Consider the following 144,179-nt stretch of genomic DNA (forward strand, 5'->3'; position numbering starts at 1 on the left):
AATACCAAGAGAACAAAGCAAAATTGGAAAGAGAGAGATTCGAAAATATGCAATTCATAATAATTATCTTGCTATCTGTATTTGAAAAACAAGATTGTAATATTTAAAATATATATATATTTTTCTTACTATTGCATGCTCTATCCTAGTTTTAAAATTATTTGTTGGTGTTCAGTGTCCCTTTAATGAAAAAGCCATATATTTTTTAAATAAGTAAACATGAGAATGAATACATTTAAACAATCTAATTAAATTTCAAATTACTTCACTATCACATGCTATTATGACACCTGAAATTTAAGTTATTGATTCATTTAACCTTTAATAGAAGTGAGTTTTTTATGCCAAAGTCAAGACTATATAATCTTTTTATTTTTTAAATTTAACCCCCCCAAAATATGGCATAGATTGATCCTTTAATAAGCTGAGAAAAGTATATCTTACCCATGCATTGAATTTGATCAACAATCATTTGTAACATTTGTATTATGTGAATAAAGTAATAACAAACAAGAACATTTATTAGTTCGGATTATATTTTTATTCATATATTCACATATTTAAATCATAAAAATATAAATCTAATGACATACATAATAAAAACTAAAATATAAATTATATTTAAAATAAATTAATATAACAGAACAAAATAAAAAAAACCTACTCATTCATTCTTTTTGCATATGGAGACAGTGGGGGAGATCTCTCCCTTGTTGCCCTGCTACAAAACATTAAAAAAAAGTTGACTATTAAAAATCTGGTTGTCTTTGCCTGCCCTCTCCCGACGATGTAGTTCTCTTTGCTCTACAGCTACCCTGGCCCTGTCTACTTCTAATTTCACCCTATCAAAATTTTTCCTATCACTATCCCTCTGTCTTTCGTATAAAAATCTATCCCTCTCTAATTCTAATCTTTCACTTTCCCTCATCCTTTCATATACAAATATTTTCCTCGCTAAATCTATTCTACCTGTTTCTATTCTCAGTCTTTCCCTCTCTAAATCTAATCTTTCCCTATCTACTTGAATGCCCCTCTCTAATATCTGCCCCTGTTGCTTGACAGATAATCTTAATGTCCCATGCAACGCATGGTGATCAGCCTGTACTGCCTGGCCAGATTTAACATTTCACAAGCTGCCTCATCATCATTGATGAAAGGCAGATTGTGGCCAGGATCAGCATGGCCATGAGCTGCTGGGGCATGAGCAAGAGGTGCAGGAGGGGCACCAGGGTCCAAAGCAGCTGGGTCTTCTGGGGCAGGAGGGGCAGCACAGATGAGAGATAACCTCTGGGAGATTCCCTGCTCTCGGGATTCTGGACATTGGATCTCTCCCAGGGACTCTTCCTCCTCCTCCACAATAGCTCTCGTCTGTCAAACACAACTAGAGATCTCCTCCGATACATTATGTGCATGTTCAATATCTAAAGAAACGGGTAAAAAAATATTATAATCACACGTAATGTAAAGTAAAAGATTAAAGGCATATGAAAGTAAACATATAGCTTCCATGATTCATATTGAGATTATAAATGTAAGACAATGTATTTTTTTTTTAAAGATTTTATTGAGGAAAAAGGTTACAAAGATAACAAGGAAATGCTCATACGTTCAATATAACATCAGTTCTTACAGATAGGGTGAAATTCACATGGAATAAGATTTCGTAACCCAGGTATTACATGAGAGAGCATATAAATTGAAAGCGTTATTACACCAATAAACCTCAGCATTTTCTATTAATACTGTATATTTCGATATGGATACATAAAGTAATGGAAAATGGAAATAGCATGTTATCAACTTGCCATTTATTATACAATCAATAAGGTAAACCTCAATTGTAAGCTCAGTATTTGTGAAAAAATTGCTTAGGGAAATAAAACAGTAAGGTAAATATCAAATATAAACTAAATATATGATTTGCGAAAAAAAAAAGATAGTACTAAACAATCTTACACAGCTTGGGAGTAAAAGTAGTGCCAATATAATATTGTAGTTCAAGATATAATTATAAAAAGGGGGAAATTAGGTGTGGTATTGACAAGAGAAACCACATAATTCACTCTCTTAAAATAGAAGGTATATTAAGGGGGGGTAAGTTAAATACGGTGGACAAATTGCATAAGTTAAGCGCCAGATCAGGTCTGGGAGATGCACTAGCCCCATACTATGTGAAAAATTTTGTGGGCACCTTGGGTACCGGCAGGTAAATTGTGGGGGGGGGGGGGGGAGATGGTGATTCAAGAGGAAATAATGTCTGATATGAATAGTGCAGGACCAGCCTGCTCATGAATACCTTTTGGGTATTTTGAAGTTTTGAGATAATGTAGATTTTTTCTTCAAAAAGTAGTATTTGTTGGGTAAGGTACGAGAGATGCCAAAGCTCTCATTGGAATTGCTCATGGACATTACTAATCTCCTTACAGAAAGTTATATACATGCGGGGCAATAATAACCATATGTAGTGATAAGGCGGTAAACAAATAATACAGCCGCTCATGCAATTGGAATGTAGGGGTTGAAGAAAGCTGAACCCATCCCCAACCCTACAATTATTTCAGTGCTGTCCTAAAGAAAAAAGGAAAGCTGCATTTCTATACCTAAGTTGTCCTAGATCCTATCCCCTGGGCACGGGCCCTGTACCCAGCGAGAATCTAATCATGACCCGGCAGCAGATTACAAGCTGTTCTCATTCCACATATTTTAGCTTCAGCCTTTTAAGAAGGTAGTGCGACTTGTTTTATTTCAAAGATATGCTTAATACACTATGAATCAAAAGGAGCTGACTAGGATATGAAGATAAACTATGATGGCACCTCAATTAAAAAATAGCTTAAATAATGTAGTAATGTAATAAACTCCAATATCTCCAATACTCCCACACCACATCTGTGTACCTGTAATGTAAGGGTATAGAAGCTCCCGGTGATAATGGTTCTCACTGAATCATTAGTAGTAGGCACATAGTGTGAAATGGAGTAAGCATCAAACATTAATTTATCTTGTATTCAGTAAAAAGTTGAAAAGTAAAGTAGATTTCTAGAGCTAAGTAGTACAGAATTAGGTTGCTTAAGTACAAACAAAGAACAAGCATAACTCTTTAACTACCATGAAAGGTTAAATATATAAATATGTAAACAAACACTCATGATGTAACATATCTTCAAAACTAGAGCCTACATTATGAGCATTGTAATTATCTTAAGATATTATTAGGAGCATTGTAAGGTGATGGGTGTTAAGTCCTGCAAATAAGGTAGGAACAGTTACTAAAAATAACCACCAAGGCGGGTAGCCATTTTGCCACCATGAGTTTAACTATTTTAACAAGGTGAACTCTAATACACATTACACTTCATTACATTACTTAGTAACCCAGCATAGAATGTTTCTAAAACAAAATAGTAAAGAGATACGTTGCTATGATCTCAACTTATAACAAATATGGACCTTTAGGTATCATATGCGCCAAAAATCAACTGGTTCAGAGAACTACTAAACCCGGCACAATTATTAATTGGTAAGTTCACATTTAGCTAATAACCACAGAACCTTCAATAATGTAATTACCGTTAATGTATTACTCCATTGTGCAAGGTATAACATTAGATAAGGCAGTATATGTTACCTAGCAGCAAATAGGAGACTATGCATACCACATAATAGTAGCTAATGAAAATACAGTAACTTAGCTGAGACAAGCTCATAGCTCTTGAGGGTATGAACTTCAGATTATGCTGAAAAGGAAACCCCTGTGACCAGGTGTTACGGTTGCCTCCAGTCTGGCTGGAAGTTGGACCGTAGAAAAGGATGCTCCTAGCGCTCACCAAAGAATCATCAGCACCATAGTCAGCAATCCCTGTAGTGATATTAGCTGAAGCTGTCCCCTACAAACATGAGTCAAAGCTGCAAGTTAGAGGGACAGAAAATAGGTCTGATGTGCTGGAGCACACAGCCTGCTTTTATTCAGGTTACATGCAAACAGGACACTCTCAGGGGGAGGCATAAAATCCCCCATCACACATTTGATATTAGATAGAGGCACTCCCTTTGACAGGCCACAACATTTACTTCAGCAGATAACATTACACACACTAAAACAATGCAGTCCACCTTATCAATACTAGTCTGATTAGACAATGGGAAAGTTGATCACTAAACCTAATTAGAGCTAATCCCAGCAGACTTGTATTTAGAATAGGTTTCTTGAAGCTGAACAAAATTTAACTCTTAATGGCACACAATGAAACTGAACCAAGTGGGAGAAAGCCAGGGACAAGTCATTTCACAGGTCTGGGGACATAGTCTTAAAGGGGCATTGTTCATCAAAGTCACAATATGTCCCCAGATGGTTCTTAAAGGGCCATACACACCCAACAAAAGTCAATATGTCCTCAGGGGCACAATCTTCCAGGGGCCATAGTCATGTGGAAGGAGGCTGGCAAATAGGCTTCTCCAAAATCCAGGGAAGCAGGGCAATTTTTCATTTAAAGGGCCAGTTACAAACAGCAGTTTGTAACATATCTCCCCTTTTGGATGGAGACTAACCAGGCACCTGACCTTCTGCCGGTCAGTGCCCAAGTTAGTCTCGCAACCCACCCACAAATAATCGCTAGCAGCAAAGTAGCCCCCCCACAATACGTAGTACTGGCCTGTAAGTTCCAGGTTGCAGGATGAAAGTGCAGCATCCTCGGCCTTCCTGGCGCAGCTGGGCAAATAGCTGATGGTACTTGGGGGGCAGAGGCCAGCGGCACTCTGCCCTGGTGCCAGCGCTTCTGCTGGGGTGAGGGGTTTGCAGGTCAGTTCTGTAACAAGGACAAGGTCTGTAGGGCAGAGGCCAGCAGCGCTCTGTCCTGATGCCAGCTCTTCTGCTGGGGGAATTGGGGCATAGTCCTGCCCGGTGGCAAAGGGAACGTGGGGGTCAGTGGGGGCCAACATCTCCACTGTTAACCCTGGGCCCAAGTTAGGAGTTAGCTGGGGAGGGGGAGATTGGCTTACCTCCTCCTCCTGATACTCCGGTGGCCGTTGGGAAGGGAGGTTGATGCTCTCCGCTTCCTGTGGAACATGCTGCGGCTGGGGAGAGAGACCGGTTGTCTCCTCTCCCTGGAAGGCACACTCCGGCTGGGGAGGGAGGGAGGTCGATGCTCTCCCCTCCCTGTAGCTGGGTCTGTCGCTGGGGATCTGGGCCGCCTGCCCAGCATCCCTGTAGGGCCGGTAGAGAGACTGCGGTCCCATCTCCACCTGCCTGCTGGGGGTCCTCCCAGGACCAGTCTATGAGGCCTGCTGCCTCTGGTATCTCTGGTTGGGGTTGGGGAAGGAGACCGGTTGTCTCTTCCCTCTGCACAGTATACTGCCGCTGGGGAGGGAGGTCGCTGCTCTCCTCTCCCTTACATACTTCCAGCCGCTGGGGAATGGAGTCTGGGCTCACAATTCCCTGCATATTCCTCTGCTGCTGGGGGACAGGACCAACTGTCTCTGCCCCCTGTAACTCAGCCTGCCGCTGGGGAATGGAGTCTGGGCTCCCAATTCCCTGCAATTCACTCTGCTGCTGGGGGACAGGACCAACTGTCTCTGCCCCCTGTAACTCATTTTCTCGCTGGAGAGCAGGTGTCCATACCCCCAAACTCCACAATTGGCGCTCAAAGGCTCGTGCTGCTTCGTTCTCAGTAGCCAATTCCCGGATGAGGCGACTGACTACCTCCTGCGCAGGGTCTGGACCATATCGGACTAGCCGCCTCTTTACCTCTGGAACGAAATCCGCGCCCTCATAGCGACGGATCAGGTTGAGGTGCTCTTCACAGGGTTCTGACCAGTATCTTGTCAGCTCCATGCTGCTGTAGGTAGGGACGCTGCGCAGTGGCTAGCGTTGCCCTCAATAACTTTCCTACGATACCAGTGCTGTTGTGGTGCTGCTCCTTGCGCTAGGACGCCAATCCCACCGCTGCCGCCAAATGTTACGGTTGCCTCCAGTCTGGCTGGAAGTTGGACCGTAGAAAAGGATGCTCCTAGCGCTCACCAAAGAATCATCAGCACCATAGTCAGCAATCCCTGTAGTGATATTAGCTGAAGCTGTCCCCTACAAACATGAGTCAAAGCTGCAAGTTAGAGGGACAGAAAATAGGTCTGATGTGCTGGAGCACACAGCCTGCTTTTATTCAGGTTACATGCAAACAGGACACTCTCAGGGGGAGGCATAAAATCCCCCATCACACATTTGATATTAGATAGAGACACTCCCTTTGACAGGCCACAACATTTACTTCAGCAGATAACATTACACACACTAAAACAATGCAGTCCACCTTATCAATACTAGTCTGATTAGACAATGGGAAAGTTGATCACTAAACCTAATTAGAGCTAATCCCAGCAGACTTGTATTTAGAATAGGTTTCTTGAAGCTGAACAAAATTTAACTCTTAATGGCACACAATGAAACTGAACCAAGTGGGAGAAAGCCAGGGACAAGTCATTTCACAGGTCTGGGGACATAGTCTTAAAGGGGCATTGTTCATCAAAGTCACAATATGTCCCCAGATGGTTCTTAAAGGGCCATACACACCCAACAAAAGTCAATATGTCCTCAGGGGCACAATCTTCCAGGGGCCATAGTCATGTGGAAGGAGGCTGGCAAATAGGCTTCTCCAAAATCCAGGGAAGCAGGGCAATTTTTCATTTAAAGGGCCAGTTACAAACAGCAGTTTGTAACACCAGGAAAGATATATTTTGTAATATGTGCTGCATTACCTATATGGCAACTGAGCTAGATAGAGTAAATATTATCAAGACCAGTAAGTCCTTAACATCATGGCAAACTTAAGACTTCAGCCCATTACACACAGTCAGTGTGGGGGTACTATAAAATGTCTCTGCTTTAGGAAAGTTATGAATGCACAATACAGGTACTATCCGCTCAGAGTGAAAAACCAGCATTTTGTGCTGAACAAAACAGAGGGCTATCGTTATGTATGTTAATCATATTACAGTCTGTTAATGTTCCAAGAGTACTCGAATGATCCAAAGGTAGTCAAATACGTTTTTTACCAAAACAAGCAGCTCTGCTGTGACCCCATAAAGCATGGTGGACTCAGTAATTGGCAGAACAGTTCATCTAGCCAATTCCTCTGGGGATCGATAGTTGGACCGCAGAAGCTAATGAGAGCTGAGCGCGCCCGCCCGGTACTGAGAAAATGTCTAGTGGAGTAAGGTGAGAGCTGGCCCAGTTTGCAGTATCATCTATCCCAACCACAGGCGATAGGCTCCAGAAGTAAGTGCAAGCCTCCATAGGAAACATGATACCCAGGGAGTAGGTGTAAATCAGCCCAATATCACTTCGGAAGGTGTGTTCAGGTGTCCCTGCAGGATTACGATTGACCCCATGCAGACCGGGTCTCCGTTGATCCACTGAACTCAGCTTCTGCGTCTGACTTTGCCAGGGGACTTGTACGGTAGTAAAGACTGCCTCAGCATTAGCTCCGTGGGTGGCAGCAGTTGTATCCCGTGTATTCCCTCTCATAATGCGTGTCCCGCAGTCTTGAGTTGCCTGAGCGATAGATAGGAAGTCACAGCCGAGTTTCTTAAAGAACTGAAGTAAGTGCACTTTTACAAGTTGAAAGGAGGCCTCAATGTAGCCCAGAGCCACTGATTCCCAATCTTCGGCAGTCGCCATTCCTCCACACCTCCAGTTTTCGGGTCCCCAAGCAGAGTAGAAATATTGGTGTACACTGAGGGGATTATACTATGAAAAGCTTGTAATGGTTAACTCCAGTTTGTCATCGACTGTGCTTGCAGACTATGTTCACATGGCTGCATCATAGACCAAAAGTAATAGTTAGCTCAATGCAAAAACTTCCCAAACCAGGTTAGGAGAATGTTTTATGCCGCAATATTGTAGGGATCTGTAGTGGTACGCCTGCATCACTTGATGAACTAGATTTTGCCTCTAATTATCTGGCCTAAGAGCCGGAGCTCTTACAATGTGCGTCCGACATCTTAGGCAGTTGGCTCCGCCCCCCAAGACACTGTATTTTAACATGCACGATTCCGATAGTTAATGTTATCTTAAAGGGATACTCCATCAAAATTTGTAATCCAAATGCATGCATCTCTTTTTAAAAAAAAAGCATTTTAAGTTTTGCTATAGAAATGTAGTAACAAAAGTGCTTCTAATAAAAGCTATAGCAGTTTCAAAAGTGTATTTAAGTATTCACCATGCACCAGCATTTTCAACACAGCACTTGTTAAGAGAACCAAAATAGCTTTTTTAACTTTTTTTAGACTCTGTTTCTTATTTACTGACATGATACAAGCCCCACTGGTGCTGTGAGAAGCTTCAGTATTGCAAATGCTGTTGCACTGAGAATATCTTATTCTGAGCCACATAGACATGCATGTAAAAACGTTACCATATTAAAATAGTTATTTTTTTGATTCGCGTATATATAGATATAGATATGCGATAATGGTGATGTTTGTAGAGGTTAAAGGGTTATTCTATTCAAAATAGAAAGGTAATGATTGTGATAGAGCATGCAATTTGAATGAACTTTCTAAATAAATGAAAATTTTTCTCTGCTCTCTGTTTAGATTGTTTTAAATGTACGCTTAGATGTTCTGTGTTTTGTTAAGCACACATAGGTAGCACTTGATGATTGGTGTTGAAATGTAGCCAAACAATTATCAAGCAATACACAGGTGATGATCCAAACTTGTGATTCCTTCTTTAAAGAGACATGAAACCAAATACCTTTCTAATTTACTTCTATTATCTAATTTGCCTCATTCTCTCAGTATGCTTTGTTGAATAAGCAGCAATGCACTACTGGTTGCTGACTGAACACATGGGTGAGCCAATGACAATTGTTATAGTGCTGCAGAATCTGTTGGCACTCTACAAATAACCAATAATAATAATAATAATAATATGCAGCCACCAATCAGCAGCTAGAACCTATGTTATTTGCTGCTCCTGAGCTTGCAAATGTAAACCTTTCAGCAAAGGAAAACAGGAGAAGGAAGCAAATTAAACAATAGAATTAAATTTGAAAGTTGTTTAAAATTGCATTATCTATCTGAATATTTAACAATAGGACAATTTTGTGATGTATATATAAAATGCATGGTCTATGTAAATGAGGAATATCATCTTTTGACTATACTATTATTAGAAATATTATAAAATGACAGATTATATCAACAATCAATGCAATGTAACATTCTTGTTTAAGACTGTGATATTCTTCAGTAATAAGATTTTAACTTTAAAATTATGGCATTGACTGCCCCGCTAATGTGAGCACACATAACAATAATGTTTGATCTTGTTTTTGTTACCTAAGGAGGAGATCGAAGATGTTGGAGGGTGTCCCAAAGCCCTTCGGACCTCAGCTGAAAAAAACAAATGTGTATCTACAGAGTTAAAAATCAATTTACAATCATACGAGTAAGAGCATTTTAATTAAACAAAATGTAACATTAAAAAACATACCTGTTGTTTCGCCAATGCTTGCTCCATCAGGGGTGCTGCACATAATGTCAGGCTATGTGGCGGCTGAGAAGCTGTGGCTGTATTCAGTATGGATACTGACGGCCAATGGGACAGTGTCATCCCCATTAGTGGCAGCATCAGCAGCAGCTGTAGCTGCAGCACTGGTAGATGCTGTAAACCAGATAAAAAAAACCATAAGTACTAATATAATTGTATATCATAATGTCAATAAAACAATAGGCCTATAATTTCCAACACAATCTTTTGCGACATGAAGAACAGATGTAATAGATCTTTACCTGCTTTTTACCTGCCACCTAGTCAGTATCATGTCCAACCAAATCCAGACCGAGCGTCATATTTGCCCCCAGCTTCTCTATCAACTGAGTCTCGTATGAAGACAGCTCAGCTATATAAGACACGCCACTGCTTGTAGTATGTGCAGACTGTTTCTCCCTAGCCAGCTTGGCCTTCAAGATTCTCTTGATGTCTCTTCTTACAGTGTTCCACCGATTTCGCATGAGTGTCTTCGGCGGAGACACTGTCAGCTATATCCAGTGGCGGCTGGTGAAGTTTTAGAATGGGGGTGCACAAGACCCTGCCCCTTTTAGAAAGCCACGCCCCTTTGAAAAACATGACCCTTTTTTAAAAACCACGCCCCTTTTAACAAGCCACACCCATTTTAAAAGCCACACCCCTTTGCGAAAGTCTGCAGCTGTTAGAAAATATACAACTCAACTTGAAGTAATAGTTTAATATTTTGGCAGTTGTTATCTAATATTATATATATAACTTGTAGGTAGGTAGCTCTGCAGCTGTTATAAAATATACAACTCAACATGAAGTAATAGTTTAATATTTTGGCGGTTTTTATGTAATATATAACTTGTAGGTAGCAGGTAGGTAGCTCTGCAGCTGTTAGAAAATATACAACTCAACTTGAAGTAATAGTTTAATTTTTTGGCGGTTGTTATCTAATATTATTTATATAACTTGTAGGTAGGTAGCTCTGCAGCTGTTATAAAATATACAACTCAACTTGAAGTAATAGTTTAATATTTTGGCGGTTGTTATCTAATATTATATATATAACTTGTAGGTAGGTAGCTCTGCAGCTGTTATAAAATATACAACTCAACTTGAAGTAATAGTTTAATATTTTGGCGGTTGCAATCTAATATTATATATATAACTTGTAGGTAGGTCGCTCTGCAGCTGTTAGAAAATATACAACTCAACTTGAAGTAATAGTTTAAATAGTTTGGCGGTTGTTATCTAATATATAACTTGTAGGTAGGTAGCTCTGCTGCTCTGCAGCTATTAGAAAATATCAACTAGAAGTTGAACTAAATTGTTAAAGAACTCCCTAAAAGTCCAGTATACTCCTAAACTTGCTAAACTCAGACTCAGACTGTGTCTGTTGTTTAAATTACAAGTAGAAAAATAAATTTATTTTTTAACACTAGTTCAAGTTCAAGACTCAACTCAAGTTACTCTATATCAAAAGCAATCTCAGACTCAGACTGTATCTGTTGTTTAAATTACAAGTAGAAAAATGAATTTATTTATTTATTAACACTAGTTCAAGTTCAAGACTCAACTCAAGTTACTCTATATAAAAAGCAATCTCAGACTCAGACTGTATCTGTTGTTTAAATTACAAGTAGAAAAAAAAATGTTTTTTTTAAACACTAGTTCAAGTTCAAGACTCAACTCAAGTTACTCTATATAAAAAGCAATCCCAGACTCAGACTGTATCTGTTGTTTAAATTACAAGTAGAAAAAAAAAAAGATTTTTTTTTCAACACTAGTAGTTCAAGACTCAACTCACTCAGTTACTCTATATAAAAAACTGCAGGCCTGCAGCAAAAATCATTAAAATATCTGCCCACAAACTGTCAAACAACTTACTGAACTAATATAATATAGTAGTATAAAATTGAATTAGTAACTATGTTCTACTAGATAGATAATAGAATACTAGTAGTTAGTGACTGTGAATCTAAAGTTAAGTTCTAAACTCTATTGCTAAGCTAAGCTAAGCTAAATGTAATAATGGCTAACTCTAATTAACTAACTCACTCACTGTCTATTATTAGCCTAAGGCTATTTGCACACTGCAGCAGCAAATATGACTGTGTTGATGGCTGCTAGAAGGCAGCAAAACAAAATCGTTTTTTGCAGTTAACAGATTTTTGCACAACAGAGCTGAATCTAAAGTTAAGTTCTAAACTCTATTGCTAAGCTAAGCTAAATGTAATAATGGCTAACTGAACTCTAACTCACTCACTGGGGGGTAGTTATCAAGCCGTCTACTTTCCTGCCTTCGCCGGCCCAATACGTCCGCCTAAGCTCGCCTACCTTCGCCGCCGCGGACCTTGAATACGTTCGCCTAAGTTATCAAATAAAGCTGTCAAAAAGCTGCGGGGCGATGAGCAGCGGACTGTGACAGTTATCACTCATCCGATCTCGCTGCCCTTCGGCTTTTTCCCAGCTTTATTGCTAGCCTGTCACTAAGCACTCACACTAACTACACTGTTCTACCCCCTATACCGGCGCCCCCGGAGGCCCCCGCAACTAAATAAAGTTACTAACCCCTAAACCGCCGCTCCTAGACCCCGCCGCAAGTCTTATAAATGTATTAACCCCTAAACCGCCGCTCCTAGACCCCGCCGCAAGTCTTATAAATGTATTAACCCCTAAACCGCCGCTCCTAGACCCCGCCGCAAGTCTTATAAATGTATTAACCCCTAAACCGCCGCTCCCGGACACCGCTGCCACCTACATTATACCTAGTAACCCCTATCCTGCCCCCCCCTATACCGTCGCCCTCTATTATAAAATTATTAACCCCTATCCTGCTGATCCCGCACCTCTCCGCAACTAAATAAATAGTTTAACCCCTAAACCGCCGCTCCATGAACCCGCCGCAACCTATAATAAATTTATTAACCCCTATCCTGCCCCCCCTACACCGTCGCCACCTATAATAAATGTATTAACCCCTATCCTGCCCCCCACTACGCCGCCGCCACTGTAATAAAATGATTAACCCCTAAACCTAAGTCTAACCCTAACCATAACGCCCCCCTAACTTAAATATTAATTAAATACATCTAAATAAATTAACTCTTATTAACTAAATGAATCCTATTTAAAACTAAATACTTACTTATAAAATAAACCCTAATATAGCTACAATATAAATAATAATTATATTCTAGCTATCTTAGGATTTATTTTTATTTTACAGGTACCTTTCAATTTATTTTAACCATGTACAATAGCTATTAAATAGTTATTAACTATTTAATAGCTTACCTAGCTAAAATAAAGAGAAATGTACCTGTAAACTAAAAACTAACCTAAGCTACAATTACACCTAACACTACACTATACTTTAATAAATTATTCCTATTTAAAACTAAATACTTACCTGTAAAATAAACCCTAAGATAGCTACAATGTAATTAATACTTATATTATAGCTATCTTAGGATTTATATTTATTTTACAGGTAACTTTGTATTTATTTTAGCTAGTTAGAATAGTTATTAAATAGTTATTAACTATTTAATAACTACCTAGCTAAAAGAAATACAAAATTACCTGTAAAATAAATCCTAACCTAAGTTACAATTAAACCTAATACTACACTATCATTAAATTAATTAAATAAACTACCTACAAATAACTACAATTAAATACAATTACATAAACTAACTAAAGTACAGAAAATAAAAAAGCTAAGTTACAAAAAATAAAAAATTAAGTTACAAACATGTAAAAAAATATTACAACAATTTTAAGCTACTTACACCTAATCTAAGCCCCCTAATAAAATAACAAACCCCCCCAAAATAAAAAAAATCCCTACCCTATTCTAAATTACATAAATTTCAAAGCTCTTTTACCTTACCAGCCCTTAAAAGGGCCATTTGTGGGGGCATGCCCCAAAAAGTTCAGCTCTTTTGCATGTAAAAGAAAAATACAACCCCCCCCCAACACCACCCCCCCCCCACAACCCACATACCGCTAATCTAACCCAAACCCCCCTTACAAAAACCTAACACTAATCCCCTGAAGATCATCCTACCTTGAGTCGTCTTCACTCAGCCGAGCCACCGATGGAACTGAAGAGGACATCCGGAGCGGAAGAAGTTAATCCTCCAAGCGGCGCTGAAGAAATCTTCCATCCGATGAAGTCATCATCCAGGCGGCGCTGAAGAAGTCTTCGATCCGGCCGATGTCATCTTCAAAGAGGCGCTGAAGAGGTCTTCTATCCGGGCGAAGTCATCTTCCAAACCGGGTCTTGAATCTTCCTTCCGCCGACGCGGAACCACCTTCTTCACCGACGGACTACGACGAATGACGGCTCCTTTAAGGGACGTCATCCAAGATGGCGTCCCCTCAATTCCGATTGGCTGATAGGATTCTATCAGCCAATTGGAATTAAGGTAGGAAAAATCTGATTGGCTGATGGAATCAGCCAATCAGATTGAGCTCGCATTCTATTGGCTGTTCCGATCAGCCAATAGAATGCGAGCTCAATCTGATTGGCTGATTGGATCAGCCAATCGGATTGAACTTGAATCTGATTGGCTGATTCCATCAGCCAATCAGATTTTCCTACCTTAATTCCGATTGGCTGATAGAATCCTATCAGCCAATCGGAATTGAGGGGACGCCATCTTGGATGACGTCCCTTAAAGGAGCCGTCATTCGTCGTAGTCCGTTGGTGAAGAAGGTGGTTCCGCGTCGGCGGAAGGAAGATTCAAGACCCGGCTTGGAAGATGACTTCGCCCGGATAGAAGACCTCTTCAGCGCCTCTTTGAAGATGGCATCGGCCGGATCGAAGACTTCTTCAGCGCCGCCTGGATGATGACTTCATCGGATGGAAGATTTCTTCAGCGCCGCTTGGAGGATTAACTTCTTCCGCTCCGGATGTCCTCTTCAGTTCCATCGGTGGCTCGGCTGAGTGAAGACGACTCAAGGTAGGATGATCTTCAGGGGATTAGTGTTAGGTTTTTGTAAGGGGGGTTTGGGTTAGATTAGGGGTATGTGGGTGGTGGGTTTTAATGTTGGAAGGGGGGTTGTATTTTTCTTTTACAGGCAAAAGAGCTGAACTTTTTGGGGCATGCCCCCACAAATGGCCCTTTTAAGGGCTGGTAAGGTAAAAGAGCTTTGAAATTTATGTAATTTAGAATAGGGTAGGGATTTTTTTTATTTTGGGGGGGTTTGTTATTTTATTAGGGGGCTTAGATTAGGTGTAAGTAGCTTAAAATTGTTGTAATATTTTTTTACATGTTTGTAACTTAATTTTTGATTTTTTGTAACTTAGCTTTTTTATTTTTTGTACTTTAGTTAGTTTATGTAATTGTATTTCATTGTAGTTATTTGTAGGTAGTTTATTTAGTTAATTTAATGATAGTGTAGTATTAGGTTTAATTGTAACTTAGGTTAGGATTTATTTTACAGGTAATTTTGTATTTCTTTTAGCTAGGTAGTTATTAAATAGTTAATAACTATTTAATAACTATTCTAACTAGCTAAAATAAATACAAAGTTACCTGTAAAATAAATATAATTCCTAAAATAGCTACAATGTAATTATTAATTACATTGTAGCTATCTTAGGGTTTATTTTACAGGTAAGTATTTATTTTTAAATAGGAATAATTTATTAAAGTATAGTGTAGTGTTAGGTGTAATTGTAACTTAGGTTAGGATTTATTTCACAGGTACATTTCTCTTTATTTTAGCTAGGTAAGCTATTAAATAGTTAATAACTATTTAATAGTTATTGTACATGGTTAAAATAAATTGAAAGTTACCTGTAAAATAAAAAAAAATCCTAAAATAGCTAGAATATAATTATTATTTATATTGTAGCTATATTAGGGTTTATTTTAAAGGTAAATATTTAGTTTTAAATAGGATTCATTTAGTTAATAAGAGTTAATTTATTTAGATTTATTTAATTAATATTTAAGTTAGGGGGCGTTAGGGTTAGACTTAGGTTTAGGGGTTAATAATTTTATTACAGTGGCGGCGGCGTAGTGGGGGGCAGGATAGGGGTTAATAAATTTATTATAGGTGGCGACGGTGTAGGGGGGCAGGATAGGGGTTAATACATTTAATATAGGTTGCGGCGGGTTCAGGGAGCGGCTGTTTAGGGGTTAATATGTATAGAGTAGCTTGCGGTGGGCTCCGGGAGCGGCGGTTTAGGGGGTAATAACTTTATTTAGTTGCGGCGGTGTAGGGGGGGTCAGATTAGTGGTGTTTAGACTCGGGGTACATGTTAGGGTGTTAGGTGTAGACAGCTCCCATAGAAATCAATGGGATGTCTGTCAGCAGCGAACTTGTACTTTCGCTATGGTCAGACTCCCATTGATTCCTATGGGATCCGCCTCCTCCAGGGGTGGCGGATTGAAAACCAGGTACGCTGGGCCGTAAAAGTGCCGAGCGTACCTGCTAGTTTTTTGATAGCTAGCAAAAGTAGTGAGAATGTGCCGCACTTGTGTGCGGAACATCTGGAGTGATGTAAGAATCGATCTGTGTCGGACTGAGTCCGGCGGATCGAAGTTTACGTCACAAAATTCTACTTTTGCCGGTCTCGAGCCTTTGATAACTAAGGCGTATCAGCCTCGCCACAAATACGCTGCGGAATTCCAGTGTATTTGAGGTTGACTGCTTGATAACTACCCCCCACTGTCTATATTAGCCTATATTTATTAATTAGCCTAAGGAGCCCTAAGGCTATTTGCACACTGCAGCTCAGGCTCAGCAGCAGCAAATATGACTGTGTTGACTGTTGATGGCTGCCAGCAGGCAGCAAAACAAATTCGTTTTTTGCTAACAGATTTTTGCACAACAGAGCTATGCAAAACGCCTCCTCTCAGCTCAACGGCTATCTCCACAAAGATTTTCGCATCGTTGAGCCGGGAGGAGCCTCGTGGGGACCATCACGTGAGCCAGGGAGCCCTCTCAGCCTATCACACAGTCCGGATCGAGAGGCTGGGGGAGAAGACAGAGCACAGGCTGAACGACCGCACAGTTCAGCCTGTGCGATTATGCCTCTATAGGCATGAAGCTGGGGAGGAGCTACGCCTGCACAGTGAATACATTGCGATCACTGTGCAGGCATATAGAGCTCCTTACCGCACGTGCGAGTGGGGGGTGGAGACTGGAGCCTGACTGTCAATCTATGACTCACAGACTCAGCCTCTCTCAGCCCCCTCAGGCAGCAGTGTGACGAGCGCTGTGGTGCTGTGGTGTGTGTGACGTCACGGACGTCAGCACACACTGAAGTGTCCACCAGGTCCTAGCTCCTGCCTCCTGCCTAATAAACTCAAATGTACCTGGTACCAAAATGAAAATATCTGATGTGATAGCATTGCTAAGCTGGCAGCCTGGCATCATGATCATGATACTGATAGTATACACTGCACACTGCACAATAAATATAATAAATACAATATAAAATAATATACATATAAAATAAAAAATAAAAATTTTCATATTTTTTTTCCTACTCATTTTTTTCCCTCCTCTGCCCCCCTGGGGGTTCACGTACGACAGTGCACATATGGAGGAGCCTCCACTGGCTATATCTCTCCAGATCTGTTGTTTTCTGGAGAGAGAGGTCTGTTGGGCTTTGAAACCACAAATAAAACCATAATGTTTTAAAACCTTTGTAACTAAAATACTATTTTGCTCAAAATTTAATTTTATATTGCGCCTGGATGTTGTCTTTCCAGACGCCATATACAATCCACAAAAATATAATCCACAAAAGTCGCAAAAAAATCACAAGAATTACTACTGTGCTCTCATCAAAGCTTTGTAGGACTTCCATTCGCTCATTAGAGCCTGTAAGTAGCATTTATTATATTGTGTATTATACTTATAAATTATGCATTTTTCAATGATGCTGAAAACACAAATTTTATTTAATTTTTATTTCATGATAGAGTAATCTTTCTTTGAAAATCCAAGAATATAAGTTTAGTTGCAGGCCCATTTTAATTTTAAAACATGGGTTGTTTTTGCTGATTGGTGGCTTAATGGCAGCCACCAATTTAATGGCAGCCATCAATAAAAAAGTTCTATACAGGGTGATTAAACTCAAATTGGCTGCCTCCTTAGCTTTTATACATTATTTTTTAAATAAAGATAGCCATAGAAAGAAGAAAAATTGATAATATGAGTAAATTTGGTTGATTAAAAGTTCATTCTCTGAGGCCTATTTATCATATGTCTGTTGGACCTGATCAGGTCCGAAAGACATTGCTGAATGCGGAGAGCAATACGCTCTCCATATTCAGTACTGTGAGCTGCTGTTGCAACGCTGCCCCCTGCAGACTCGCGGCCAATCGAGATTGTACAATCAACCAGATTGTACTCAATCGGGTTGAATTCCAGCGATTCCTGTTCGCCTCATGAGAGCAGGTGGACAGGGATATGGAGCAGCGGTCTTTAGAAACACGGGCCCTCAAGCTCCATACATAGCTTGATAGATATTCCCCTCTAACTGAATCATGAAAAAAAATATATATATATATTTATATATAATTATATATATATATATATATATATACTGCATGTAAATATATATATATATATATATATATATATACAGTATATATATATATATATATATATATATATATATATATATATATTATTGTACATAAGTTGTTATTTTCATCAGAGGAAATAAAGATTTAGAAAAATATCACATGGATCTAATGTTGACCTACAACTTTATATTTTCACAGATCTTATGCGGCCAAGAGAATGAATCCCCTGGAACATCAGGCCAGTGTCAATGGCTACCCCTAGGAGCACCCGCTCTTCTCCACTGCTGCCATTGACAATGCTTGAGGGTCATCCAGACGATGACTCAGGGACAGATGTGGACGTCCCTAATATCCAAGGTAATTTTCAACTATAATACTATGTTTGCAGTATTTTACATTAAAAAGGTTTTTTCTACAGGTTCATTCAGGGTGCAGGTTACTGTAATGGATTGTGTTTTTAGAATTTAAATGTTTGTACAAGTTTTTCAACAACAATTTTGTGTATAATATAGGCCTTGTCACATATTCCTCATACTAACAATGATTTGTATTTGTGCTTCATCTCTGACAGACGACCAAGTACCGCGGGAGGATCCTGCCCAAGCCTTTTTGCCAGAGCTGCAAGATGAGGCGGTGGCTGAAGTTTAATGTAAGAAAACTTAATATTAGGTTTTAACTATTGTATCTTTATAATGAATTTGTATAACATATTTCATTTTGTCTTTTATAGATCTTGATCAGGGGACCCAGACAGAGCCCTTCCTGGCTGATATTTTTCACCAGCTGGCGGAGAAACTGGACATTTTATCCAAAGCTGTGCAGGGCCTGCAGGAGGCCATGACAATTTTTTTTTATTATTTATTTAAAAAATAAAAAATAAAAACCAACTATTTATAATAAATATATATATAATTCTATATATATAATCAAAATTATAGTGTAGCTGTTGTCATTTAAATATTATTTTGAAGTGACATGTTTAATGATGTAAAAAAATAGTATGCAATGTAGTTATTTTTTTGTTTTGTTTTTATATACTGTATATATATTTTTTGCTTAATTTCATTTCTCTTCATCTTTTAAATATACTTGGATGAAGAGCATATGCAGATAAACTATGTAGTTGCTGATTGATAACTGCACATAGATGACTCATATGATTGGCGTGCACATGTGCATTGCTATTTCTACTAAAATGGATATCTGAGGATTAAAGGGACACTGAACCCAGATTTTATCTTTCATGATTCAGATAGAGCGTGCAATTTTAAGCAACTTTCTATTTACTCCTATTATCAAAATTTCTTCATTCTATTTGTCTCTTTATTTGAAAAGCAAGAATGTAAGTTTAGAAGCAGACCCATTTTTTAAAAACAACCTGGGTTGACCTTGCTGATTGGACAGCACCAATAAACAAGTGCTGTCCAGTGTTCTGACACAGAATTTGTCTGGCTCCTTAGCTTAGATGCCTTCTTTTTCAAATAAAGATAATAAGAGAACGTAGAAAAATTGATAATAGGAGTAAGTTAGAAAGTTGCTTAAAATTGAATGCTCTATCTGAATCATGAAAGAAAACAATTATGTTTAGTGTCCCTTTAATAAAAGTCCAAGGGTTGTAATGTTGCTTGAGAGGGTCTTCATAATAATATTTCTGATATGATTTTGATGTTCCTTTAAGATCGGAAATAACATTATTTAAAAAAAATAATAATAAATATATATATACATATATATTTGCACACATACTGTGTATATATATATATATATATATATATATATATATATATATATATACATGCTAAAGTATGTATGCACAATATTAAAAAGAATTAAAATAAATCACTCTCCACATACAATTTTAAACAACTTTCCAATTTACTTCTATTGTCAAATTTGCATAATTCTCTTGCTATCCTTTGCTGAAGGAGCATCATTGCACTACTGGCAGCTAGCTGAACACATCTATTTAGCCAATCACATAAGATACAAATGTGTGCAGGCACCAATTAGCAGCTAGCTCCCACTAGTGTAGAATATGTGCGTATTCTTTTCCAACAAGGGATACCAAGAGAACAAAGCACATTTGAAACTAGAAGTGAATTTGAAAGTGTTTTAAAATGACATGCTCTATCTGAATCATGCAACATAAATGTTTACTTTCCTATCCCTTTAAAATATCCATTGATGGCAAATAAATACATATGACAGACAAGATTGTCTAGAAACAAAAAATTAACTTAGGGACATGTAAATATGTTTGCAAAAGATTTCTGACATAACACACACACACACACACACACACACATATATATATATATATATATATATATATATATATATATATATATATATATATATATATATATATATATATATATATATATACTAAAATATGTATGTCCAATATTAAAAAGAATTCTAATAATTAACTCTCCACTTTGCACCAAATATGTGGCTACTTGCTATATTGGCAATTAGTCCTGCTCAGAAAAAGCATACATTTACACTATATACAATAATGTGCTAAAGAGAAATGTGCTTGTTTGTGGACAGTAATGAAATGTAATAAAATGGTATAAATAAAGTTGGGAAAACTCCGAATAGACGCAAGATCGATGACTGTTAGTTAACAACAGTCTGATGCTCTTTGCATCGTACTTGACGCGCATGTTTTTGACGGCTTTTTTTATAAATAAGGAGATCGTATTTAGATCTGCGGCCGCAATGTTTGTTGATGTTTGGCAAGCATACTGACGCCCACAAATGCAACGTAGTTGATGCTTTGATAAATTGGCCCCTTTGAGTCTAATGATACATTTCAACTACAGATATTTTTTTTAGAAAGACAGCACGTTTTTAAATTGCTAAAGCAGATTTCTAAATGAAAGCAGTTTTTTTGTTAATGGTCATTCATTAGTATTTTCTCAACATTTGTAATTGTATTTATTTTTATTGCTGTGATTATAATATTTTAAAAATATCTTTTTATGAATAAGCAGTAAGTCAATAGTGCAGAAGAAAATTACCATCAATATAACCCGGTGTTATCCGGTCCATTAAATATTGACTCTGATAAATAGCTGGAACATCAGAGTTCTGAAGTAATGAACAACATTTACCAGTCTTATTTATTTTATTACTTTGATGAATTTCAGGCAATTGTTTTGATTTTTTAGCTTTTGACAGTTCCCAGATTATTTTCGCTCAAGAGTCAGAGAGGTTGTTAAATTAGCAATTAAGGTCCATCCTTTGCATCATTATTGCATATGATAAATGTCACTAAAGACCTGACTGCTCTCCCTCAATGTACTAGTATATCATTTACATATTAACTGTCTTTAGCTTATTTTAACACCTAGGATGCCAAGCACATTATTCCCACGCATTTAACAAATTGCAGTTTTTCTGCCAAGTAAACATAATATGCTCTACTAAAAAAATAAACAAATAACCAAATATATTTGTGTATCATAGGGGCTGATTAGCAAGTTTATTCTAATTAAGAGGGCATATAATAATACCTGCATCATATAAATATAAATAAGGTTACATTAAAAATCCCTGATCCCCTAACAAAGGCAAAAGAGAGAAAAGGGGACAATTGTTGTATCTTCCTTAATGTTCCAATGCCCCTCCCTTGTATATGCAAGTCCCCACTAACAATTAATTTTAACTTGTACATAAAATTACCCTCAGTAACTAATCCTTATTAGAGATCCATGGAAAACTGATCATGTTTAATAGTTTCCCCAGTGTCTAATGTAACTTGTTGCCAAAAAGGCCTTAAAAGTGTATAGATAAATATTTGATATTAGATTTTTCTGGAGACAAAGAACTTTAATTTATGCTTCAATTGCATCAATGAGTATACCTATACATAAAATCCAAATAACTGCCTGAAGTGGATCTTCAACTAATAATATTGGCACCTCTGCATTTCTTTTAGATAATGCACCACTGAGCCCAGAAAAATTGTTGCAATTACAAAAAAAAGCGAAATATTAATCAAAGATTGCAAGAAGAATTGTTCGAATGGTGGATAAAGAACCTTGATCAACATCCAGACAAATTCAAGCTGACCTTCAGGCACAGGGTACAAATGTGTAAGCTTGCACTATACATCACCATCAGAATGAAAAGGGACGCTATGGTAGGAAACCTAGAAGGACCCCACTGCTGACACAGAAACATAAAAATGCCAGATTTGAGTTTGCCAAAACTTACACAAGGAAGCCAAAATCCTTTTGGGAGAATGTACTGTGGACAGACAAAACATTACAGCTTTTTGATAAAGCCAAAAATTCTACTGTTTCCAGAAAAAGAAATGAGACTTTTAAAGAAAAGAATACAATCCCTACAGTCAAACATGGTGGAGATTCACTGATGTTTTGGGGTTGCTTAGCTGCTTCAGGCACTGGATATCTGTGTGCATGGCATTATGAAATCTAAAGACTAATGTAGGGCCCAGTGTCAGAAAGTTGGGTCTCTGTCAGAGGTCATGGGTCTTACATCAGGACAATGACCCAAAGCACACGTCAAAAAGCACCCAGAAATGGTTTAAGACAAAGTGCTGGAGAGTACTGAACTGGCCAGCAATGAGTCCAGATCCCAATCCCATAGAGCACCTGGGAAAAGGAACCCTTTCAATATGAGAGACATGGAGCAGTTGGCAAAAGACGAGTGGTCCAAAATTCCATTAGAGAGGTGTAAGAAACTCATTGATGGTTACAGGAAGCAAATGATTTCAGTCACCAAGGGGTGTGTGACCAAATATTAAATTGAGGATGCCAATAATTTTGCCCAGTCCTTTTTTGGAGTTTTGCATGGAATGTGTCAGATTTGTTTTGTTTGTTTTTTCCATTTTTTTGTGTCATACCAATACAAACAAAAGAAATAAAGATGAGAATGCCTAAACATTTGTAATTGCAACAAATTTCTGAGCAAAGTGGTGCATTGTCTGACAAAAATGCCGGTGTGTCAAGCTCATTTCCTTATTTATAGATAGTCTCATTCTCAACTTTCATTTTCCCAAAATGACAGCTGCAAACACTGATTAGCACATCCGTTGATTCACTTAACCCTTTAGAATACTTACTCTCTCTCCCCACAAATAGCTATATATCACACATCAGTAGTATATACTTTTATTTCCTTTACATTTTGTACTACTTTTGTTTTATTTTCATCTACACACCTCATACCACTAACATGAATCCAAATATGACCATACTGTTATTTGTGTTAACCCTTTTCTCACTCAAATTTTGTTCACACCACTACTGCCATAAGCACACACCTCAAACTGAAAAACAAATTATCATACACCATGGCCTGCTCTGTTGCTGCAACTTATCTGCTGAGTGCTGGTGGAGAGTTATAAAAAATAACCCTCCTACCCCCACCTCTCAAAACTATAAAATATCCCATTCACTAATTGGCAAAACAAAAAATATGCCCAAATTCCTATTCCTTCTGTTACTTGCCCTTGCAAATGATGTAGAATCTAACCCTGGTCCCCCAACAAATTCCATTCCTAGCCTTCCAGCTAAAAAAAGGCCTCTCCTTTGTGCACTGTAATATCCGCAGCTTACTACCAAAAATCGATGCACTACAAGCTTGGTGTATACAATACAAGCCCAAAATCATTGTGATCTCTGAATCGTGGCTAACCTCAAAAATACCCGACTCTGCCATTGCAATACATGGGTATTCAAGCCATAGAAATGACAGAGCAAAGAGAGGAGGCGGCATTGTAATCTATGTTGACAACTCCACAAAGTACACCCCCTTACAAAAATCTAGCTCTCCTGCCAACTTTGATTTCCTTTCTGGCACAATTGAGATCCCGTGCAGTAAATCAATCATTGTTGTTGGAATCTACCGCCCACCTAGCTCTCCTGTTCATTCCCTTTCAGACATAGCCCATCTCCTTAGTGAAACCATAGCTCAAAACCCAAAAAGTGAACTTTTGGTTTTTGGAGATTTTAATATTGATTGGCTGAATCCAAAAAATAATAGTTGTTGCTCTGTGTTTAAGTCTTTGCAGCTAACGCAATTAATCTCCTCCCCAACTCGCATAAACAACAAAAGCCATAATCACACCCTGCTCGATTCGATTTTCTCCACCTCTCCCGACCGAATCCAGGAGGCAGGTGTTCTCCCTAACAATTTCAGTGACCACTGCTTAGTGTACTGTGTGCGCAAAATAAAGGCAACTAAAACCTCTCCCAAGGTTAAAATCACCAGATCCTTCAAAAAATGTAATCTTCAATCATTTCTAAATGACATCAAGAACCTCCCCTGGCACAGATTAAACCTAATCCCAGACCTTGACTTTGCAGTTGAATTCTTTCAGTCCGAACTCCTACAAGTTTGGAATTTACATGCCCCGCTGCGTAAGGTGAGAGTAAAAGGAGCACACTTGAATTGGATCACAGCTGACCTCATTCAAATGTACCAGTTTTGAGATTCATTGTGGTCAAAGTTCAAGCATACTGGCTCTATGAACGATCACTGTGTATATAGACAATGGCGAAATATATGCACTAAACAAACAAAATTGGCCAAGGCCCAATATTTCTGTGAAAATCTGAACAATAACATATCAAACCCTAGAAAGTTTTGGAAAGTCATAAATAATTTACAAACTCCACCAATCCACTCCCAACCCTCCACTGTCAATGTGGACAACCAAACCCTGCAACTCCCCTTAGATGTAGCAAATGCCTTTAACAAATATTTTGTCGGATGCTCCACCACCCTGATTGACAAACTAATAAATGGCACGCATCCTGAAGCTACAAATGTGGATCAGGACCCACTAAATCAGCAAAGACCCAATATAGAGAAGTTCAATTTTAGACCTGTACCCATCAATGTCATTAAGAAACACCTTAATAACCTAAAAATGAAAAACCAGTCTGGACCTGATCAAATCCCAGCAATGCTGTTGAAGCTTAGTGTGCCAGCAATTGCTAAACCTGTCACAACCCCAATTAATGAATCCTTGGTGTCTGGATACATACCCAAACTCTGGAAGACTGCAAGAGTAGTGCCTATCCATAAAAGTGGGGAGATAACCTTGGTTTCTAACTATCGCCCAATATCATTGCTACCAGTATTGTCAAAAATCTTAGAAAAATGCGTCCAAACGCAATTATGTGAATATTACCAACAATCTAACTATCTGACCCCTGTTCAATCAGGTTTTCGTACAAATCACTCCACTACAACTGCCCTCCTAAAAGTTTTCAACGATATCCAAACTGGAATGGAACAAGGAGACCTAACTGGAGCTATTTTCCTTGATTTTGCAAAGGCCTTTGACACAGTAGACCACGACATACTACTGCTCAAACTAAAAAACTCAGGTATTGGTGATCGTCCACTAACCTGGTTTCGATCATATGTATCGGATCGATCACAATATGTCTCCATTTCTGACAGCGACTCCCTCCCTCTCCCAGTCACGTGTGGTGTTCCCCAAGGTTCCATTCTCGGCCCCCTGCTATTCACATTGATTATAAATGATCTGCCTAATGTCTGCAAATCCTCAACTGTACACATGTATGCAGATGACATGGTAATCTATGCAAACAATTCCGATCTACCGCAGCTTGAAGCAGTACTCCAAGACCAGTTCACAGAGGTAGAAAAGTGGATCTCAAGAAACAAACTCTTCCTAAACACTGACAAAACTGTCACAATGATCTTTGGAACAGGACCTAAACTACACAAACTACAAAATTCCCATCTATGCATCAAAACAAAATCAAATTGCACACTGACTGACCGCAGTCCACTCTTTTAAATACTTGGGTATGTTGTTAGATCCCAATCTATCTTTTGGCCTCCATATAGAAAAACTGGCATCTAAACTTTATCCAAAAATAGGTGCCCTGTACAGAAACAAATCCTGCCTCAGCCCTACTGTAAAGGAAAAGATTGTACAGCAAATGCTGATGCCAATCGTGGATTATGGGGATGTAGTATATGCACCAGCACCGCAAACTCACCTTAATAAACTTAATACATTGTATAACTCGTTCTGCCGCTTTGTGCTACAATGTAACTACAGGACCCACCATTGTGACATGCTAAAAGAACTAAACTGGCTGTCGCTGGAATCCAGACGCACCCTCCATCTTTCCTGCCTAGTGTTTAAAAGCTTTTCTGGGAAGCTCCCACCCTACCTGAGCAGTATGCTCTCACCGGTTATTCCCACCTCCTATAACCTCCGATCCAGTACCAGCACATTATTTAGCGTGCCTCAATACAAAAAGAAAGCAGCTCGATCCTCCTTTTCCTACAGAGCACCACAATTATGGAACGACCTCCCGCACACTTTCAAACTTTCCCCATGCCTAATATCCTTTAAGAGATCCCTCTCTACATATCAAAACAGAATACACCTGTCATTGTTGGTTATATATTTCCTACCTGTTCTATGTTAAAAAAAAATTGTGCATATATCATGTATTATTATTGTTTTGTATTTTATTGTATCCATTGTATCAATGCAATGTTTTGTGTACCCAGGACATACTTGAAAACGAGAGAAATCTCAATGTATCTTTCCTGGTAAAATATTTTATAAATAAAATAAACTTTATAAATAAATAAATAGTCAGCCACCAATTGTGCAAGTTCTCCCACTTAAGAAGATGAGAGAGACCAGTAATTTTCATCATAGGTATAACTCAACTATGAGAGACAAAATGTGGAAACAAATCCAGACAATCACATTGTCTGATTTGAAAAGAATTTATTTGCATATTATGGTGGAAAATAAGTATTTGGTCACCTACAAACAAGCAAGATTTCTAGCTCTCACAGACCTGTATCTTCTTCTTTAAGATGCTCCTCTGTCCTCCACTCATTACCTGTATTAATGGCACCTGTTTGAACTTGGTATCAGTATAAAAGACATCTGTCCACAACCTCAAACAGGTTGTGGACAGATGTCTTTTATTATAGAAACCAAGGGATAAAGACCAAAGAGCTGTCAAAGGACACCAGAAACAAAATTGTAGACCTGCACCAGGCTGGGAAGACTAAATCTGCAATAGGCAAGCAGCTTGGTGTGAAGAAATCAACTGTGGGAGCAATAATTAGAAAATGGAAGACATACAAGACCACTGATAATCTCCCTCGATCTGGGGCTCCACGCAAGATCTCCCCCGTGGGGTCAAAATGATCACAAGAACAGTGAGCAAACATCCCAGAACCACACGGGGGGACCTAGTGAATGACCTGCAGAGAGCTGGGACCAATGTAACAAAGGCTACCATAAGTAACATACTACGCCGCCAGGGACTCAGATCCTGCAGTGCCAGATGTGTCCCCCTGCTTAAGCCAGTACATGTTCGGGCCCATCTGAAGTATGCTAGAGAGCATTTGGATGATCCAGAAGCAGATTGGGAGAATGTCATATGGTCAGATGAAACCAAAGTAGAACTGTTTGGTAGAAAGACAACTCGTCGTGTTTGGAGGAAAGAGAATGCTGAGTTACAACCAATGAACACCATACCTACTGTGAAGCATGATGGTGGCAACATCATGCTTTGGGGCTGTTTCTCTGCAAAGGGAACAGGATGACTGATCCGTGTACATTTCTAAATAAGTGTTTGGAACTTGACATCATCCCTAAAGGCCTGAGCATTAGAAAGGAGTGCTCATTTCAGCTAGCTGATCCAAACTTTGCTGAGAAATGGATGAATATCCTCTTGGAAACATCGAGACAACTAATGAAATTGATCATTGAGTTTAAGTCCTCTCTAATTACCAAATTAGATGATGAGATTAAAGATGATGAGGTACTGTTAACCAACTTGGACAGTACAGGACCAGAATCTAAGGAAATAGCTGAGAGAAGGGATACACTAATAAAACGGGTCACAAAAACAAGAGAGGACGTAATTCAAAAAAAGATGAAGAAGCTAAACAGGGAAATGGATACCAAGAATCTGATGGATATGAATAACACATGAGAGAATGACCCACTACATGAACCAAGGGAGGACTGTCCACAAGATACATTAGAACAAGATCGTGAAGAGAAAGAGGAACACGCACGAGACAACTGGACAGAGGTTAACTACAGAAAAAAGAAAAACAGGGGTACCATTCGAAAACAGGGAATTAGAGTTACGGAAGGCGAAGAACACATTTCCGTTCCCCTGTGAGAACAGACAGTAGCCACTATCCCTATACAAAAGACTCTATATACAATAGAAATCATGGATATAACGCTTATCAGGCGGATGAGCAATACCACAGAGACTACAATAATTATGGTTACTCTGAAAGGAGACCATGGTACAATAACAGAAGAAATCAAGATCAAACATACTGGGAACACGAACCTAGGTTCGGAAACAGTAGGCAACATTATGGTCATTTCCGTCCACAGACCTACTATCACAAACGCCAGTACTACTATCGTGATGATAGAAGGTCACCACCCCACCTGAGGGTAAATTATAGAAACCAAGGGATAAACCATTTAAGGTATGATGAGAAATCATACGCCCCTACAGGTTATAGAGATTATAACCAGAATACGCATAACGGATATAGAAAACTAAGTTGGAAAGATGATCCTCCTTACATCCAAAATGTGTCTAAAGATCCACAATGGAATAATAGCCAACAACACCCTAATGCGTGGGTGGGCCAACATAAACATACCCCACAACATAGGATCCACAACATAGGACCCTCACAATACAAGAAAATGGCCAGGAAACAGGCGATGTTTTTTTAGGGGAGAGTCCCCTACCACCAAGGGAAAAAGAGAAAAACAAATCAACACTAAAAAGAAAAAATCCAGACACAGAAGAACCATCATGTTCCACAAGCAAAAAAAAGACCCTTAGAGGATCTAGAGGGGGCAGTAGGTCAAGGAAACAGAAGCCAGAGCAGACAACAGAACTAGGCTCTAAGAACAACGACCCTACCAGTGATGACACCGACAAAACGACTAAAGGGCTGTTTAATCTGAGTTCCACTGTATTGACAGAAAAAGAAAAAGAGGTACTCTCATATGGACTGAGTTTTGCCCCATCCAAAAAGATGGACAAATTCCAAACCTTTATAAGTGCTAAGGAATTGGTTAGGAAATTAACTCTTAAAAGGCATTTCCTAAAATCTCCCATCGAGACCTATCAAACACCTCAAATAAGTAATGTCAACGATAGGTTCACGCACACTGACTTAAAGGTAAAGTCTTCATTCTACCCCATAACCAGCAAAGGAAGCCATATTGAGACATTCGAAATGAATTTCTGCCAAGACATCAGAAACCTGAAATTATTGAAATGCAATCAAATTAGGCATAATCTAACAAGACCACAATTGGAGACAATCAAATGCCTAGAAAGGAATCACGAACTAACCATCAAACCAGCCGACAAAGGTGACGGAATTGTCATTATGGATAAGGCCAAATATGAGGATGAATGTCTGAGGATTTTAACTGACGAGAATACTTATCAAAAGCTCTGTAACAATCCAGTTGCAAGGTTCAAGAAAGAATTAGATGCCCTCCTTGGAAAAGCAAAAACAGAGGGAATACTCAGTGAAAGGGAATATAATTACATCAGAATACCATATCCAAAGACACCTGTCTTCTACCAACTACCTAAAGTCCACAAGTCCTTGATAGATCCACCGGGAAGGCCCATCATATCCGGGATAGGATCTCTGACAAGCAACCTATCTGAGTATGTGGACAAGATATTGCAGAAATATGTAGTATCACTACCATCGTATCTCAGAGATAAAGAATGGTAAGCTCGAGACGTCAACCTTCTTTAAGGAGGTTGACTGCAATAACTATATAAATAACACGAGCTGCCACCATCCCACCTGGAAGTCAAACATACCCAAGGGCCAATTCTTGAGGGTGAGGAAGAACTGCTCAACAACCGAAAAATGGACCACACAGGCGGATATATTGAAACAACGTTTCTTGGAAAGAGGGTATGATAAAGAATCCTTGGATGAAAAAATCGAAGAAGTCAGCAAGATCAACAGAGAGAATCTGGAATGACAGAATAATCGATGTCCCTATGATTCCGGAATATTGAGAGAACAGATACATCCTGGAAAGGATCATCAAGAAACATTGGGCGATACTCAAAGAGGACGACGTGATTGGGGAAAAGCTGATTTCACAACCAAAATTCATCTACAGGAAAACTAGGAACCTGAAAACAATGATAGCTCCTAGTATCCCAAGGAAAAGGAATACCAACAATACTGCCAAGTATCAAAGAAAAAATATCAAAGGTTTCTATCCATGTCCAAGCTGTAAAGCTTGTAAGAACGGACGAAAGATAGACACTTTTTCATCCTTCCAAAAAAACGAGAAATATAGGATCAAAGAGTTGATCAGATGTAGCGATAAAAATATCATCTATCTAGTCTCCTGCTCCTGCGGGTTGCAATATGTAGGGCAGACATCAAGAGCCCTTAAGGATAGGATTAGGGAACACATCCTATGTATCGAGAAAGGTAGAACAGATACCCCACTTTATAAACACTTTACGACTACCCATAAGGGAGATCTAAAAGACTTAAGTTTTTTCGGAATACAAAAGGTCAAAAGAGACTGGCGAGGGGGGAACCACGAGCAGAAACTATTATTTAATGAGTCAAAATGGATCTTCTTGATGGACTGTCTCTCCCTGAAAGGTCTAAATCATAAGGAAGACCTAACACACTTGCTTTCTATGAAATAACTTTCACAATGAGTCCTCTTTAAGTTGGGACTATGACCTCAATATAAGTCTGCTGAGGTGGTCACCCTAACCATGATCTCCTAGGTCTAGGATAAGGAAGTATCCCGGCAAAATACACATCAGGTGGACCTTGTAAAGGATAAATGAACACATTAAAGTCAGTGAAAGTAACAAATGTTAAATATCTACCTTTTTAAATAGACCAAGGATGAGTTAAGAAAGAACAGAATACCTGTCCTGCACCACCAAATCAGGATGCTCACAAGGTTTTTAAATAAAGACAAGAATCTAGTACCAGCTAGAGAACTACTGAATTATAGAGATATACCAGTATAAATCTAATGAACACAAGGAAATATACAAATACAAGCACACTAAACCCTAAAACTTTCATTTGACAACAGATCCATATATCGGATTAACAGACCACAAAATCTGACTGTAGGTCAAATTTTGTAGCACTACTAAATTCCGCAGTACTAACATATCCAGTATAAGAACATTGAACAAAGATAGATCTTTGAATGAAACAAACATTTAAATCCCCTACATAAGAAACCCCTCATTTATAATTTGAACTATAAAATATAGCCCAATGAAGAACTATTGGGAAATCGAAGTATATCCACACTATGTCTGCCAGAATATTAAATACAAGTCACCTCTACGAATAGATTTATATCATTACCCTACACAAGTCTACATCCGAAAAAGCAGCTACCCTTAGGAAAATACCCAGAGATTTATTTATCTAATGCACCTTTAGAGAACTTGTAGCTTATACCCCATTTTGAAAGAGCAGGAAGGTCCAAAACTCTCTCAGTGAACCTACAGTCTATGGTTCTATTTTTTAACGGAAAGATAACAATTCCGGTGGACCTCAAACTTTATATAATACATACTAGGATATATGAAACAGGGTCATCACACATCTTTTAGTTCTATAATATATATTTGTCCATCTTTCATTTCTAATGCTGAGCTTATGACATACTAATGATGACTTAATAGCCCCATTGGAATGTTATCGGTTCACCACAGAAAGTAGGTAGTGAGAAATATATATACACATTGGTGGCTCTGTAAATATTTATTTGAACAGTTTGAAAAGATTGAAATAGAGTTCGCCACAAATATATAAGAAAAGCTTGAAATGTCATAGTGGTTTCAAGAAGTAGTGACAGATCAGTAAGAAATAGGGATCAATATAACTGGTCAAATTATGAGGATTTATGATATATAACTCATAGTGACAAATAAGTTTATTAAATACATAGAAAGTGGCACATTAACTCTGGAATATTTTTATATGCACATACAAACAGAGTTAAAGCTAAATGTAGATACATCAGTTTCCAGCAGAAACCGGCATCCACAACAAGCTAAGAAATGTGGTAATTAACTACATATCCCAGGAGTCAAAGCGGAAGACATTAATGTTTTTCCGGTTACACCCTATAGCATAATGGAGTAACACGCTCAGTATCCCAGAAGTCAGGGCGGAAGCTGGTTGTGTAAACATCCGGTGACTTCCGTTTCTAGCGATTCTGACTTTAGAAATGATGATCGAGTAACACGCTCTGTATCCCAGAAGTCAGGGCGTAAGCTGGTTGTGTAAACATCCGGTGACTTCCGGTTTTAGCAATTCTGATTTTAGAAATGATGATCGAATTACCAATAAAGTAAGCATGCACTTTATAACAATAAGAATAACACAAGAAGGATAGTCAGTCCGCAGACAGTAAAGAATTTATTACTATACAAAAAGTAAGAAAGGAGTTAACATAGGAGAGTACCGCAGCGATTGTTAGACATCATCAATATGAATTATTTTACAAAAAGAACAACCAGGCAGATCTTAGATCTATACACATACTAGAGGTTATAATAGATCTTGTAATTCACAACTAATACAAGATTGACTTGAAAAGTATTGAAATCTCAGGAAGCATCCCAGAGATGCAATGGGCCAAACAGGAAAGGGAGGTCCTTACAAATTTGGCGCAAAAATGGCACCAATCATTCTCAAACATTCCCTATTTAAAGCTCCCAGGTTACATTACACAGTATAGTCTTGAGAAAGGCCTAGTTTAGGCCGAAATAATTACCACTGTTGTTCATTATATACAGTGTTGCACTATTTTGTTTTTCTTTGTTTCTTTCAGGTTTTTTTTGTCGCTATTTAATTGTTATGGATTTTAGTGTGGTTGTTTGACATTTATCACACTGATTGTGCTTTAAACCCACATGGTTTAGAAATCGCCTAGATTACTTTTTTGTACACGTTTTAAACACACTTTTTTGAATACACTTTTTTCTACACTTTGATACAGGAGTTGTGTGGTGTGTCTACAAGGTTCAACACTTTTTTTTTCCATTTATTTTTTCCTTTTTTTTTCATTTTTATCCATTTTTTTCCATTTTTATTCACTTTTTCAATCATTTTTCAATCAGTTTTGGATTGCTTAACTCACTACTTTGACTTCACGAAATTGGATTTTATTTTTATTATTATTGTTTTGTAGTGTGTTATAAGCCACTCCCACTCTTTTATGGATTTCGACTGGAGTTTGGATCATCTGTTTTAAACTGCTCAATCTTTCATCAAACCCATATATGATATACATCTGACTAAAGATCACAACACAGTTCCACAAGTCACATTGGAGGATACACCCACGGATTCACATGAACTTTCACTACACTCTATCACTCCACATTTTTTAATATATTTTATATATTTGATTATTTTTGGACTTTTCAAACACCAATTGGTTTTTGATTTTGTTACAAAGTTTATCACACTTGTGTATCACCATTTAGGATTGCTCCATATTAACCACACTGTATACCCCTTCTCTCAGAGGTTTTATTATATTGTGAATTTTTAATATATTGTGAATTTTTGTTTTTAGATAAGTTAGACATGGATCCATGCGTATAATTTTATTGGGCCAATAATTATATTGTTTGTGTGCAACCAATGTTGTAGATATTAAATTGTATTATTTTATTTAGCCTTTTAAGCTTTTTAGCGCTTACTCTCACCTTAATTATAATGATTCTTTGATAGCCTACTAGGAGGCTATATTGTTAGTAAGCTTAAGGCCCCTTCTGTAGCGCTCGGTCCACTCCCCCTAATTTTAACATCCATGGTCACCCAAATAAAGTCTTGTTGCCATTCTATATCTTTTGTCAATTCCAAAATGTGTATCGTACCCCTCACATATGACCGCAGGCAGGGCACCATTGGTTTTAAAACCTGGTCAACATACTTCGATAATTTGGTGCTGAGGCCCCCAATCCCCGAAACTATCGGTCTCCCCGGAGGGTTAATTAGATCTTTATGAATTTTGGGAGATGAAAGAAAATTGGTAGGACTGAATTTTAAGATTATTAATTCAACTTAGAAATTATATAATTTTTTTTTTTTTTAGAAATGGAAACACTTAACTTACGCCTAGATTTAGAGTTTGGCGTTAGCCATCAAAACCAGCGTTAGAGGCTCCTAACGCTGGTTTTTACCGCCCGCTGGTATTTACCGCCCGCTGGTATTTAGAGTCAGTCAGGAAAGAGTCTAACGCTTACTTTCCAGTCGCGACTTTTCCATACCGCAGATCCCCCTACGCCATTTGCGTATCCTATCTTTTCAATGGGATCTTTCTAACGCTGGTATTTAGAGTCGTGACTGAAGTGAGCATTAGAAATCTAATGACAAAACTCCAGCCGCAGAAAAAAGTCAGGAGTTAAGAGCTTTCTGGGCTAACGCCGGTTCATAAAGCTCTTAACTACTGTGCTCTAAAGTACACTAACACCCATAAACTACCTATGTACCCCTAAACCGAGCCCCCCCCCACATCGCCGCCACTCTATTAAAAATTTTTAACCCCTAATCTGCTGACCGCATACCACCGCCACCTACGTTATCCCTATGTACCCCTAATCTGCTGCCCCTAACACCGCCAACCCCTATATTATATTTATTAACCCCTAATCTGCCGCCCCCAACGTCACCGCCACCTACCTACAATTATTAACCCCTAATCTGCCGACCAGACCTTACCGCTACTATAATAAAGTTATTAACCCCTAATCCGCCTCACTCCCACCTCAATAACCCTATAATAAATAGTATTAACCCCTAATCTGCCCTCCCTAACATCACCAACACCTAACTTCAAGTATTAACCCCTAATCTGCCAACCTGACCTCACCGCTTCTCTAATATGTATTAACCCCTAAAGCTAAGTCTAACCCTAACCCTAACACCCCCTAAATTAAATATAATTTAAATCTAACGAAATAAATTAACTCTTATTAAATAACTTATTCCTATTTAAAGCTAAATACTTACCTGTAAAATAAACCCTAATATAGCTACAATATAAATTATAATTATATTGTAGCTATTTTAGGATTAATATTTATTTTACAGGCAACTTTGTATTTATTTTAACCAGGTACAATAGCTATTGAATAGTTAATAACTATTTAATAGCTACCTAGTTAAAATAATTACAAAATTACCTGTAAAATAAATCCTAACCTAAGTTACAAATAAACCTAACACTACACTATCAATAAATTAATTAAATAAAATACCTACAATTATCTACAATTAAACCTAACACTACACTATCAATAAATTAATTAAATAAAATACCTACAAATAAATACAATTAAATAAACTAACTAAAGTACAAAAAATAAAAAAGAACTAAGTTACAAAAAATAAAAAAATATTTACAAACATTAGAAAAATATTACAACAATTTTAAACTAATTACACCTACTCTAAGCCCCCTAATAAAATAAAATCAGCCAATCAGATTCAAGTTCAATCCAATTGGCTGATTGGATCAGCCAATCAGATTGAGCTTGCATTCTATTGGCTGATCAGAACAGCATTCTATTGGCTGATCGGATTGAACTTGAATCTGATTGGCTGATTCCATCAGCCAATCAGAATTTTCCTACCTTAATTCCGATTGGCTGATAGAATCCTATCAACCAATCGGAATTCGAGGGACGCCATCTTGGATGACGTCCCTTAAAGGAGCCTTCATTCGTCGGTAGTCCGTCGGGCCAGCAGGATGTTCCGCGTCGGAGGTCTGCAAGATAGATCCTGAAGAAAGAAGATTGAAGACCCCGCTTGGAAGATGACATCGCCCGGATGGAAGACGTCTTCAGCGCCGCTTGGAGGATCACTTCATCGGATGGAAGATTTCTTTAGCGCCCCTTGGAGGATCACTTCTGCCGCTTCGGATCTCCTCTTCAGTTCCATCGGTGGCTCGGCTGAGTGAAGATGACTCAAGGTAGGATGATCTTCAGGGGGGAAGTGTTAGGTTTTTTTAAGGGGGGTTTGGGTTAGATTAGGGGTATGTGGGTGGTGGGTTTTAATGTTGGGGGGTTGTATTTTTCTTTTACAGGCAAAAGAGCAGTTTTCTTTGGGGCATGCCCCGCAAAAGGCCCTTTTGAGGGCTGGTAAGGTAAAAGAGCTTTGAACTTTTTAAATTTAGAATAGGGTAGGGCATTTTTTATTTTGGGGGTCTTTGTTATTTTATTAGGGGGCTTAGAGTAGGTGTAATTAGTTTTAAATTGTTGTCATATTTTTCTAATGTTTGTAAATATTTTTTTTATTTTTTGTACTTTAGTTAGTTTATTTAATTGTATTTATTTGTAGGTATTGTATTTAATTAGTTTATTGATAGTGTAGTGTTAGGTTTAATTGTAGATAATTGTAGGTATTTTATTTAATTAATTTATTGATAATGTAGTGTTAGGTTTAATTGTAACTTAGGTTAGGATTTATTTTACAGGTAATTTTGTAATTATTTTAACTAGGTAGCTATTAAATAGTTATTAACTATTTAATAGCTATTGTACCTGGTTAAAATAAATACAAAAGTTGCCTGTAAAATAAATATTAATCCTTAAATAGCTACAATATAATTATAATTTATATTGTAGCTATATTAGGGTTTATTTTACAGGTATGTATTTAGCTTTAAATAGGAATCAGTTATTTAATAAGAGTTAATTTATTTCGTTAGATTTAAATTATATTTAACTTAGGGGGGTGTTAGTGTTAAGGTTAGACTTAGCTTTAGGGGTTAATACATTTATTAGAGAAGCGGTGAGGTCCGGTCGGCAGATTAGAGGTTAATACTTGAAGTTAGGTTTCGGCGATGTTAGGGAAGGCAGATTAGGGGTTAATACTATTTATTATAGGGTTATTGAGGTGGGAGTGAGGCGGATTAGGGGTTAATACATTTATTATAGTAGCAGTGAGGTCCGGTCGGCAGATTAGGGGTTAATAATTGTAGGAAGGTGGAGGTGACATTGTGGGGGGCAGATTATGGGTTAATAAATATAATATAGGGGCAGCAGATTAGGGGCAGCAGATTAGGGGTACATAGGGATAACGTAGGTTGCGGCGGTGTACGGCGTGGCAGATTAGGGGTTAATAATAATATGCAGGGGTCAGCGATAGTGGGGGGCAGCAGATTAGGGGTTAATAAGTGTAAGGTTAGGGGTGTTTAGACTCGGGGTACATGTTAGGGTGTTAGGTGCAGACATAGAAACTGTTTCCCCATAGGAAACAATGGGGCTGCGTTAAGAGCTGAATGCTGCTTTTTTGCAGGTGTTAGGTTTTTTTTCAGCTCAAAATGCCCCATTGTTTTCTATGGGGGAATCGTGCACGAGCACGTTTTTTAAGCTGGCCGCGTCCGTAAGCACCGCTGGTATCGAGAGTTGCAGTGGCGGTAAATTATGCTCTACGCTCCCTTTTTTGAGCCTAACGCACTGAAAACGCAGCCATTCTGCGATCTCTAAATACCAGCGGTATTTAAAAGGTGCGGGGGAAAAAAAGCATGCGTTAGCTACGTGGGTCATTACCGAAAAAAACTCTAAATCTAGCCGTTAGAAACCACTAATAGTTTTGGGAAATATTTTCATCCCTCCACTAGAAGTAGATTACTCTCCACAACTGGAGATAGGGGGGAGGAAGAGAGGGTCCCCAAATTACTTTTTAGGAGGTTAGAAAAGCTTAGTAGATCCCAGATAAATTGCTGGTATGATCTGATAACCTTAGAAAATTTTGAAAAATATGGGATTATCCTTAAAGGGTTAAAGTTATATAAAAAATCTATATTTGAGTTGGATGAGGTTGAATTTATCAGCGAATGGGAGGAAGCTATGGACATTTGTTCCAGAAAATTTATATCTATTCTTAAAAGGTATACGGATAAAAAAGTTGAAAAACTTAGTAATGAGATACTTCAGATTGAGACAGTTTTAAATGAATACAAGGATGATGTCCTGTATAAGGAATTGGATATGAGAAATAGAACAGATTTGAGATTGTTTGAATCTGAAGTGATCAAAAATAAAAAGAAGAAATTACATAATGCATTGTATGGGAATAAAGATAAGGAATTAGGAGAAGAGGATAATAACATTGGGGATAACATTGAGGAGACACCAAGAGGTAATAAAGGGTGGATGAAAGCCCTGAAAGAATGAGCTATGACAATAGAAGATTCCATGTGAATGGTCAGCCGAAACAGAAAGCAAAATGTAACAGTAGCAATCCTAAGAAGAACAGGAATAAAAATGGAGGTAACCATATAATTACTGACAATAGAGATAAGGGCTCATATCAGGAACATTACCAATATGAGCATACGGAAGGTAGTAGGATATATAGAGAAACGAGGATATCTAGTGCAAATGAGCAGCATTCTCTATATCCCCAAAGGAATCAGGGTCACTATCAGGAATGGAGCTTAGGAGCCAGACCTAAAGTGAATCAACAGAAAAACCAGTTTAACCATAAGAAAAACATGGAGAGTGGAAAACAGACCAATATGAATATAAAAAAGGTCAAAAGGGTGGATATCAGGATAAAGAACCGAAAAATATTGGGGGATATTTCCCCTTTAGGTAAGAGCAAGTACAGGATTGTTTTTTAGGGCACCCTTTAGAGAATCTACCCCGGGTAGGGAATCGAAAACCAAAAAGAGGGATAGAACACGAAGACGAGGATGCAGAGGAGGGGTGGTACATAGAGCCAAAAAAACAAAAAAGGGAAAGTGAAGCACTATTGAGACCCTTTGGACAGGAGATCTTCAATATTTCAAATAAATTGTTGACTAAAGATGAAGAGAATCTCCTGGGAAGGGGTCTCTCCTTTTCCCCTGATTCAGCTGCTAATGAGTTTGAACTGTATATTGATACAAAGAAACTCATTAGGAAACTGACTCTTGCGAGACATTTTAACATTAATAAAAGAGTAGAAGAAGATAATGTTACCGCAATACAAGGGGATGAGTCATTAGTTGTCCTTGAAAGCCTGGAAATTGAAAGTAATTTAGTGGATAATGAAATAGGGCTAATAAATATTTTGGATGATCTTGAAGAAGAATCAAGGAATATTCCTATAAATCATAGTCTTCTAAAAAAGAACTCAACATTTTACCCTGTTCACTCCAAAGGGAATTTTATCCCAGTTTTTGAGAAATTCTTAGAGAAGGAATAAAAGAAGATTTGTCTGAGGGATAGAAAAAGAAAAAGAAAGAAATGTAATCTTAGCAGGAATGAACAAAAGGCACTTAAGAAACTAAGTGAAGATATGGACATAGTGGTCCGTAGTGCCGACAAGGGCGGAGGTGTGGTAATCCAGGGAAGGGAAGACTATATCAGAGAAGCCAAGCGCCTATTAGGTGACTCTGAGACTTATAAAGTCCTAGAAAGAAATCCGACTTCCGAATCCCTATTTGAACATGAGGAGCTCATCAGAACAGGTAAAAATGACTTGGTTTTGAGTAACGCTGTTTCAGTATTTGGTGGTGGTGAACCCAGTCCTACCGATTTTCTATCATCTCCCCAAAATTCATAAAGATCTAATTAACCCTCCGGGAAGTTTTGGGGATTGGGGGCCTCACCACCAAATTATCGGAGTATGTTGACCAGGTTTTAAAACCAATGGTGCCCTGCCTGCAGTCATATGTGAGGGATACCATACACATTTTGGAATTGACAAAGGATATAGAATGGCAACAAGACTTTATTTGGGTGACCATGTATGTTAGTTCGTTGTACACCTCAATTCCCCATTTGTTGGGAATTGCAGCTGTAAAGTATTTTGCCAAGAAATGCGGTTACATCAATGAGACTCAAATGAATATTTTGGAGAAGGCCATGTGGTTAATTTTAACTAAGAATTATTTTGTGTTTGAAAACAAATACTTCCTCCAAATAAGAGGTACCGCAATGGGTACAAAATTTGCTCCCACCTTTGCAAATCTTTACATGGGGTGGTGGGAGGATCTGTTTGTTTTCAACGCAAATAATACATTTAAATGTAATATAATACAATGGTATCGGTACATAGACGACGTTCTTATGATTTGGCATGGCCCTATTAAGGAATTAAAGAGTTTTGTAGAATATACTAATAAAAATCTCTTTAATTTAAAATTTATAATTGAATGGAGCAAAGAGAAAATAAACTTTTTAGATCTTGAGATCATACAGGACCAAGGCAAAATTTATACAAATCTGTATAGGAAACTCACAGATACAAATGGATATCTCCATGCCAATCGTGGCCATCATGATAAATGGATAAAAAATATCCCCCTAGGCCAGTTTCAAAGAGCGAGACGTAACTGCACTAAAGATAGTGACTATAAAATAGCTGCAGGGGTAATCACAGATTCCTAGCAAAGGGATATGAAATTAACCATCTAAGAGAAATTCAGGAAACCGTTGGGAAAATGGATAGGGACAAACTTATTAAGGGTACAAAACAAAAGAAAAAGTGTAGGGATGATAAAAGAAAGATACAATTTGTGACAAAATTCAACCGAGCCTCGAGGGAAATTGAAAAAGCAATGAAGAAGTACTGGCCAATCATAATGCAAGACCCATTTCTAAGAGATATTTTGAATGACAAGGGACAAGTTATCTTTAAGAGGAATTTGAATGTTAAGAATAGGATTAGCCCGAGTATGTTGAAATCTGGAAATCACAGAAATTGGTTAAATAAGAATACGGAGGGATTCTTTAAGTGCGGTAGGAAGAACTGCAATTGTTGTGCACATATGGAAAAGAATAAATGTGCTTTTGGTAAGAGGAAAGGTGAAACTACCTTTAGAGTTAAAGGCTAAATGAATTGTAGGACATGCTATGTTGTGTATCTTCTAAGGTGCTCGTGTGACAAAATTTATGTAGGTAGCACAAAACGGCCTGTGAAGACAAGATTTAACAGCACCTTAGAAATATAGACAATGGTTTAGACAACCATGGTGTGCCAGCACATTTTCTTGAAGCACACGGCAGAGATAGCACAGGTCTTAGTATTTTAGCTATAGAACATGTCAAGAATCCTATCAGGGGAGGGGATAGATTACTCCTCCTAAGACAGCGCAAGACCTACTGGTTACACCAGCTGGAAGCTGTGGGTCCAGAGGGTATGAATCGTGATATAGACTTAGCAGCCTTTTTGGATGTATAATAGGGTAGTGTCTCTGGTATTAATTGGTTTTTAAAGGGAGGAGCATTCTATAATGAGCTTGTATCCTATTATGAATTATGAATAACTACATTCTATAAATTGTATTTTATTTTATGTTATAATATCCTCTTGTTTTATTATATTTTACTATTCCTGATATACTAAATACCTGTTTTATCTGGGTACTCTAGTTTAGATTACATGCGCTTTAAGTGTCATATGTATTGGATAATATTAGTATATATATTATATATAATATCCTTTTTTAATAAACCCCCATAAAAACCTATTCTAATGGCAAAGTGATTTTTAAAAAATAATATGAATTTATTTTTTAACTAAATATATTATTGTTACGGTTGCCTCCAGGCTGGCTGGAAGTTGGACCGTAGAAAAGGATGCTCCTAGCGCTCACCAAAGGAGCAGCAGCACTGTAGACACTCTAACTGCTGCGTAGCCACCATAAGTAATGCAGACTCTATGAACCACCGCTGCTGGGCTGGTATCTCGCCGTCTGCTCTGTGCCCTGGACCTACGACCAGGCTCCAGTAGGTGAACCTCTTCCTTCTGTAGCAATCCCTGTAGCTAAGGCAGTATGAAAAACATAGCAATCCCTGTAGTGATATAAGCTGTATCCTACAAACATGAGTCAAAGCTGCAAGTTAGAGGGTCAGAAATAGGTCTGAAGTGCTGGAGCACACAGCCTGCTTTTTATTGAGGTTACATGCAAACAGGACACTCTCAGGGGGAGGCATAAAATCCCCCATCACACATTTGATATTAGATAGAGAGACACTCCCTTTGACAGGCCACAACATTACTTCAGCAGATAACATTTTACACACAATAAAACAATGCAGTCCACCTTATCACTACTAGAAGTCTGATTAGACAATGGGAATGTTTTATCACTAAACTTAATTAGAGCTGATCTCAGCAAACTTGTATTTAGAATGCTTCTTGAAGCTGAACAAAGTTATCTCTGTAGTTCTGACCGAAGTGTCTGTCACATAGCACTTAATGGCACACAATGAAACTGAACCAAGTGGGAGAAAGCCAGGGACAAGTCATTTCACAGGTCTGGGGACATAGTCTTAAAGGGGCATTGTTCACCAAAGTCACAATATGTCCCCAGACGGTTCTTAAAGGGCCATACACACCCAATAAAAGTTAATATGTTTTATGGGGCACAATCTTCCAGGGGCCATAGTCATGTGGAAGGAGGCTGGCAAATAGGCTTCTCCAAAATCCAGGGAAGCAGGGCAATTTTCCATTTAAAGGGCCAGCAACAAATAGCAGTTTGTAACAATTATCTATGTTTTGTGTAGTTGTGTGTAGGATAACGATGGTTTATTTACTGATAGGTATAATGATTATGAATTTTTTTATATGATGTTAGGGTTTTTAGAAGTCGTTTATATATGGAGTTTTTAGCAATATGAAGTATTATATTTTAAATTATATTATAGTATGTTTTTATAAAGGATTTAGGTGTATATTGTTATTAAATCAGTATTATATGTGCATATTAATAAGTGATCACTTAGTTCAAAGGACTGAACTGACAGGCAATGAGATCGAAAGTAATATGGACATTTGGGCTTTTTAAATCACAAGGTATATAACCAACCTATAACAGGAAAGATAGAGAAATGTGAATGGAATAAAAAGGGCTTTGACAAGCAATGTGGGCATTACATCTGACGAAGCGAGGAGGAGCCTCGCGAAACGCATAAGACCACGCCCACTTGATGACACGCTTGGACGTACTCTGACGTGAAAGACAGCATCTGCACTGGAGCTGGCTTTTTACAGAGCAGTGTCTGTCAGCTCGAAGCAGAGAGGGTCCTAAGGATTCATGTAAAGACTCATCCGCTGGCTATTGAAAATTACTAAAGGGTGAGAGGAGGAGACCGGTGGAGTGAAGCTCCGACGAAATAACATTTATTTGCATGCACATACCTCATATATTTGAGGATATCGATGTGAGTGTTTAACTTGATGTTTGGACATCTGTAATTTTGTGTCTACCAATAAATTGTTTTTAATCTACACTTAGATCATCCATGTACTGTTTGGTGTATGGAGTTGCGCTCCTGTTCTCTTGTTTTTTACAGGGACTTGTCTCATCTTTTATCACCATGGAATTCACACCAGTGGATTTTAAAGGAGCAGCAGGGAAGTGTGGATTAAGACTGTTTACTCTATTTTTACATATGGACTACAGTGATTCATATTTACTTAGGCTGTGAATAAGCATTTGGTAAGAAGTACATTTATTATTTATCTATCTTTATATAGACATTGTAGTGGTGTTTGGTATAGAGGCACAGGTATTTTCTTCTACGAGGCTCCAAAATTGCCTGAGAATTAGAGGGCTTTATTTCTATGTGTGTAGATAAACACCACATAATTAGTGCAGTATACTTACTCTGAAAAAATTCAGAGTACAGCTTCCTCTTCAAAAATTAATCTGTATGATGTATTACGGTTAAAGATTCCCCAAATCCACTGTGGCTGTGAATACAGGATAACGTACTCAAGATACAATGTATAACTTGATACAAAATGTGCAGTATACTTACTCCGATAAAATCGGAATCCGGCTCCGTGTACAGCGCTCCCGCTGATATGGTTAAAAGAATCCAAAAGGCAGCAAACAAAATTCGTAAAAGATACAAATTTATTTAAAAGTGTCACTATGGACAGATAGATAAAAGTTCATAAACAGAAGCTCTACGCATTTCAACGATGTTTCGTCTTTCTCAAGAGCAGTAAAATGATGAGATGCTGCCTTTGGGTTTACACAGGTGCTTTTTATACAGAATTAATCAATATTCTTTTTACGGTTTTACCGGAGCCAGACTTACAAAATTAAGGTGTTAATATCCTCAGCCGATTTCTATTTGGAATTATAAGATATCCTTTTTTGTGTGCAAAGGTGCGATAAATCCAATTATGGTTTTAGTATATAAATCGGATGAGGATATTATGAAAAATTTCCTCGCTTATTTGGACCAATCAAAATCATCTACGAAAAAAACAGTAGTTCCCTTTCGAGTTCATAATATACGAAAGTTCCAAAACAGGTCCGCTCTTGTGTTGTGATGACATGTTGATAGAGAGGCCAATCCTGGATGGTTTTCGGCAACCTTTTGTTTTCTTCCCAATTTGAATGGATTTTCTCCGGATATAGCAAAGAAGGAAGTTTATCAGTTTGTCCATAGTCCCGGTTTATCCAATTGTTATGTGCAATGATCTAAAATTAATGGTGCAGATCACTAAGAGTTCGTTTTACAAATAAAACTTTACACTTTTATATAACATTTCAAAAATGCTTTTACAAGTGTTATGTTATTTTTTAAATGCTTATTTGGATAGTATTAGAGAAACTAATATCTCACCAATGTGATTCATTTCAAATAGCCTTGCAAATTTTATGATAGATATAAAATATATAAGAATAGAATGAATAAATGAATATAAAATAAAAATAAATGAAAATAAAAATAAAAATAAATAAAAAATAAAAATAAATATAAATAAAAATATAAAATTGAAATAGAAATAAATAAAAAAATAAAAATAAAAATAAATATAATAAAAATAAAAGTAAAAATAAAAATAAAAATAAATAGAAATAAATAATAATAAAAATAAATAGAAATAAAATAAAAATGTCCTGGAGGAGATACATAGACGATATTTTATGTATATGGAATGACAGTGAAAGCGAAATGGATACTTTCGTTTCTCATTTAAATAATAAGAACATGAACATAATCTTGACACCTGAAACCAGCAAAACAGAAATTATTTTCTTAGATTTAACTATATAAATATCAGAAGGCAACATACACACAACAACTTATTTAAAAAAATGTGACACTAACACATACATTAAGAAAGACAGTGACCACCATCTTTTCAGCCATGAAAGCAGTCCCCAAAGGACAATTTCTTCGAATGAGAAGAAATTGTGATACCATAACTGATTTCAATATCCAATCGAAAATTGTTAAAGAGAGATTTGAAGAAAAGGGATATGAAACTAACCTATTAGAAAACACAAGGATAGAAGAAGCAAATAGAGATAGAACAACTTTAATCTCAAACATCACTCAACAGAAACAAAATTCTTCCAAGACATATTTTCCAAGATTTACCACCACTTTTAATTGTGGCCATAAGCAAATAAAACACATTTTAAATAAACATTGGAAAGTTCTAAAAAATGATGAATATTTAAAAACCATTATCCCAAACAGACCATTCATTACTTTCAGAAAAGGTATGAATTTCAAACAAAAATTAGCACCGTCACTCATAAAAGGAATGAATCCACCTAAACCAATTCAGATTTCAAACTTGACAGGCTTCTACACTTGTGGACATTGCAAAGCATGCAACCACACAAAGAAGACATATAAAACCTTCACTTCAACAGTAACAGGCAAATAATATCCAATTAAAGAATTTATCAGTTGCAAAACCAAGAATGTGATATACCTAATACAATGTGAATGTAAAGTACAATACCTAGGCCAAACTTCAAGATTTATAAAAACTAGAATACTTGAACATCTATACAAAATTGAAAAAAAGAAGGATGATCATGGTGTCCCTATTCACTTTAACAACTGTCAATGTTATAAAAATAAAAATCATCTATTTTGGATAGGCATTGAAAAAGTCTCCCTACATTGGAGAGGGGGTGAAATAGAAAAATCCCTAAATAAGAGAGAATTATGGTGGATACACACACTAAAGCCCTATGGCCACCATGGATTAAACAAAGACATTAGAGTAGCGGCTTTCATATAACTAAATCTAAGAGTATAATATAAAAGAGGTTTTATCTATATAAGAGTTTTAAAATATTTTTATCATTTTGGTTTTATCTTATCATGTATTATTAATTTCTATTTTTATTTTTATTTAATTTTATTTTATTTTATTTTCATTTTTTATTTTTATTTTTTTTATTTTTATTTTTATTTTTTTATTTTTATTTTTATTTTTTTATTTTTATTTTTTTATTATTTATTTTTATTTTTAGTATTTTTATTTTTATTTTATTTTTATTTCTATTTTTATTTTTATTTATTTTATTTATTTTTTATTTTTATTTCTATTTTTATTTTTTATTTTTATTTATTTTTATTTTTATTTATTTTTATTTATATTTATTATTTATTTATATTTATTTTTATTTTTACTTTTATTTTTATTATATTTATTTTTATTTTTATTTTTTTTATTTATTTCTATTTCAATTTTTTATTTTTATTTATATTTATTTTTATTTTTTATTTATTTTTATTTTTTTATTTTTTTTATTTTTATTTTCATTTATTTTTATTTTATATTCATTTATTCATTCTATTCTTATATATTTTATATCTATCATAAAATTTGCAAGGCTATTTGACATGAATCACATTGGTGAGATATTTCTCTAATACTATCCAAATAAGCATTTTAAAAATAACATAACACTTGTAAATGCATTTTTGAAATGTTATATAAAAGTGTAAAGTTTTATTTGTAAAACGAACTCTTAGTGATCTGCACCATTAATTTTAGATCATTGCACATAACAATTGGATATACCGGGACTATGGACAAACTGATAAACTTCCTTCTTTGCTATATCCGGAGAAAATCCATTCACATTGGGAAGAAAACAAAAGGTTGCCGAAAACCATCCAGGATTGGCCTCTCCATCAACATGTCATCACAACACAAGAGCGGACCTGTTTTGGAACTTACGTATATTATGAACTCGAAAGGGAACTACTGTTTTTTTCGTAGATGATTTTGATTGGTCCAAATAAGCGAGGTAAAATTTTCATAATATCCTCATCCGATTTACATACTAAAACCATAATTGGATTTATCGCACCTTTGCACACAAAAAAGGATATCTTATAATTCCAAATAGAAATCGGCTGAGGATATTAACACCTTAATTTTGTAAGTCTGGCTCTGATAAAACCGGAAAAGGAATATTGATTAATTCTGTATAAAAAGCACCTGTGTAAACCCAAAGGCAGCATCTCATCATTTTACTGCTCTTGAGAAAGACAAAACATTGTTGAAACGCGTAGAGCTTCTGTTTATGAGCTTTCATCTATCTGTCCATAGTGACACTTTTAAATAAATTTGTATCTTTTACAAATTTAGTTTGCTGCCTTTTGGATTCTTTTAACCAAATCAGCGGGAGCGCTGTACAAGGAGCCGGATTCCTATTTTATCGGAGTAAGTATACTGCACATTTTGTATCAAGTTATACATTGTATCTTGAGTACGTTATCCTGTATTCACAGCCACAGTGGATTTAGGGAATCTTTAACCGAAATACATCATACAGATTAACTCTTGAAGAGGAAGCTGGACTTTTTCAGAGTAAGTATACTGCACTAATTATGTGGTGTTGATCTACACACATAGAAATAAAGCCCTCTCATTCTCAGGCAATTTTGGAGCACCGTAGAAGAAAATACCTGCGCCTCTATACCAAACACCACTACAAACACCACTACAATTCCTACAGTCTCCTTCTGGGAGAGACTGATAGACGGCAGCGGTATATATAGAGGGGAGTATTTTAACCATTGTACACAGATATTGTTTTTGTAACACTCTAGCATATTTGGTACTCTGTTTTTTTGTTTGTTTGACTTTATATAGACATGCTGTATTAAAGAGGTTAGTGTGAACAGTTTATTTGCTACATACGCCTCTATATTTTGCTGTGCTTGATAGAATTGTGTACTTTACCAAGTTGATTTTAAGTACTCTTTTTATTATTGGAATTATTATATATCTTGGGTGGCGCTTTGGGATTTTGTTCTCTGTTTTGATTTAAACAAACAGTAGATCATGTGTTTAAATCCAATAAATAATGATAATAATAACCATTATTTATAATTATGACTATTTAAACATATGTTTATATTAAATAAGCATAGCACGTATACCTCAAAATACACTTACTGTGAAGTATATACGGTGTAAGATGTAAATTGTGTCCTTGTATTAAATACAAAGGGCTGTTGGAACTTATACTGATGTTGGATTATACACTGCATATATACATACACATACTTAATTGAAAGTATATAATATATAGTGTGTGCATAGTAAAATATAAAAAGTAAAATAGCTTAAAGATAGGTAAGGAAGAAAAGAAAAAAGGGAAAGCAGTACTTGGCAAACACAGACAGTATCAAAGGGAGAAAAAATTAGTAGTTTTTCACTTCCAATAATTGATCAAATCGTATTCGGAATTAAGTCGCCCTGGTACTCTAGTCCGTAATTTGAAAATCCAAAACATCTCCCGTTTGCCAAGCAACTGATCTCTGTCCCCTCCTCTAGAGGGTAATTTCACCCATTCAATAGCTTGCCACCTGAATGTGGCATTGCTTTTGTTGTGAATATTCTTTAAATGTTTTACCAGTGGGGTGCTTGCTTCACCTAGTTTAATGGTGGACAAATGATTCCTAATCCTAGTGTTGACCTCAGTCATGGTGAGTCCCACGTACTGAAGATGGCACACTATGCAAGAGAGGAGGTATTTAATATAAACATAAGTCTAATTAGTCATAATTATAAATAATAATAATTATTAATTATTATCATTATTTATTGGATTTAAACACATGATCTACTTTTTGTAAATGTGTTTTTGTATCTACATATACTCAATAGGACTAGTATCTTGACTTAGGGTGATTGTTTAATTAAATAGTGCTACAGCTCTTTATATTGCATTGTATGTATATATATATATATATATATATATATATATATATATATATATATATATATATATATATATATATATATATATATATAATTGCTTTTTCTTTTCGACTGTGTATATACATTCATTTATCAATAATTGACCCCCCCTTTTTTCTAGGACATAACTTCCATGTCGGAGTTATAGTGGCTGTGTTATTTAACCTGTCCATGGAGGTTTTTATGATATGATATGATGTATTACTGATGCTATGAATAACCGTTGCAATATTTCTTGTATTGCTATTTACTCTTATATGACACTTGTCTAATTTTTTATTGTACAGGATATATGACATATGCTTTGTACTTATCTTAGGTTTATGACAGGATATATAGTTTTGCAATTTAATACTTAATTGATTGAACACTGTGACTTATCTCTTGGTTTTAAATTTGTCCAATGAGACCTGTTCTAAGCTTTTAAATAGCCAGCACATTGTACTCACTTTAGCTATGATTATGGTTTTCACCGAAACATATTAGCTGAGTATTTGTTCACTTTGTTTGTGCTGGACCCCCATGCATCTGTTTTTATCCCAAGTTAAATTTGAATAAAGGACGTTTTACTTTTATACAGCCTGGACACTTTGTTTCTTTTTGGCTATATATATATATATATATATATATATATATATATATATATATATATATATATATATATATATATATATATATATATATAGATATATATGTTTGTTTGAAATGCTTTTACTTTATGCGGTGCTGCAAGGCATAAATGGGCGAATATCATTTTTTATTTATTTGTAAGTTAATTAAAACTGATATATAAAACCTATTTAGTGTGCTGCTTTTCCCTTCTTTTTCGGGGATTATTATATGCCCTAATTTTTCTTTCCTTTTTTAATAATATATTATTCATGAGTCAATTGTGATTAGAGAAACTTAATATACCAAAATATACACGCAATAGGTGGACAAATCCTGGCGGCCATTTTCGGCTGCTAACAAACAATTAATATTTAAATGTTTCATGTACTTCTTAAAAGCTTATAAATTTGGGACCAGTTTCAGGATGCTGCTCTGCTATGTAACAATAAGTGATTGGGTCTAGACTGTGCTTCTAGAATGCCAAGAAACAGCTTAAAGGGACAGTCTAGGCCAAAATAAACTTTCATGATTTAGATAGGGCATGTCATTTTAAACAATTTTCCAATTTACTTTTATCACCAATTTTGCTTTGTTCTCTTGGTAGTCTTTGGTGAAAGATTAACCTAGGAGACCTTGAAGGCCACCTCTTTTCAGAATGCATTTTAACAGTTTTTCACCACTAGAGGGTATTAGTTCATGTGTTTCATATAGATAACTCTGTGCTTGTGCACGTGAAGTTATCTGGGAGCAGGCACTGATTGGCTAAACTGCAAGTATGTCAAAAGAACTGAAATAAAGGGGCAGTTTGCAGAGGCTTAGATACAAGATAATCACAGAGGTTAAATGTATATTAAAATAACTGTGTTGGTTATGCAAAACTGGGGAATGGTTAATAAAGGGATTATCTATCTTTTAAAACAATAAAAAATCTGGTGCAGACTGTCCCTTTAAGCCAGCCCTTTGTTCCGTTCAACGAGAAAGTCTTATTCTTTCCAGCTAGACAATTTTAGCAAACATGCAGATTTTTTTTTACAGCTACAAACATTTGAAAAACCCATTTTGCAAGTATGTCTCAACAGTGTTGTGGTTTAAATTATTTTTTCCCCCTTTGCTAGTAGTTCTTGTTTGATGTGCAAGATATTATATATTTGGTTAATTAAAACAACTATGGATGCTAAGTGCAGGAATTCTCACAACACACTAGAACTGATGGGTGAATCAAGCCTGTGGAGACAAACAAGCTGGTTCATAAATTATATATAATCTACGAGCACTGTGAAAATGCAATACTAAAATGTTACATATCACTTATTTATTAAGTCATTTTTGTGAAAATACCAGGTCTATTAAACTCTTCAAAACAAGTTGTACAAAAGATAATTTATTGGAGTCTGGTTTCCTCTTTTCAAATTATCACTCTAAAATGCATTACCCATAGTACATGATATATGACTCCAGATAAGTGTATTTATATTCTCCTTTACCTTAAGATCTAAAAAGGCTTTATTTTTACTCTAAGCATTATTGTCCTAATGCATCCTTTTGAGAAAGCCTATACAATACAAATATTACTAGTTTCCCATCTCAAGAGGGTTGAAAATGTAAAAAATCATTTGGTCAGAGAAGATTAAAGAATTATCATGTGATATTAGCTATTTACATGCCCATTATACCTCATCTTATTCCTGCCTCAACTATGCATGATGCAATTCCATGATCAAAGGTACATTTCTAACAGAATAATGTGGGAAACAATGGTCTGGACTCACTTTTCACAACATTTTAATCATCATTTGCTGTATTTGAAGAAATTTGTACTTATTCCTTTTAAAAGCCACAAGTTCATTATAATCAAAGGAGCCACATCCATCTTCAACTCTTCATCATTCACATCATAGAATGAGTTCTACTCTGAGGGAAACTGGTTCCACAAAAAGACATAAAAAAAGAAATGAAATACGAAAAAAAGAGTCAACCTTTCAACTATGGCATAGTGAGAAATGTCTGTATTAAAAGAAAGCTCACGTATGAAATTGAGTCTTTTTGCATATTAAATGATTGTCTGAGGTTTAGGTAAAGAGAACTCCTGATCACGCCCCTCATTCTGTCTACAAGACATGCAATAATCTACTTTTGCATAAATAAAAAGAGAGAAGCGCTCAACCTGGGATCGAACAATAGCATGATAGCTTGTTCTATGGCTAGTTACCAGCCTAGAAGCAGCCTCTTTTTGCTCAATATGTGCCTTTCACAGAGAAGAACTTTCCTGTAGCATATCAGTCTGATTAGCGCTGTGGAATCTGTTGGCGTTCTACAAATAACCGATAATAATATTGTTCGTTCCCAGGTTGAGCACTTCTCTCTCTCTCTTTTTATTTATGCAAATTATGACACTTAGGGAAGTCTCCCTAAGTGTGATGCGGGAATCCAGACGTGGACCCGTTGCTCAGTGTGCCTAGAGGGATATGGCTGCACCTCACTGACGAAGCCCACAATAGGCCGAAACGTACGTCTGGGGTTTTGCCCTTTCTCTCGTTCAGAGAGGGATTGCCTGGTATTTCGGGGCTGGACTGCACTGTCAAGTCAGGATCAGACTGATATGTTACAGGAAAGTTTTTCTCTGTGAAAAGCACATATTGAGCAAAAAGAGGCTGCTTCTAGGGTGGTAACTAGCCATAGAACAAGCTATTATGCTATTGTTCATTCCCAGGTTGAGCACTTCTCTCTTTTTATTTATGCAAAATTATGACATTCGGGGAAGTCTCCCTAAGTGTGATGCGGGAATTCAGACGTGGACCCGTTGCTCAGTGTGCCTAGAGGGATATGGCTGCACCTCACTGACGAGGCCCACAATAGGCCGAAACGTACGTCTGGGGTTTTGCCGTTTCTCTCGTTCAGAGAGGGATTGCCGGGTATTTCGGGGCTGGACTGCACTGTCAAGTCAGGATCAGACTGATATGTTACAGGAAAGTTCTTCTCTGTGAAAGGCACACGTTGAGCAAAAAGAGGCTGCTTCTTCGGTGGTAACTAGCCATAGAACAAGCTATTATGCTATTGTTCGTTCCCAGGTTGAGCGTTTCTGTCTTTTATTTATGCAAATAATCTACTTTTACAAACATTTACATTTACCATGTTTCAGTCATGTTTCTAAAGCTGCTGTGGTTGTAGTTGTAACCGCTTGCCAGAAAGTTCTCTTTTCATGTACAAGAGTTCATGTATTTGCCACTTAAGACAACTATGGATGTTAATGTCAGAAACTCCCAATAACAATTGCTCAGAAAGATAGGTGAAGCAACATTTTAATGTATGGCGAACATGAACTCACCTTTACAAAAAGGTCCTGAGCAACCTCACAAGAATCTATTAATTTAGTCTTACGATGTGATCTTAAAGGGATGGTTTACTCTAGAATTGTTATTGTTTAAAAAGACAAATAATCCCTTTATTACCCATTCCCCAGTTTTGCATAACCAACATGGTTATATTAATATACGTTTTACCTCTCTAATCACCTTGTATCTAAGCCTCTGCAGGCTGCCCCCTCTTTCAGTTCTTTTGGCAGACATACATTTTAGCCAATCAGTGCTGACTTATAGGTAACTCCACTGGAATTAGCACAATGTTACCTATATGGCACACATGAACTAGCACTGTGTAGCTATGAAAAACAATCAAAATGCACTGAAATGAGGCGGCCTTCAAGTGCTTAGAAATTAGCATATGAGCCTACCTAGGTTTAGCCTTCAACAAAACATACCAAGAGCTAAACAAAGTATTATTTTTTAGTTCATGTGTTTCTAAGTATCAATAAATGTATTTGTCTTACTATCTTTAGTGTGAGATTGGATACATTGTGATGTCCTTTCTATTGATATGTTTAGCCTTTGGGTAGATTTATCATAGTGCGAGCGGACATGATACGATGTAGCGTATCATGTCTGCTGCACATCGATAAATACTGAAAGCATATGCTGTCGGCATTTATCATTGCACCAGCAGTTCTTGTGAACTACTGGTGCAATGCCGCCCCCTACAGTTTTGTGGCCAATTGGCCGCTAGCAGGGCGTGTCAATCAACCCGATCGTATTTGATCGGGGTTGATTTCTATCCTCGGCCTCAGAGTAGGTGGACAAGTTATGGAGCAGCAGTCTTTAGACCGCTGCTTCATAACGTCTGCATCTGGTGAGCCAGAAGGCTCATGCAGAAACAGGGGCATCAAGCTCCATACAGAGCTTGATAATTCAGCTCCTTTGTATCTTATAGATATGTGAATTTGGATTTAGATGAATGCAAAAAACAAAAATCATACATTTTTCATTATCCTTTGAATCTGTTAAAGAATGAAAAACAAGCAGTACCTTTAACAAACTGCAAAAGGAATGTGTAAGAAAATGTATTTCCTTCATCTGTTGGTGATGCGATTTTCCCATTGGCAGGAAAAAAACAATATCTAATAATAATGTACCTCTCAATCAACTCCGCTGTCAGCCAACTAGCTGCTAAATTTTACTATTATACTTAGTCGATCCTGACCTCATTAGAAAATGCCTTAATGGAAGTACTGTAAATGTGGTTTCCCCTTAATATGTTTCCAATGACTTCTTTTACCAGCTGCAGAGTCTAAAATGTATGAGCAATTATTCCATTTAGGTTTATTCTTGTGCATCACATAGCTATTTCTGCTAATTAACACTGCAACACAATAAAATGGGCAGATATTTTAAGGAGCGCAGGCTTCCTTATCTTATTTGTCACTATTTACTCAAAGACCAATACTTAGACAAACAATAAAAAACTAACATTTTAGTACCTTTCTGTCACATCCCCCACTGAAAGCTTGAGTACTTCTAAACCATTTTGTGTACATAGTTTTACTCTATCCACTACTTAACTTAATGAAATTCTCAGTATAGGTGGGGATAGACAGTCTATTTCAGCTTCTAAAATACAGGTGAATGAACTATTTATAAATAACAATACACTATATCATTTAAAATATTCATTGGGAACACATTTAGAGGCCCATTTATCAATCTCTGAATGGAGCTTGTGGGCCCGTGTCTAAAGACCGCTGCTCCATAACCCTGTCCGCCACAATTCAACCCGATCAAGTACGATCTGGTTGATTAACACCTCCCTGCTGGGGGCCGATTGACTGCGAGTCTGCAGGGGACGGCGTTGCACCAGCAGTTCTTGTGAGCTGCTGGTGCAATGCTAAATACAGAGAGCGTATTGCTCTCCGCATTCAGCGATGTCTGTGGGACCTAATCCGCACTCGGATCAGGGCCGACAGACATTTGATAATTCGGCCTCATAATGAGGAAACATTAATGTACTACCTTTAAGAACAATGAGCCCCTGCTTCACATTTTCATTTTACTCATTTAACTTTTTCACTACTTGGGAATTTCAGTGAAAAACTTGCACAAAGTACCAGAGAAGTTTTAGCATTTATGCTATCACTCCATTTAAACAGAAATAGCCTTGTTTTTGTTTTATTTATTTTTATTTTATATATCAAAACTAAATTTGTATATATATATATATATATATATATATATATATATATATATATATATATATATATATATATATATATATATATATATTTAAATATTTAACTAGACAACCCAAAGTATTGATCTAGGACCATTTTAGTATATTTTATGCCACCATTTTGCCACCTAATGCATTCAGAAATAGCAGATATGCATGACTTTGCCATTGCTTTTGGTAATTACAAGGCCGCTTATTACAGCTGCTCGCCACACTTCTGAAATTCTTGGCAGTGAATGGGGTTAATTACTTAACTGCTAAGGGTAATAGTATTGTAATGTAGGTATTACCCTCCCACCTAACACCTCCCACCACCCTGATCCCTCCTAAAAAGCTATCCCCCTCACCATCCCATCCACACTCATCACCACCATAGGTATTGGCAGACAGTCTGTGAGTATGACGTTTAAGGGCTTCTTTTTTAAAAATTAAATAATATGAATTATTTTTTATTTTCTGCAGTGTAGGCTCCCCTTCACTCTCTAACCCTCCCCCCTCCAAAAAAATCCATCATTTTACGTACCGGCAGCTGTCTGCCAGTACCCAGTTTAGGCCTATTTTTATGATTTATTTAATTTTTTTCTGCCTATTAGTGGTCCCCACCAACTTTTGCTTCCCTCAATCATTATTTAGGGTTTTGTAGTACAGTGCCCATTCCTCCCTCTCCCTTCAAAATATATTTTTTGCAATGTAAGTCCCCCACTCCCTCCACCTCCCCCCTCAATCGCTGGGTTGCCCACCCTCCTGTCCCCTGCCTTCCCTTCTACACCTTCACCCAGCACCAATAGAGATTGTTACAGACAATGACACAGTAATGATGTTTCAATCTACCTTCATATGGTAGTGGAGAACTGATAGTGCTCTGTTACCATATAAAGGCAGATGCTGGAAGCCCAGAACCAGCATATCTTGGTTGTCACTTGACAACCAAGAGTGCTTGGGCTTCCAGCATGTCGGACATAGATCTGTGTTTTGCGGTACAATGGGCTATGTACTGCATAAGGTAGATCTATGTCTAAATGGGGTAAGGTGTTAAACAGCCTTGTAACTTGCATTCCTTTGAGACTACTGCCTCAACTATTGTCTCCTCCTAATATAACTATATTAAAGGGACATAATACCCATATGCTCAATCAGTTCATAGTCATTCAGTGTAATTGAAAAAAGCTGACAAGAAAATATCACCTGAACATCTCTATGTAAAAAAGGAAGATAATTTACTGTGTAACACTTTACTGTGAGCTCATGATATGTCATAGTAAACTTCCTTAAAGGGATACTGAACCCAATTTTCCTTTCTTTTATAATTCAGAAAGAGCATGCAATTTTAAGCAACTTTCTAATTTACTTCTATTATCAATTTTTATTCGTTCTCTTGCTATCTTTATTTAAAAAAGAAGGCATCTAAGCTAAGGAGCCAGACATGTTTTGGTTCAGCACCCTGGAGAGCAGGTTTTTATTGGTGGGTGAATTTATCCACCAATCAGCAATAACAACCCAGGTTGTTCACCAAAAATAGGCCGGCTTCTAAACTTTCTTTTTTTTTTTTTCTTTTTTATTAAATTTTTTTATTATACAAAAAAAAGGAAAAACACAAGCAACACACACGTAACACACAATTCTCCATACATGGAGATTACAACATAAAAGAGAAATTTATAAGAAGGGACAAAAGCCAAATAGCCAAAACCCTTTCCCGGACGTCTACAATCAACAACCCAAAAAAAAAAAAAAAGTAGTAAGAAAAGTATTCCCATTCCCTCTCTCCTCTCGCCTCCCCCCCCCACCCACACATCCCCCAACCCCTCCCTAATCTAGTTTAATGTTGATGATTTGTTCTATATATTATACAAAGTCATTTCCCTGAAAGCCCACAAAAACCCTCCACCTTCTACAGAATTTTTCTCCTGAGGGCCCCCCCAATTTTGTTTCATACGCTTCCTTAATTGATGAATCTAATAATACTTTCCTCACTTCTGAGATAGTGGGTGTCTTACAAGAGATCCAATATTTAAAGAGAAGTGTTCTAATAATTATTAATGCTACTAGTATAAAGTCAACATATTTATCCCAGGCGCGTGGGATCTTAAAAAAAGAATAGAGTCTTGTGTTAGCTGAATCTTTTTCTTTACTATATTAGAGAGAAAATATTCTACCTTCATCCAAAATTGATTTACCTTGGGGCATCCCCAGACTAGATGAATCAAGTCAGGGTCCTGAAAGTGGCATTTAGAACAGATATTAAACACATTCTTGTTCCACTTAGCCACTCTCCGAGGGGTTAAATAATCTCTGTGTATCACCCTAAATTGAATTTCCCTATAATAAGATGAGAAAAACAACCTCTGTGCAGTCTTCAAGCTCTTTAAGAGTATTGTCTCAAGATCAGGAGAATCAACCAGTGCTGACCACTGGGAAGTCAAATCTGCTAAAACCGATGTTTCTTCCAAAGATACCAAAAATTTGTAAATAAAGGATAATAATCCCTTCCTAACCTTTACCACATCGACCAGCGGGTGTTGTTCCCACATCTGGGGATACAAATTCACTAGTTTAAGAATATAGATTTTTGCTTGAATAAAATAGAATATATGTTTTTTCTGAACTTCCGGGAAGAACTCTTGAAATCTATCGAATGTGTAAACTTTATTTAACTTGGAGTCATAGAAATCTTTCACTATAAGTGGTCTTCCTGGTGACCATTTTTTAAAATTATCCACCATATTACCTAAAGGGAAGTGTGTATTGCCAATTATCGGCAACCATTTTGAGTTATTCTGCCTCTTTCCAACCGATTTAGTTAACCTTCTCCAGACTATTATTATATATCTATACAAAGGGTGTTCCAATAATCTCTTTCCTAATTCTTTATTTGAAGCAAACAAAATATAATTTAAGGAGAGCGGGGCACAGACTTGGTTCTCAAGAGTCTCATCCGAGTATACAAAAGATCTTGTTAGCCAATCCATAGGGAATCTTAAGATGGCAGCCTGATTATATCTCTCTAGATCGGGTAAAGCGAGCCCGCCTTTAAAATAAGATTGATATAGCTTGGCTAATTTCAGTCTCGGCTTTCTCCCACTCCAAAGAAACACTCTCAGAGCTTGATTAAAGAGACGTAGATCAGCCTTGTTTATTAAAAGAGGAAACATCCTCAAAGTGTACAGAATCTTAGGGACTATAAACATCTTATACAGAGCTATCTTGCCCGTCAGTGAAACCGGGAGTGAGACCCATGATTTTAATTTTTCTCTGCTATCCTTCAGTACTGATACAAAGTTATCTTTATACCAATCTACTTTATTAGCGGAGATCTTCAGCCCCAGATATTCCAACGTGTTAGTTTCTATAAACTGAAAGGGTTGTGATTCTTCTGAATTGTGCTTCAGCCACAAGATTTTAGATTTCAAAAAATTTGTTTTGTACCCCGAGGCTCTACCGTATTGTTCGAGCAGATTAATAATTGCACCAATCTGCTTTATTGGCTCAGCAACAAATAGCAGAAGGTCATATGCAAATAGAGCAGTTTTAAATTTTACCTGGTCTATATTAATTTCCGATCAACATGTTTCTTAATCTAATAGCCAAAGGTTCTATTATAAGATCAAACAATAGCGGGGACATCGGGCATCCCTGACGGGTGCCTCTAGTTAACATAAATGAGTCTGACATGGAGTTATTAATCAACAAAGAGGCCTTAATATCTGAATATACCTTAACGACAAAATCATTAAAAAGGCCCCTAAATCCAAATCTCTCTAGTACCTTGATCAAGAAGGGCCACTCCACCCTGTCGAAGGCCTTCTCTGCATCCAAAGATAGCAGGAAGGCCTCCAGCAGGGCAATGCAATCCCCCCCATACCGCTTGACGACCTGTAGAATTTTCCTTACATTCAGTTCAGACGCTCTACCAGTAATGAAGCCTGCCTGATCCTGGTGCACAATCGCTGGTAACAAAGGTTTCAATCTTTCAGCCAGAAGCTTCATCACTATCTTGTAATCGAGGCCGAGAAGCGAAATGGGTCTATATGAAGTCATATCCGATAGATCTTTATTGATCTTTGGAATTAAGATTATATTAGCCCTCTTAAAATTCTCCGAAATCTGCTTATTTGTTCCATAGTATGTATTATAAAGATCGGTCAATACTGGGCCTATCTCTGTTCGCAAGATTTGATAAAATTCAACTGGTAGGCAGTCTGGACCAGGAGCTTTTCCTCTAGCCATTGAATTAAGGGTTCTTTGTACTTCCCTCTCTGTTATTGGTTGATTCAGACCCTCACTCTCCTCTACTGTAATTTTTGGGAAGTTGATCTCTTCCAAAAAAAATTTAATGTCCTCTGAGACCGGACACTGCGATGTGTATAAATTGGGTATATAAGTATTTTCTATAAGAAAAAACTAAGGGGACGCGCTGTAGTGTTGATAAAAAATGTGCTGATGTGAATGAAAATCCCTCTGGTATCGTGTGAGTTGAACCGTGACAGATAAGTATGTGAGAGTAGAGGTGTATATGTGTATATGATTGGGTGAAATCTTGTTAATCAAAGGAGAATGTGTGACTTGTTACAAACCGTAAGACTTGAAACAATTGTGATATATAAGCAAAGAATCATGAAACAATTGTGATACCTAAACAAAAAATCAGTTGGAATATTGCAAAAACCTAAAGACTTGCAACAAAATATGTGAACAGTTGAATTTGATTAAACTCAAAAAACTGAAAAGTCCAATATGTGATAAGTGTTCGGAGATAAAAAGTCCAAATTCAATATAAAGGATATATAAAGAATAAAAGTTCAAAGGATCAAAACAAATGGCTTGCTCCGCTTGAATCCAAGGTGTGATGAATCAGGAAATCTAGGAGGATAGAAAAACAAGGGGCGCCAACATAGTGTGAATCAGTTTGGAAAACTGGAAAACAGTAATTATAATAAAATCTACTCACAAGTGGAGTGGCACCTAGAACCAACTGGGTGCATACAGGCAGGCTGACATTCAGGACCAGCAGTCAGTATGCTGGGGGTCTCACCCGGGAGACCTGTGGATGGGTCAGATGAGGTAGATGGAATCGGCTGTGTGTCATCTGGTGAGCCGGATCGCCACTGTGGAAGTCCAAAGGGCTGTGTTGTTTATCCCAAAAGGTAGCTGCTCACACGATCAGCCTTGTTTCCAAACGAGTTTCCAATGTCAGTGTATGGAACAAACGGATAAAAATCAAACTAGGTATAACCACTGCAAACAGTAGTAATATTAAAAAGGCACAGAAAACCGGGTCTGTCTAAAAACAAGTGTTTAATTGCTACGCGTTTCTCAGTCCGTAAAGGACCGTTTCCTCAGGCATATACAAAGGTGTTCAACAGGCTGCCATTTATACCTGACAGTGACCCGGAATCAAAATGTGGAGGTCATCTCCAAAGAATTGACAATAAAATGTTAAAAAACAAAAATACAATAAAAAATAGAACATGTATCGAAATTGTGTTTGAGCAGCAATCAGATAATATATTCATATCATGCAAAAAACAAAAAACAAAAAGAACAAACATAAAAACAGCATGTATTTGCATTGATGGGTAACACCTGTGATAGTGTTTCTGAAAAAATGCTAAACCTGTGTATGTATCCTATCCTATAGATAAACATGTTGTCACCTCAAAAGACTATTGGGTTATATGAAAATAAGATCCCAATGGTGACTATTGTTTAGTGTGCAAAACAAATCTGTATATAATCAATAAAGAATATATATAAACTAGAAAAAATATATATATGTTTTCCTCTGGGTTGGGCTCGAACCCTTGACCTTGTGTATGCTAGGCTTTTACTGATCTAAAAGAGCTATTCAGATATGACAACAAATGAGATTGATATCACTCGCAATATACCAAACAATAGTAGATAATATGGATGTATTAGAAATATGAGTTTGCAGAAAACATTGTTCTTGTAAAGAGCCCTCATATCTTATATTCTAGAAACTAAAATAAGATGGTTATGGTTGATAGATTCTAGATAGAACAAGAAAAATGGTCTTTTATGTATCTAGATAATGATTTAAGGAACGCTATCTCAAACTAGCGGTCCCAAATATAAATTAAATGTCTATGTAAATGTTGAAGGTGTTGGATGAAGATTAAATGAAAGAATATAGCAATCCTTGTTTGGAGAGATATAATTACGCTATATGCTAGCTGTTGTAATACTGGTAAAAAAGTGATGTAAAAATGTTAAAAAATTGTTCATGAAAAAAACCTATTGAGAAATATTAGAAAATTATATATATTAAAAAATCTAATGATATACTGCTATAAAAGTGTATATATATAAAAAGATCTTTCGTTTAAAGCATATATTTTTACTAAATGCTAGCTGTGAAGGTTCTAGTGATACTGCTCATGATATTCTTTTTCTAAACTCATATTGATAATAAATTGTTTCAATTATTTTGGGTGGGATACGAACCCGTGTCTATATATGTAAGGACCCTATGTTTAGTCCAATGAGCTATCTGGAAATAGCAAAGTATATAGGAATCTTAGTGTGGTTGACTCTAAACTAATCGATATAACATTAAAAATGCTGTACACTAATAGGAGTGATTCAACTCATTGATTCTTAGTGTTTGTGTGTATCTCTGATGGTGATGTCTTGATTGAGAAATGTATTAGAAAATGCTGTGGAGAATCTATTGATGTAAACTGAATATGTATATGAGATCTAAATATGATGTATGTATCTGAGAAAATGTCGTAATAATGAATGTATGAAAAATATCGTTGGAAATCTGTTGTTGCAAACTGAATGTAGTATGTAATGTGATCTCTGCAAAGGACGGACCTACATGAAAGCAGCCAAATCAACATTGGCATTCAAACCCAGTGGATACAAAGTTTTAAGTTTATGTATCCAGTAAGTTTCTAATTGTCTAAGTTTAATTAGACGATCATAATCAGTGGATGGAGGTACATGGTCTATCGGAATTATTTTGAAAATATCTGCTCTACCATCATGTATTGTTTCACAGTGATTTGGAACACTGTGATTAATCTTACTTTTTTTACAGTTTTTACAATTCCGATAGTGTTCACCCCAACGGGTGCGTATGTTCCTAATGGTACGCCCAATGTATTGGACCCCACAAACACAATTTAAAAGAAATATAATATACTTAGATTCGCAATTGAGGCGATGTGATATCTGATAAGACAAACCAGTAGTGTTAGATTTAAATGTTTTTTGAGAACATATAAATTTACACATATTACATCCTCTTTTGTCACATTTATATGAACCATATAATCTCAAAAAACTCTGTGTTTTTTTCAAATTACTTATAGATGATTGGCTGTGTTTTACCCTTTTGCTAGGTGCTAGTTTGTTCCTAAGGGTTGGTGCCCGTCTGTAAACAATTTTAGGTCTCTCCTTAACTATATTTTTTAAAAAAGGGATCCTTTTGAATAATGTTCCAATGTTTGTTGAGTATATTGCAAATTTTTTTATGATTGCTGTTGTATTGTGTTATAAAGAGAGGTTCACTATTAGCATCCCTATTAATTGTATTGTTTGGATTGGTTGTGTTATTTTCAAACTTTTCAAAAAAGAGATCTCTATCCAAGTCTCGTGCCTTTTTTAAACATCGATCAAGTAAATCAGCTGGGTAACCTTTGTCCAAAAAACGTTGATACAAAATCATGCTTTGTGAGTCAAAGGTATCTAACTCTGAGCAATTCCGACAAAAGGGATATTTCTTTTCCACCCAATGTGGTGGTTACTGGAATAATCAAGGTAACTGTTGCTATCCACCTTTTTAAAAAAGGTTTTGGAGACAACATTCCCTGTACTACCCCAGCTCAACAATAGATCCAAGTATTCTATTGAGGAATTTTGGATATTAGCTGTGAAAGTAAGACCCATATGGTTGTTATTTAAATGTTCTACTATTGAATTGGCTAGAGCAATATCCCCTTTTAAAATAAAAATTAGATCGTCAATGTAACGGCCATAGAATACCAGGTTCGCCCAAAAGTTTGCAGAGTAAATGTATTGATCTTCAAAAATTCCCATAAAGAGATTGGCAAAACTTGGGGCGAACCTGGTACCCATGGCCGTACCCTTGACTTGCAGAAAAAATTTGTCCTGAAAGATAAAATAATTATGTTTGAGTATATACTCTATCCCTTCCAAAATGAATTCCTTTTGAAGATCTGGCATGTATAGATCTTTCTCTAGGAAAACTGAAATCGCATTGATTCCCATGTTGTGACAAATATTGGAATAGAGGGAACCAACATCACAAGTGATCCATATTAGGTTATTGTTATTGCAAACATTACTGAGTTGGTATAAAAGGTGAGTACTGTCTTTGATATGAGGGTAAATTGACCACGTATTTCTGTAGAAATTGGTCTATATAAAAAGATAGGTTATAGGTAAGATTGCCTATACATGCTATAATAGGGCGCCCAGGTGGATTAGCTTGGTTTTTATGTATTTTGGGCAGGTGATAATAGTGTGCTACACTAGGATTGGTTACTTTTAGAAATTCTTTTTCTTCTTTGTTCAAAATGCCTGTTGCAATTCCTTTCTGTAGCAGATCATTATATCCCTTTATAAAGGTATTAGTGGGATTGAACATGATTTCTCTGTAATAGTTTGTATCTGTTAAAATTTTATTTGCCTCTTTTAAATAGTCACCAATGTCTTGTAAGACAATACCACCGCCCTTGTCGGCATCCCTGATTATCAAATTTTTGTTATTGGCCAAAGTATGTAGAGCTATTTGTTCACTTTTATGAAAATAATATTGTTTCTTTTGATTTTTGGATAATTTCTCTAGATCTTCAATGACTGATCTTTGAAATAGTTCAATATAATGATTAGTTGATAGTGATGGTATAAATTGGGATTTAGCCTTTATGTCTGTGTGGATATAATCTTCAAACAGATGAGTAGTTAGGCCCTCTGTTTCTGAATATATCACTTGCATATTTCTGTTGGGGTTCATACTGTTCACTAAAATAGGCTGTGTATTATCCGTGTGTGTATGTTTTTGTTGTTTGAGTTTTTTCTGTGCAAAAAATTTTTGCAAAGATAATTTTCTTGTAAATTTGTTGACATCAACAAACAGATGATATAAGTTGTGGGGATTGGGTGGACAATAGGAGAGACCCTTGTGGAGGACTCTTTTTTCATTGGTGGTTAAAGTATGTGATGACAAATTAAATATACCATGTTCTAATTTGGAAAGTTTCTCTTTTTGGGCTGAAAGACCCCTTCCTCTTGCACCTCTTGGTCTAAAGGGAATGGTCTTTTTCTTTGATTTTCTAAATTGGTGTGCGGAAAAAATAATCTGTTTTGGTTGTGGCCGTTCTCTAAAAAAGATGAAGAGTATTCATGTGAAGTGCTGGGCGTATTTTCTCCATCAGAAATCGATGCTAAAATGCCAAATCTATTCTGATGTTCAAAAGAAATGTTTGATTTTGGTGTCTGGTCATGTGGTCTTTCTACGTGTATAAATTGGTATAAAACCTCTGAAATAGTTGCAATATTCGACCTTGATCTATATATACTTGGTCCTTCTCTCTTATTGCTGCTATCGATTTCCTCCTAGACTTTCTTTTAAACAGAGAGGCCATATATTTGCCAACTTTATTTTCATATTTAGCAAATCTAGCACTATTCTTATATGAGAGTACCTGTGCCTCTCCAAGGAGGAACGTCTCTCTTTCTTTCTTTGCCTTGAAGTAATTGTCTGTATTCAATTTACAAGGTCTTTCCCTAAACAAAATATATGCCTCCCTTACTTTATCTGAAAGATCTAAATCTTTCCTCAGGTTCTCTTTCTTTAACTTTGCCACATAGTTAGAGATTTCCGCTTTCAGATAGGCTTTAGCGGCTTCCCAAAAGAGCTGGACATCACCTCTGCAGTGACTGTTAAAAGAGCTATAATCTTCCCACGCTTTAATTAGAAAAGCCTTAAAGCTATTGGAATTTCGCAGGTAAGCTGGATCTGGTAAACTAAAGTCTCCAATGCTACATTTCTCAACTTTAGAAACTAATACATCTGAAATCAGAAAAATATCTAACCTTGATAACGTATTGTGAGTTTTAGAGCAACACGTATATTCAAGACTATTAGGGTTTAACAATCTCCATATATCAACTAACTTTAGTGAGTTATGAAGTAGATTAAATATTTTCTTTTCGAAATTCAATTGAGCAGCTTTAAATTTGATCTCCCAATTATGAACCCCCACTTTCCTTCTATCCAAGTATGAGTTTCGTGTAACATTAAAATCCCCTACCAATACTATCTTGGCTTTAGGAAATCTAAACATCTTCTTCACTAATAAGTTCGAAAAATTTTCATTAGAGACGTTAGGACCATAGATGTTAACCAACAAGTATTCTTCCCCCTCAATAGAAAATCTAATGATCAAATATCTTCCCTCGCTATCTCTAGAAGTACTCAGAATTTTATATTCCAACCTTGTGTGGAATATAACCATCACTCCTCTAGACGCTTTCATATACGATGAAAAGAAAGATTCTCCCAGCCAGCGAGCTCTGATCTTTCTATGCTCTTTATCTGATAGGTGGGTTTCCTGTAGACACACTATATCAAAGTCTTTTTTCCCCAGTAAGTTCAAGATTGCTTTCCTTTTTATAGGGGAGTGTATCCCCCCTATGTTCCAGGTCAGTATTTTAACCATCTAACTCATCCAAGGGAATCATCGGAGAAGAGGATAGGAGAGGGAGAGGGGGAGGGGGAGGGGAGGAAAGAGAGGAAAAGGAAAGAAAGAAAAAACAAACAAAAAAAAACACCTTTTAAACTCCTTAATCTTATGCAAGACATTTCTTTCTCACTAACTCAGCTACACAAAACATATTCCAAGTGTATATAAAAAAAAGGGCAAAAAGTGTATTGCCTTTTGTGATCAAAAATTGTATATTATTTTTCATAAGAATAAAGGAAAAAAAAATACAAAAAAATAAGTAAATAAATTGTGCTTTAACCTCTTGTGATCAAAAACATCATACCTTATTTTACCCATAGCTATATTTTCTTTCTATTCATACAGATACTAATAGTGTCTATAAAAAGAAATAAGAACTCTTAGGCACATACACAATCTTTCTCTACTTAAAGGGGTAGCCTTGTTCCTCATTCGTCCTAATATTACAGTGATACACAACATTTTGCAAACATCAAAACAAAAATATATAAACCACATGTGTTCAACATCATATATTACTTGATACATAACTATAATTTCTTTCTATTGCTCTATAAGCATTTATTTGTGACCCAAGGATAACGAAATATCTTGAAACAAACTCAGGAAAAAAAAAAAACTAAGTAAAAAATAAAAAAATTTTTTATAAACATTTACCTCATATTTGAGAAAGAGAATAAAAAAAAAAAAAAAAAAATCCAAACAATTTACCTCATATTTGAGAAAGAGAAAAAAGAAGTTTTTCCGTCCAGGAAAAAAAAAAGGAAAAGCTAGTTAAAAAAACAAAAAAATCTTTGTTAAATGACATGTTAGACGCACAAAAACAATTACAAAAGCAATATAATGTAAAGAAGATTCTCATTAAACCATCCCCTTCTTTGATTCATTCTCCAAGAAGGAAAGGGCTGCTTCTGGGGAGTCAAAAAAGAAGAAGTCCAAGCCTGATTTTATCCTGAGTCTGGCTGGATACAGCAGGGAGAAAAACCTCTTATCTGCCACTAGGCGGGAGCAGATAGCCGAGAATTTTTTCCTTTTCAGCGAAACTTCAGAGGAAAAGTCCTGGAAGAGATGGATCTTTGCTCCTTGATGATATAGGTTCTGTTGTTTCCTGTAGGCTCTCAGGATCTCACTTTTTCCTTGAAAGTTCAAGAATTTCGCCATGACTGGCCTTGGTCTCCTATCAGTTGTTGTTGATTGATCTCTCTCTCTTCCCATTCTGTGCACTCTTTCAATTGTGAAGATATTCTGCTCTGGATTTAGGCCCAAAAACTCAGGAATAGTCCATTCCACAAACTTTTTTAGGTCCTGGGTTCTTAGTGATTCAGGGATGCCAATCAAGCGTAGATTGCTCCGCCTGGACCTATTTTCCATCTCATCAATTTTGTTAGACAAAGATAGATTTTGTTTCAATAGGGCCTCCAACTGAAGTTGCACTCCAATCTGAGTGTCTTCACAATTCGAAATCCGTTGTTCCATTTCCTTTATTCTCTCTGCCTGATTTTTGAACTCCTCCAGTATTGTGTTCAATCTGGTATGAATCTCTTCCAATTTAGGCCCTATCAAGGCCGAAACCAGTGTTGCAATTTCCCCCGCATAAGAAGTGTCAGGGATCTTCTCTTCCCTTAATGATTTATTCGGGGAGTTAATTGAATTGGCAGTCTTATTACCCTTTTTTTCTGTTTGTTTCATTTTTGGTGACATTTTCCCCTGATTAAGATACTTCTCCATATATCTGCTTACTTAATTCAGGCTCGGACCTGCGAGCTCCCAGTTATAATCAACACCCAGCAGGATATCATCTCACAGGCCTCTTTCACATCAAATGCACATTGCCACCAGATCTCTTTGAAAAAAGAGGGCTTTGTAGAATAAAGAGGAGGGAAAAAAAAACTTATACCAATCCCTAGGAGAATCCAGTCTTTGTCATATTCAGATTCTTAAACAAAGGGTTTTTAGGGAAGGTAGAAAAAAAGGGAGAGAAAAAAAAAAAAAACAAAGAGCCAGGAAAAAGGTAAACTGAGCACCTATAATCTTTGGCTCAGCACCCCTCTTACTGTTATGAGTGATAAACAAAGGAACATAAACAGTAGCAGTCAATGAAATAAGTTCCTACCTTCCCTTGTTCCTCCCTTTCTCCTCCCTTTGCTCCACTCTATTCGCCCACAATCTTTCTGGGCCTCACTCCTTACTCCTTTCTCCTTTCTTTCTTTCAGAGGGACGAAGGCCTCCTCTGTGGAGGCAACTCTGTGGCTTCCAAAGTGCTCCCCTCACACCTTCTGCACCCATAACAGACCTCAGGGTTAGTTGGTAGCCCAATAGATCCCATGCCCCTAGACCCTTCTTGTGTCCCTGTGGGTAGTAGCTTGTCACAGCCTTACCCTTGCCGTATCCTGCAGTGGAAGTGCCAGGCCAGGTGTAACCTGCGATTTGAGCTACCTCCCCTCCTAGCACTCCTGGCAGAGAAACTTTCCAAGGGCGCACCAAACCCCAAATTCGGCACTGGACGCGGTTTCCTCTCCACCGCTAGCGTGTCTGTGCTTCTGCTTGGGCTCCCGCTGTGTTGCGCTACGTGCTGTCGTCACAGCGCACCTCCCCCCCGCTCGGCTTCCAAACTTACATTTGTGCTTTTCAAATAAAGATACCAAGAGAATGAAGAACAATATATAGTAGGAGTAAAATAGAAAGTTGCTTAAAATTGCATGCTCTATCAGAATCACAAAAGAAAAAATTTGGGTTCAGTGTCCCTTTAAACTGAGAAGGGAAATAGCATGACTCTGCTGTACATGCCAGATGCACATTCCCTTGCAAGTCTCGGCACTAGCATCCAGATTGGCTAATTAAAGTCCCTTAATAATGGGATGTGGCTGCTGAGGAGATTTTCAGGTAAAATATCTTCCATTTTTTTACATATAGATGTTAAGGGGATATATTCTATTCAGCTTTTCACAGCTCTGCTGTATCACTTTCAAATGAAACATGTAGATAGTATGTCCTTTTAATACTGCCTGCTTGTTTACTACTGCCCACTGTCTACCTATAAAACAGAGTTAAGAACAGAGAAAAATAAGGGGGAAGAAGAAAGACCAAGAAAAGGGGAAGAGAAAGGATAAAACTAGGGTGATAGGGTGTGGTGAATATGGTACTGGGCAAGTTGTGGTAAGTGGCAATATTTAATTTATATCCAAAATGTTATGGCTTTGTTTGATTAGATCCTTGTTCACCTTTAACAATACATCAATATTATATGGCTCACTGTTATCTGTTGTTTTGAATGGGTGTTCCTGGCAAGTGTCCACTGCCGATGGTGCAAGTTGCAGACGTGTGACCCATACACTGAGTTTTAACATTACACAAAGTTCAAATTACACATATCACCCTTTTTTCATTGCTTTCAGTGAGTGCAGCTTGCACATGTATGCCCAAAAATGTGCCAATCTAGGTTTCAGGGACATGTACATTGTTTGCCAGCAAAAATAAAAGAAGCAAAAGTAGTAGTGACAGAGTCCCTCCAACCAGCATTTTTTGCCTCAAATGGCAGTGCATTAAGCACCACTTTTGGTACTATGGCACCCGCTGTCAGTGCATTTAGTGCTAGCTTCACTGCTTACAGCCTTTCTGCCAGAAAGCTCTTTATTATTCAGTGGTGTAACTTATCAGTCAGGTAATTGTCACTATTGTTTTAAACATCTTTATCTTTAGCTCTTCAAATGGTTGTTTCTATTTTGACAGTTTAAACTGTATATTCCATATCAAGTGGCAGGACCTAAAGAGTGGTAGTGATCTAGTAGATAACTGCAGAATTTAATAGTTAAGGGTGAAATCCAATCACCCGTATTTGCTATTGGAGGGATCTAGAGTTTTCTGCAATGACCATGTTTTCCTGGACACTTATGAGTTATACATGCTGCAGGGTAAGCAGGGGGAACATGTTTTGTGCATATGGACATCACATGAATAGTGCTGATGAACAGCACAATACATGTTCCAACCCTGAACACCCTACAGCATAAGTGTCCAGGAAAACATGGCTGAGGTGGCAACCCTAGAGGCATTGCACAATGAGGAGGTAAAGCACTTTTTGTTGAGAGAATTCCCTGAAGGCGTTACTTGTTAGTGTCATCAAAGTTTTCAAGACATTAAATATTGTGGATTAAATCTACATTAGATTTTATAGAAATAATTTAGAAATAAGAAAATCATTGCCTTCTAAAATAATATTTAAGATACAAATATGAGCAGACAATTAGATGTTTAAACCCCTGTCATCGATTTGAAGGGTTTAAGCTGCTCTCCTCAGAATTAGTTTGTATTCTGTTCTTGTAAATCTGTTCCCTAAAGCAATTTTGTGGCAGTCAGTGATTTTCGTAATAACCTTTACTTTCAATCCATGCTAAATATGTTGTTTGCTACCTGGGAAGTACAAACATTTAGCTGTACAACACTTACTGCATCCATAATGCCTTGTATCCTTAACGACTAAAAGAGAAAATAAATGGAAGGACACTTAGCTACTGATATTAAACTTGTTTATAATATTCAGTTCACTTATGAGAGCTTTATAACTTAAAAAAAAAAAATGTTGCATGTTTTTCAGTAAATCTGAATGCCAGTATTGAGATTAAAAACACAGTATATGGGGGGCGTGGCTAAGCCGTCGCAAGGATCAGTCATGGATTCCAGTAGCTCCGACTGTATCCTGATCTAAATGGCGACTAAACATAAGCTAACAGTTGATCTAACAATATAATTAGAGGTATACTTTAAATATCAGATCCGGAGTCTACTGATATCTTTTTCTTACGGTGAATCGGATCCTAGAAGCTTCAATTCAACTGAAACTGCAGGCGGCGGCCTATATTTCACCATCTCTACCCCCCCGGTTAAAAGTCGGACCGGTATGAGCTTTACAGTTGGCTGAGGGTAACACACTAAACAGCTCTAAGCGCACTCCTTTCTCATAGACAACTCTGAGAACCAGCTATTTTGTGCAAATATGGCAACAGAGATAGCGATGCTTCTAAAACAGCTCACTCACAAGATGGAGGAACAGTTTATTTCTCTGTCCAGGACTCTGAGGACAGTGGTTGATAACCCCTTTGAAAAAGATAAGTCCCATGTCCCAGGGCTAAACATAACAAGTCCGCTGGCCCCTACTGAAGTGGAGTACAGAGAGCTGGGGGAAAGAGATTTTGTAGAGCGCAAGATGGTGGCTAACGCAGACAGTATCACACTACGGAGCTACTCACAGCCCTTCTCCCACATGGCTGAGCCGGGCAGGGATGGATCGCTGCTGACTCAGGATGCGCATAAGAAACCTCAGGGACCCGACAAGGACATGCAGATACCGGGGATCCTTTGCTATACTGCCATTTCACTTGAGATCATCACAGCACCGGATGAGGGATTGTTTGTGGCCCGAGCGGATGCGACCGGTTGCTTGGGTCATAGATCGGACCGTTCCTGCATTCTAGGAGCCATCCTCACATTCAAACCCGGTTTAGAGACTTCTAGGCTCAGATCAAGTATGATACCTGGTGCTCATGTCCTTCGCAATGCAGCAGTTTCATGGTGGACAATGCCGCAACAGCAATACCCTGGCTCTAGCTATTCTCTTTGCTCTCCTTGCTATGAGTTCTTCATCATACGTATTGGGATTGGGTAATATCTCTTTTATTAGCGACCGCATAAGCAGGGGTATGTGACGGCTCTGCATGTATATCAATCTCATCTGGCAGGCATTTCTTAACATTGACTCTTGATCTTATACACAAACATTTGCTTGCACAGACTGTTAATTCAACTTTACAGGTTAAAATGTTAGTCTCTGTTCTATATATATATATATATATATAGCCTAGTTATATTTTAAGCTCTGTGGTAATCCTAGCACCTACAATCTTGTACACAATAGGAGATTTATTAAGTTACCCTAACCCTACTACTGATACTTATTGTCTATGTGTTTGGAGATCTACGTTGAATCATATTGTGTCTCTATAGGACATATCTTGTTAACCCTAAACTTGGGGTGTTCTCTCCTTAGATTGTTATTAAGTAATCCTAACCCCACTACCGCTACTTTTTGCCTATCTGTCTGGGGATATGTGTACACTAGGGCATTATTCTTTAGGTTCTGATATTTTACAGTTGCTTTTATTTTATCTATCTTTTTCTTATTCTTAGCTTTCAAGCCCATCCATTATGCTCAGAGACACCTTATCTCACACTTTTGGGTCAACCATCTCTTATAGCTCGCTAGGTCACAATTGTTACCCCTCAATCATCACCACTATAGAACTGAGATTTACCTTAAAGTGCCACTCCTCCCAGTATATCATTTATCCCACTTGATTAGCTCTTTCTTAAACTTGGGACCCAGGGATAAGAGGGACAACACTCATATTGGGCTCCTTCCACACTGCACTTCAGACCATCACTTAAGGGGATGATAACACTAGGTGGAACTATACCATTAGCTAAAAATCTATAATGTTAAAATGAATTTCCATCACTGGTTTGGATAGCTATAGCTATGGTTATGGATGTGGTGGAGCTTACTGTAACCAGCCCCTACTATATTCTACTCATTTATAGCTCACATCAGACTACAATCTCTCCTGTAATTTGTTCCTTAGAGCCTGTATTAGTTGGAGGCGATGTTGAGAGGGTAAGACGTACCTATTTTCACTTATATATATAGTGTTTTAGAGATCCTATGTATAAGCATCATTGGCACCAATGAAACACGCAGGTATATTTATGGCTTAAGAATGTATGCAGGTGCTGCTCCCTATAAATCATAGTATTTGAGGTATACCACATTTCTATATGTTTATCATTCGTTAGGTTTTATATCTCTCCACTCTCCCTGGAGATGCACTGTTTAGTGTTATATTATTGTTAGTATATAGCTGCATCAATCCTCCTCCATTATGCACATAGCTTTTAACATAATTATATCCACATAGCTGGGCAGCATATCCCCTTTTTAAAGTTAACAAGTTATACGCAGAATTGTTTGTTTTACTTATGTTTTTAAGTATGAGAATCTGCTAATTATTGTGGGACTTTGTGAGTGAGTATAAAACTGCATGAAGATGGTCAGAAAAACTACTGGAGACTCAACTGCAATGTATCTGCCGTGTATTATTACAGCCTGTAATTGTACTTATCTCTGATTTTTTACTTTTGTAACTTTTTGATTCGATATCTCAGAGACCCAATTCCTTATACTAAATTGATATCCTAACTGGCTCCGCCCCTCCCCCCACCTCCCCCCCCTACTCTTTTTCGAGCGGCTCTCGCCCGCTGCATTCCCCCCCCCCCCATAAAACCATAAAGCTAACTCCCCCCCCTGGCCCTAATATCGCTGGAATTGATATCCTAATTTTTTTTTTTTATTTTTTTTTTACTAGGCACAGGGAGGACCATTTTTCCTTATGTTACATTTATGATACCATATTATAAAACTGAAGTCTCTATACTAATAGCCCAAATTTTATAATAACGCTGAAGATTTATGGATACATTAGGCCTTTTCTACTTGGTTTCTTTTTTCTTTTGCGATCCTTTTCTAATAATTCTGTGTATACACTCTTGTGTAAATGTTTCGGGGCATACCCGATATGTTGTATCTATGTATGACTTCAATAAAAAAAAAAAAAAAAAAAAACACAGTATATGCGTGTGCTTTTATAACCAGAAAGCTTATAGCACCATAATGTATTGACATTCTTTCTAGGTCATTGGTTGCTTCAGAAACAGTAACATTTCCATCATAGCCCTGTCACTCAGTGTGTCACAACTATGACTATCAGATGAATTGAATAGAATTTGTAAGAGATTAATGGTTTAACTGATAGTGAAAACTATTCTTATTTATGTGAGTTATAATGTATTATTTTTCTTACAAATGAATCCAATTATGTAATGCAGCAGTCTGCAATTAAGGCTGTGTTTTAGTGTCAAAGCCTGAATCCAATAGTTACTGATTTAAAGGGCCACTGTAAGTAAATATTTTCTATGCCTGTTACTAACTAACTACCCCAAATACGCTTTTTATCAATAGCATTTCATTAACATATTTCTACCGTATATCAGAAATCTTGTCTGCAAATTTAATTGTTTTCCAAACCCACTCCGTGGGTATCCTTTGCCATGTACCAATCCGTTTACAATACCTAGGTTTCAAAATGGCGCTTTAAACACAAAGTTATTGGTTTAAGTATTTTGAACATGCAGTGCTGAAAATAGTGGGCAGGATAACGTGACATCATCGGCGAATAAAATATATAACTTTTAGAACGTTATAAAACTTCGTTTTGGAGAAAATATAGGTCAGTAGGTTTTAATTAATGTTTATTAACTTTAATATGTTAGTTGTTTAGCTTAAAAATTATAACAGAAAGTAATCCTTTAATACATTTTTATTTCCTGAAAATCCCTGATAGGTGCTATCCTTCGTGCTAAATTTAAGGGAAGGGGGTAATGGAATATTTTTGGACATTAGAAGCTCCTTGTAAATATTTACTTTCTGAGAAAGATGCTACATTACTAGATTTGGGCTTGAGTCTTTACATACGATGCTATCTATGACAGAAATATCTTCACCTGGAAGGATTATTCAATAATTAGTTGAAACCATCCTATTTTATAATCTCCTAATCAATCATCCTTCTCTTAACAGGATGGAAGCTGTAAATGTAGATAGGATCCTAGTAAAAGTATATTTTCTAATAAAAAGTCCTTTGCCTGCCTTTTTTTCTAACACCTGAGATTTCATATATTTGAGCCCTTGTGCAATTTAAAATATATATATTTTTATTAGATAGTGTTATTATGAGTGTAAGTCTACTTTGTCACAAAACATAAAAAATACATTACACTTTTTTTACTTATGTAACTGTTAAACACAGCTCTAAGTATGCAGTAATCATTCTAGTGTAAATTGCGATTGTGCTCAACCTGTAATATGAGCGCAATTTAACCTGCGCGTAAGCGATTGCGAAAACCCTTGCACAAATGTTTGAGCACAAATTGTAATCTAGCCCTAAATGTGGTAAACTCAATGCACACAATAATGTCCTTAATACACATGTATATTAATATTTCTACATGAAATATATGACAATGCCCTTGATGAACATGTATATGACATGTTCAACTAAAAGTACATAGTAATGCATTTAATGCACATGTATTTGAGCTTTTAGCTAATCAGTAACACATGTTTTTAATGATAAGTAACTAAGGCGTTTTCATTTTTTCTTTTCAATCAGCAAATTGACTGAAATTATTGGTATTTGAGGGAATATTTAAAATATATTATATTTTTCTGTCAGAAATTGTAATACTCTATGAAGAATATTTATTTGTATTATTAGTTTTAGCTTAAAAAAAAAACCAGTGAACCAAATTAATATTCCAGCAGAATAGAAAGACCTACCTTGCCAGTAATGAATCTTATCATCTGAGAAGACTGAGTTTACCACTCATATATTATTAAGAAGCAATCTTTGTATTTTAATCAACCATTAATGTTTAAATAAATGTGTCTGTTACTAGTGTGAAAATTTAATTTATTACACTTTATAACAAATGTTTATTAATGCAGAATGTGTTTTATTTAACAGCTGTTATAAATAAATCATTGTATTAGCTATACTTAATAATATTCTTACATTAAATGCACCTGGCAATTCAAGTGAATCTTTAAAACATATTGGGCTAGATTACACGTTAAGCTTTATTTAGCGCTTTCGCTAGAGCGCTTATTGCGCTAGAGGTATTTTTTTTGCGTGTGTCGGATTGCTCTGAAATTAAGTTAAATTGAGTTAAAAGTAAAAAGTTATCGCAGTCGTGCTAACATGATGCACGCAAAAGGCTGAACTTACAATATTGCGCACAGTAAACTTTTTACCCCATAGAAGAAGTCAATGGAAATATATATATCCACAAAACAAATCCACCCTCCTGTGTCAGCTACCTGAGTGCATAGATGTACAAAATATAAATATAAAACAGAAGGAAATCACAGGAATTTGAGACATAAACCAAGTCAAAATTTATTTGACGTTTTGGGGACTACAATATCTCCTTCATCAGAACAATTAATCAGTGCCAAACATCACTCTTAAATAGTGTACATATTTACATACCCAACCCTCTTGTGGTGCTTCACAGCTTGAGTGGATTGAAAGCCATGCGTTCCACAGAACCGGAAATAATGCCATATCTGGTCCAGTTAGTAACCAATGAATAAAGTATCAACAAAAAATTAACAATTAAATGTTGCCCTGGAAACAGCACACGCTATTACGTTCAAGTGTTGTGTCCCAAAATCCTCTCATTTCCAAACAGTGCTTGATATCTAAATAAGAAAAATGTATCTTCTATGTGTGTGTCACTACAACCGCTGTGCTCCATGTAATCACCAAATAGCCCAAAAGCTTTACATGGAGTATTGACTACTAATGCTTTGTAGTTGTCACCTTCAACATATAGAGGCCAATTTAACAAATGTCCGTCGGACCTGATCCGACAGTGCGGATCAGGTCCGACAGATATCGCTAAATGAGGAGAGTAATACGCTCTCCGTATTCAGCATTGCTGCTGGTGCAACGCCGCCCCCTGCAGACTCGCGGCCAATCAGCCGCCAGCAGGGAGGTGTCAATCAACCCGTTTGTACTCGATCGGGTTGAATTGTGCCGATTCCTGTCTGCCTTCTCAGAGCAGGTGGACAGGGTTATGGAGCAGCGGTCTTTAGACTTGCCAGAAACATGGGCCTTCAAGCTCCGTTCAGAGCATGATAGATAGGCCCCATAGTATATTATATGCTTCCATAATCTTCATTCTTAAATCCTATGAATACACCAAATTAGTGACAATATTTTGGCTCACATGACACAAACATAAACTTTAGCAATATTTACATTATTTAAATATCAGGACCTCCTGTGATGGATACATGTATTGTATGAATCAAGTATCTGGACTCTATAGACAGTAAATAGCATACTCTGGGAACATCGATGTAATAGAGTGACTACCAATCTTACGTGTGCCTGCCACCCTGGGGTGAATACAAGCTCAATCAAGAGCCCTGATCCATCACCAGTATCTAGGACTGACTATTAGAAAGGCTTTGGATAAAGGCTATTTGGACCAACCAGTGGCACGTCATTGTGCGGAGAGGTCTCACCCAGTGTCCTCTATCAGATCTATTTTGATAGATCATTCTCCGAAGCTGGACAGAGGTGATGACAGGGATAAAATCCTGTTGAAGCGCGAAGCACAATGGATGTATAGTCTGGGGAAGATTTACCCTGGTATTTTGCCCTTAATCTATACAAGCAACACTACTTCTCTACTCTTATCTCTACTCTTTCTTCAAACCCAAAACGACTGTTCTCCACATTCAATACTCTTCTCCATCCACCCCCACCTCCCACCACAACTTCTCTCTCAGCCCAAGATTTTGCCAGCTACTTCAACAACAAAATCGACTCCATCAGAACTGAAATCAGCTCTCAACATACTACTTTTATCCCACTCCCTCAAAAGCTCACAATCACCCAAAACCCACATAGCCATAAATGTAGCCCTTTTGCCCCTGTTACAGAGGATGAAGTTTCTGCCCTTATACTATCCTCTCACCTCACTACCTGTCCCCTCGACCCCATCCCCTCACAACTACTCCCCTCCCTCTCTTCTACCCTTACCCCTATACTCACACACATCTTCAACCTCTCCCTCAGCACTGGTATAGTTCCCACATCTCTTAAACATGCATTAGTCACACCTATCCTCAAAAAACCTTCTCTCGATCCAGCCTCCCCATCCAACTACCACCCTATTTCCCTACTACCTCTGGCCTCAAAGCTTCTTGAAAAGTTAGTATATGCATGTCTATCCCATTTCCTTACATTAAACTCCCTCCTTAATCCACTGCAATCTGGATTTTGCTTCCTTCACTCAACAGAGACAGAAATTGTTAAGGTTACAAACGACCTACTTACAACAAAATCAAAAGGCCACTTCTCTCTACTTATCCTCCTTGATCTGTCTGCAGCCTTTGATACTGTCGACCACCCTCTTTTGCTCTATACCCTCCAATCTTTCAGCATCTGTGACACAGCTCTCTCTTGGTTCTCTTCCTATCTGTCTAACCGTACCTTTAGTGAAGCCTTCTCTGGGGTATCCTCTGCCCTGTTACCTATTTATGTTGGGGTACCGCAAGCCTCTGTCCTCGGTCCTGTTATCCTCTCAATCTACACGTCCTCACTAGGTTCCTTAATAAAGTCCCACAGGTTTCATTATCATTTGTATGCCAACGATACACAAATCTACCTCTCTGCACCAGAATAATCTCCTTGGATGTCCTCTCACTACCTCAAGCTAAATCTCTCCAAAACTGAGCTCCTTATTTTCCCCCCTTCTTCAAAAATCGCCACCCCCCATGTCTCTATAACTGTTGACAACTCCATCATTACCCCAACCTCACATGCCCAATGTCTTGGGGTCACACTTGATTCAGATCTTTCGTTCCCTCTTCACATTCAGTCCTTGGCTAATGCCTGCCGCTTCCACCTTTAAAACAGCTTTAAAATTAGACATTTCCTTACACAAGACACAACAAAGATTTTAATCCAATCTCTCATCCTTTCCCGCCTCGACTGCTACAACTCTATCCTCTCTGGTCCCCCTAGCTGCCGCCTAGCTCCTTTACATTCCATAATGAATGCCTCTGCCAGGCTCATCTTCCTTGCACGTCGCTCTTCATCTGCCGCACCTCTCTGCCAATCCCTTCACTGGCTTCCTCTTGCCTCTAGGATAAAACACAAAATTCTCACTCTGACACACAAAGCCCTCAATTGCACTGCTTCCCCCCTACATCTCAGACCTTGTCTCCAGATACTCTCCCTCCCACCCCCTTCGCTCCGTTCATGATCTCCTACTCTCCTCCTCTTGTTACCTCCTCACATTCCCATCTACAAGATTTCTCAAGACAGGCTCCCATCTTATGGAACTCTCTGCCTTGTTCCACAAGACTCTCCCCTAGTTTTAAAAGCTGCAAGTGCTCCCTGAAGACTCTACTATTCAGGGATGCTTACAACCTACACTAACCTTCCTATCTCCACTGCTATCTCCTTAAACCCCATAGCATGTAAGTCTATGAGCCCAGCTGTTTGTAGTCCACCTTCATAAGAGCCTACTACAACAGTGCAACTCTCGGCAGGACCCTTCACCCATTTGATCCCTGTAATCGTTTTTTATATACCACCCATGTTCATAGCATCAGATGCATACCAGGGATGCTGGATCATTTGTGTGACCTTGCATAGGGGCTCCCGGATTTGCCATACCCTTGGGTGCTATCCGCTTTTCTGTGCAGCTACCTAGATACTGTTGATGGATTAAATGCCTTGATTGATCTTGTATTCACCCTAGGGTGGCAGGTACACTACAGATCCGATTTTAACATTTAAATGTCAATGATTTTTTGTTTATCCTTACTAACTGGACCGGATATGGCGTAATTTCTGCTTCTATGGAATGCATGGGTTGCATTCCACTTACACTGTGAAGCACCACAGGAGGGTTGGGTATGTAATTAGGTACACTATTTAAGAGTGATGTCTGGCACTGATAAATTGTTCTGATGAAGGGGATAGTGTAGTACCATACATAAATAGTACGTAAATACATTTTGACTTGGTTTATTTCTTAAATTCCTTTGAGTGCATTCTGTTGGGTATATATATATATATATATATATATATATATATATATATATATATATATATATATAGTATGTGTGTGTGTATAAATAAGTACATATGTATGTATGCTTTTATATCTGCCTGTTAATACATATATACATACAGTAAATATATATATATATATATACACATACATAGACATTTCTAGTGATGTATATGTATGTATCTCTATGTTGAAGTCCTTTGCCTGCCTTTTTTTCTTCTTACACCTGAGATCTTATATCTTTGAGCACTAATAACTTTTGTGCGCAATATTATGTTTTTTCTTTCAAATAGTATTTTATTGAGGAATAGCATATACACACATTATAACATACTGACAAGAAATATATTTTCATATAGTTACAGTATTCAGACAAAACATAGTTGTTTACAGAGTAAAAGCGATTGTATGAAGTGCTGTCTGTCTATGTTGTCTTGACTCCTCATTTTTATAGATAAATTATAGCTTAAGATCATAGCTATTTAACTGACCTCAAGAGGACATCAGATGTAGGAAAAAACATACAGTATATACATGATAGCTACTTTGTGGGGCCAAGCGGGCCTGAATCATAGGGCAAAGGGAAAAAAGGAAATAAATACAACATGGAGAGAGTAACCTCTTACAACTTGTTCATATATCAGGCATCACCATTTTAAGGTATAGGGAGGGGGAAGGTAGAAGGGGGAAAGGAGGAGTTTTTTTTAGAGAGGGGAGGAGAAAAAAAGGGGGAGGGGGAATTTAGTTAGCAAATAGGGTGTCCCAAGATGACCAGATCTCATGATAAAGATTATATTTGTTATTGTCTCTGAATGCATAAAGTTATTTTTTTCTGATATAGTCTATAATGGTCAAAATCTGAGATAAGGTAGGGGGGGAGATCTTCTTCCAGTCTCTAAAAATACTTATTTAGTAGCTGTCAGGAGGTAAGTCATTAGATATTTGTCAGATTTATGGAGGTCGTGAGTTTTAAGTTGTAGGAGACCTACAGCTGGGTGCACCGACACAGGTACATGTAATTTATGCAAGAGTTTGAACACAGAGCTCCACAACTCCTTGATCCTAGGACACTCCCACCATATGTGTGCAGCTGGGCACAGGTTGCCACAGTCTCTCCAGCATAAGGGATGAGGAGTGGAATATCCTGTGCAGTGTTGTAGGGATCAAATGCCAGCGGACCGTGATTTTATAATATAGTTCCCACGTGAGATATTGATTATGTTTATTATGCTCTTTAGGGACAACAAATTCACAATATGGAAGAAACAGCATGCCCCTAATGGGTTTGCCTAGTTTCCAGCAATTTTCCCATGCAGTTGGACTGCGAAAAGACTGTTTTGGGAAGCCCCAAGACCTAAGCATACTAGTAAAGCTTAAATATTCAAAGTTTAAACAAGGGGGGAGAGAAAATCTCTCTGCTGCTTTATTAAAATTTAGTAGACCCTTTTTGCTCCAAAGCTCAGAGATGGAGAGGTTGGCTGATTTACCCCACCATGAGTCATGTGTTTCAGGTAAGCATACTAAAATACTCCGTATTTTATATACTGGTGATGGGTGTGGGGAAATGTTAGACATGTGTTTTCCAATATCTTAAGTGTATCAAGTAGTATCGGGTGATCTATCTTGGTATGCAAGGTAAATCCAAGAGCAAGATACCTGACGGAATTAAAGGGACACTGAACCCAAATTTTCTTTCTTTCGTGATTCAGATAGAGCATGCAATTTCTAATTTACTCCTACTATTAATTTTTCCTAATTCTCTTGCTATCTTTATTTGAAAATGAAGGCATCTAAGCTAAGGAGCTAGACAATTTTCGTTCAGAGACTGGACAGCACTTGTTTATTGGTGAGTGAATTTATCCACCAATCGTCAAGAACAAACCAGGTTGTTTCCCAAAATGTGCCGGCATATAAACGTACATTTTTGCTTTTCAAATAAAGATGCCAAGAGAGTGAAGAAAATTTGATAATAGGAGTAAATTAGAAAGTTGCTTAAAATCAGCGAAGAGGGCCAGTTTATGTTGTGTTTTGCAAAATTGTATTCCCTGTACCTGTGTATCGAGTCTAATTGCTTAGTCTAGGGATTCTTTAGCTAATGCAAAAAAGGAGGGAAGAAAGGGGGCAGCCCTGTCTGGTCCCATTAGAAATATTAAATCTATCAGAGCTAAATCCTACTCTGCTTACTGTGGCAGTCAGCGAAGAGTATAAGGTTTATGTGGGATATTAAATGCCTTCAATGTCTCCCAAAGTTAATCCCATCTGACCCTGGGAAAAAAGGGGGTAGGGAGAATGGAAGGAACAAAGGGAAAATAAGGGGAACAGAGGGGAACAGTAGGAAAAGGAAAAAGAGGTTAGTGATAGAGGATTGGCGTAATGTAATAAGATACCAATGAAATAGAAAGTAGTAAGTAGGTTGGAACCTGTGGGAGTTATGTTAATTCTTAAAGTTATGTTGTAATTCAGTGGGTAAGCAATGCTCTAATATGCAGTAAGGGGAATTTAGGGTATGAGGGCAGACTCTCTCAGGTGTATAATAGTGCCCGAGGTATGTTCGGAAATGCAGAGTGGATTGTGCTGTCTGCACCATCTTAGATGCTTATTTAGGAAGAGGAAAAAAGGAAAGGGGTCAGGGGGAAGTAATAAAGATGAGTCAAGTGGGGTGAGAGATGTGGGGATGTGGTAGTGTAGCTATCTCCAATGCTAGAATGGTTGGAAAGTTAGAAAACACCTCAAGGTGCAACATACAAAACATATCATAGGTAAGCAATAGTGCCATTTTATGAAACTAGAACCTATTACTGTTGTAATAGCAGATGAGTATAGTATATAATACATGGGACATGAGTATTAACAGATCTCAACAAGTAGTGAGTCGTAGAATCACAATTAACATTTAAGATTTGGTATAAAGCCAACAATTAAAATAAAGTAAAGATTTAGTTACATAGTAGGCCGTTTATGTACTCTTAATTTGTCTTATCCTAGATGATGTAGGACATGTTTCACGGGGAAATAGCTGTTGAGGGTGTAGTTTTCGTTAAACAATGGTACTATATGGTGCTTGTAATAGTAAGTCTATGTAATCAGATTAACCCCTTAATATAGGGGAGGGCCTGGAATTAAAGTCCCTTCATACTATGTTTAAACTAGTGCCAGCTACTGGGATTAAATAATCTTGCAGTGAATCAGTGCTATATCAGTAAGCTAATGTTCATAGTCCTTAGAACATCATAGTGAATATCTTATGTTACGTGTGTGACATTAAGAAACAGTGTAAAAAAGTATAAACATTAAATAAACTGTGTGAATGTATTAACCATTTAACAATTAGGGTTTTATGTAAAGATCCCTGAGATAACTTATTTTAGATATTACTGACTACCCAGTATTCAGTCTAGTAAGAGAAGTACAGTAGCATTATATAGAAAAATACAATAAGATAGTGTCAGCTTCTGGAATTATATTACCTTGCAAGCAGAATTGCCTCTTTGCTAAATAGTTAAAGACATTCCAAGTTACAGAGTCTTTAGGTCATTAAATCAATCAACCTTAGTAACTTGGAATACATTAAAACATTGCAGATAAATGTAAACAGTCAATTAACTATGTAAACATGGTAACCAAACATCGAGCTAGGAATCATGTGAAGATCCCTGTAAGGACTACATTTTAAGTATTGCTGACTGTCCAGTATTTCAGTCTAGCAAGGAAAGTACATTGATATTGTATAAAAAGGATACGTTCAGTCAGGATGTAGTATTTGGTCCCCTTTTCTTTTAGGAGTAGGAATATTCCTCTTAGAAAGTGGCATTCATTCTGGGGCAGATGATCATAGAGGCTAAGGGTTAGCAGTAGTAGGTGTGGAAGTAGAAGTAGCTTGCATGAGATCTAGTTGATCTAGCAGTTCCAGTCCTTGTTTAAAGGGAAACGAAATCCAAAAAATGTCGTTCATGATTCAAGTAGCGCATACAATTTTAAACAACATTCCAATTTACTTCTATTATCTTATTTACTTTTTTCTTTAGATATCCTTTGTTGAGTAAATAGCAAAGCACATGTATGAGCTAAATCACACAAGACATCTATGTGCAGCAACCAATCTGCAGCTACTGACCCTATCTAGATATACTTTTCAGCAACGTACATCAAGAAAATGAAGTAAATTAGATAAAATAAGTAAATTAGAAACATTGCATGCTCTTTCTAAATCATGAAAGAAAAAAATTGGGTATCATGTCTCTTTAAGTTCTGATATGATGTGAGATTCTCTATTTTGTTGGAAAAAAAGCTTTAATGGAAAGCCCCATCTATATTTGATATTGTGATGGCGAAGGCACTGGGTAATGGGCATGAAAGATTTGCGTTTTGCTAGGGTATGAGAGGATAAATCTGGGAATATTTGGAGGGCTTGGTAGGGATCTCAGAGTGCCTTATTTTGAAAGGCCGCTTTGAGTAATATTTCTTTAAGGTGAAATAATGCAGGCGAACGATAACATCTCTTGGTTGTTCAGATGTCAAGGTACTTGGCCTAAGAGCTCTGTGATGCCATCTTGGAGGACGTCATTTAAAGGAACCTTCATTCATAGGTAGTCGTCGGATGGAAGAGGATGCTCCACGTCGGATGTCTTGAAGATGGAGCCGCTCCGCGCCGGATGGATGAAGATAGAAGATGCTTGCAGTCTTGGATGAAGACTTCGGCCGCTTCGTTGAGGACTTCTTCCGGCTTCTTGGAGGATGGATGTTGGATCTTCAAAACTGTAAGTAAATCTTCTGGGGTTAGTGTTAGGATTTTTTTAAGGGTTTATTGGGTGGGTTTTAGTTTTAGATTAGGACTTGGGCTGCTATAGAGCTAAATGCCCTTTTAAGGGCAATGCCCATCCAAATGCCCTTTTCAGGGCAATGGGGAGCTTAGGTTTTTTTAGTTAGGGTTTTATTTGGGGGGTTGGTTGTGTGGGTGGTGGGATTTACTGTTGGGTGGTTGTTTGTATTATTTTTTTACAGGTAAAAGAGCTGATTACTTTGGGGCAATGCCCCGCAAAAGGCCCTTTTAAGGGCCATTTGTAGTTTATTGTAGGCTAGGGTTTTTTTATTTGGGGGGGCTTTTTTATTTTCATAGGGCCCTTAGATTATGTGTAATTAATTTAAAGCTTTGATAATTTCTATTTTATTTTTTGTAACTTAGTGTTTATTTTTTTTGTGTAAACTTCGGCTAGATTACGAGTTTTTGTCGGTAAGGCTGTGCGGTGCTAACTAGCCTTTTTTTCTCACCGTTTTCTTCAAGCCGGCGTTAGCCTCAGAAAAGTGAGCATTGAGCAAAATTTAGCTCCACATCTCACTGTAATACCAGTGCTGCTTACGGTAGCGGTAAGCTGGCTAAACGTGCTTGTGCACGATTTCCCCATAGGAAACAATGGGGCTGAGCTGGCTGAAAAAAAACCCTAACACCTGCAAAAAAGCAGTGTTCAGCTCCTAACATAGCACCATTGTTTCCTATGGGGAAATAAAAGTTATGTCTGCACCTAACACCCTAACATGAGTCAAAAATCCCCTAATCTTACACTTATTAACCCCTAATCTGGCCCCCCCAACATTGTTGCCACCTACATTATATTATTAACCCCTAATCTTACGCTCCGGGCACCACTGCCACTTACATTATACTTATTAACCCCTAATCTGCCCTGCCTCAACTATATTAAATTTATTAACGAAATTTACAAATTTTTGTGTGCAGATATTTATGAACAGGTAATTAGTGAACCAAAATTCAGCTAGCGTAACTTTTCACTCCTGAGTTGGAGTCCCACTTTTCGCGGGATACACTTAGCTGCAAAGATATTGTATCCAACAATCCTGCTTAATAGACAGATCTTAGGTGCAGAGGTAATCCATACCACATCAACAACTCATATAATATAAGTGACTGTTGTAAGGTATACTTGATAATGCACAATGGCATGAAGCCGGGTAAGTATCATATCACTCACCCTCCTTGTCCGTAGCGGTATTCGTGCCTCTGTCACACACACAACAGGTGAGTATTGCTGTTGTAGGCTGTTCTGAACTCCGGAACCATTCAGGCTCTCCTGAACCCGTAGCAAAACCAAAATGTAAGTATAAAACAAATTCACAGTTCCAGGGTAGAAAGGAGAGAGAGAGGTAAGGTTTTTAGTATAATAAAATATGTACTTTATTAATGTTTCTTAAAACAAACCGGCACAGCAAACAGTGAGATCCTTCTGCTGACGTGTTTCCTGCCTCACTGGCAGTTCATCAGAGCATACGGATAGTAACTTACACAGCTGTTAAATCACTTGCAACAATGTATAACAGACCAATCAGAAACAAGTCATCAGAGAAGACTTACACACCTTAAACTAGTGTTCATTTAACCCTTGATCGTACAAGACTTAGTAGTTATAAATTAGCGATTAGTCAAACAATGAAATTATATACATTTGTAATTGAAAAACAGACTTTAAAAATAGAAAAATATTTTAAAAACATATGAATTGGGATACGATCATAGAATGTTTCCATAACAACAAAGAAAAAGTGGATTTTATTTATCAGACTCTTGCACTTATGTAAAGCTAGCCAAATTTGTCTACACGCTTAAAGAGACAGAAGGGGACTAAGCCCGGTAAAATAATATTAGAAAAATATAAATATATATATATATATATATATATATATATATATATATATATATATATCTAAACGACATATTTGCAGACCATTCTATAAGTGTAAAAGGTAAATACTAATTATAATAGCAAGTCTGCAAGCATATTTCTAAAGATATAGTCATAAATATAGCGTGTCATTTTTAAAATTAGACAAAATTGGCAGAAATATTCTATTTATTAATATAAGTGGATGGATATTTGTATATACACAGAATCTATTCTATAACAATATTGTTAAACAAAGATCAATATATGTTTGGTCTTTAACACCTGTAGACTGGTATGTTCCAAAATTAGGAAACTTGAAATAAAGCTTTCTTCTCTATAGTGGAACATTTTAGTCACAACAATAAATGATCCACATTTAAAGAAGAACGAAAAAGGAGAGATCTTTATAGTGACAACCAATGACAATTTAGCCAATGTGAACATAGTACTCTATTTGTCAATAAAAAGTTTCACATCACTGATTTTATTTATTCCACATGGGTGACCAGTCTTAAGTGTATAGATCCAAAAGATCTCTCTTTTACTTAGGGCATGGTACTTATCACCTCCTCTAACCCCCAGAGTAACCTGTTCTATGTCTTGGAACTTAAAATGCTTCAATCTGTTTTCGTGTTGGAAAAAGTGCTTAGCAACTGGTGTCTTAGGGGTCTCAGCCTCTAGGGACAGTAGATGTTCCCTAATCCTGTCTTTCAGATTCCTAGAGGTGAGACCCACATACTGAAGCTTACAAAACATACATGTTACAAGATAAACTACAAAAGTTGAATTGCAGTTAATCTTGTCCTTTATTTTATATGTCTTGCCAGTATTAGTGGATTTGAATACGTCTCCTATAATGACATATTCACAACTTTTGCAGGGTTTTCCTCCACATCTGTGAAACCCTACATTAGTGGGTAACCACTGACTAAGTGTGACTCTTCCAGAGTTTAGTTTGGGTCCAAAGTTTTTTCTTAAGTCATCTCCAATGGTGTCAGATCTGCTCGCGATAAAGTTACAACTCTTAGAAATGTCTTGAAGATCTATGTCTCTCTCTAGTAGTGGTAGTCTAGTTTTAATTATACTGCATACCTCACTAAACTGTTTACTATATCTAGTGATAAAATTGATGCCTTCTCTCTTTTTGCTTTTATTGTCTGTACCTGTTTTGTCTTTCAATAGATCATTTCTATTGAAAGTAGACACCAAAGTCGATATTTCTTGCAATTTAGTTGCATCATATCCTCTATCTATCAGTCGTTTTGTTAGGCTATCTGCATGTTTCCAATAATCTTGTAAATTTGTGCAGTTGCGTCTAAGCCTAATGTATTGTCCCTTCGGTATCCCTTTCTTAAGGTGACCTGGTTGTGAGGAGTCAGCTCTCAGAATCGTATTTCCGCTGATCTCCTTCCTATACACTTCTGTAATTAACTCATTGTTATTGTGCTTTAGGAGTACATCCAAGTAAGGTATACTAGTGTCTGATGTACTATAGGTGAACCTTAAATTCTGATCATTGAGGTTAATGAACTCAACAAATTGCTCAAGTAGTTTGATGTCGCCGTCCCAAATCAGAATAACATCATTTATGTAGCGTGTGTACAGTATTATGTTCCTCTGAAAGGGATTGCAGACATCAAAGATTTTCATCACTTCAAAATTGGCTAAAAAGAGGTTTGCATACGAGGGGGCGAATTTCGCCCCCATCGCTGTCCCCCTCAGCTGTAGAAAAAACTCGCCATTGAATATGAAATAGTTTTTATTCAATAGAAAGTTAATGGCCTGTAAGATATAATCTATAAGCTTATCTTCATAGCCTGAGTATCTCACGAGCAAATTTTGTATAGCTTTAATGCCCAGAGTATGTGGAATGCAAGAGTAGAGTGAGACCACATCTATAGTCACAAGATGATAGTCTTCACTCCACTTTACATCTTGTATTAATCTGATAAGATGTTTAGTGTCTCTGAGGAACCCTGGTAGTGCTTGTACAATGGGTTGTAGTTGTGCATCAACCCATTGACCCAGCCTTTCCCCCAGGGAGCCAATAGCAGAAATTATTGGTCTCCCTCGGGGAGTCTCAAGGGATTTGTGTACCTTCGGTAAGTATTTAAAAACAGGTACCCTAGGATTCTCTTCAAAAATAAATTCACTAGTTTTAGTAGACAGAATAGAATTTTCAAGTCCTAAGTCTAAAAAATGTTTTAATTCCCTTTGAAACTTAATTGTAGGGTTAAATGTCAGTTTTTTGTAAGTATCACTATCCCCTAATTGTCTGTAAGCTTCAGTAAGATAATCTTTTACATTTAGCACTACAATAGAACCGCCCTTATCAGAATCAACGATTGTTATATCTTGGTTATTTTTAAGACGTTTCAATGCATGTAGTTCTTTGTTACTCAGATGTTTATACCTGTGTGAGTCATCATTGTCATTACTATTTACTTTTCTATGTAACGACACCAAATCCTGCTCTAAGATAGAGTGAAACAATTCTATAGTATCATTCCTAGCTTGAACAGGATAAAAATCACTAGGTCTATGTTCTTTAATCACTCTGTTATCAATATTTGTGGTATTACTTTGTAACTCACATAGGGATACTATGTCACACAGATCATTGAAATTGCAATTATCGCTTAAATTGACATTGGCCCATTGCGTGTCACAAGGTAAATCTGACACATTCAAATTTTTAAAATGCTTTCTCAGTGTTATCTTTCGCACAAATTTATTGATATCAAGAATTGTGTCGAATAAATTAAAGTCTCTTGCTGGTGAGAAGCCTAGTCCCTTAGTGAGAACAGAAACCTCATGTTCATCCAACCTGGTAGAAGACAGATTAATTATTTGCCGCTTGTGTAATTCTTCTTCTTCCACTGTGTTCTGCGGCTGGGATATCTTGGAACAGCATGGTTTTTCCTCTGTGGATCTTCCACTTTTTCTTTGTTTTTTTCTTTTTTGTGTTCCACAGTGGTTACCCCGTTTTTTGGCCTCGCTCCTAAAGCTAAATCCGATTCCTCATTAGCTCTAATCGGTGTTGAAGTAATTGGAGCTGAAGCCTCAGAGGTGGCCGATGTTGAAGCCAAAGCTGAATTATTATCACTGGTCATAACTGTACTTTCGAAACTTGAGAATGTCACTTTTTTGTTGTTTTTGTTGTTTTTGTGACTCCCTTTATTTTGGTTATTCTTTTTCTGTGATCTTTTTTCAGTATTCCAACTATATACAATGTTCAGATCATAGTCACGTGTGTCCCTTGTGTATTTCTTATATTTATGTTCAGAGAGATCCACACTTAGTTTTTCTAGAGTCTCATCCAATTGGTTTTGAAAGGGCAAAAATTTATCATAATTTTTTAAAGGCTCTAGTTGTTCTTCTAAACTCTCAAGTTCTAATAGTATGTTCTTTCTTTGCTCCTTTTTGAATGTGACCAGTTTTTCCATTAATATCAGTGAGCAATCACTCAGAGACTGATTCCAAGATGCCATAAATTCTGGATACTCTTTGTGGAAGGCCGGATACTTTTTCAATCGTAGCCCCCTTGGGATTTTCTTTTCTTCTAAATATTGTTCAAGGAATTCTATGTCCCACCAAAGTTTTAATTCTTTAATATGCACCTTTTCTTTATTCATGAACAGAGATCCCAATTCAACTTTATTCTCAACTGTTGCTGTGCCTTTAAATAGTTGTTCCATTCTCTCTCTCCTCTGTTTATCATTGCAAGCAGCCATAACCAAATCAAATGATCGTTGTCACACAGGATAATGATGTAATGCACTTTATACTGTCAAAATCCACACAGAGATAAGTTCAAATCAATGAAATTTACAAATTTTTGTGTGCAGATATTTATGAACAGGTAATTAGTGAACCAAAATTCAGCTAGCGTAACTATTCACTCCTGAGTTGGAGTCCCACTTTTCGCGGGATACACTTAGCTGCAAAGATATTGTATCCAACAATCCTGCTTAATAGACAGATCTTAGGTGCAGAGGTAATCCATACCACATCAACAACTCATATAATATAAGTGAACAGCACTTGATTAAAGAACATAGACCTAGTGATTTTTATCCTGTTCAAGCTAGGAATGATACTATAGAATTGTTTCACTCTATCTTAGAGCAGGATTTGGTGTCGTTACATAGAAAAGTAAATAGTAATGACAATGATGACTCACACAGGTATAAAAATCTGAGTAACAAAGAACTACATGCATTGAAACGTCTTAAAAATAACCAAGATATAACAATCGTTGATTCTGATAAGGGCGGTTCTATTGTAGTGCTAAATGTAAAAGATTATCTTACTGAAGCTTACAGACAATTAGGGGATAGTGATACTTACAAAAAACTGACATTTAACCCTACAATTAAGTTTCAAAGGGAATTAAAACATTTTTTAGACTTAGGACTTGAAAATTCTATTCTGTCTACTAAAACTAGTGAATTTATTTTTGAAGAGAATCCTAGGGTACCTGTTTTTAAATACTTACCGAAGGTACACAAATCCCTTGAGACTCCCCCAGGGAGACCAATAATTTCTGCTATTGGCTCCCTGGGGGAAAGGCTGGGTCAATGGGTTGATGCACAACTACAACCCATTGTACAAGCACTACCAGGGTTCCTCAGAGACACTAAACATCTTATCAGATTAATACAAGATGTAAAGTGGAGTGAAGACTATCATCTTGTGACTATAGATGTGGTCTCACTCTACTCTTGCATCCCACATACTCTGGGCATTAAAGCTATACAAAATATGCTCGTGAGATACTCAGGCTATGAAGATAAGCTTATAGATTATATCTTACAGGCCATTAACTTTCTATTGAATAGAAACTATTTCATATTCAATGGCGAGTTTTTTCTACAGCTGAGGGGGACAGCGATGGGGGCGAAATTCGCCCCCTCGTATGCAAACCTCTTTTTAGCCAATTTTGAAGTGATGAAAATCTTTGATGTCTGCAATCCCTTTCAGAGGAACATAATACTGTACACACGCTACATAGATGATGTTCTTCTGATTTGGGACGGCGACATCAAACTACTTGAGCAATTTGTTGAGTTCATTAACCTCAATGATCAGAATTTAAGGTTCACCTATAGTACATCAGACACTAGTATACCTTACTTGGATGTACTCCTAAAGCACAATAGCAATGAGTTAATTACAGAAGTGTATAGGAAGGAGATCAGCGGAAATACGATTCTGAGAGCTGACTCCTCACACCCAGGTCACCTTAAGAAAGGGATACCGAAGGGACAATACATTAGGCTTAGACGCAACTGCACAAATTTACAAGATTATTGGAAACATGCAGATAGCCTAACAAAACGACTGATAGATAGAGGATATGATGCAACTAAATTGCAAGAAATATCGACTTTGGTGTCTACTTTCAATAGAAATGATCTATTGAAAGACAAAACAGGTACAGACAATAAAAGCAAAAAGAGAGAAGGCATCAATTTTATCACTAGATATAGTAAACAGTTTAGTGAGGTATGCAGTATAATTAAAACTAGACTACCACTACTAGAGAGAGACATAGATCTTCAAGACATTTCTAAGAGTTGTAACTTTATCGCGAGCAGATCTGACACCATTGGAGATGACTTAAGAAAAAACTTTGGACCCAAACTAAACTCTGGAAGAGTCACACTTAGTCAGTGGTTACCCACTAATGTAGGGTTTCACAGATGTGGAGGAAAACCCTGCAAAAGTTGTGAATATGTCATTATAGGAGACGTATTCAAATCCACTAATACTGGCAAGACATATAAAATAAAGGACAAGATTAACTGCAATTCAACTTTTGTAGTTTATCTTGTAACATGTATGTTTTGTAAGCTTCAGTATGTGGGTCTCACCTCTAGGAATCTGAAAGACAGGATTAGGGAACATCTACTGTCCCTAGAGGCTGAGACCCCTAAGACACCAGTTGCTAAGCACTTTTTCCAACACGAAAACAGATTGAAGCATTTTAAGTTCCAAGGCATAGAACAGGTTACTCTGGGGGTTAGAGGAGGTGATAGGTACCATGCCCTAAGTAAAAGAGAGATCTTTTGGATCTATACACTTAAGACTGGTCACCCATGTGGAATAAATAAAATCAGTGATGTGAAACTTTTTATTGACAAATAGAGTACTATGTTCACATTGGCTAAATTGTCATTGGTTGTCACTATAAAGATCTCTCCTTTTTCGTTCTTCTTTAAATGTGGATCATTTATTGTTGTGACTAAAATGTTCCACTATAGAGAAGAAAGCTTTATTTCAAGTTTCCTAATTTTGGAACATACCAGTCTACAGGTGTTAAAGACCAAACATATATTGATCTTTGTTTAACAATATTGTTCTAGGATAGATTCTGTGTATATACAAATATCCATCCACTTAAATTAATAAATAGATTATTTCTGCCAATTTTGTCTAATTTTAAAAATGACACGCTATATTTATGACTATATCTTTAGAAATATGCTTGCAGACTTGCTATTATAATTAGTATTTACCTTTTACACTTATAGAATGGTCTGCAAATATGTCGTTTAGATATATATATATATATATTTATATTTTTCTAATATTATTTTACCGGGCTTAGTCCCCTTCTGTCTCTTTAAGCGTGTAGACAAATTTGGCTAGCTTTACATAAGTGCAAGAGTCTGATAAATAAAATCCACTTTTTCTTTGTTGTTATGGAAACATTCTATGATCGTATCCCAATTCATATGTTTTTAAAATATTTTTCTATTTTTAAAGTCTGTTTTTCAATTACAAATGTATATAATTTCATTGTTTGACTAATCGCTAATTTATAACTACTAAGTCTTGTACGATCAAGGGTTAAATGAACACTAGTTTAAGGTGTGTAAGTCTTCTCTGATGACTTGTTTCTGATTGGTCTGTTATACATTGTTGCAAGTGATTTAACAGCTGTGTAAGTTACTATCCGTATGCTCTGATGAACTGCCAGTGAGGCAGGAAACGCGTCAGCAGAAGGATCTCACTGTTTGCTGTGCCGGTTTGTTTTAAGAAACATTAATAAAGTACATATTTTATTATACTAAAAACCTTACCTCTCTCTCTCCTTTCTACCCTGGAACTGTGAATTTGTTTTTGACTTACATTTATTAACCCCTAATCTGCCGCCGCCAACATCGCTGCCACTATAATAAATTTATTAACCCCTAAACCTAAGTCTAACCCTAACCCTAAACCCCCCTAACTTAAATATAATTTAAATACATCTAAATAAATTTACTACAATTAAATAAATGAATCCTATTTAAAACGAAATACTTACTTATAAAACAAACCATAAGCTAGCTACAATATAACTAATAGTTACATTGTAGCTATCTTAGGATTTATATTTATTTTACAGGCAACTTTGTATTTATTTTAACTAGGTAGAATAGTTATCAAATAGTTTTTAAATATTTAATAACTTCCTAGTTAAAATAAGTACAAATTTACCTGTAAAATAAATCCTAACCTAAATTACAATTACACCTATAACACTACACTATCATTAAATTAATTACATAAATTACCTACAATTAACTACAATTAAATACAATTAAATTAAATAAACTAAAGTACAAAAAAATACAAACACTAAATTACAGAAAATAAAATAAGAATTCATTTTTTTTTTAAACTAATTACACCTAATCTAATCCCCCTAATAAAATAAAAAAGCCCCCCAAAATAATAAAATTCCCTACCCTGCACTAAATTACAAATAGCCCTTAAAAAGGCATCTTCTATCTTCTTCCATCCGGAGCGGAGCAGGTCAATCTTGAAGACATCCGACGCAGAGCATCCTCTTCCATCCGACGGCGACTGAAGAATGAAGGTTCCTTTAAGTGACGTTATCCAAGATGGCGTCTCTTCAATTCCGATTGCCTGATAGAATCCTTTCAGCCAATCGGAATTAAGGTAGGAAAAATCCTATTAGCTGATGCAATCAGCCAATAGAATTGAGCTCGCATTCTATTGGCTGATTGGGACAGCCAATAGAATGTGAGCTCAATCCTAGAATGCAAGCTCATCTGCCTGGATGAAGACTTCTGCCGGTCTGGATGTCCTCTTCTGGCCAGAACTGATGAAGACTTCTGCCCCTCTAGACGTCCACTTGTGCCCGGCTGGGTGAAGACGGCTCAAGGTAGGGGGATCTTCAAGGGGGTAGTGTTAGGTTTCTTTAAGAGGGGATTGGGTGGGTTTTAGAGTAAGGTTGGGTGTGTGGGTGGTGGGTTTTAATGTTGGGGGTATTGTATTTTTTTTTTACAGGTAAAAGAGCTGAATACTTTGGGGAAATGCCCTGCAAAATGCCCTTTTAAGGTCTATTTGTAATTGAGTGTAGGGTAGGGAATTTTATTATTTTTGGGGGCTTTTTTATTTTATTAGGGGTATTAGATTAGGTGTAATTAGTTTAAAAAAATTGTAATTCTTTTTTTTCTGTAATTTAGTGTTTTTTTTGTACTTTAGTTTATTTAATTTATTTGTATTTAATTGTAGTTAATTGTAGGTAATTTATGTAATTAATTTAATGATAGTGTAGTGTTAGGTGTAATTATAATTTAGGTTAGGATTTATTTTACAGGTAAATTTGTACTTATTTTAACTAGGAAGTTATTAAATAGTTAATGACTATTTAATAACTATTCTACCTAGTTAAAATAAATACAAAGTTGCCTGTAAAATAAAAAATAAACCCTAAGATAGCTACAATGTAAGTATTAGTTATATTGTAGCTAGCTTAGGGTTTATTTTATAGGTAAGTATTTAGTTTTAAATAGGATTAATTTATTTAATTGTAGTAAATTTATTTAGATGTATTTAAATTATATTTAAGTTAGGGGGGCTAGACTTAGGGTTAGACTTATGTTTAGGGATTAATAAATGTAAAATAGTAGCGGCGACGTTGGGGGGGCAGATTAGGGGTTAATAAATGTAGGTAGGTGTCGGTGATGTTAGGGACGGCAGATTAGGGGTTAATAAAATTTTACTAGTGTTTGTGAGGCGGGAGTGCAGCGGTTTAGGGGTTAATACAGTGGTGGCAATGTCCGGTCGGCAGATTAGGGGTTAAACATTTTAGTTAAAGGGACAGTCTAGGCCAAAATAAACTTTCATGATTCAGATAGAGCATGTAATTTTAAACAATTTTCCAATTTACTTTTATCACCAATTTTGCTTTGTTCTCTTGGTATTCTTAGTTGAAACTTAACCTATGAGGTTCATATGCTAATTTCTTAGACCTTGAAGCCCACCTCTTTCAGATTGCATTTTAACAGTTTTTCACCACTAGAGGGTGTTAGTTATATAGATAACACGAGAAGTTATCTGGGAGCAGGCACCGATTGGCTAGACTGCAAGTCTGTCAAAAGAACTGAAAAAAAGTGGCAGTTTGCAGAGGCTTAGATACAAGATAATCACAGAGGTTAAAAGTATATTATTATGGGGGTGGAGCTAGCCATCAAGGGAGTAAGACATGCCTGGATGGAGCTCCTGATTTTATATGCTTGAAAATAGCTTTTTATATATATAACCCTCTGCAAAATGCACTGGGAACTAAGAGCTACAGGAGATAATGCCACTCACTGAACTCAGAGACAACTAGAAACGCAGAATTCTACAGAAGACTTAACACTCTGATCTGGACATAACCACGCGGCATAATGCACCAGTGTCTGGGGTTCTAGGGGACAGTATGACTCTTTTGCCGCAACAACCTTATGAAGAAGCAACCGTACCTCTATACGCTACAACATTACTCAGTATTGCTGCCCATAACGATTATAATTTAGAAGGTCTGCCATACCATCGCAGAGCGAAGTCATGGCCAAAATGGCGGAGATCATTCTGCTCCTGCAGCAGCTGGGGGACAAGCTTGACTCTCAATTCCTCTCACTACGTGCGGAACTTGCCTCTGACTGGAGTTTAGCGAGAGAGGAGAGTGAACCCAGCATGACGATGTCGCAGTGCACAAATACGGAGCAACAACAGGCTAATACCCGCCCGCAAGTTTATACCACAGTAAAGCCTTTGCAGGTGGCTGCCTTCTAGCCTGACATATTTCAACCGGAGGGAGGTCTGCAGCTCGTGACTCTTCAACTTTATTCCGGCCCTAAACCTACCTCAACACTGGTGCAGACACTGTCACGCTTACACCGGCCCCTTGGATGCGGAGGGAAGATCGACTTCCGTGGCCAGGATCTGGTGCCCTTTGATTTTTTGCCCTCCCGCGGAGGCCCTGTGACTGGATCAATGAGTGATAGCTCACGGCTTACGAGTCCAGCTTTGATTCTTCCGGCACCGGCCCCGGACAAGAGTCATCCTGATTTGCAGCGTGATCCACAGTTCCCTCTGTGTCAGTCATCAAGCTTCAAGACCGGAGTAGGGTAACTTTGTTTTGTTTCCAGCGGTCAGGATGTGCCAGCGTATAATTATCATATAACTATACTTAGCCATAATGCCAATAACTTATAGCAGACTGGAGACGACTGTACCAGTAATGGACTAGATGATGGTTCTTAAGGGAACCTAAGAACACAGCCTGCAAATTCTGTAAAAGGAACTTACCTAACTTTGCTTATTTATAACGTTATCATATAGCTTGGTCAGTTTGCATTGTTCTTAGTTTATAACTTTACATTCTGGACCTTGAGAGTGATTGCTGAATATCTATCCAAATTTTGAAGTCCAGTGTGCCATAGACCACTTTTCCCAAAGCTTTTCTTTTAATTTATTACTTATTGACTCTTTCTTGAACACCCTCCTTATTATTGATACTACCCCCTTCTTAGTTGAATTTTTGAAGAGATATTGTTATACAGTAGTTTTTGCTTATATTAAGTGGAAGGCATTTATTCTACTTGCTGTTCTTTCCCACAGTACAAATAGCTCGCATACAGGCCAATAATCCCAGAGAGGAAGTTTACTTTAGTGTGTGTGATTGCTCCTATTCAACATACTGTGTGAAAGGTTATTTATGTCCAATATGTTCAAATTTACTTGTTATGTACATTTCCGAGTGCTTTATGTGCCTCCCTGTCTCTGCTGGTGAGAGCATGGGATAAACTATTTCTGTAATATGCTCATTTACATATATTTAACCCTATATGACCATGTGCCTGACATATCAGATAGATTATAAACAGGTTGATCAATATATATCAGATCTCTTTGCTAAGGTATAGAAAAGGGCCTTCAGTTCCCAGGATGTTAATTTTACTCTATATAAGGGATGTGCATCTCTCTGCTCTTGATACTTAGCAAATTGCCCATCTACTATTATACTTATGCCTGTTATGGTGTTTAATTTCCCAGTGACCCTTCTTAGCGATACTCATAAAATATAAGCATAAGATCATTAATGTACGAAGCATGTTAACCTCACTGTTATCTCTGCTTGCTGTATTTATCCCTTTTGTGTTTCCTCACTCTCAGCTTGCTTCAGGCTCAAGATACTTTTGAAACTTAAGTCCTTCTACTATGGGTTATGCTCATTTACTTACACTATATTCTGAATACCTAATGTACCCCTGTAAATGTTAACTCTATTGTCTGTAAACCTCAGCATACTTATTCATGATCATAACTAGCATATAAATAGTGGACACTATATTATGAGCCTCCTCGCATCCACTGTTTATGTTTAGACTAGCATCCTCAAAACCTCTAATAGGAAGATATACTCGAGGTCCCCCTCCATGCTATATATTTGGTTGTTATAGCAGCATCTTGCTACTAAATATATAGATTCAGAGCTTTCTATAATCTTTTCTGGCATCCAACTTGCCTTCATATGCGAATATGGTCACATTTATTACTATATCCACTCATAGCAAATTAATATCCCTTTCAATTACTAAGTAGATGACTGTATATTTGCTGTTATTGTTAAGAGTTGTTCTCTGTCAACCTATCACTTGGATACTATGCTTTTACCTCGCTATACATGTCATAACTGCTATTGTATATCATTTTCTATACAACACCACCAACTCCACATCCCTCTTAGCTCCTAGTATCTGCATACTCCCAGACAATTTGACCCATCTGCATACCTAAGACCCCCACTATTACGGTCTAATGCTAGTTGAAATAAAATTCTAGGGAGATTACCATCCGACTAATAACCCCTCTACATAGTCCCTACACTCTCCTACTTCCACACATATCATTGGCCCCACATCTGACTAAATATCTATGCTAGGTCACCCACAGTGTACATTAATATATTTTATTTTTTACTTTTTTTTTGATAAGTAACCTCTCTAAGGAATTACCTCTAAAGCTTAAAAAATTGGTACACTTAGAACCCCTGCACCCATTCCAGACTCGCAGCTCTCTAACCTCCGCCCCCCCCCCACATATCCTCCCTCCTTTAGAGCGGCTTTGGCTCTGAGTATCCCTTCCCCTGATAAAAACCAATATACCAACCCCTATATTACTATAACTCATTAGAATACATACCTTGCTACTTTGCCATAGTAATATAGGGACCATCCACCATGCCTTTTTACTCAAAGGTTACAAAAGAGGTTTCATACTCATACGTCTTAGTTATTCTTCTCCCTCATATGTAGATTCATCATGTCACTCCTACCCTTTACAGTACACATTTTTAACTACATACTTGTACACATACTCCTCTATTCATCTCTAGATGTCATATTTCTCATGTCGATCTTCTCACCATATTAGGCTATAACCCTTATGTACTCATATACATAGAAGTGATGACACTTTCCATGACAATAATCATTGCAATATCGCCTCCTTAGGCTCTTGATCAAACCTATTTCCTACAAGGGAGTTGTTAAGATGTACTCTTTATGTTTGACTTTATATAGACATATTTACTATTTTGCTGTAACTGTTTATTACCTCGATAAAAAAAATATTTAAAAAAAAAAAAGTATATTATTATAACTGTGTTAGTTATGCAATACTGGGAAATGGGTAATAAATGGATTATCTATCTTTTAAAACCATAAACATTCTGATGTAGGCTGTCCTTTTAAGTGTTAGTGTTGGGTGTTAGTGTACTTTGTAGCACTTTAGATAAGAGTTTTATGTTACGGCGTTAGCTCATAAAACTCTTAACTACTGACTTTTAAATGCTGTAGGAGTCAGGACAGAAGAGGGTGTACCACTCACTTTTTCAAGCAATCGTAATACCGGCATTAGGAAAATCCCATTAAAAAGATAGGATACACAATTGACGTAAGGGGATTTGCGGTATGCGAAAATCGCAGAAAAAAGTGAGCGGTACACCTGTACCTGCCTGACTCGTAATACCAGCGAGCGTTAAAAAGCAGCGTTGGGACCCCTCAATGCTGCTTTTTAAGGCTAACGCAAGACTCATAATCTAGCCGCTAGTGTTTGTTATTTTTTGTAACTTTGTAATTTTTAAGTGTAGAATTAAATAATTTGAGTAGGGTTAGGTGCTTAAATATATAATATAGTTAATTTAATTTGTAGTTTTATGTAATTTTAGTATAAAAGTAAGTTTAAATTAATTATTAATTTAATATAGTTTAATGTAATTTATTATAATTGTTAGAATAGGTTAATTATTAGTTTAATATAGTTTAATTTAAATCTAAAGGTAAGTTTAAATTTATTATAAGATAGGGATGAGTTAATATTTAATGTACATGTTGAGACTCGGGGCTTATGTTAGGGTGTTAGGTGTAAACGTTACTTTTATTCTCCCATAGGAATCAATGGGATATCAGGCAGCAGTGAACATGAGCTTTCGCTGCTTTCAGACTCCCATTGATTCCTATGTCATCCGCCCCCTCCAGGGCGGCGGATTGAAAACCAGGTACGCTGGGCCAGAATAGTGCCGAGCATACCTGTTAGATATTTGATAACTTGCAAAAGTAGTCAGATAGTCCCGAATTTGCATTCAGAACATCGATTCTACTTTTGCCGGTCTGTAGGGTTTGACCGGCAAAATAAGGTTGAATCAAGCTTGCTCGTTTGATAAGGTCGAATCATGCTCTCCACAATTACCCTGCAGAATTCCAGGGTATTTGCAGTTGACGGCTTGATAAATAGATGCCATAGTCCTAGATTGAGTTTAAGTAGTTAGGTGGTTTATCCTCTGGTGTTCTAGAAGCACTGTAAGTAGAGTATGTTGATTCAATCACACACTACTTCAGGGACGTATTCACAAGGGACGATAAAAGAAAAAGTTCTTGGGGCGAGAAAAACAGAATGGGGGAGATATGTGTGAGTAGGATAACAATTAGACCTCCATCTCAGTTATATCATTTATGTAGGTCTTAATCTCCTGTGTTAGTTGTCACACAGTATGTTAAAGTGAAGTTCTATGTGACTATGGATTGGGTGGTTTGAAATTGTGCCTATAATTGTGTGGGCTATCCAGACACAATAGGGTCCCCAGTAGAAAATTCAGGGAGTTAATACGGTCACCCACTAGTGACCTAGCCTCTTTTCTGTATAGTGAGATCTTCAGTAGACTCTCAGGCCTAGATTTGGAGTTCGGCGGTAAAAGGGCTGTTAACGCTCCGCGGGCTTTTTTCTGGCCGCACCATAAATTTAACTCTGGTATCGAGAGTTTAAACAAATGCTGCGTTAGGCTCCAAAAAAGGAGCGTAGAGCATTTTTACCGCAAATGCAACTCTCGATACCAGAGTTGCTTACGGACGCGGCCGGCCTCAAAAACGTGCTCGTGCACGATTCTCCCATAGGAAACAATGGGGCTGTTTGAGCTGAAAAAAAACCTAACACCTGCAAAAAAGCAGCGTTCAGCTCCTAACGCAGCCCCATTGTTTCCTATGGGGAAACACTTCCTACGTCTGCACCTAACACTCTAACATGTACCCCGAGTCTAAACACCCCTAACCTTACACTTATTAACCCCTAATCTGCCGCCCCCGCTATCGCTGACACCTGCATATTTTTTTTAACCCCTAATCTGCCGCTCCGTAAACCGCCGCAACTTACATTATCCGTATGTACCCCTAATCTGCTGCCCTAACATCGCCGACCCCTATATTATATTTATTAACCCCTAATCTGCCCCCCTCAACGTCGCCGACACCTGCCTACACTTATTAACTCCTAATCTGCCGAGCGGACCTGAGCGCTACTATAATAAAGTTATTAACCCCTAATCCGCCTCACTAACCCTATCATAAATAGTATTAACCCCTAATCTGCCCTCCCTAACATCGCCGACACCTACCTTCAATTATTAACCCCTAATCTGCCGACCAGAGCTCAACGCTATTCTAATAAATGTATTAACCCCTAAAGCTAAGTCTAACCCTAATACTAACACCCCCCCTAAATTAAATATAATTTTAATCTAACGAAATAAATTAACTCTTATTAAATAACTTATTCCTATTTAAAGCTAAATACTTACCTGTAAAATAAATCCTAATATAGCTACAATATAAATTATAATTATATTATAGCTATTTTAGGATTAATATTTATTTTACAGGCAACTTTGTATTTATTTTAACCAGGTACAATAGCTATTAAATAGTTAAGAACTATTTAATAGTTACCTAGTTAAAATAATAACAAATTTACCTGTAAAATAAATCCTAACCTAAGATATAATTAAACCTAACACTACCCTATCAATAAATTAATTAAATAAACTACCTACAATTACCTACAATTAACCTAACACTACACTATCAATAAATTAATTAAACACAATTGCTACAAATAAATACAATTAAATAAACTAGCTAAAGTACAAAAAATAAAATAAAATATTTACAAACATAAGAAAAATATTACAACAATTTTAAACTAATTACACCTACTCTAAGCCCCCTAATAAAATAACAAAGCCCCCCAAAATAAAAAATTCCCTACCCTATTCTAAATTAAAAAAGTTACAAGCTCTTTTACCTTACCAGCCCTGAACAGGGCCCTTTGCGGGGCATGCCCCAAGGATTTCAGCTCTTTTGCCTGTAAAAAAAAACATACCATACCCCCCCAACATTACAACCCACCACCCACATACCCCTAATCTAACCCAAACCCCCCTTAAATAAACCTAACACTAAGCCCCTGAAGATCTTCCTACCTTGTCTTCACCATACCAGGTTCACCGATCCGTCCTGGCTCCAACATCTTCATCCAACCCAAGCGGGGGTTGGCGATCCATCATCCGGTGCTGAAGAGGTCCAGAAGAGGCTCCAAAGTCTTCCTCCTATCCGGCAAGAAGAGGACATCCGGACTGGCAAACATCTTCTCCAAGCGGCATCTTCAATCTTCTTCCATCCGGTGCAGAGCGGGTCCATCTTGAAGCAGGCGACGCGGATCCATCCTCTTCTTCCGTTGTCTCCAGACGAATGACGGTTCCTTTAAGGGACGTCATCCAAGATGGCGTCCCTCGAATTCCGATTGGCTGATAGGATTCTATCATCCAATCGGAATTAAGGTAGGAATTTTCTGATTGGCTGATGGAATCAGCCAATCAGAATCAAGTTCAATCCGATTGGCTGATCCAATCAGCCAATCAGATTGAGCTCGCATTCTATTGGCTGTTCCGATTGGCTGTTATATTATAGCTATTTTAATCCTAAAATAGCTATAATATAATTATAATTTATATTGTAGCTATATTAGGATTTATTTTACAGGTAAGTATTTAGCTTTAAATAGGAATAAGTTATTTAATAAGAGTTAATTTATTTCGTTAGATTAAAATTATATTTAAGTTAGGGGGGTGTTAGTGTTAGGGTTAGACTTAGCTTTAGGGGTTAATCAATTTATTAGAATAGCGGTGAGCTCCGGTCGTCAGATTAGGGGTTAATAATTGAAGTTAGGTGTCGGCGATGTTAGGGAGGGCAGATTAGGGGTTAATACTATTTATGATAGGGTTAGTGAGGCGGGTTAGGGGTTAATAACTTTATTATAGTAGCGCTCAGGTCCGCTCGGCAGATTAGGGGTTAATAAGTGTAGGCAGGTGTCGGCGACGTTGAGGGGGGCAGATTAGGGGTTAATAAATATAATATAGGGGTCAGCGGTGTTAGGGGTAGCAGATTAGGGGTACATAGGGATAACGTAGGTGGCGGCGCTTTGCGGTCGGAAGATTAGGGGTTAATAATTTTAAGTAGCTTGCGGCGACGTTGTGGGGGGCAGGTTAGGGGTTAATAAATGTAATACAGGGGTCGGCGGGGTTAGGGGCAGCAGATTAGGGGTACATAAGTATAACGTAGGTGGCGGTCGGCAGATTAGGGGTTAAAAATTTAAATCGAGTGGCGGCGATGTGGGGGGAGCTCGGTTTAGGGCTACATAGGTAGTTTATGGGTGTTAGTGTACTTTAGGGTACAGTAGTTAAGAGCTTTATGAACCGGCGTTAGCCAGAAAGCTCTTAACTCCTGCTATTTTCAGGCGGCTGGAATTTTGTCGTTAGAGCTCTAACGCTCACTTCAGAAACGACTCTAAATACCAGCGTTAGAAAGATCCCATTGAAAAGATAGGATACGCAAATGGCGTAGGGGGATCTGCGGTATGGAAAAGTCGCGGCTGAAAAGTGAGCGTTAGACCCTTTAATCACTGACTCCAAATACCGGCGGTAGCCTAAAACCAGCGTTAGGAGCCTCTAACGCTGGTTTTGACGGCTACCGCCGAACTCCAAATCTAGGCCTCAGTTTGTTATATTCTGCTACAGATATACAATTTATTTTATAGGGCTTATGTTAATGCTGTGATTACGCATTAGTTGGGGACACTTTTTCCTCTAGTACTACCAGTATAACATACAAAATTCGCGAGAGATTAAATTGCAACTCAAATTTTGTAATATACCTTATTACCTGTACACAATGCAATTTCCAATATGTAGGACTCACCTCTAGAAGTCTCAAAGAGAGAATACGTGAGCATCTTTTGTCCTTAGAGGCTGAGGAGCCTAAAACTCCTGTTGCGAAACACTTTTTCTCTCATAGTGATAAATTCAGTGTGTTTAGGTTTCAAGGTATTGAACAGGTTAAATTAGGTATAAGAGGTGGGGATAGATATAAAGCTCTCGCTAAGCGAGAAGTTTTTTGGATATATACCCTCAAAACTGGAAGCCCTATGGGTATTAATAAAATTAGTGATATTAAATTGTATATTGATAGGTAAATTTTATTTAAACATTACCCTGATGTGACTCTTTGCAATATAGTCTGCTTTATCGAGAGGCTAATCTTCATCTAACACAGTCTGATATTGAAAAATATTATAAGATATAAGGATGTGTGTGGGTTGAGCTCATTAATTGCTATATTAGGTTATTTACTAACATTCGTTAGTTTGTGGTAAGCTATCTCACACTACTCTTTCAACAAAATCCCATGGTAAACAATTCTTCTGAGTATACGATCGTGTATTTTTTCAATGGATTATGTTAGGTTTGGAACATAGGAAACGGCTGCTGCACTTGTTTATTTATATCAAGTTGTATTTGACTTTATATACTTCTATAGCTACTGTGTTGCATCAGCTAACTTAAGTTCCACCTGTATTATATCTACAGAGTATAACCTAAATTTTTCTAAAATTATAAATTAGAGATTAGAAAAAGAAAGATATATGTATATATATATAACTTTTCTCTCTAATGTTATATCTTACTTTGTTTCCAGAAAGTTACAGTATGCTACAGATTTACATGTTTTTAGTTTTTAGTTTTAAGTTGTACTGTTTGTATGATTAATACAATGTTAGCCGCGGAAGTTATATAGTCAGTATGGGTAATGATAGAGTTAACTTTTACACCCGATCTGCTTATTGTGATTGGTTAAGACTCAGACCCGTACCTGATTAAACACCTGCTGCTAACACTGAATTTTGTGCTCTGATGAACTGCCGCTAAGGCAGGAAACGCGTCAGCCGAAAGTCTTTTTTATAAAAAAATGAAGGCGCCTAAATATGCAAACGAATAATGTATACAAAAAGTTATCATGTGATATATATCCCAGAAGCTTGACTGCCCTCTTCAACAAAGGACAAGGATTGAAAATATGTGTGATATGTATTCACAACTGGATTCTTAAAGTGGTAGATACTTATATATGTACATATGAGTGTACAAAAAAAAAAAAAAAAAAAAAAAAAAATATATATATCTCAAAATACTGTGAATATAGATATATACACTGTGCCTAAAAAGTGTTGCTATTCTGTCTTCCAAATCAAATAAATAAAGATATCGAAAACAACCTCCAGCAACTATGTTGCTGAGATGATAAAACTATCAATGCGAAAGATGTTACAGACGCACCATAGTATCAAATAGTGTTAGAGACACATATAGGTGCAGGTATAACATAAAAATACCAGTACATACAATAAGTGCCTAAAAACAAAATAAGGTGATTAAAAAGTTCTTATCCAAAGTTCATGGAATGGAGATAATTTCCTCCGGATGTTCCCTCCGATAGCGGGTATGCGGCAGCAGATACTCCTTCCAAAACTGATGGCACCAGTGACGATCTGTAGATAGAGAGGAAAAAAGAAGGAGGCGCCACAATAGTGTGAAATCGTTGATGAATAGGACCCCCACACAATGATACAAGATCACTTACTAGATTCAGAGCACTTGAGAAGTGCCACAAGCGCAGGCTGAACTATTCACAAGCTGTCCAGCGAGCTTATCCTTACGATCAACTCCGATCCAGTAGCCAAAGTGAAGATTACATGAAGCCCCACCGGTGCTTGGGGTTACAAAAGTGCCCAATGATGGTACAAGTGTCCTCCTCAGGGCAAAAGCACAGCTAATATTAATGTGTCAAAAGCTGTTAGCTAATACAAAGTTAAAAATAGCTTTTCAAAGTAAAGATAAAATCAAGCGTGATGACAGATAGGTTAAAATATAACATATAAGTTTATTAAAACCTAATACACTACGCGTTTCCCGGTCACAACAACCGTTTCATCAGGTGTATAGAACTAACAGTCATCACACTATTTAAAACAAATCTCGGCGTTCACCAGTTGACAATGCGCATGCTCATAAAAGCTGTCACCAATGAGATGATAAACATCATAACGCTTGCCGGCTCAGTTTATCATCTCATTGGTGACAGCTTTTATGAGCATGCGCATTGTCAACTGGTGAACGCCGAGATTTGTTTTAAATAGTGTGATGACTGTTAGTTCTATACACCTGATGAAACGGTTGTTGTGACCGGGAAACGCGTAGTGTATTAGGTTTTAATAAACTTATATGTTATATTTTAACCTATCTGTCATCACGCTTGATTTTATCTTTACTTTGAAAAGCTATTTTTAACTTTGTATTAGCTAACAGCTTTTGACACATTAATATTAGCTGTGCTTTTGCCCTGAGGAGGACACTTGTACCATCATTGGGCACTTTTGTAACCCCAAGCACCGGTGGGGCTTCATGTAATCTTCACTTTGGCTACTGGATCGGAGTTGATCGTAAGGATAAGCTCGCTGGACAGCTTGTGAATAGTTCAGCCTGCGCTTGTGGCACTTCTCAAGTGCTCTGAATCTAGTAAGTGATCTTGTATCATTGTGTGGGGGTCCTATTCATCAACGATTTCACACTATTGTGGCGCCTCCTTCTTTTTTCCTCTCTATCTACGAAAGTCTTTTTTGTTTGCTGTGCCTTGTGAAACATTTTTAATGTAAGCAATAATAAATATATATAACATTTTAATTACCGATATCTCTCCCTGCCTTTCCTTGCTTCGGAGCTGTGAACTGTTTGATTGCTGTTTGTAGTACTATTTGAATCTTACAGGTTTTTGGAGAGCCCCAGCAGCACCGGAACTTGGAGCAGTCTCACACCTTGCACTGAACAGGTGTGTCACAGAGGCGGCACGGTGGAGCCTACCACTCACAGGGAATTGCGACTCAAATTTCAAGCTACTTGCAAGATTGTGATTTTGGACTGCAAACACAGGTATTTCCATTCCTATGGTGGGCTTCCGAAAAGTGTGGTGAGTCCTTTTGTGTTTTTCATTACTGGATGTTACACAAGTTTACAGGATAGTTTGATGTTTCCCGCAACTGTGGGGTTCCTGGGTGGAATGTTTACATCATAACATCACTGATTACACCGCTGTTTATGGATACTGATTACGAACAAATTTTTCCACGAATTATATGTTGATGTCTGTTGGTTTCTTATGTAAGCCACAACAGATTGCTGAGCAAGATGTAATAACGGTGTTCCTCTTTGATAAGTGGCTCACTTCTCTGCGGTGGTGGTATCACAGGGCGACTAAGACAACTAAATGCATCAGCTGTGTGGATATTAACTGTATAGTTCTCCTGGGGAGCCCAAAATAAATAATAGATGCCCAGTCAAGGTTGCTCTGGTCTGTTATCAGTTCTTCTGGGCAAGGTGTTTTATGTTTATTTCTTTAAAATTCTTCCCTAACCCCAAACCTGCTGGATAATACCCCACACTAAAACTGCTGAAGTTCTCCTTCAAGCATTTAGTTTTTAATGGTTTTTAGCAGCAGTTTTGTATTGTGTGGTAATTATGTGGCTGTATTACATCTAAGGGTTGCTGTAGTCAGATAAACACTGCTTCTTAGAGAGTCTACTTTTATGTTTATGCTCCCTTATTCTTAATCAATACCAAGCCTCTCACTAAGAGCCCTCTGAAGTATTGTGGAGATAGTAATATGCTGCGTAGTGTATACACAAGATGGCGTTTTGCACCAAGAAGGAGAGTTCTCCTTTGCTGAAGTTTGTTATCCTCAATGTGACCCCAATCTAATAGTACTCTGTGCGGAGGATGCCTGTGGTTGTGGGTATGTTAATAGCAGGAGAACAAACACCTTGCTTACCCCCTTATGCAGTCTTCATCTGTTCACTGCAGGGATTTCAGACTTGCGGTCTCAGCCGGCTATGGAGTGTCTCACTTTGAGGTCTTGCTGTGCTTAAGGATTTTACTATCGAAAAAGTGATAGGGTTAATTTAAAGGTTAATGAAATCGAAATGTTTTTATTTCATGATTCAGATAGAACATACAATTTTAAACAACTTTCTAATTTGCTTATATTTTTAAATTTGCTTCATTCTAGTTGTATCCTTTGTTGAATGAGCAGCAATGCACTACTGTCAGAAAACATTGGACTAGATTGCAAGTGGAATGCAAACATTTTTAGCTCTGTTGAGCACTTACACCGCTTAAGGTAAATCAGTAGTGTACCTATGTGTGCACTAGCATCACAAGCTGTAAGCAAAAAGTTATCACTCAATCGAAAGACTCGGACACGCTAACATATAGAGGTCAGATAACATTACAACTCTAACTTCCTTTCCCCATAGACTTCATAGACAACATAATATAATTATTCCAAATTCTCTTAAAATACTCACAAACATTTTAAAAAGGCCAGTTTTGCACTATATCAAATACTTTTGGCTTTGAACTTGTCCAGTTTTGGTGTTATTAAATACTTGTGGTGTGGTTGATTATAATTGCAAAGTTGGCGCTGTCCATGCATCATATAGGTGAATTTTCCAATATCAGATCCAATATTTTTCCAACATAAGAAGGGTGTTTTTGTTTTGGAAGGAATATTGTCAAAAATTTGCGGCTAGATTACGAGTTTTTGTCGGTAAGGCTGTGCGGGGCTAACAAGCCTTTTTTTCTTACCGCTCACTTAAGCCAACGCTGGTATTACAAGTTTTCTTCAAGCCGGCGTTAGCCTCAGAAAAGTGAGCGTTGAGCAAAATTTAGCTCCACATCTCACTGTAATACCAGCGTTGCTTATGGTAGCGGTAAGCTGGCAAAACGTGCTCATGCACGATTTCCCCATAGGAAACAATGGGGCTGAGCTGGCTGAAAATAAACCTAACACCTGCAAAAAAGCAGCGTTCAGCTCCTAATGCAGCCCCATTGTTTCCTATGGAGAAATAAGATTTATGTCTACACCTAACACTCTAACATGAACCCAGAGTCTAAACACCCCTAATCTTATACTTATTAACCCCTAATCTGCCGCCCCCGCTATCACTGACACCTACATTACATTATTAACCCCTAATCTGCTGCCCCCGCTATCACTGACACCTACATTATATTATTAACCCCTAATTTGCCGCTCCGGACACTGCCGCTACCTACATTATACTTATGAACCCCTAATCTACTGCCCCCAACATAGCCGACACCTACATTATAGATATTAACCCCTAATCTGCTACCCCAATGTCGCCACAATGGTATTAAATTTATTAACCCCTAATCTGCCACCGACAATGTCACCACCGCTACAATAAATTTATTTAACCCTAAACCTAAGTCTAACCCTAACCCTAACACCCCCCTAACTTAAAAATAATTTAAATACATCTAAATAAATTTACTACAATTAAATAAATTATTCCTATTTAAAACTAAATACTTACCTATAAATTAAACCCTAAGTTAGCTACAATATAACTAATAGTTACATTGTAGGTAGCTTAGGATTTATATTTATTTTACAGGCAACTTTGTATTTATTTTAACTAGGTACAATAGTTATTAAATAGTTATTAAGTATTTAATAACTTCCTAGTTAAAATAAATACAAATTTACCTTTAAAATAAACCCTAACCTAAGTTACAATTACACCTAACACTACACTATAATTAAAGTAATTACCTAAACTATCTACAATTAATTATAATTAAATAAAATAAAATAAATTATGAAAACAAAACCACTAAATTACAGAAAATAAAAAAAGAATTATAAGAATTTTACACCTAATCTAATCCCCCTAATAAAATAAAAAAGCCCCCCAAAATAATAAAATTCCCTACCCTATACTAAATTACAAATAGCCCTTAAAATTGCTTTTTGTGGGGCATTGCCCCAAAGTAATCAGCTCTTTCACCTGTAAAAAAAAATACAATACCCCCCAACATTAAAACCCACCACCCACACACCCAACCCTACTCTAAAACCCACCCAACCCCCCCCTTAAAAAAACCTAACACTACCCCCTTGAAGATCACCCTACCTTGAGACGTCTTCACCCAGCCAGGCACAAGTGGTCCTCCAGAGGGTCTGAAGTGTTCATTCTATCCGGCCAGAAGAGGACCTCCAGACCGGCAGAAGTCTTCATCCAGGCGGCATCTTCTATCTTCATCCTTCTGCAGCGGAGCGGGTCCATCTTCAAGATATCTGACGCGGAGCATCCTCTTCATCCGAGGGCCGACGACTGAATGACTGGTCCTTTAAGTGAATCAGCCAATAGGATTGACCTTGCATTCTATTGGCTGATTGGAACAGCCAATAGAATGCAAGCTCAATCCTATTGGCTTATTGGATCAGCCAATCGGATTGTACTTCAATCCTATTGGCTGATTGCATCAGCCAATAGGATTTTTCCTACCTTAATACCGATTGGCTAATAGGATTTTATCAGCCAATCAGAATTTAAGGGACGCCATCTTGGATGACATCACTTAAAGGACCAGTCATTCAGTCATCGGCCGTCGGATGAAGAGGATGCTCCACGTCAGATGTCTTGAAGATGGACCCGCTCCGCTCCGGAAGGATGAAGATAGAAGATGCCACCTGGATGAAGACTTCTGCCGGTCTGGAGGTCCTCATCTGGCCAGATAGGATGAAGACTTCGACCCTCTGGAGGACCACTTGTGCCCAGCTGGGTGAAGACGTCTTCAAGGGGGTAATGTTAGGTTTTGCTAAGGGGGGATTGGGTGGGTTTTAGAGTAGGGTTGGGTGTGTGGGTGGTGGGTTTTAATGTTGGGGGGGTATTGTATTTTTTTTTACAGGTGAAAGAGCTGACTACTTTGGGGCAATGCCCTGCAAAAGGCCATTTTAAGGGCTATTTGTAATTTAGTATAGGGTAGAGAATTTTATTATTTTGGGGGGCTTTTTTATTTTATTAGGGGGATTAGATTAGGTGTAATTAGTTTAAAATTCTTGTAATTCTTTTTTTATTTTCTGTACTTTAGTGGGTTTTTTTTCGGAATTTAGTTTATTTAATTGTAATTAATTGTAGATAGTTTAGGTAAGTGTTAGATGTAATTGTAACTTAGGTTAGGGTTTATTTTACAGGTAATTTTAAAATTATTTTAGCTAGGTAGTTATTAAATAGTTAATAACTATATAATAACTATTGTACCTAATTAAAATAAATACAAAGTTGCCTGTAAAATAAAAATAAACCCTAAGATGGCTACAATGTAATTATTAATTATATTGCAGCTATCTTAGGGTTTATTTTATAGGTAAGTATTTAGTTTTAAATAGGATTAATTTATTTAATTGTAGTAATTTAATTTCGTTTTATTTAAATTATATTTAAGTTAGGGGGGTTAGATTTAGATGTTACATTTTATTTAGTAGCGGCGACGTTGGGGTCGGCAGATTAGGGGTTAATAAATGTCGGTAGGTGTTGGCGATGTTAGGGACAGCAGATTAGGGATTAATAAAATTGAACTAGTGTTTGCAAGGCGGGTGTGCGGCAGTTTAGGGGTTAATACATTTATTAAAGTGGCGGCGATGTCTTGTCGGCAGATTAGGGGTCTAACCCTAACACCCCCCTAACTTAAAAATAATTTAAATACATCTAAATAAATTTACTACAATTAAATAAATTATTCCTATTTAAAACTAAATACTTACCTATAAAATAAACCCTAAGCTAGCTACAATATAACTAATAGTTACATTGTAGGTAGCTTGGGATTTATATTTATTTTACAGGCAACTTTGTATTTATTTTAACTAGGTACAATAGTTATTAAATAGTTATTAAGTATTTAATAACTTCCTAGTTAAAATAAATACAAATTTACCTTTAAAATAAACCCTAACCTAAGTTACAATTACACCTAACACTACATTATAATTAAAGTAATTACCTAAACTACCTACAATTAATTACAATTAAATTAAATAAACTAAATTATGAAGAAAAAAAACACTAAATTACAGAAAATAAAAAAAGAATTATAAGAATTTTACACCTAATCTAATCCCCCTAATAAAATAAAAAAGCCCCCCAAAATAATAAAATTCCCTAACCTATACTAAATTACAAATAGCCCTTAAAATGTCTTTTTGCGGGGCATTGCCCCAAAGTAATCAGCTCTTTCACCTGTAAAAAAAAATACAATACCCCCCAACATTAAAACCCACCACCCACACACCCAACCCTACACTAAAACCCACCCAACCCCCCCCTTAAAAAAACCTAACACTACCCCCTTGAAGATCACCCTACCTTGAGACGTCTTCACCCAGCCAGGCACAAGTGGTCCTCCAGAGGGTCTGAAGTGTTCATTCTATCCGGCCAGAAGAGGACCTCCAGACCGGCAGAAGTCTTCATCCAGGCGGCATCTTCTATCTTCATCCTTCTGCAGCGGAGCGGGTCCATCTTCAAGACATCTGACGCGGAGCATCCTCTTCATCCGAGGGCCGACGACTGAATGACTGGTCCTTTAAGTGAATCAGCCAATAGGATTGACCTTGCATTCTATTGGCTGATTGGAACAGCCAATAGAATGCAAGCTCAATCCTATTGGCTTATTGGATCAGCCAATCGGATTGTACTTCAATCCTATTGGCTGATTGCATCAGCCAATAGGATTTTTCCTACCTTAATACTGATTGGCTAATAGGATTTTATCAGCCAATCAGAATTTAAGGGATGCCATCTTGGATGACATCACTTAAAGGACCAGTCATTCAGTCATCGGCCGTCGGATGAAGAGGATGCTCCACGTCAGATGTCTTGAAGATGGACCCGCTCCGCTCCGGAAGGATGAAGATAGAAGATGCCACCTGGATGAAGACTTCTGCCGGTCTGGAGGTCCTCATCTGGCCAGATAGGATGAAGACTTCGACCCTCTGGAGGACCACTTGTGCCCAGCTGGGTGAAGACGTCTCAAGGTAGGATGATCTTCAAGGGGGTAATGTTAGGTTTTGCTAAGGGGGGATTGGGTGGGTTTTAGAGTAGGGTTGCGTGTGTGGGTGGTGGGTTTTAATGTTGTGGGGGTATTGTATTTTTTTTTTTACAGGTGAAAGAGCTGACTACTTTGGGGCAATGCCCTGCAAAAGGCCATTTTAAGGGTTATTTGTAATTTAGTATAGGGTAGAGAATTTTATTATTTTGGGGGGCTTTTTTATTTTATTAGGGGGATTAGATTAGGTGTAATTAGTTTAAAATTCTTCTAATTCTTTTTTTATTTTCTGTAATTTAGTGGGGGGTTTTTCGGAATTTAGTTTATTTAATTGTAATTAATTGTAGATAGTTTAGGTAAGTGTTAGATGTAATTGTAACTTAGTTTAGGGTTTATTTTACAGGTAATTTTGTACTTATTTTAGCTAGGTAGTTATTAAATAGTTAATAACTATTTAATAACTATTGTACCTAATTAAAATAAATACAAAGTTGCCTGTAAAATAAAAATAAACCCTAAGATGGCTACAATGTAATTATTAATTATATTGCAGCTATCTTAGGGTTTATTTTATAGGTAAGTATTTAGTTTTAAATAGGATTAATTTATTTAATTGTAGTAATTTAATTTCATTTTATTTAAATTATATTTAAGTTAGGGGGGTTAGATTTATATTAAGGAGTTACATTTTATTTAGTAGCGGCGACGTTGGGGTCGGCAGATTAGGGGTTAATAAATGTCGGTAGGTGTTGGCGATGTTAGGGACAGCAGATTAGGGGTTAATAAAATTGAACTAGTGTTTGCAAGGCGGGTGTGCGGCAGTTTAGGGGTTAATACATTTATTAAAGTGGCGGCGATGTCTTGTCGGCAGATTAGGGGTCTAACCCTAACACCCCCCTAACTTAAAAATAATTTAAATACATCTAAATAAATTTACTACAATTAAATAAATTATTCCTATTTAAAACTAAATACTTACCTATAAAATAAACCCTAAGCTAGCTACAATATAACTAATAGTTACATTGTAGGTAGCTTAGGATTTATATTTATTTTACAGGCAACTTTGTATTTATTTTAACTAGGTACAATAGTTATTAAATAGTTATTAAGTATTTAATAACTTCCTAGTTAAAATAAATACAAATTTACCTTTAAAATAAACCCTAACCTAAGTTACAATTACACCTAACACTACACTATAATTAAAGTAATTACCTAAACTACCTACAATTAATTACAATTAAATTAAATAAACTAAATTATGAAAAAAAACACAAAATTACAGAAAATAAAAAAAGAATTATAAGAATTTTACACCTAATCTAATCCCCCTAATAAAATAAAAAAGCCCCCCAAAATAATAAAATTCCCTACCCTATACTAAATTACAAATAGCCCTTAAAATGTCCAGATAGGATGAAGACTTCGACCCTCTGGAGGACCACTTGTGCCCAGCTGGGTGAAGACGTCTCAAGGTAGGGTGATCTTCAAGGGGGTAATGTTAGGTTTTGCTAAGGGGGGATTGGGTGGGTTTTAGAGTAGGGTTGGGTGTGTGTGTGGTGGGTTTTAATGTTAGGGGGGTATTGTATTTTTTTTTTACAGGTGAAAGAGCTGACTACTTTGGGGCAATGCCCCGCAAAAGGCCATTTTAAGCGCTATTTGTAATTTAGTATAGGGTAAAGAATTTTATTATTTTGGGGGGCTTTTTTATTTTATTAGGGGGATTAGATTAGGTGTAATTAGTTTAAAATTCTTGTAATTCTTTTTTTATTTTCTGTAATTTAGTGGGGGGTTTTCGTAATTTAGTTTATTTAATTGTAATTAATTGTAGATAGTTTAGGTAAGTGTTAGATGTAATTGTAACTTAGGTTAGGGTTTATTTTACAGGTACTTTTGTACTTATTTTAGCTAGGTAGTTATTAAATAGTTAATAACTATTTAATAGCTATTGTACCTAATTAAAATAAATACAAAGTTGCCTGTAAAATAAAAATAAACCCTAAGATGGCTACAATGTAATTATTAATTATATTGCAGCTATCTTAGGGTTTTTTTTTATAGGTATTTAGTTTTAAATAGGATTAATTTATTTAATTGTAGTAATTTAATTTCGTTTTATTTAAATTATATTTAAGTTAGGGGGGTTAGATTTAGATTTAGGAGTTAATAAATTTTATTTAGTAGCGGCGACGTTGGGGTCGGCAGATTAATGGTTAATAAATGTCGGTAGGTGTTGGCGATGTTAGGAACAGCAGATTAGGGGTTAATAAAATGTAACTAGTGTTTGCAAGGCGGGTGTGCGGCAGTTTAGGGATTAATACATTTATTAAAGTGGCGGCGATGTCTTGTCGGCAGATTAGGGGTTAAACATTTTAGTTAAGTGTTTGAGATGTGGGGGGGCCTCGGTTTAGGGGTTAATAGGTAGTTTATGGGTGTTAGTGTACTTTTTAGCACTTTATTTAAGAGTTTTATGTTACGGCGTTAGTCCATAACACTCTTAACTACTGACTTTTATATGCGGTAGAAGTCTTGCCAGGAGAGTGTCTACCGCTCGCTTTTTCAGGGGATTTGCGGTAAGCTAAAATTGCGGAAAAAAATTGAGCGGTAGACCAGCGGGCGTTAAAAAGCAGCATTTGGACCCCTCAACGCTGCTTTTTAAGGCTAACGCAAGACTCGTAATCTAGCCGTTGGTTTTCAGAATATTCGTCCGCTGCATAAAAAGAAAAATACTGAATATTCAGGAAACATTTACATTAATTTTCATTAAATGAACATAAATGTTTCTTTGCTACAAGAAAAACCCTAAACTACAAAAAAAACTATGCAAACAAAAAGATGTCATGAAAAGAGCATTAGGTTGGGTATTGCCCTTAGAAAGGCATTTAAAAACTAAAAAATAAAAAACCCTTATCTAAAAAAGATTGCCCTGAAAGGGGCATTTGGTTGGGCATTGCCTTTAGAAGGGCATTTGGTAGGGCTGTGCCCTAAAGTGAACATTCTAAAAGAAAAACACATCTAAAACCAACCCTATCCTAAGAAAAGGTTTGCCCTGAAAAGGACACTTGGTAGGATATTGTCCTGAAGTGAAAATAGCTCCTTTTCTTTAAAAATAAATAAATAACTGCCTAACCTAAAAAAAAACATACAGCTAAATGTCGAAGATGGTACTCACTAAACTTAAACCTGGCTCCTATGTGATTGTCAACTGCAGGGTTCTTCTTCATGGCAGGGCCTGTCTTCATTTTGGCGATGGTGGGGTCCATCTTCATCCATCTTCTGTTGCCTATCCGTTGGGGAAGTCATGATCCATCTTCCACCTGATGCATCTTTTTATCTTCTTTTCCTCTCATCTTTGGATCTTCCTTTGCCGATGTCCTCTTCATACGGTCACCCACCAAACACTGAAGTTTGAATGCAAGGTATCCTTTATATAACGATACCCTTGCATTCCTACTGGCTGATTTTCAAATCCAATTTCAAATCAGCCAATAGAAAAGGTTTTCATTCTATTGGCTGATTTGAATTTGGAAATGAAAATAAGCCAATAGCCATGCTTTCAAACTTCAGTGTGTGGCGAGTGACCACATGAAGAGGACGTCAGAAACGGAAGATCCGAAGATAAGAAGATATAAAGACGCATTTGGGTAGAAGATGGATAAAGACTTCCCCAGTGTAAGAGCAGCAGACGATGGATGAAGATGGACTACCACCACCAGGATGAAGTACTTCCGCCTCCATGAAGAATGGTCACTAACAAAATGGAGATAATACCTTTAAGAAAAGATGTACATAGTGCAATATTGTATTCATGGTAAAGACCCCAAAAAATAATAGGAGGCTTACCAGTTATAAGATTATTAACACTGTAGTAAAGTTTGGACTTGAAAAAGCAAAACACAGTCTGTTGATGCATATCAGCCCTTAGCAATGGCCTTTTTCAAGGTTGGAGTTTGTTCAGTGTTTGGGTGATTTCTAAACCTCATATTGGCCAATCATGATCCATTTCCTGGTTTCAAAATCCATGCAAAAAAGGCCCATTCATTTCATAAAATATGCCCTCATACAAAATGGCATAACTGTGATCTGTACCGTTACGGTAATACTACATGATAGGAATAATGTCACTTCCGGTAATCTCTGGACACATGATTATGGAGGGCTATTGGAAATGTAGTTCCTCTGTGGGGAATGCTAGACATATATTTCAACAGTGGGAAATAGATCCTCTAATGGAAATCTTAAAAATACATATTAACATTGAGGGGAAGTATTATAATTTTGATTGTTATGAGTATTTAAGGCATGACTATATGTAACGTGGTCATATATAGGAGATATAATTTTTTCATCATGATTGGCCATATGTGTTAATATATAAAAATATAAATACTTATATAGAACCAATAATTAAAAATTAAAAAGTACAAGGATATTCAAATATGAGAACATTCACATATTGAAAGTGTTCAAAAAGTAAGAATAAAATATCTATTTATATGTACAGTATGTGAGTGTCCACATACACTTATATGGTAGCGTACCACTCAGATTACAATGTATATTTAAGTATAAATGTACTATTCACATGCATTTAGAAAGTGTGAAAATGTTATTACTTAAGTCCATCCTAAAAATTAAAGTTTAAAAATAAAAGTTAAATAAAAATAGTTAAAGGGCCACTGTAAGTAAATATTTTCTATGCCTGTTACTAACTAACTACCCCAAATATGCTTTTTATCAATAGCATTTCATTAACATATCTCTACTGTATATCAGAAATCTTGTCTGCAAATTTAATTGTTTTCCAAACCCACTCCGTGGGTATCCTTTGCTCTGTACCAATCACTTTACAATACTTAGGTTTCAAAATGGCGCTTTAAACACAAATTTATTGGTTTAAGTATTTTGAACATGCAGTGCTGAAAATAGTGGGCAGGATAACGTGACATTATCGGCAAATAAAATATATAATTAGAACGTTATGAAACTTTGTTTTGGAGAAAATATAGGTCAGTAGGTTTTAATTAATGTTTATTAACTTTAATATGTTAGTTGTTTATCTTAAAAATTATAACAGAAAGTAATCCTTTAATAATCTTAACCCAGAAAATATTTCAGAATGAATATCATAATACATATAGTCACACTTAGTCTGATGTAATATGATAACAAAACCTTAAAATTAAAATATTCACATTATTACAGTAGATGGATAATCTTGGTATTAGCATTAATACCTTTAGGGAATATAGAGTCCAAATGGAAAATCCATTTGGACTCAACATATAATTTTTTTTTTTTAAAGCCCCACCTTTTCATTGTTTGGGGATTAAGGAAATACTCCAATATTTTAGACTGAGACTGTTACTATTATTATGTTCTTTAAATTGTTTATATAAAGGTTCTTCATCTTTCTCTCTTTTAATTTAAAGGGACAGTAAACCTAAAAAATAATGTTATATAATTCTGCACATAGTGCAGAATTATATAACATTATTTTAGTGCTATAGTTATAAAAACCTTTTTTCCCTTTTAATATTTTAAAAATATGCCGCTTTTACAGACCCGCTCTCTGCTGAGCGGGTCTGTTTATTTAATTAGTCAGCGCATCGGGCCAGCTGTATAGTCACAGCCCGGCCCGACCGCGCCATAAGACTAAGTGCAGCTCGCTCCTGCTCTGTCTGACAGCAGGAGCGAGCTTCACTTAATGTTATCGCGTGGTCGGGCCGGGCTGTGACTATACAGCTGGCCCGATGCGCTGAGTAAAAAAAACAGACCCGCTCAGCAGAGAGCGGGTCTGTAAAAGCGGCATATTTTTAAAATATTCAAAGGGAAAAAAGGCTTTTATAACTATAGCACTAAAATAATTTTATATAATTTTGCACTATGTGCAGAATTATATAACATTATTTTTTAGGTTTACTGACACTTTAAGAAAGATGTTCTCTAATTCTCTCTGTGTGTAATACACACTAAGAATATTTTAGATGAAAGCTATAATTATCATCAAAATTAAGTTTAAAACAATTATGAAATTTAGAGTTTGTCTCAAATTGGATTATAGTAAGGTTTAATCTGTGAAAATTTACATATAATCTGAGTGAGTGGCTTTAATATAAGTTATCCTGTTAATACAACTGTATACTGTGATAATTAGCATTTTCCCTTAATGAGTAATTGAATACATCCATGTAAGACATCTAGATACTGCAGTTAAACTGACATGCATGTATACCATAGGATAATTACAGCAAAATATAGTTATTAGGATTGTAATGGAATTCGTCTGCAAACATATGTCCAGGATATAACTCACCTCTGGAGGGGTTAACAGGCTGACTCAGTGGTGATTCAGTGAGCGGTGTTTGAAAGAAGTAGTTTGGGGGAGAGAGGCATTCTGAGCTGAAGCACAGTGGATGAGACACAGCGTTCAGGTCCATAAACCGGAAGTCGGGTGACATCAGAGGGAGTCAGCGAACTGACAAGCGGCTGCTGAGGACGGAACATCACAGAGGAGAGATGTAGCTCCAGAGGACTTTGATAGGCTAAGAAAGGAAGCATGTAAACTTCAATACCAAGCAATGTATTGAACGTTAACTGCTCCTATATAGGGAAGCAATGTGAATTTAGGAGATGCCCCTAAAAGGGGTATACACAGAATGTGACAGAGCACCCCCTTAAAAAGGAACCACTCCATGGTTCAGGGTCAAGGTCTATTGGTGAGAAAGAAGGGTGTACTAAGGCACTACTATTATTGTGATACAGGAATTTTATTTTCTCTGAATAAGCCAGCTAAGTATTGTCGCTGGATTATATAGTAAAGAGAGAGGTGGGGTGCTATTTACTTTAATTTCAAACTAGGACAAATCAGTATTATACTGACAAAAACTGTACATCTGATTAGCACTCACAGTCCTGTGATAGAATTTTGGTGGATATTAACTTTGATGAGACTCCTAGGTGGAGTTCAGAGCTAGAATATTAAAATTTAACTTTTATTCAAAATTATTAAAATATATTACAAACACACAAAGACAAAAACTTTTAAAATTACCGTCTGCTGTTGAGATTGTTTTAATATGACCTACAGATCCTATTTTTCCAAGGTAACTGCAATTTATCAGTTAATAGATATCTATTACCTGATAAATTGCAGTTACCTTGGAAAAATAGGATCTGTAGGTCATATTAAGGTTGGTGACACCCTCTCAGATATAGTGTCCAACTCAATGGGAATACAGGGTGAAGGGTAGTAATACTCACTTCGCTCAAACCCTAGCATTACATTAGACGGTTATTATCCTAACCTAAGAACCTACACTAGTATACTATCCACTCAGACCTTAAGAAAAAACAGTGATTATTCTAGACATGTGCATGGCTAAAAAATTCGGTTCGGATCGATTCAGACTTTTCGAATTTCGGTTCGGATCGATTCGAATTCGGCAAAATTTGAATGAATTTGTTTCGGATTTATTCGGATTCGAATGAATTTGTTTCGGATTTATTCGGAATCGAATACATTCGGCTGAATTCGGTTCGATTCGGTTCGATTCGGTTCGGAAATTCGGTATGTTTTAGGTGGGATATGCTGTGTATTAGACTAGTATTATGTACTGTATATTAGTTGTAAATACTAGTGTAATACACGGCCATCCAAATCTACCGAATAAAGTCAGTAGTTAAGAGCTTTATGGACTAACACCGGAATATAAAGCTCTTAACTACAGTGCTAAAGTACACTAACACCCATAAACTACCTATCAACCACTAAACCGAGGCCCCCCCCACATTGCAAACCCTATAATAAAATTATTTAACCCCTAATCTGCCGACCGGACACCGCCGCCACCTACATTATAGCTATTAACCCCTAATCTGCCCCCCCAATGTCGCCGCAATCTAACTACAAGTATTAACCCCTAATCTGCTGACCGGACATCGCCGCCACTATCATAAATGTATTAACCCCTAAACCGCCACACTCTCGCCTCCCAAACAATATAATAAATTTTATTAACCCCTAATCTGCCCTCCCTAACATCGCCGCCACCTACCTACAATTATTAACCCCTAATCTCCCGCCCCCAACGTCGCCGCTACTATAATAAAGTTATTAACCCCTAAACCTATGTCTAACCCTAACCCTAACACCCCCTAACTTAAATATAAATTAAATAAAGTGAAATACATTTTCTATAATTAAATAAATTAATCCTATTTAATACTAAATACTAACCTGTAAAATAAACAATAATATAGCTACAATATAACTAATAGTTACATTGTAGTTATTTAGGATTTATATTTATTTTACAGGCAACTAGGTAATAACTACCTAGCTAAAATAAATACAAATTTACCTGTAAAATAAATCCTAACCTAAGTTACAATTACACCTAACACTACACTATCATTAAATTAACTAAATAAATGAATCCTATTTAAAACTAAATACTTACCTGTAAAATAAACCCTAATATAGCTACAATATAACTAATAGTTACATTGTAGCTATTTTAGGATTTATATTTATTTTACAGGCAACTTTGTATTTATTTTAACTAGGTACAATAGCTATTAAATAGTTATTGACTATTTAATAGCTATCTAGTTAAAATAATTACAAAATTATCTGTAAAATAAATCCTAACTTAAGTTACAATTAAACCTAACACTACACTATCATTAAATAAATTAAATAAATTAACTACAAGTACCTACAATTAAATACAATTAAATAAACTAAACTACAAAAAACAAACACTAAATTACAAACAAAAACACTAAAATAAAAAAATAAAAAATATTACAAGAATTGTAAACTAATTACACCTAATCTAAGCACCCTAATAAAATAACAAAGCCCCCAAAATAAAAAAAAATGCCCTACCCTATACTAAATTACAATAGGTAACAGCTCTATTACCTTACCAGCCCTTAAAAGGGCCTTTTGCGGGGCATGCCCCAAAGAAAACAGCTCTTTTGCCTGTAAAAAAAAAAAAACACAATACCACCCCCAACATTACAACCCACCACCCACATACCCCTACTCTAAACCAAACCCCCCTTAAATAAACCTAACACTAAGCCCCTGAAGATCTCCCTACCTTGAGTCGTGTTCACCCAGCCGGGCCAAAGTCTTCATCTGATGGGGCAGAAGAGGACATCCAGACCGGCAGAAGTCTTCATCCAAGCGGGGTAAGAAGAGGTCTTCCATCCATCAGAAAAGTACCAAAAAAACAAACACTAAATTACCAAAAATAAAAAAATATTACAAGAATTTTAAACTAATTACACCTAATCTAAGCCCCCTACTAGCTATTAATATAGCTACAATATAACTAATAGTTACATTGTAGCTATTTTAGGATTTATATTTATTTTACAGGCAACTTTGTATTTATTTTAACTAGGTACACTAGTTATTAAATAGTTAATAACTATTTAATAACTACCTAGCTAAAATAAATACAAATTTACCTGTAAAATAAATCCTAACCTAAGTTACAATTACACCTAACACTACACTATCATTAAATTAATTAAATAAATAAATCCTATTTAAAACTAAATACTTACCTGTAAAATAAACCCTAATATAGCTACAATATAACTAATAGTTACATTGTAGCTATTTTAGGATTTATATTTATTTTACAGGCAACTTTGTATTTATTTTAACTAGGTAAAATAGCTATTAAATAGTTATTTACTGTTTAATAGCTACCTAGTTCAAATAATTTCAAAATTACCTGTAAAATAAATCCTAACCTAAGTTACAATTAAACCTAACACTACACTATCAATAAATTAATTAAATAAATTACCTACAATTAGCTAAACTAAAATACAATTAAATAAACTAATCTATAATACAAAAAAACAAACACTAAATTACAGAAAATGAAAAATATTACAAGAAGTTTAAAATAATTACACCTAATCTAAGCCCCCTAATAAAATAAAAAAGCCCCCCAAAATAATAAAATGCCCTACCCTATTCTAAATTAGAAAGTAATCAGCTCTTTTACCAGCCCTTAAAAGGGCTTTTTGCGGGGCATTGCCCCAAAGTAATCAGCTCTTTTACCTTTAAAAAAAATACAACCCCCCTAACATTAAAACCCACCACCCCTATACCCCTACTCTAACCCACCAAAAAACCCCTTAAATAAACCTAACACTAACCCCCTGAAGATCTCCCTACCTTGAGTCGTCTTCACAAAGCTGAGATAAATTCTTCATCCAAGCGGAGCAAGAAGAGGTCCTCCATCCGGTAGAAGTCTTCATCCAAGCAGGGCAAGAAGAGGTCCTCCATCGGGTAGAAGTCTTCATCCAAGCTGGGCAGAAGAGGTCTTCCATCTGATTGAAGTGTTCATCCAAGCAGCATCTTCTATCTTCATCCATCCGGAGCGGAGCGGCAGCATCCTGAAGACCTCCGAAGCAGAACATCCATCCTGGGCGACGACTGAATGATGAATGGCGGTTTCTTTAAATGACGTCATCCAAGATGGCGTCCCTCAAATTCCGATTGGCTGATAGGATTCAATCGGAATTAAGGTAGGAAAATTCTGATTGGCTGATTCAATCAGCCAATCAGATTGAAGTTCAATCCGATTGGCTGATCCAATCAGCCATTCGGATTGACCTTGCATTCTATTGGCTGTTCCGATCAGCCAATAGAATGCAAGGTCAATCCAATTGGCTGATTGGATCAGCCAATCAGAATTGTCCTACCTTAATTCCGATTGGCTGATAGAATCCTATCAGCCAATAGGAATTCGAGGGATGCCATCTTGGATGACATCATTTAAAGGAACCGTCATTCGTCGGCCAGGATGGATGTTCCCCGTCGGAGGTCTTCAGGATGCTGCCGCTCGGTTCCGGATGGATGAAGGTAGAAGATGCCACTTGGATGAACACTTCAATCGGATGGAAGACCTCTTCTGCCCCGCTTGGATGAAGACTTCTACCGGGTGGAGGACCACTTCTAGCCCCGCTTGGATGAAGACTTCTACCGGATGGAGGACCTCTTCTTGCTCCGCTTGGATGAAGAATTCAGCTTGGCTGGGTGAAGACGACTCAAGGTAGGGAGATCTTCGGGGGTTAGTGTTAGGTTTATTTAAGGGGGGTTTGGGTGGGTTAGAATAGGGGTATGTGGGTGGTGGGTTTTAATGTTGGGGGGGTTGTATTTTTTTTTACAGGTAAAAGAGCTGATTATTTTGAGGCAATGCCCCGCAAAAAGCCCTTTTAAGGGCTGGTAAAAGTGTTGATTACTTTGTAATTTAGTATAGGGTAGGGCATTTTATTATTTTGGGGGGCTTTTTTATTTTATTAGGGGGCTTAGATTAGGTGTAATTAGTTTAAACTTCTTATAATTTTTTTTTATTTTTCATGCATAAGTGTACTATGTTGGGACACACTTTCGGCTAGATTATGAGTCTTGCGTTAGGGTTAAAAAGCAGCATTAAGGGGTCCCAATGCTGCTTTTTAATGCCCGCTGGTATTACGAGTCAGGCAGGTACAGGTGTACCGCTAACTTTTTTTCCGCAATTTTAGCATACCGCAAATCCCCTTACTTCAATTGCGTATCCTATCTTTTCCATGGGATTTGCCTAATGCCGGTATTACGATCGCTTTAAAAAGTGAGCGGTATACCCTCTGTCTCCAAGACTCCTACCGCATTTTAAAGTCAGTAGTTAAGAGTTTTATGGGCTAACGCCGTAACATAAAGCTCTTAACTAAAGTGCTACAAAGTACACTAACACCCATAAACTACCTATTTGCCCCTAAACCGAGCCCCCCCCCCACATCGCAAACACTATAATAAAATGATTTAACCCCTAATCTGCCGACCGGACGTCGCCGCCATTTTAATACATTTATTAACCCCTAAACCGCCGCACTGACGCCTCGCAAACACTAGTTACATTTTATTAACCCCTAATCTGCCATCCCTAACATCACCGACACCTACCTACATTTATTAACCCCTAATCTGCCGCCCCCAACGTCGCCGCTACTATATTAAACTTATTAACCCCTAAACCTAAGTCTAAACCCCCTAACTTAAATATAATTTAAATTAAACAAAATAAATGTACTACTATTAAATAAATTATTCCTATTTAAAAGTAAATACTTACCTATAAAATAAACCCTAAGCTAGCTAAAGTATAACTAATACTTACATTGTAGCTAGCTTAGGATTTTTATTTATTTTACAGGCAACTTTGTATTTATTTTAACTAGGTACAATAGTTATTAAATAGTTATTAACTATTTAATAACTTCCTAGTTAAAATAAGTACAAATTTACCTGTAAAATAAACCCTAACCTCAGTTACAATTACACCTAAAACTACACTATGATTAAACGAATTACCTAAACTACCTAAAATTAATTACAATTAAATTAAATAAACTAAATTACGAAAAAAAACTCAATTACAGAAAAAAAAAGAATTACAAGAATTTTAAACTAATTACATCTAATCTAATCCCCCTAATAAAATAAAAAAGCCCCCCAAATCTTAAAATTCCCTACCCTATACTACATTACAAATAGCCCTTAAAAGGACCTTTTGTGGGGCATTGCCCCAAAGTAATCAGCGCTTTCACCTGTAAAAAAAAAAAAATACCCCCAACATTAAAACCCACCACCCACACACCCAACCCTACTCTAAAACCCACCCAATCCCCCTTAAAAAAACCTAACACTACCCCCTTGAAGATCACCCTACCTTGAGCCCTCTTCACCCAGCCGGGCACAAGTAAACCTCCAGAGGGGCAGAAGTCTTCATCCGATCCGGGCAGAAGAGGACATCCAGACTGTCAGAACTCTTCATCCAGGCGGCATCTTGTATCTTCTTCCATCAGGAGCGCAGCGGGTCCATCTTGAAGACATCCGACGCTGAACATCCTCTTCCTTATTGATCCGACGACTGAATGAAGGTTCCTTTAAGTGACGTCATCCAATATGGCGTCCCTTCAATTCCGTTGGCTGATAGAATCCTATCAGCCAATCGGAATTAAGGTATGAAAAATCCTATTGGCTGATTGGATCAGCCAATTGGATTGAACTTCAATCCTATTGGCTGATTGCAACAGCCAATATGATGTTTTGCTACCTTAATTCCGATTGGCTGATAGGATTCTATCAGCCAATCGGAATTGAAGGGACGCCATCTTGGATGACGTCACTTAAAGGAACCTTCATTCAGTCGTCAGATCAAGAAGGAAGAGGATGCTCCACGTCGGATGTCTTCAAGATGGACCCGCTCCGCTACGGATGGAAGAAGATAGAAGATGCTGCCTGGAGGAAGAGTTCTGCCGGTCTGGATGTCCTCTTCAGCCAAGATCGGATGAAGACTTCTGCCCCTCTGGAGGTCCACTTGTGCCCGGCTCAAGGTAGGGTGATCTTCAAGGGGGTAGTGTTAGATTTGTTTAAGGGGGATTGGGTGGGTTTTAGAGTAGGGTTGGGTGTGTGGGTGGTGGGTTTTAATGTTGGGGGGTATTGTATTTTTTTTTACAGGTGAAAGAGCTGATTATTTTGGGGCAATGCCCCACAAAAGGCCTTTTTAAGGGCTATTTGTAATGTAGTATAGGGTAGGGAATTTTATTATTTTTGGGGGGCTTTTTTATTTTATTAGGGGGATTAGATGTAATTAGTTTAAAATTCTTGTAATTCTTTTTTTTCCCTGTAATTTTGTGGGTTTTTTTCTGTAATTTAGTTTATTTTATTTAATTGTAATTAATTGTAGGTAGTTTAGGTAATTAGTTTAATGATAATGTAGTGTTAGGTGTAATTGTAACTTAGGTTAGGGTTTATTTTACAGGTAATTGTGTACTTATTTTAGCTAGGTAGTTATTAAATAGTTAATAACTATTTAATAACTATTGTACCTAGTTAAAATAAATACGAAGTTGCCTGTAAAATAAATATAAATCCTAAAATAGCTACAATGTAATTATTATATTGTAGCTAGCTTAGGGTATATTTTATAGGTAAGTATTTCGTTTTAAATAGGAATGATTTATTTAATAGTAGTAAGTTTATTTCGTTTTAACTTAAATTATATTTAAGTTAGGGGGTTATACTTAGGTTTAGACTTAGGTTTAGGGGTTAATAAATTTACTATAGTAGCGGTGACGTTGGGGTCGGAAGATTAAGTGAATACATTTAATATAGTTGCGGCGATGTTGGGGGGGCAGATTAGGGGTTAATAAATATAATGTAGGTGTCGGCGATGTTGGGGGCAGTAGATTAGGGGTTCATAAGTATAATGTAGGTTGCGGCCGTAGCAGAAGATTAGGGGTTAATAATTATAATGTAGGTGTCAGAGATAGCGGGGATGACAGATTAGGGGTTAATAAGTGTAAGGTTAGGGGTGTTTAGACTCGGGGGTTCATGTTAGGGTGTTAGGTGCAGACGTAAATTTTCTTTCCCCATAGGAAACAATTGGGCTGCGTTAGGAGCTGAACGCTTCTTTTTTTGCAGTTGTTAGGTTTTTTTTCAGCCAGCTCAGCCCCATTGTTTCCTATGGGGAAATCATGCACAAGCACGTTTTGCCATCTTACCGCTACCGTAAGCAGCGCTTTTATTGAGGTGAGATGTGGAGGTAAATTTTGCTCAATGCTCACTTTTCTGAGGCTAACACCGGCTTGCAGAAAACTCATAATACCAGTGTTGGCTTAAGGGAGTGGTAAAAAAAAAAGTCTCGTTAGCACCGCACAGCCTTACCTACAAAAACTCGTAATCTAGCCGTTTGTTTGTTATAATTATTCTTAATGTTTCTTTAGTGCTCCCCCCCATCTTGTTCTTAGACACCTACTGGTGCACCCACAGTACTGCATTCCACAAATGCATGTTATTAAATATACTACATATACACTTTCACGTCATACATGTCTTAATCTGAAATACTTCCCCTGTCGTATTTGACTTAAAACTCGTCTCCTTGTATCCAATATAGTCACATGTCTGACATCTGCTTTTAGCACATTTATAAATCCCCCTCTTAAGTTTCAAAAAGCAAGATGACTGTTGATGTTGTCCCTTGTCATCAGACAATACTTTAGATGTACAAGAAAAAATGAATGCAGGCACTCACGGTTAGACAAAATATAAAACGTAATAATAAAAAGAGAGAAGGGCTCAACCTGGGAATGAATAAGAGCATAATAGCTTGTTCTATGGCTAGTTACCACCCTAGTAGCAGCCTCTTTTTGCTCAATATGTGCATTTCACAGAGAAGAACTTTCCTGTAGCATATCAGTCTGATCCTGACTTAACAATGCAGTCCAGCCCCGAAATACCAGGAAATCCTTCTCTGAACAAGAGAAACGGCAAAACCCCAGACATACATTTCGGCCTATTGTGGGCCTCCTCAGTGAGGTGCAGCCATATCCCTCTAGGCACACTGAGCAACGGGTCCATGTCTGGATTCCCGCATCACATTTAGGGAGACTTCCCCAAGGGTCATAATTTGCATAAATAAAGAGAGAAGGGCTCAACCTGGGAATGAACAAGAGCATACTAGCTTGTTCTATGGCTAGTTACCACCCTAGAAGCAGCCTCTTTTTGCTCAATATGTGCCTTTCACAGAGAAGAACTTTCCTGTAGCATATCAGTCTGATCCTGACTTAACAGTGCAGTCCAGCCCAGAAATACCAGGCAATCCCTCTCTGAACAAGAGAAACAGCAAAACCCCAGATGTACGTTTTGGCCTATTGTGGGCCTCGTCAGTGAGGTGCAGCCATATCCCTCTAGGCACACTGAGCAACGGGTCCACGTCTGGATTCCAGCATCACATTTAGGGAGACTTCCCCAAGTGTCATAATTTGCATAAATAAAAAGAGAGAAGGGCTCAACCTGGGAACGAACAAGAGCATAATAGCTTGTTCTATGGCTAGTTACCACCCTAGAAGCAGCCTCTTTTTGCTCAATATGTGCCTTTCACAGAGAAGAACTTTCCTGTAGCATATCAGTTTGATCCTGACTTAACAGTGCAGTCCAGCCCAGAAATTCCAGGCAATCCCTCTCTAAAAAAGAGAAACGGCAAAAACCCATACGTACTTTTCGGCCTATTGTGGGCCTCGTCAGTGAGGTGCAGCCATATCCCTCTAGGCACACTGAGTGACGGGTCCACGCCTGGATTCCCGCATCACATTTAGGGAGACTTCCCCAAGGGTCATAATTTGCATAAATAAAAAGAGAGAAGGGCTCAACCTGGGAACGAACAAGAGCATAATAGCTTGTTCTATGGCTAGTTATCACCCTAGAAGCACCCTCTTTTTGATCAATATGTGCCTTTCACAAAGAAGAACTTTCCTGTAGCATATCAGTCTGATCCTGACTTAACAGTGCAGTCCAGCCACGAAATACCAGGAAATCACTCTCTGAACAAGAGAAACGGCAAAACCCCAGACGTACGTTTTGGCCTATTGTGGGCCTCGTCAGTGAGGTGCAGCCATATCCCTCTAGGGACAATGAGCAACGGGTCCACGTCTGGATTCCTGAATCACATTTAGGGAGACTTCCCCAAGTGTCATAATTTGCATAAATAAAAAGAGAGAAGGGCTCAACCTGGGAACGAACAAGAGCATAATAGCTTGTTCTATGGCTAGTTACCATCCTAGAAGCAGCCTCTTTTTGCTCAATATGTGCCTTTCACAGAGAAGAACTTTCCTGTAGCATATCAGTCTGATCCTGACTTAACAGTGCAGTCCAGCCCCAAAATACCAGGCAATCCCTCTCTGAACAAGAGAAATGGCAAAACTCCAGACGTACGTTTCGGCCTATTGTGGGCCTCATCAGTGAGGTGCAGCCATATCCCTCTAGGCTGGTACGTCTGGGGTTTTGCCATTTCTCTTGTTCAGAGAGGGATTGCCTGGTATTTCGAGGCTGGACTGTACTGTTAAGTCATTATCAGACAGATATGCTACAGGAAAGTTCTTCTCTGTGAAAGGCACATATTGAGCAAAAAGAGGCTGCTTCTAGGGTGGTAACTAGCCATAGAACAAGCTATTATGCTAATGTTCATTCCCAGGTTGAGCGCTTCTCTGTTTTTATTTATGCAAAATATAAAACGTACCTTTTATTAGTACAAAGAATAAAACATTTAGTGTTCCCAAACAGAGGGCAGACAGGGAGGCAAACAGTCTAACGCGTTTCACGCCATATAGTGGTGCTTATTCATAGACTAGTGTATAGGACCATAGAGAGGAAATTTATACCCTAAATGTGAAACAATTAATTAACCCTTAATGCCCCAACAGCATTGCAAGAGGAATTAAAAACAACAGAAGAGAATTAAAACAATGATGAACAGTGGAATTGGAGAAATACATTAATATCACTGCTTATTTAGCCAGTACATGGATAATCATCTACAAAGGCTATAGATTCAAAATATCATGGCTATAAGGGATGTTATTTAAGTATAAGTGAACAATTAAAAATTAAATATATACAAAAGTAAATCCACTAGGGGGATGAAACGCGTTAGACTGTTTGCCTCCCTGTCTGCCCTCTGTTTGGGAACACTAAATGTTTTATCCTTTGTACTAATAAAAGGTACATTTTATATTTTGTCTAACCGTGAGTGCCTGCATTAATTTTTAATTGTATGGTTGCACGGCCTGATCCGCCGTTAAGCTACGGCACTCCAAGCCCTACCTTTAGCAGAGGACTTTGAATATATTTTGCTCGCACACATGGACTGATGGTCTGACCGTGTTCCGGACACCCCTGTCTCTTGAATACTTTAGATGTCACTACCTTACTAGGGGCTAGACTATTCTTTAAAGTGGGAGCCCTCCTGAATATACATAGTGGTTTATCTCCCACAATCTCTTTGAGTATTGGATAGTTCTTTAAAATGGGCCAATGTTTTTCTATAGATCATAGTGGATGACGCTCGCCCAATACTAAGAGGTACTAGAAATTGCTTTTCCCTTTTATTCAAGACCCCCTGGGAGTAGCCATCGTCAATTAATTTTATCAGTTCTTTTAAATAAATTAAAGTAAGATGAAAAGGCAAAATTTTATAATACAATTCATCTTTAAGCAAACGATCTGCTTCTTTAAAATAGTCAGTTCTATTCTTTAGAACTAGCCCCCACTATTATCCACCTGTCTTATTATGATGTTATTATCCAACATTAAATTAGAAATGGCTTTCCTTTTAAATCTATTAGGATTACCCTCATCCAGATTATAGTTTTTAATCCCTTCCAGGTCACTCAACACCAGGTTTCTAAATAACTCTAGGTAGGAATTGGAAGGTACACTTGGATTAAAACTAGACGTAGGTCTTACATCAGTATGTATCACATAATTACACATATGTTCCAATAATTCTTCTGGCTCAAAACAGATACATTGTGTGGCCTCTCTCGTAGCCATATTGTTAGCTGATATTGCCTTACTATTTGATCCTTTGAGTTTCTTAGCTGCATAGTATTGTTGTATATTCAGTTTTCTTACAAATTTATTTATATCAACAAATAAGTCAAAAATATTGTGGGAATTTGATGGACTAAAATTAAGGCCCCTTCCTAAAATCCCTATCTCTTTATTATTCAGCTGACTACTCGACAGATTTAAGATTCTTTTCTTCAGTCTCTCCAGTTTGGTCCTTTTGCGGGTCTTACCCCTTCCTCTACTACCCCGTTTACATACGATCTTTTTCATGGGGTTCCTTGACCTAGAGATCTCATCTCTAAATCCCTTTTCCATATTGGTGTTGGGGACCAATATTTTTCCTGTCACTGCTCCAAAAAATCATCCCTAGGGTAGTTGTCATATGTAGCCCTAAATGTAGAGGCCATAGGGGAACCATATTGTTTGTCATGTTGTCTTTGGTTAGAGTTCAGATATCTTGGGTAGTTATCAAAATTATTTCCAGAAGATTTATTAAAATGTTGTTTTTTATTTCTCCACATTGGGGTCTTAACCATATTACTACCATTTTGATTGGGTGTATTTTTAAACTTATTTTTGTTTATATTTTTATTTTGTGCATTATGTTTAACTGGTGCAATATATGGTGTTGATTTCACAGATTGATTATTAACTTTAAATTTTTTATTTTTCAAATTCCTGCTATTATCAACACCTTTAGTTGTTTTCTCCTTTGTTAAAATAGATGGTGTTTCATCTATCCCATCTGGATCAGTATCCATTATAGTTACCTCTTTTTTGTTATATGTATAAACTTGACCAGATTCATAGTCTCCCAGATCTCTTAACATTTTCTTATTTTTATTCTTAATGATCTCACTCTGATATTTATCAGTCCTTGAGATCACATTAGAATTACTTTTCTCATATTCAGGGTGCTCCCTATGCCCTTCTAGATCACCCTGAAAACAGCTAATCTCCAACCCCAGTTCTTGGGTAATTTTATCCCTATGTCTCACTAAAATCTCCATTAACTTAAATGCACATCCATCTATGCACTTCTCCCATTCTTTCACAATATTTTGTATCCTCATTAAAAGGGCAATTTTTTGTCATCAATATATTTTTTGTGTGTTTTTATATATGTGAATGTTCTCATATATGAATATCCTTGTGTTTTACATATGAGTTTTTATGATCAATCTTTTTAATTTTATATACATAGGTTTCTTAATCATTGGTCTTATGTAAAATCTAAATCATTAAACCCAATGCGCAAAACTCATATTTTACATTCCTATGTTCTTCACATTAATTAAAAATTTGTATTATTAGTATTATTATTATTATTTTACTATAATTTAAAACCAGGTATGCTGGGCCGGAATAGTGCTGAGCGTACCTGGTAGAAAATTGATAACTAGCAAAAGTAGTCAGATAGTGCCGAACTTGCGTTTGGAACATCTGTAGTGACGTAAGCATCGTTCTGTGTCGGACTGAGTCCGGCGGATCGTATGTTACGTCACAAAATTCTACTTTTGCCAGTCTGTAGGGTTTGATGACTAAGGGGAATCAGGCTTGCCACAAATACGCTGCGGAATTCCAGCGTAATTGCGGTTGACGGCTTGATAAATAGATGCCCATGCGTTAAATTTGATTGTGCTCAAGCAAACGGTTTACTTTTAACTCGTAGTACGCACACTATTTCTGCCGCGTGCTGCAAAATACTATTTGTCGCTCAAGCACAACTGTTAGCGCACCACTCATTAGCTAGCACTAAATCAGCAGGCCCAGAAATATGGCTTCTAAAGCCACTTTTAAGTTAGGTATGCAAAATCACTTTAAAGAAAAATGCATAGATATTACCACATAGCTTTCAATAAAGATACATTTTACATCAACTTGTGAGATTTTCAACATATGGCTAACTAATGTCTCCTTACAATTTTTTTTTTAAATACATACACTTACACTTATTATACAGATATTTGTTGTAGTTGAAACCAGTTTCAAAGTTAAACACCTCAATGGACACTTGGCCTAACAAAACATTGCACACGTAATAGCATCATAATAATTTTTAATGCACTTTCCATCAGGCAATTCATTTTAACGTTAGTAAAATAAAAAATATTTTTTCTTGGTGGGCGGGGGTAAACTGCCAGTGAGATATAAACATATGGCTCATGATAGAATTTTCTCAGGTATGTTCCACCTTCAAAAACCTCTGAAGGGCCAGCATATATCAGGCACACGCTAGGCTATTTTCAATTGCTAACTTTTATCAAATATACTGTACATTGAATTTACAAAAAAAACATATATATTTAATTGGACATTAAACACTTTGAGATGGTAATATAAAATTATAAATTGCATATATAAAAATAAGTCTGCAATATACTTTCATTATTTATTTTGTCTCCTTTTCCTGTAATTCCATTCTGAAATTGTGAGCTTTTCAGTTCCTGTTAGAAATGGAAGTGCAGAACACTGTTCTAATCTACACAGCCATTGGCTGCACCCTCTAGTAACCTATTTATAACTGCCCCTAATTGGCAACAGCAGAAGGAAACTAAGTTACAACATGGCAGCTCCCATTGTTTTATAGACACTAAAACTTTACACTTATTTTGTCACTATTTAAACAGCTAATGAAACTTTAAAACATCCATCTACATGTTATTCTCAAACTAATCTTTTCTTTTAATGCATCATTCTGTCTAGCATTTATTTACTGCTAGATTACAAGTCTTGCGTTAGCCTTAAAAAGCAGCGTTGAGAGGTCCCAACGCTGCTTTTTAATGCCCGCTGGTATTACGAGTCTGGTACAGGTGTACCGCTCACTTTTCTTCCGCGACTCGAGCTTACCGCAAATCCCCTTATGTAAATTGCGTATCCTATCGTTTTAACAGGATTTTCCTAACGCTGGTATTACAAGTCTTGGAAGAAGTGAGGTAGACCCTCTCCTGTCAAGACTCCTACCGCATTTAAAAGTCAGTAGTTAAGTGTTTTATGGGCTAATGCTGTAACATAAAACTCTTAACTAAAGTGATAAAAAGTACACTAACACCCATAAACTACCTATTAACCCCTAAACCGAGCCCCCCCCCCCCACATCGGAAACACTTAAATAAAGTTTTTAACCTCTACATCGCCGCCACTTTAATAAATATATTAACCCCTAAATCGCCGCACTCACGCTACAGCGGACCATGTATTTTTGTTAACCCTTTAAGGACCGAAAATTTCAGTCAAAAGACAAGAGCATTTTTAGTATTTTTGCTATCACTCCATTTAAACAGAAAAAGGGCTCCATGTATTAAAGCATCAATTTGCTCTCCTACAGCGCGTCTGGTCAACTTGGTAGAACTCACAGGTAGCGAGACGCTGTTCACTTGCCAAATGTACTAAAAAACTGCGTAAAAATTGTCGCTTCTAATCTGCATCGAGCACAGGAAAATGATTCATACATCTGACGCCTCGCTTGTAGGGAATGTACTATTATTTTCTTACAACTTGTCAGTCATGTTTGTCCCAAGTGACTGTAAGGTGTCAGAAATGTCACATTTGTTGCGGGAAGTTATTTCAGCACCATATAGTCTACTTTATCTATTTTTTCAGACAGAAAAATTACTGAACCTGAAGTGTTTCAAGCTTATATACTTATTTTTAAGAAATTAAGAATGGATCTGATTAGCAGACAACCAAATCCAAGAATCCACACTTCTCACACCAGCAGAACCTGGTTCTTGTTGATATGGTACTGGACTCATGACTATTTATTTGGTTGTCGTGCGAAGCAAACTTCCAGTCACCTCAAAAAGAGTATCAGTGTCCTTTTAGACTTCAATTTAGTTCTTTTCATATCTATTTGTAAAAAGTTTTTTTATTTTTTATATTTTATAGACTAGAATATGTATCAATCTGTTAATAGAAGTTAAGTGTTTGCTATCCCTTTACCATTTTATTATTTTGTGCATGCTGACTAACTTTCAGGTAGATTACAAGCTATGGGTGCAATGGGTTGCGAAATGAAAGCAACAAAAGTTGTGATATTTCACACTCCATTGCGCTGCCATTACAAGTTTTCAAAAAGCCGGCTTGTGCGTGCGATATGGTTGCATTGAGCTCTATACCGCACAAAATACAAGCGCTGTTTTGATTTGCTCATGCACGCTTTCCCCCTAGACATCAATGGGGAGAGCGGGTTAGAAAACAACCTAACACCTGCGATTGCGGAATGAGAAGCTCCGTAACACAGCCCCATTGATGTCTATGGGGGGGAAAAAAGTAACGTTTAAACCTAACACCCTAAAATAAACCCCACGTCTAAACAGCCCTAATCTGCCGCCTCCGACATCGCCGACACCTACATAAAGTTATTAACCCCTAATCTTCCGCTCCTGATATCACCGCCACCGAAATAAATCTATTAAACCCTAATCTGCTGCTCCCGATATCGCCGCCACTATACTAAAGTTATTAACCAATATTCCCCTGCACCCCAACATTGCCCACATTATAATATTATTATTATTATCAGGTATTTGTAGAGCGCCAACAGGTTCTTAACCCCTATTCCGCCTCTCCCCGACATCGCCGCCAATAAATAAAGCTATTAACCCCTAAACCTCTGGCCTCCCACATCACTACCACTAACTAAATAAATGTATCAACACCTAAACCACCAGCCCCCAACATTGCAACAACCTAAATTAAACTATATTAACCCCTAAACCTAACAGTAACCCTAACCATAACCCTAACCCTAACACCCCCTAACTTTAACATAATTAAAATAGAGCTAAATTAAAGTTACAATTATTAACTAAATAATACCTATTTAAAACTAAATACATACTTACTTGTGAAATAAAAGCTAAGCTAGCTACAATATAACTAATAGTTATATTGCAACTAGCTTAGGTTTTATTTTTATTTCACAGGTAAGTTCGTATTTATTTTAACTAGGTAGACTAGTTAGTAAAAAATAGTTATTAACTATTTACTAACTAGTTAAAATAAATACAAACTTACCTCTAAACCTAAGCTGCTTTACACTAAAATCTAACATTACAAAATAAAAAAACCGACCATTACAAAAAATAAAAAACACTAAAATTACAAAAAATAAAAAAACCTACCATTACAAAAAATAACAAACAAAATTATCCAAAACAATAAAAATTATTTCTATTCTAATACAATTTAAAAAATAACAAAAAAATCAACCCCCCAAAAATAACCGTAATCTATAATAAACTACCAAGGGCCCTTAAAAGGGCCTTTTGTAGGGCTTTGCCCTAAAGAAATCAGCTCTTTTTCTACAAAAGAAAAACAAACACACCACACACAGTACAGTATACAAACCCCCACCCTCAAAAACACACAAAATAAAAATAAAGTAAAACCTAATATACCCATTGCTCTTAAAAGGGCCTTTTGTAGGGCATTGCCTAAAGAAATAGGCCACCATTATATACAACGACCTTCTTCTCACTGAGTTCTTCTCACAATGGGACAAATTACTATCAACAAGCACCCATGTTACATCTAGACTATCTCCATTGACTCCCCTAACAAACAACCCTGAGCTCCCTTTCCTCCCCCCTCGCAGGAACGATCCTGGCTATGCCCCCAAACTACCTACACATACATGGAAAAACATCACTGAGAATGGACAAACGCTTAAAGAGAGAGAGGACTGGATCTTCTCTTCGTGGTACATCCATACAGAATTATCTCATTATTTAAGCTCACATAAACAAAAAAGAAACCTCATAAGACCCCTCACAGCGTTTGAATCTCTTTGCTTGTTGCCCTTTACGCTACACCATACCATTTCTAGCATTTATAAGATCTTATCAAGCACAGGGACTGACGATATTCCCTCTTACTGCCACAAATGGTCAAAGGAACTAGGCTGTGATATAAATATTAAATATCGGGAAATCATTTTTAGACATCACACGAGGGCCTCAGTCTCAGCTAGAATACAGGAGATGAACTACAAATTTCTGTCTAGGTGGTACCTTACTCCACAGAGATTGCAGGAGATTTACAAAAACACTAGTAACAAATGCTGGCAAAATTGTGGTGGGACCGCTGACCTTTTGCACATATGGTGGGCTTGCCCTAGACTTGATCTCTATTGGAATAACATCATAACGCACATGAATAAAATACTCTCTTCACATCTACCGACTAGCCCACACATCCTGCTATTACATAACTTCCAAAATCTCAAAAATGATGCTAAATTGTCTCTACTGTATGTAATGATAAGCAACGCTAAAATATTAATCCCACAGAGATGGAAATCTCAAAACACACCTACAATAACTTTGTGGACGGACCAAGTCGACACGTTACTTGCCTTGGAAAGATATAATTTTCTCAGGGCAGGTAAAATAGAAACATATGAGCAGATGCTTGTGTTGTGAAATGCATCTAAAAATGAACGAACTGACTAACAGATTAGGGAAATCTGTAGCACACATAATATAGGATTCATGACACTCTACCCTATACCCCTCTTCCTGACCTCCACCTATCCATACCATCCCACAAACCCAGCCCGCCTGCACTCAACCACAGATTACAAACTAGAATAGACGAAACGATGTATGAACAATCTGACAGACTATTTTCCACACAGGATCAATGAAGGTCCTACTTACTCTAATTTTCAATGTTACATGTTTCAGATCTAATCGTAATGTTTTGTTTACTTTTTTTGCACTTAATCATCTCAAATTACCATTCCTCCGCTCCCACTATTCCATGCACCCTCAAGAGGGTAAATCCCTTAACAAAGAACCTTAGTGAAATGGTGCATTGGGTCAACTCATCACTCAACAAGACTATCAGACTCTGTTACTAATACGGAAGGGAGCGGAGAACCAGCAAAATCAATATACTAAAGGTTACAATTGATATGTATACTTTTTTCTGTATGGTTACACAAAATAACCTTATTTCTTTGTATTGTATTTTATTCTTCAAAAAAATGGAATTTAGCTCTTTTAAGAAATGCCTAACCCCTAATCTAAAAAAGCCCACCCAAAAAACCTTAAAAAAACCTTACACTAACCCCTCTTTAGGTACTCACAGTTGCTGAAGTCCCGCTTGAAGGATCTTCATCCCGGTGGCTCCATCCCAGCAATGTTTTCTATCTATATCCCGGCGGCGCAGAGCAGGTCCATCCTGAAGATATCCGGCATGGAGCATCCTCTTCATACGGTCGCCGCCATATACTGAATCTTCAATGCAAGGGAGCCTTTTGAAAATGGTGTTTCTTGCATTCCTATTGACCGCCAATAGGAATGCAAGGGACACCATTTTGAAAAGGCTAACTTGCATCAAAGATTCAGTATACAGCGGCGACCATATGAAGAGGATGCTCCACGCCAGATGTCTTCAGGATGGACCCGCTCCGCACCGCTGGGATAAAGAGAGAAGACACCGCTGTGATGAAGATAGAAGGTGCCGCTGGGATTAATATAGAAGACGCCGCCTGGATGGATGAAGACCTTGCTGCCTGGATGAAGACTTCTCTCTGCCTGGATGTCCGGACTTCAGAAACTGTCAGTGGATCTTCGGGGTTAGTGTTAGGATGTTTTAAACTTTAAAGGACTTTATAATTACAGCTAGAGTATTAGCTAGATAGCTTTAATCTCATAATCTGACATCCCACATATTAAAAGGTCCTCTTGTTACAGCATTATTTCTGAATTTATTAATAGCCGGCTACAAAAGATATCAAGCAGTTTGTATCTGACTGCTTGATATCATACAAACCAAGTATAATGTACACATTATAGATACATGATTCTCAGAGGTATTATTCAAACATCTATGCTATATATTGATATCTAGCGAGTTTGTGTTTTTAAACGTGTATGATTGAATAGTTAAACCAATAAAGATAAAGTATGAATGGTTAAAAATTGTTCCTGTTTTATTCAGTGCGAATTTTTCCTAAATAATTGCAGGGGTAAAGCACTCTTTTTTGTTACAGACTTTGTAACTCATTTATCTATGAGTCTCCTTAGTGCTATATTGCCCCCCTAACAGGTGCTTGTTGATTACAAAAATATTTGGCACCTATAGGTACTTACCATTAGTACTACTTTACCTACTATATTGTTACTATAGAGGTTAATAAATGTTATTAGTGGCAACAATGTCGGGAACGGCAGATTAGGGGTTAATAACTTTAATATAGTATTTGCAATGTGGGAGGGCCTCGGTTTAGGGGTTAATAGGTAGTTTATGGGTGTTAGTGTACTTTGTAACAGTTTAGTTATGAGTTTTGTGTAACAGTTTTGTTGCATAAAACTTATAACTACTGCTCTCAGATGGCGGTACAGATCTTGTTGGTATAGGGTGTAACACAAAATTTTTAGCCTCACCGCAAAACTCGTAATGGCAACGCTATGGAAGTCCCATGAAGAAACGTCATTTTTACGAGTGCGGGACTGACATTGCGTTACAGGCTAAAAGGCTTGCAGTACAGCTATTCCGACAAGACTTGTAATGGCTGCGTTGCTGTTTTAACGCTGAAATTGCCATTTTTTCAGCGTTAAAAGACGAATGTACAACTCGTAATCTACCTGATAGTTACTAAATATTTCCAATTTTTAATACTAATTTAATTTGTACTTAATTTTTAATGCTGGACTCATCAATGTTTCAATACTGGAAACAAAGTAATACATGGCGCAGTTATTTATATGACTATAAATAACAATTAATAGTTATACTTACAGGTTCTTATTAGACGTTTAATCAAATTATAATATTTTGGCTCCCTACGCCTCAAATCGCTATACTTGAGTAAGCATTGACGTCTGGTCCTTTATCTTTGATACTCTGCACATCCTTCTTACCATTAAATATGTAATATGATCACGACTGTCCTAATTTACCAATCCAAATCCTGCCATACGATGAGGAAAGTAGCATTCCATAGCATATACCAGGATGACAATATCTCCAGAAGTAAAACACTCCTGTAGGGACATCTTTGTATCGGATGTCACAACTATACTTGTCAATCAAACTGACGCGTGAAAATTAAGAGAATATTGCGATATTTGTGTTACTTTACTTTTTTCTTACTTTAAAATAAATATTATTTTGAATACAATTAACCCTTACTAACAACAATTTTATCTTACCTTTATTGTTTACATACTAGTATTTATTCACTAATTTTTAAAATGAAGTGGTCAGCAATCTTGGATCTTTAAACGTGTACCTTGAATTCACTATTCAGTGTACGGTGGAGATCATACAAAGAGGATCCTCCACGCTCCATGGCTCCACAGTTGCCGGACTTCAGTTCAAGGGTCACCGGTTTTCAGCTCCGCCCTCCATTCCTTGCTGGCCTGTTCCTGGAAGAAGAAAGAAGAGGTCGCTGCTTGGAAGAAGACTTCACCGCCTGGAACAGGACCTTCTCCGCCGGACTTCAGGAACCGTGAGTACCAACCTGGGGGTTAGACTTTTTTTTTTTAAATATTTTGGGGGGTTTGTTTTATTTAGAGGATGGGTACTTCTTAAAAGAGCTAAATGCCCCCTTTTTTTTTAGTTTTTAAATATTTTCTATTGAGGTTGTTCAAATATAAAACAATAACATAAAAGTTCAGCTGCATATATACATCAGGCAATGCAGATATAGTGTTACTAACACATTCATGTACAGTATATTGCATATATATATATATATATATATATATATATATATGAAACACATAGAGACACCCAGCACTCACCAGCTAGCTCACAGCTAAGATACAATCACAACTGGAAAGGTTAGTTACCGCATCTGGCCAAATGGGAAAAGCTCAGGCACCACGTCAAGGTCCTTTCCACTGCCTGAGTCCCTAACACAGCCACACCATGCGAGCTCACAAAGCCAAACAAACTGAGAACAAAGAAGGGGTGCACAGGTGTATGTAATCACCCAGAGAAATACAAAACATGGAAGGGAACTGCACTCCAAGACCGGACCAGGTACACATCCAGCGACTCAGCAACATCCCAGCCCTGGGTGCTAAATAGCACTCCAAAAAAACTGTGATGTCACCAGAGCCACAGGCAGTTAACCCCTGTCTGGAATGGGTGCAAGAAACAAGGGGGATTACAAACAAAAAGTAATACAACACATAGAGACACCCAGCACTCACCAGCTAGCTCACAGCTAAGATAAAATCACAACTGGAAAGGTTAGCTACTGCGGTGCTCTTTTAAGGGTAATGCCCATACAAATGCCCTTTTCAGGGCAATGGGTAGTATAGGTTTGTTTAGTGTTAGGTTTATTTATTTTGGGGGGTTTGGTGGGTGGTGGATTTTACTGTTAAGGGGGACTTAGAATTTTTTGTAGCTGCAAATGAGCTGTTTAACTTAGGGCAATGCCCTGCAAAAAGACCTTTTAAGGGCTATTGGTAGTTTAGCATTATATTAGGGGGTGTTTTTATTTTGGGGGGGCTTTTTAATTTTCATAGGGATTAGGTTTAATTTTTTTGTTTTGATAATTTGTTTATTATTTTCTGTAATATTAGATTTTTTTATTTTCTGTAATTTATCTTAATTTAAACTTATTTTTTTAGTAATGTTAGATTTTTATTTTAATAGTTAGTAACGTAAGTATTTTTTAATTTAGGTAATTTAGATTAATTTATGGGGTGTTAGGTTAGGGGGTGTTAGGTTAGGGGGCTTAGTAATTTAATTATTTATTTGCAGTGTGGGGGATGGCTGTTTAAGGGTTAATAGTTTTAATAGGTAGTTTGTGATGTGGGTTTATTGTGGTTTAGGGGTTAATAGTTTTAATAGGGACTTTGAAAGTTGGGTTAGTGGCGGATTAGGGGTTAATACATTAGCGATGTTGGTGTTCGCATATTTAGGAGTTAATAATTTAATTATTACTTGCGATGTGGGTTTGATGGCGGATATAGGGGTTAATAATTTAATTATTACTTGCTATGTGGGTTTGATGGCGAATAGGGGTTAATAGTTTAATTAGGCATATCGTGTTGTGAGGGGTTGTCGTTTCGGGGGTTAATACTTTTATTAGTTCTGATGTGGGTTTGATGGTGCCAGCAGTTTCTAAAGTGCCCTGAGTCACTAGCGACTAAAGAAATTTGTATTTACACACATTTCTGCACATCTCTAGTTTATCCGACTAACGTCACTTTATAAACTGCCGGCACTCTACATGTAATACTGATTGTGCAAGGTGAAATTACGGGTGGCGCGGGCTAAAGCCTGCGCTGTATATATAATCTCGTCCCAGGTCCCTTGTGGCCATGCCATGTCTATTTGGGTTCTCCCTGCAAATTTCCTCTGGAAAATCTTCTAAGGGCATGGGAATATCATCCAAAATGGTGCATCCTCTTTTGGTGGCAATATTTTGCAAAACACAACAAACTAATATTATTCTAGCAATTTTCTCTGTAGAATACTGCATTGCACCACCAGATCTGTCCAGACATCTGAACCTCATTTTCAATAATCCATATGTTCTTTCAATGACACCCCTTGTGGTCTTGTGTGCCTCATTGAACCGGATATGTTTCCTGAGTTGTGGGTTATTATAGGGTGTCAGAAGCCATTAATAACAACCAGTATCCCCTGTAATAACAAAAAAAAAAAAGCATATTAAAGTATGTCATAGTTTGTAATTAAATACGTTTTCAATAATGATAAACAATATCCATTAGACAAATGATTTTCGTTTCTGCCGAAAAACTGCCAAATTTGGATATTCGGATGTATCCGGATTTCCAAATCAGCACATCCCGAAAAATTCTGCAAATGAATAAATTAGTTTCCGAATTTACGGATCCATTATTCATATTCAGAATTTTTCATTGTTTCTAATGTAAACCGCACATCGCCAACACTAACTCTGTCTAAATAATTAAATAAAGATATTAACCCCTAAACCACCATTCCCCGACATTGCTTACATTAACTAAACATATTGACCCCTAAATTGCACCTCACACACATCGCCAACGCTAACTAAATCTATTTACCCCTAAACCGCACTTCCCTGACGTTAACAAAATCACTAAATAAAGCAATTAACTCCTAAACCGCCATTCCCCAACATCGCCGACACTAACTAAAACTATTAACCCCTAAACTGCCGTTCCTAAACATCGCCAAACGAACTAAACATATTAACCCCTAAACCACCATTCCCAAACATCGCCCGCACAAACTAAGCCTATTAACTCTTAAACCCCAGTTCCCGACTTTGCCGACACTACCTAAACCTATTAACCCCTAAACCGGACCCCCAACATCGCCAACACTAACTAAACCTATTAACCCCTAAACCGCCGGCCCCCACA

This window comes from Bombina bombina, chromosome 6 (genome assembly GCF_027579735.1).
Source record: "Bombina bombina isolate aBomBom1 chromosome 6, aBomBom1.pri, whole genome shotgun sequence".
Taxonomy (NCBI): Eukaryota; Metazoa; Chordata; class Amphibia; order Anura; family Bombinatoridae; genus Bombina; species Bombina bombina.